General features: G+C 47.4%; 1 protein-coding gene across 1 annotated transcript; it reads right to left on the bottom strand.

Moving 5' to 3' along the window:
• Window positions 1–58,430: 58,430 nt before the first annotated feature.
• Window positions 58,431–117,309, bottom strand: LOC119406057 (DNA-directed primase/polymerase protein). Its single transcript, XM_037672902.2, has 4 exons — window positions 117,229–117,309; window positions 104,528–104,705; window positions 96,686–96,817; window positions 58,431–60,087 (listed from the first exon to the last, which is right to left on the bottom strand). The coding sequence occupies exon 4, from the start codon at window positions 59,843–59,845 to the stop codon at window positions 58,517–58,519; it is 1,329 nt and encodes a 442-aa protein (XP_037528830.1). The 5' UTR covers window positions 59,846–60,087; window positions 96,686–96,817; window positions 104,528–104,705; window positions 117,229–117,309; the 3' UTR covers window positions 58,431–58,516.
• Between the last annotated feature and the right edge of the window lie 26,870 nt (window positions 117,310–144,179).

The raw sequence follows: 144,179 nt of genomic DNA, 5'->3' as shown, positions 1-144,179 counted from the left end.
AGGCCGTCAACACCTGCGACCGGCGGGCGCTCAACAGGTTAGAAGACCGTCAACACCTGCGTGTTGCTCATGCCGGCGCATCCCAGTTCGGAGGAAGGTCAACACCTGCGGCCGGCGGGCGCTCAACAGGTTAGAAGACCGTCAACACCTGCGTGCGGCTTCTGGCAGCGCGTCGCAATTGATACTTCTGGCCGCGCGCCGCAATTTGGAGAACTTGGATAGGAGCCCAACACCTGCGACCGGCGGACAGTCAGCAGGACAATGGACGGCTAGACGATTTAAGGCCGTGCCGGTCCATGGAACGAAAGAGAAGAGGGAGATCGGAGAAGGAGAACGACTCGAACGGAGTCGAACCAGCCGACGTGGTCGGGCTGGCAGTCATGTTGCCTGGTAGCAAAAATATGTAAATAGTGTACATAAAATCTTTTCCTTCTTCACCTTGCCATTACTGACTACTCCGAGCACGGTAGCGATGGGCCACGCTACCCCATTCCTAACAGTGGTGGCAGCGGTGGGATGCAACGACCTCGGATCCTACGCCGCGCACCCGAAGGGCCCTACTCCAGTCGTAACAGTGCCCGGCTTGTCGTCCATCCACTGTCTCATGCCGCATTGTCAGGCAGTGGTCAATACAGGCCTAAAACAAGGCTAACAATGCTCAAAACCAGTGCAAAGTGAACTAACACGGTCTAAAGTAATATTAACTACAGAAATAACGAAGAATTAATCGCAATACTTTATCTAAATTCGCGAAGAACTTTTCTGAATCATCCGGCTGATACCCGCGCCGCGCAAGAGAGGGCGCCACCACCTCGGAAAGCGCGCAATTGCCAAGGAAATCACTGGGTTGCCCGTGCTACGCCCTTCTTCAGGCTTCACGGTAGTGCACTCTTTAAAAAAAGTTAGGAAAAAGCTTGTAACCGCGAGCAAATAGTTTGTAACAGCATCTGTTACTAGCTTTCTTGGACCATGGGGGGGATCGGAGATCTCTGTTCGTTCCGCGTTCGTTCTCGCGGTGTTACGTCACAAAAGTGGGCGGTCCGCAGCTCTCTTCCGCCGAGAGGAAGAGGACAGCCAATCGTCAAGTGGTGAGCGGCGAGCTTTCCGGAAGTAGACGCGCATCGTTTGTCCTCGGCAAGGGGACCGTATATTTCAAAACGAAGTGTTTCTCGCCTTCTAATAAATACAGTTGTTATACGAAAAGATATTGTTTTTCTTTTCAAGCTCAAACAGTTTCTGAAACAGCAATAGGTTTGAGCGCTGATATTTATTGGTGTTAGTTTTTCTAACGTGCTCGCTATGTGAAGTCGCGCACGCGAAAAAAAAAAGAGAAAAGTAGCGGTTGGCGCAGTTTTTCAATATGTCGTCCCACCGGAATGTCTGGCTTGGCTCCCGGGTGTCGAATCGTCAAAAGGAGTTTCCGCTGGCTTTTATAAAAGAGCACCCACAGATACCTACGCCGTCGTGCCCACTGGGGCCGTCGTTCACGATTGAGGACCGGGACGACACGTGGCAGTAGCTGGTAGCGCTTTTGAACTAAGAAGTCCCTGCGCGTAAGACCACAGCCCAGTGGCAGGCCCGTTCATTTTGTTCGCACTGTTCGTTTCGAGAACAGAAAGCGACGCCGCACTCGCTCATGTCTTCAAACGCATCTCGCACCTCCAACCGCAAGAGAAGCACACGTCGCACGCGCCATTTTCTCAAAATCAGCTGTTGTGGCAGCCGCAACCGCCGCATCATGCCGTTCGAAGCCGTTTGTTCGCTCGAGAGAACGCGTGCGAACGGTCTCGCGCTCCGTTCGTTTGTAGCAGACGACATTCTCGTTATGACGCGGTATGACGTCACCAAAAATAAAAGATCAAGCAAAAAGAAAAATGGCTACGCCCCTCAGAGACGTGGTTTTTTCCGGCTTCGGCCAATCGCGTACGCCGCCAGAATGGGTACCGAACGAAGGGCGCAGAACAGAGATCTCCGATCACCCCACTCGTTATGCCGCGATATGACGTCACCAAAAAAGAAAAGATCAAGCAAAAAAAAAGAAATGGCGACACCCCCCGGCCATGAGTGGCATCTCCCGCTTCAGCCAATCAGCGCGCTTGTTCTTCCCCAGGAGAACGAACAAGCGGAACGAACAGATCTCCGATCGCCCCCCATTACTAACTTTTTGCTACCTTTTTACTGCCTACGTTAGCAGACACTTAGAAGTTGCAACGGTTACTACTTCTTGCGTACCGTTACTAACTTTTTGCCATGTACCTATTAAACGAGCTTGTTAAACGAATCTTAGAAGTTATTATTACGAGCTTTTTATAACCTATTCACTAGCACGGGGATCCATTCAAGTTCACTGAGGCGATAGTAGTAAGCTTAGTACCCCATTTTGGGTCTTGTATATTAGGTCATGTTGAGACGATATTACGTAAAATAGACATAACATATTGCTTGTATTAATATGCTTGATTAAAAGTCCCGCGTTACGTTACCTCGCGCACCTAATAAAATTGTACGATATATAAATATAGGCGCATAACTTAAACTATTTATCCTAAAGCCTAGCTGCCCACCGGCACCAGCTGCGTACCCCAGAGGTAGGGCTATATATACTCCTGGAAACACTAATGAATTATACGTGTCGCGTAGCCTTGTCGTTGTGTATGTGTGCTGTTCTAATTGATGACAAACTGGGCATAATTACCTAATATATTGCAATGTTGATGCTCGCGAATTTGACCGTTATAAAAGCAAGAGACTCGTGCGGCGAAAGGATCACGGTTACTAATTTACTTAGTAGTAACCGTTACTACCTATTTTACTAGTTTACTAGTTAGCAACGAGAAGGGTAGTAACCGCTACTAAGTGCGTTTGTAACGGCGAGGGTAGTAACGGTTACAACCTCCCCGTTAGTAACCCCACTTACCAACAGGGTAGTAAGTAACATATGTGACAAGTAGTTAGTAAACCGAAGTTAGTAAGTACTACAAACTTTTTTTTAAGTGTGGAGCTGCATTATGCGCATGATTTAGAACTACGCCAAGAGCCACACAAGAACAACATTAGCGCAGGATTTAGCGCGGGATTTGTAACGCCACCAAAATCTACACAATAACCACATGAACGCTACATTAACCGCAGACTTCGCGCTGGATTAGCGCCAGCGAATCATACTAATTAGACGTTAAGCGCTGTGCGTATTAGGTGAGCATGAAACGAGAAAAAAAGAATGATTAAGTGTAACAACTTCAGTGCACGATGCAATTTTGGTCACATGTGGGACGATCATTACGGAAACTTTAGTCCGAACATGAAGTCGGCGCAGCCCTCAGTCACGCCCACACATTCGGGTAAGGAGAAACTAAAATATGACGGCTAGCGTTACCTCCTTTTCCCTTTTACATTCAGATTCGGCATGCCTTAAGTATAATAATATTTTAAAGCCTTCCTGGAATGTAAAAGCAAACGAGATGCAAGAATAGTTTTCTGAAGACGTGTAGAAAAGCCATGTAGTTTCGGAACAAAGCACGAGGCAAGGCACTATTTATTTCTATTACTACGCTCTCAAACAAGCGAATTATGTCACAAACCACCTCAAACGGGTTCGTGTGTTAGATTTTTGTCGCACCCGCGTTTCCTTCCGACTCGTCGTAGTGAAAAGGAAGCAAAGACAGCAGCAGTGAACTCGCAACATGGCGCTCCGCACGCGCTGCTGAACTTCCACCACTTCCACGCTCAGCACAAGTATCCTGTTGAATCCTTGCCGCACCGATATTGGCATACATACCTTTTGCAGCGTTGAAAATCCACCGAAAATCCTGTAAGCTTGACCATGACTTATGCACTGTCGAACGAATCCACGCAGCACACCATGGAGCACACAAACAGAACGAAAACAGGTTCCTCGCCACAAAACATGGTAGCTTACCACTTTTTCAAGTCACGCGTTTTTCGAGTAAACGTGGAACGAAATCATGCAGTTCAAACATTCTCCAAACAATGCTTTTTCAAAGAAAAAACATTGTTACGCTACAAATAATGTAAGTTTGAAAAGGCACCTACAGACATGTAAAGCATTCAGACAGCTTCTTTTTTTTTTGTCAGCGCCGTGCAATATGGTGGCAACAATGACAAAAAAAGAAGATACGAAGGGAAGATTTCGTTCTCGAATCTGTTGCTTCTAATTGCTCCGCGCGCATGCGTTGTCCTTTTTTTCACGCAAGAATTTCGCTCCCACAGGGTTATTCTGGAATCAGTGCGGGCTGTTTTGTTCCGATGATGTTTTAACAGAAGAGCTGTTTAAGGGCTAGCCATGTCCGTAGATGAGGTGAGTGCCGTTGTCACGCGCAGAGCTGGTATCCCTAAAGTCCCTAGATTTTTCGCTTTTACTTAAGTACCGACAACTGCCTCCTTTCACGGCCCTCTCTCACGCGCAGCTGGCGTCCGACGCCATTTTCTTCCTAACTTGGAAGATTTACAAAGCCATGTGCGTCTAAGTACATTAGCCACGCACCTTTCAGCGGACAATATGCTACCGCGACGCGCCTTTCTCCTCCCGTCAACCCCCTGTCATTTGTGAATGGGGGACGCGTTTCACCAGGTGCTGGAAAAGAGTTAGGAAGAACATGGCTGCCGAAAACGAGCGTTAGCCAATGAGATTCGTCGCCGGCGCTTCAATGGTTGTCGGTACTTAAGAAAGAACAGGGAAAAATCTAGGGACTTTAGGTATCCCCGCAAGCTCCCCGCTGGGTCAGCAGATGGCACCAGTACTTAAAAAGAATGTTTCAGCGGCATTAGCTCGGCTATGCCAGGATAACGTAGCGTTAGCAAAGGTTCAGCTAATTATTCTTAGCTTTCCTGATTGTCTAGGATTAGCTTGATTATCATGCTTACTGCTGCTCCAATGACACACACACGGTATTCGTATTATGTGGCGCATGTATATTTATGTTGCCAGGCAACTACTTCGGGATCCGATGAGTTAAGCTTCTCCGCTCCTCTGCGCCGTTGAGTAGCATCTGCGCTCTCCTTCTCCATGGCTATACCACACTGGCAAACGCCAGTCAGAGGCGCTATCAAGCGGCCCCAGCGCAGTGTCAGACGGCGACTGCACAGCGAAGGCGAATAGGTGCGCGCGTGCCGGCGCCAATACGTCTGCCAAGGCTACGACGTCACTCCTCTGGAAAGCGCAGACCGGCGGCGCGTCGCGCGCGGCAGTGGCGGAGTGCGCGGGAGGTGCCAGCTCCGGTGCGTGACATCACTGATCCTCGCGCATGCGCAGCACGGCTCTTGAGGATCCACGCGAAACTGGCTCGGCTAGGCCAGTGTAGCTAACGCTACAAAAGGAGTGCTCGCTAAGGGACCCGCTGAACTAAGCGAGCCAATGAGCGCGCGTCAGGTGGTCGTAGAGGAGAGGAAGACGAAAGGAGCTATATAAAATAGAGCACGCCCCTCGGACGGTGTTTCCCGCCATGGATTTCGCTCCGACTGGAGGTGTGCGTGCGCTCGCCGGTGCCGCTCAGTCTATGTCCGCCGCAGAAAGACTCGAACATCAGCGCGCGCTCGCTCGTGAACGCCGGCGCAGAGCTAACAATTATTCGGTGTACGCTGCGGAAGCACAAGTGGTGCGCCAGCGCAGAGCAGCGAACCCGCAAGTGCGGAAGAATCAATCGGAGCCTCGACGCCAGCGCAGGGCGGGCAAGCTCCGCTGTTTCTTCAGATTTCACAGACGTGGGATTGGCTGTACAGGCAGTCTGCAAAGGATTCACGCTCTGTGCAGAAAATACGATCGGCAGTCCGCCGGCTCGCATGGTTGGATTGCGCCTCTTTCACGCGCGGCACCTGGTCACCGTGCCCGGGTTCCACGTAAAAGCCCACTGGCGTCAGCATTGTGCAACTGGTGACCCTGTGCAGGGTGCAGATCTGCCAGCGACACTTGAACGCGTGTGCTTTATGCTGAGAGCACACTGCTAGGCGCGAGCATCATAAGCAAAGGAGAAAAGGTGTTTTAATGCGCACACGCAAGTTGCTAGTGTGAACACATAGAACACGAAAGCATGATGTCCTCATTTGGTCTATAGAGAGACAAATGTTTCTTCCGATGTCGCAAGCAGGAGCACTGCACAACCGTCATTGACTTGCAAGGAGTTCATCGTGCAGGTTCTGTAGCACAGTGTTTCCTTTCTGCCATGGTGCCTTAGCACGAGTTCGCTGAACACTTCAAATCCTTCATCTACTTCATCCTCTGCACGGTACCGTGGATACGCTCTCGCTCCACGCACACTGTTCAGACCCCGTGGCTACCAACAGGCTTTATAAACGTAGCTGGGTACTATAAGCGCCGGGACAACACTGCGGAGCTAATAACGCAGCACAAAGAATGCGTAGTGTCCGCCACGAAACCTACGGCAGCACGTACGGAAGCGCACATGCGGCAGCCGTTGGACAGCCAGGCGCGCCTCGTAACCATAGAAACGCCGCCATTGCGCCCAGTGGATATGGCCGCTATGACGTCATTTCCTCCCCACTTTTCTCCCAGAGCACGGGCTGGGCAGGGCCTTTCCCGAGTTCTTTCCTTCCTTCGTGCCCTGCTTCCATAGCGCCATAGCTGGTATGTCGATGCCGTCGTGTCGCCGGTGTTGCTTGGTGGCGGAATCCAAAAAACGGCAGGAAGTGGAAGATGGAAGCTGCGATGAAAAAATCCGTAAAACAGGGGGTGGATGCTCGAGCCAACGTTTCGACAAGTGGACTTGTCTTCTTCAAGGCTGGAACTGATTTCCTTAGCTATCGTGTGTATATGCTTCGTGCCCTCTCCGAAAGAGGGGAGAAGGGGTGGGGAGGGGTGGGGGGAGAGGCCACCACGACGACTGGGTGAGTCGTAAGGAACGAGAAAAAAAAAGGTGGGGGGGGGGGACGGGAGGGTGTACGTTTCACTGAATGATTGTCAATGGAAGCACGTGGCATTTTAACAATAGTAGGTTCGAAATGCCTAGAAGAAGGGATTAACTCTCATTCGTTTTCGTTGTGTATGTACCATATCGAATAGATTCGAGAGCCCCCTTAGAAACGTTAATGCCTGCTGGCTGGAGTGTATTGAACTTGTGAATAAGGTATGACTCTGTATATTTTCTGTCTCTTGGGGACCGGAAGTTTGACTGAAGTATGTAAAGTTTGAGGTCTTCGAAGTTGTGACCTGCTACATTAAAATGCTGTGCCACTGCTTTGGGTAACTTTTTCGCTGTGTCCGCGCGATGCCCGTTTAATCTAACATTAACAGGTTGTCCCGTTTCGCCAATGTACCGTTTTTGACAATATGAACATTCGATCATGTAGATAACGTTTGAACTAGTGCAGGTGAAACTAGATTTTATATGATGGACGTAATCACTTCCGGTGCTTTTAACTATAACGTCATCTTGAAGGTGCTTACAAGTCTTACATCTTGGACGAGAACACGGTGTTATGTGGGCAGTAGAATGAGGGTTTACTTTTGCGTGCACTAACATGTCCTTAAAATTTTTATTGCGGCGATACACGACCTTTGGTACTCCGGGAAACGCTTTTCTAAGGCGCTCGTTGCTTGCCAGTATTAGGTAATACTTACGGAGGATATTATTTATGTTTGGTAGCGCATTTGAGTATTTGGTTATAAATGCTGGCGGCTGGTTAGGCTGTGCTACGGGGGCCCTTTGAGCTAGTGATGATTTCCTATCTAGTTGACATGCTTCGTTGAAGACCTTGTTTAGAGCATCATGCGGGTAATTTCTTTTAACTAATGTTTCCTTTAGGTTGCTTAAGTGGTCAACGTAGTCGTTGTCATCGCTACAGATCCTTCTTATACGCCTCGCCTGTCCTACAAATATCCCTTGTTTGCAGTGTCGCGGGTGATGACTAGTGTAATCTAGGTATTGCTGGCTGTCTGTTGGTTTTCTGTAAAGCGTCGTCTTTAATTTTCCTGCTTCAATAGATACCGTCGTGTCTAGGAAGTTAATTTCACTGGGAGAATGGTGCATGGTGAATTTAATACTAGAGTGAAACTTGTTACAGTGGTCAATGAATGCGTTTAGTGTACTTACGCCATGTTCCCATATGATAAATATGTCGTGTATGTAACGGAGATAGGTGGAAGGCTTCACTGGACATGACTCCAACAGCTCCGATTCTAAGTGTCCCATAAAAATGTTGGCGTATGTTGGCGCAAAAGGGGTTCCCATGCTAGTGCCGAAAGTTTGCAGGTAGTAGGACGAATCAAATTCAAAATAATTTAGCGTCAGGACTAGTTTAAGTAACGATAGGTAAACTTCAGCATTATGTGCTTGCTTGCTTTCTATGAGTGATTTTGAGACCGCTTCAATCCCTTCATCGATAGGTATATTCGTATACAAGGAGCAGACATCTAATGTTACCAGAATGGCCTGATCCGAGAGTGTTTGTGTTTCGTTAATAGAATCTATTATTCGAAGGAAATGAGGTGTATCTTGAACAAAAGAATGTTCTTTCAGGAATTATCAACTTATCTTGTAAAAAAATGCTTTTGCATCTAGAGGAACAATATAAAACAATAACAAACAAGCATTAATTACATTTATGTAGCACACATCTTTCTTCGTTTTTACTTGCGCCACATGCGCCTCTCCTCTTGGCTGCTTATGCTCATTCGTGATCAGAGGCTCTGTGATTTTGACGCGAAAATCTCGGAGGCCATTGGGTGAGAAGGTGGTGGGGAGAGTTCTTAGCCGTTTATCGCTCTGTGTCCCATCTTGTCCAGTTGCATATCTCTATGGTTGAAACGCGATACTCCGAGCGTGTGGCTGCTGGCGGTGAAGGTGACGGTGAAGGCGAGAGCGTTCGGGACGCATGGCGACTGGATCCGGTCGTTCAGTGTGTGGCTCTCGGTGGACCCGGTAGAGAGCCGCAATCCTTCGTAATGCTCGCACGCCAGCTCCAGCCGCTTCGCATGGCACACGAGCGCAGTCTTTGGAAGCCATTGCAAGCAGCGCCACTCCGGCGCCACAAAGAACCGCAGAATGAACGGTTGTCTAGCGGATGCAGTCACCATGTCTCACGAGCGCTCTCGCCCCCACTGCCAGCATCCACGCGCTCCGAGTATCGCGTTTCAGTCACCGATCCCTATACAGAGAAGACACGGTCTCCTGCAGGTTCCCTCAAGTACGGCCTCCAGGTGCCTTAAACAGCAGATAAGAAAAGTTGCAAGATTGTATTTGACGCAATACAACTACTCTTTCCTAAGCTTGCGGCTTACTTGCAAAAAGGGACATTGTTTCGAATTGCCAGAGAAATGATGCGTGTATTTTTACAAGCTTGCTCATGGCATGAACGAAGTTTCTAATTGTGCAGGATGACTCTCCTTCGACGATTCGCTTGTGGCTGCCAGACATTCAGAGAGAAATGGACATCTGCCTCCAAAAAGCCAAGGTATGGTGACATGCACGTCATGTTTCTAGAGCACCCATATCTCGTTGCAGTGCACACTCGAGCTTTCCGAGAATCGCTTTTCAAACATAGGAAAGTTATTGTCGAGGCACTGCGGAATAAACGGCGCGAATGCTAGAGGGTACGGTTCTGAAAAAATGAAAATCACACCACCTCCCGCTAAAGCGGACCATGAGGCGATGCGAAGCAGAGTTTCGGCATGTCGAGCCCGCGTTTCAGAGGGGAAGTAGAGAGAGAAAATGGAGAGGGGAAGGGGAGAGGGGAAGTGGAGAGGGGAAGTGGGGATGGGAGGAGAGGAGGTTGTGGAGAGGAGGTGTGTGGAGAGGGTTTGCGCATGCGCAGAAGGGTGGTCACGCCGCACACCACCACCACCACCACCACCACCACCAGCACCAGTTTGAACTCCGCCATAAGATGCTTCGCATCTAAAAAAACATTTCGGTGGGATGGAGTCACCAGCAGCGTCTTGAAGAACAGCGGTTCTTACCGGGTACATTGAAGAGGGCACTTATGGGCGGGGGGCACTAGAGTTACTGTATATGCTACCTTTAGGTAGCAGAGTTGCGCATCTGTCTTCCAACGCCGCTAGCAACCATGCATTGCGGAGAAGCTGCTGCTTGGGCCATTTCTTTTTATTTCTCGACGCGGCCACTGCAGCGAACCGAATTATCACTAGCCATCGACAGCAAATGTTTATCGCCGGTCTTCGACACGCCAGACAGGTTAATCGGCGACACGGTAGGCATGTCGCCTGCAAAAACGAAGTGCGACTTCACCGCATAGCTGTGGTTGCTAGCCGGACCTATGCGCTACTCTGCTACCTAAAGGTAGCATATACAGTGACTCTAGGGGGCACCGTTATAATCAATGGTGTGGATGTAACAGGTCACCAGTGTAACATAGACCAACATTTATCAACCTGTTTCACTGAGTCATTAAGGCTCATTCAGTGTGACAATTCTAGGTTTCTACGCATAAAAGAATTGCTTTCTAGTACGTGTGCCCTCTTGTTTTCTTGTAGATGATATCGAGAGAGATATATAGGGCAGTGGCTTTTTCTTTAACCCTTTCTTGGTGAGCAATGATACGTAAGCGTGGCATCAATAGCACTCACCAAAAAAGAGTTAAACTATCTTAACAGAGCAGGGCTCGATAAAAGTTAACTGCTTGGATTCATATCTTGTTGATTTATGATGGGGTATTCTTTTTGTTGTTTCTATGGTGTTTTTTTCTTCGGTGCATGTCGCATATATATGCGCGTTTCTGAAGGAAATAAACCAGTTGTAAGTCAGCGACTTGTTCGTCCTTCTTCTTATTGTCTTCGTCTTGGTAGTTGCTTTGTGGTTCATCGCTAATCAAGGCTAAATTCCTCTCTAGTGCCATTATTCTCGTGCACAGCAAAAAAAGTCGTGGACAAAGTTTATTTGGACGCGGCAGCGCTGCGCCGTGTCCACTTCTCATCTTCGTCTGTGTTTTTCGCGCTGTTAGCCACGATTACCTTGGAAACCCCAGCACTCTACATCTCCTTGCTCATTTTCTGCGTTGAACACTGCGAGCTGTGAGCATACGCCTGCTTAACTACCGTGCGTATCAGGGGCGTAGCCAGAAGTTTTTTTCGGGGGGGGGGGGGGGTTCAACCATACTTTATGTATGTTCGTGCGTGCGTTTGTATGTGTGCGTGCCTATATACGCAAGCAAAATTGAAAAATTTCGGGGGGGGGGGGGGTTGAACCCCCCTTTGGCTACGCCCATAGTGCGTATGTACCAGCAAAAAGACGCTAGCTCATATGAAATGCGAAACATTTATTAGCGAACCTAAGGCACTTTCAGCATTTCTTTCTATCTATCTATCTATCTATCTATCTATCTATCTATCTATCTATCTATCTATCTATCTATCTATCTATCTATCTATCTATCTATCTATCTATCTATCTATCTATCTATCTATCTATCTATCTATCTATCTATCTATCTATCTATCTATCTATCTATCTATCTATCTATCTATCCGCCTACGTCTGGGTGCTCTCGTGATCGCCTCCTTAACTTGGTGTAGACCAAACGTGGTATAGGAGTGTAAGTGGGTTTCACGAATATGACTGTGTGGTCATGACAGGAATAACGTGAAAATCCCGTCGCGTACGTCGTCCAACCCTTTCATCAAGACACGTGTGGCACATGCCCGTATACGACGGGCTGCGGTATGCGAGTATGCGCCACAGGTGTTTGACAATTTATACGTCCCCAGGAACGGTGAGAACAGACATTGGTGATTTAAATGCGATAGCGTTAAGAAAAAGCGACACCGGCAGCATTGACACGACGAATGTAGAGAATAAAATTCAGGATCCGAGCAGGAATCGAACCCAAGCATTTTACTTGGCATTCAGTGACGCACCAAACATTGAAACTGCTTGGAAAAAAGACCCTATGCAGGCGTAATGTCAGCACAACATCAATTGTGGTTGCGGTGCTATCTAACTTTATCACAAAGTGTTAACCATTGCATATTAGCTCCCAAAATGCAGACGTCATGTCGAGTTAAGGTCAGTTGTGGTTCTAGTGTTAACTCCGCTTTTTAGTAGTCTAATATACATGACATTTGTATTCCTATGATTCAGCAAGCTATCTTCAAGCATCGCTCGACCCCGGAGGAATACGCTAACGAAAGTTACGTACGATATTCACATCATCGCACCGTAAAGTGGACTCTTTTTTTATAATACTGAGGTCTGTGCTCTAACGTGACTTCTGACGTTACGTGAGACAAAAAGTTCACGCAGTTTTTGTAGCATGCACAGTATTTCGAAACGCATCCTTGATGCACAGCTGTCCCCATGCTAGCAGACGGTTGATTCTCCTCCGGCAATTGAATCGCACAGCGCTCCACCTATAGTTCGTGGGCATTGCGAATACGAACGGCGCCGAACGCCAGCCACGTGATATATATGACGTATGCGAATGCGTCTTCAACACGGAAGCCAATCGAAACGCGCTGCAAGAGAGTTGATTGACTCTTGCACAAAAATGAACTCTCATTTCATTCGAAAACACGTCAACCGAAGAGAGTCAGAGTGCCGTGACGCTCTTTTGACTCTTTTTTTTTAATACGAAAGTGTTTTATGCCGGGGTCCACCAAGTACATCCGTCACGGATATGACGTTGTTAAAATAGACACCAACGGGTGAGAAAGAAAAAAAACCAAGAAAAAGATACCATACCCCGCTGGGAATCAAACCCACGACGTTGCGGCCGCGACGGCAAGCGCCCGACGCCCTACCCACTAAGTCATCTCGGGAGATGCTAGGCACGGCGCGAACGCGCCTTATATCTTTCACACATTCTCTTTCGCGGCGGGCGGAGCGGGGCGGTGCCACCGTCTGTGAGAGGTGAAAAGAAGTAATGCTTCACGGTCGACACTTACTAGCGCTTACTCCGAGATTGCACGCGATATCTGAGGTCATGGTTACAGCGTCTCGATACCAGAGAGGTAGAGTGGCCGCGCTGGCGTGGCCAAGGCACCCTTGACGCAGTTACGTTCTTTGCCTTTGGCTTCGTGTTAGCGTGCGTCGGCTCATCGGAGTAGTGCAGCTTCCACGTGCACCAACGGGATTTCTCCGCCGCCGACTGCTTCAATTGCGAGAGCACCGACTAACAAAACTGCTGCAATATGCGTTGCAGAAAGGACGCGATTTCGACGGGCGAATGTCGTGCCCTGGTGGAGCGAGAGCAGCGCCTGCGAGACAGAGGCCAGCGGGACGCACGCATTTGCGGCTCAGGCTACGAACCTCTACCTCCCGTGTTGCTGAAGCGCAGTGTGTGTTATGTATGCATGAGCACAGGCGTCGGCTACCCATTACTAGAAAGCACACACCGTGCCGTTTCTCTCCTTAATTGACGACGCTTTGAAGAAGTGCATACCGGGTACCAGTGTTGATTATGAGCTTGTTGATATCATCCTAGCGCGGGATTCACGATTCGCTGTGTCCAAATATATGTTCACACCGTCAGCTACCACAACGGTTTAATCATGATCGTGGGCGTGACGCGTTAGTCGTCGCTATAGAGACATGCTGTCAGCATGGCTGCATCCACGTCAAACGGTGCTAAGCTGCCAAACACGAATAGACATTGTACAAGCTCTCATATATCACTACACAATAAGCACTACTTCTGTGAAGACACGTTTCACTTTCGTGTTATACCGATTCCTATGACGGAGGGATCAGCCATATTTTTTTAGTGAACCACACACATCGAAGAGCCGGCACTGAGTTTTTATTGATATGGCGAATGTGTTTGTGAGGTATGTAGATGATTGCTTTTGCAGCATCATGAAGTCTGCATTGGACGGTCTCCTCGCGTATCTCATTTCCAACGGCCAGGCGATAGTCTACGCTGGAACGAGAGCAAGACGGCACGCTCTGTTTTCAATAAGCACGACGCGTGTCTATCCCGTGTGTTCCCGGAATTCAGCGTTTTTTTTTTTGGGGGGGGGGGGGGGGGCATCAGTGTGGCTCGAAAACCAGTGTACCCGCTCGCAAGCCTGTGGCCGCTGTCAAAAGGCCAACTGACTGAAGAAAAATGCCAGGGCATAATTTATGAAGTGTCATCCTAGGAGTTCCCATCCAAGTATAAAACCGAGAGTTTCTATGACTGAATCCGCTAAAGCAAGTACGACGTGATAAAAATGAAAGCCCAGCATATTTTAAAAGGCTGGCGGCTTGGGCTAGTTGGTAGCTCATGACAATTGTTATAGCGCGAACTCAGGACGAGGGCAAAAGTTACACGAAGACGAGCGTTAACTTCCAACTAGGATCTTTTTCACGTGATTTGTATCACCTATATATTTCGTGTTCTGCACAATAAACCAGAGGCGTAGCCAGGGGGGGGGGTGTGGAACCCCCCCCCCCCCCCGAAAATTTTCGATTTGGCATGTGCATATATACACGCGTACATACGAACGCACGCACGAACATACAAAAAGGATGGTTGAACCCCCCCCCCCCCCACTCGAAAAATATTTATGGCTACGCTCTTGCAATAAACCTACTTGGAAGTTAGCGATCGTCTTCGTGTACCTTTTGTCCTCGTCCTGAGTTCGCGCTATAACAATTGCCTCAGCATATCGTTCTTAACGCACTAGCATCTTCCTTCACGCGAACTACCAGGCTGCACGGCAGTCTCATCGGGGGGAAGTCACTCACGAGAACAAGCTTGACCGCCTTCGTCTTTCGCACACGACGTCGACCAGGAACGCACCTACTACGACTGTGCACAACCTCTCTTCCTACAGTCCAATCGCTTCTGAGTTGTCTCTTCTTAAGCTTGGTCTCAACTTCAACACAGGACCAACAACGGACGCCAAACGTTTGGTCTGCGCAGTGGAGAACGCCGTGGCGACGGTAGAGCCTTCACGCCGAGATGAAGCCCGCACACGAGCCGTGAGTGTGTTGTCGAAATTCTGTCCTAGACAATTCGCGTCACCCCTGACTTCAGGAGAGCGCAAGGCGATTCAAAACCTTCGAGGTAACAATGACCTAGTCATCCTCCCAGCTGACAAAGGCAACGCCACAGTTCTTCTCGACCGCAGTGACTACGTGAACAGGATGCGATGCTTGCTGCAAGACGAAAGCACCTACTGCCGCCTTGACAAGGACCCAACCAACAAGATACAAAAAGACTTGCAAAAGTTACTCACGGAGGTGTTTAAATTCGTCGCCCCAAGGCATAAGCACCTGTATTATCGTCTCCTCTGCCGAAAAGGCTCCGCTCCGGCTCTCTACGGACTGCCCAAGATACACAAGCCTGGTGCACCGATGCGGCCAATCGTGGATTACAGAAGGTCACCACTTCTTAGCCTTTCAAAGTACTTGCACCGCATCATATCGCCACTTGTGGGATGCGGTCCAACACACTTGCGCAACTCGTCCGACTTCATTAACAAAGTGCGCGATCTCAAGCTTGACGATGACGACACTATGGTGTCGTTCGACGTTAGGTCCTTGTTTACGTGTGTCCCAATTGACGTCGCCGTCGAAGTATGCTCTACTGCCCTCCAAAGCGACGCCTCGCTTCCCGAGAGGACACCGTTTGAGGTTCAGGACTTGCGCAAGCTCCTGTAGTTCTGCCTCGAAAATACGTACTTCGTTTTTCAGGACTGCTTCTATAAGCAACTTCAAGGAACGCCCATGGGTGCCTCCCTCTCGGTCACCGCTGCAAACCTAACGATGGAATCAATCGAACGCCGGGCTATCGCAGCATTCATGCCTCAACCAAGAATTTTTCTTCGGTATGTGGATGACTGTTTCTACGTGATAAAGAAGGATGCCCTGGATGCGTTTTCGTCACACCTAAGCTCAATTGAACCGGCCATAAATTTCACAGCATAACTGGAGAAGGATCGTCGCCTTCCATTCCTTGACGTTTTGGTGCAGCGTGAAGGGACAGGACTTCGTTTTAATGTGTATCGAAAGGCTACACACATAGGACGCTACCTAAACTTCACTTCAATTCATCCTGCTTGCCACAAACGCTCCGTCGCCTCCTCACTCATACAACGCGCGCAACAAACCTGTAGCTCTTCAGACGACTTGCAAAAAGACCTGGAATTGGTCCATTCTGAACTTTCAGGCAACGGCTACCCTGCTTCATTTATTAATTCTGTGCAGCGCCAAGTATCCCGTACGCCTATCAGTGCCTCCTCCGTGTCTGCTCCGTGTAAACGCGCCGCGATACCGTATGCTCCCGGAACCAGTGAGGCCTTAGCACGCGTGCTCCTTTCCTTTGACGTACACGTGTCGCATGTGCCGGTGAAAATGCTGAAAAGTGTGCTGACAAACGTGAAGGACAAGCTTCCTAAAGACAAGTTCCCAGGCGTCGTGTACAATATTCCCTGTGCAGAGTGTGACCATGTGTACACCGGCGAGACAGGCGATTTTCAAAGGCGCCTGAGGGAACACTGTTACGACGTTAAAGAAGAAAAAGTGGCTTCAAATGCGCTCGCCGAGCATTGTGTGTCAAAGGGACATGACATTGACTGGGCCAGTGCGCATGTGCTAGCCACTGAAAGAAATCTAACCTCGCGACTTCATCTCGAGTCATTATTATTCCAAACCACACATACTATGGGGATGTCCAGATATAAAAATTGGCCGCGTATCTGCGTGCTTCGCTGCAAATGTCGTCTAAAGACGATAGAAGAGGCGCTGCGTGAGATATGAACGCCATCTGGCAATACGTCGGGAAACGTGAATGCTGTGTTGCGGGCTGGTAGTCCCGGCGCAGCAGCAGGCGAAGACCGGCGGTGACCAACGCGACCGGTGGGGACGCCAGCCAGCCCGAACACGCGGTTTGGCGCGAAGCGCCGAAGCAGAAGAAACGTCCGCACTCAACGAGTACTCTCCACACACTCTTTTATATTCACGTCGCCTAGGTAAAGCAGGAATGCCAGAGCGGCGCCCCATGGCACTCGTACAGTGCAATACTGAACCGAAACCGAAACACAACAATGAGCTCGTGCAGAGGGCACGGAGGAAGCCAAGTTTCGGCGCAGTCGCATTTTCAGCGCAGCTTAAGAAACTAGGGTCTCTAGAATTACGTATCTATGTATTGTTATACAAAGATACGATGGACACGATGATGCCGCCTTCCATGTACCCACCTACTGAGTACGCTCAAGAAGCTATTGCCCGCGCCGACCATGCACGTCAAGTTGCGCGCGTTCGGTTAACCGAATCGCAAGCGGGCCAACAATCTCGCTACGATCGCCGTCACAGAAACGCCCACTTTCTTCCTGGATCTCTTGTCCTCCTTTGGTCTCTCTGAAAAGCTCCTCTTCCCATACACCGGACCATACCGTGTATGCCGCCAAGTGAGCGACGTGACGTATGAAATCGAGCCATTGTCTTCGTCCTCGTCGACTCAGCCCCGCACCGACATTGTTCACGTTGTCCGTCTGTAGCCCTATCACATACCGGAACCCACCGACGCGTGTGTGTAGTGACCATCCTCGCGACCGTCTTTGCCCGGGCGCACCGAGTCGGTGCTTTCACCGCCGCCGGGTAATGTTATGTGCCGCTTACCTAGAGGACGAAGAGGAAGAGGACGTGTTCGTTGCTGCTTTCGCCATCTTGGTTGTCACCCCTACCTCTGTGGTTGTGTAAATACTGTAAATACAGCCTTCTTCTGTCGTCTCCCCGTAACAGTATTTTCTATTAAAGGAACACACCACCTAATACTTACCTAGTGATGTTGCGCCTCAGATATGCGTAATGTTTGCTTTTTGATCAACAATGTACACAAGTATGAACCTAGTCAGCCGTTCACGATGGCTGGCCCTTGGGCAAGTGGTTCAACTTTGGCCGAGTGGCTGAATCGAGGGACGTGCCGACAAACAGAAAGACAGACAGAAAGACAGACCAAAATTTCTGCGTTTAAGTTCCCCAAGAAAGACTATCGTCTTGAATAAACAATAGCTGTGATGCAGCCTTAAACAGCGACAGCCTCCGCGCGCGATGGGAGTCTGCGTTGCCCAGCTCGGACCTGGAGCACCAACTCTGGGCCGTCCAGCGAGCCGAGGAAGCGGCCAAGGGCCAGCAACCCTTGGCCGAAGCCTAGGCGGGATCCACGCCCATCCCACCAATTCGCAGGGCAATCAATAAAGTTAATTGATCTGATCTGACTGATACCACTCTAAATCGCAATGACGGCACTCTTCCTTCTGTTTACGCACGCTGTTTGCGCCATCTATTTCCACGTACATAGTCAACCCGCGTTCTTTCATTGCTTCATTTGTGAACAAGGACCCCGTACCGGAGCCGAAACGTCTTTGTTATTTTTTTTAGCTTTTGGTCGGCGTCTTCCTACTTTTAACTATATCGTTCTTGCCAACTCAGAGAATCGTGATAGTGTAATGAATTTCGACGCGGCTTTTGTCATGCACCTTGAGACAAACCCACGAAGAAGGCTTCTCCTTCGATCGTGGTACATTTAGAACAGCCCGGAAGCATAAAAGCCATAGGCGTGCGCAGTGGGGGGGGGGAGGGGGGGCAGGGGGCCGCCGCCCCCCTAGTCACCTAAGAAGAGGGGGAGGCGCAAAGTCCAGTCAGCTACCCACCGTATGGGCTATCGATGGCTTGCTCACACACAACTCGGTAAGTGCATGGATAAGATCGGCTTCAACTATAAGGCGGGTGATCTCTTCTTTATGTTGACCAACAATGACGGTGCTCTGAAACAATGGTCGACAACCGCATGCACGAACGTGGAGTGCTAGAAATCCATCAGGCGCCAGTCTATTTGATTTGTAATGGTGCACTCTTAATCGCCCATTGACGCACCTGCTGGTTTGGCCGACGTATTGCTTTCCACAAGAGAGCGGAACACGATAATTTACAAAACACTTGTAGTCAACAAATTTGTTGCTGGATGTATGCTCCCTGTAGCGCGAAGCCCTTGATTTATTACCGTTCGGAAATCTCGAAGGTTGTGAAAGATGGTGTGGCGGTGTCCTGCCTGAGGGCGTCACTCAGGAAGTCGTGTCCACATCAGATGGAAGAAAGCTTCGCAAGACAGGCGGAGCACCTAAGGGATTCAAGGTTCCCGGAGTGCCACTTGGCCTTCCTTGGAGAAAGACTTTTCCAGAAAGTGAAGAAGGAAATGAGAGGGTCGGAAAAGCGTTCGCAAAACGACAGCAGTCCTTTTGTTTGTATTCCGTACCTTCACCGGGTGTCTAATCGGTTGAAAAAGGTAGGGGCCAGATATGGATGTAATGTGGTTTTTTCATGGGAAATAAAGCTTGGCCAGCTTTGTCCGGCGGTGCACAAGAAGTTACAGATGCAAGGTCAGGAGAACCACAGGTGCAACATCAAGCATCGAGAAAAGTTAGTTGACTGTGGTAAGAGGGTGGTCTACAACATATCTTTGTCATGTGGGAAAAGCTATATATGTCGGGCAGACAGAGCGCTGCTTAAATAATAGATTATTTGACCACAGAGCCTCTTTGAATGGACCACCACGTTCGAAGCTTTCGCTGCATTGCAGGGATTGCGGCTGCGCGCCTAGGTTGACTGAAGCAAGTGTGCTAGCAAGATTTAACGGAAAAACGGAGCGCAAAATTGAGGAAGCGTTCTATATCTACAGGTGTGGTGATGCATGTGTCGCGAGGCCATCGATAGTGTTGCACCCTATCGAAATAGATTACTTCAGTGCTAGTCACTAAAACACCTTTTTCTTTTTCGCATCGCCTGTCTAGTTCCTTAATTGTATATATACGTGTGAATGTTCTTCAATAAATTTCAGTTCATAGTCTGCGCTGTGCATGTTGCTCCTTTACTTTGTGTTTCTTGCGCTAAGTTTAATTATGGTATATTACCAACTCGCCCGGCAAGACGTCCTTCTGATGGAATATTCAGTTTTTAATTTATGTTTGTTTTCATATATTTGTTTATCATGTTTCATTTTTGTTTGTTTATTTTGTACATCGTTTCTTAATGGGGTCGCTCATGTCGAGGACGGACTACCCACACGTGCCTTTCGCTCACAATGATCCCTTTAATGGCTTAAGTATTAAAGGGCCCCTCACCTGGCCTGAGCATTTTGGGCTGACGAGCGCAATGCATACACTGGGCGTTAACGATCCCGTCTGTCAAAATTTGCAACGCTACGCGCCGCGGAAATAGGTCAATTTTCAAGCTGAACGCCGCTTGCCCTTCGTCTATCAGACATTGGTGCCCTGACGTCGCCCACAGCAGCACTTGACACAGCGAGAATTATTCTAGGCGACATGTGCAATTTGTGTATTCTGTTGCTTGAACCGATGAATGAAAGTTGAGAGAAACAAGAAAACACACAAGCGTAATGTGTGCGTGTTTTTAATTTTTTTTTTACTTCGAATTGCACCGAGATGTGAGACTAATCTGCCTTCGTTTCGCATGCGTTCGTGTTCTCGCCGTTCCCGCGTCAGTCATTGCTTTATTCTTCTGCTTTCTCTTTTCGTGAGTCTCACCAAGGTCATATATAGACCAGCATAAGTTTGTTTCGAAAGCATCAGAGGCATTTTAGTGGCACCGCCAGTGATTGTGTGCTCCCAATTTGCGATGCACACAAGCGAACAAAATAACACCAAAAATTGCTTCTGAAAAAAATTACAGCATATCCACGGGTGAATGATGAAGAGCTTGGGCGAAGCTCCTGAAGCAATTATGGTCTCGGGATTCGCTTCTCGTTGAGCCCGTTTCGCAGCGGCGTCCTTGGCGCGCACCGTCACGGGAGCCGCCTGGCTGCCGCCGATAGAGCGCCCGCCGTTGCGCATCGTCCATGCTCCGCCAACGATCCGACACGTACGGCGACGATCCAGGAGAATGAGAGAGGCGCTCGCTCCCCGCACAACCTCGCGCAGCCCGCGCAGCAGCCAATCGGAGAGCTCGGCACTTCCAGCGCCATCTAGTGTCGATTCACACAAGCGCCATATTGCACAGAATTCTATTGGACTAACGCCACCTAGGAATTCCTAGGTGGCGTTGGTCCAATAGAATTGTGGAGGCGAGAAATGGTGACGACGACACAGATTGTGTACAGCGCCATCTAGAATATCGTCCCTGAACTGCAGTTAGTATGTACTTCTATGAGACAGCGCCATCTATTGCATCATACGGGAGATCCGCTTACGCCGGACAACGGAGACGTGACAAGGTTAGATTAAGAGGAGCTACGCCCCTAAAACTGCGGCAACTACGGTAAATATAGGCTTGATTTTCTTATGAGCGGAGGTTTAGCGCAACAATAGGAGGTGATCGTTGATGTCGCTGTTATTTTCGGGGAGTTAACCTTTAATGCTATGAGAGGTACAGACAAACATGTTTTTACATATTCACTGTTTATGCATGCAATCGATCGCAACTAACTAGCTTTATTCACCATCCTTGTAAGTATAAGGAATCGGAGTCTAATAAGGTAAACTATTGGCTAGTTGGCTGAGCCCCTTAATACAGGGAACAGTCGGAAAAACGAAGACGAGGCAGACACACTTGTGGTGTATTGCTCTTGCCCAGGACTTATTTTTCTTTTTCCGCGTCGTTCTCTGTATCAAGTTGGAACCGTAGCATTATTGCATCACATAGGTGACTGGGAAGCTTTGAACCACTTTCTGAGCTGGCATTAATGAGAACAGGCAATCAAGCCAAGGAAAGTATAGGGGATGTTATTTGTAGTAACTGTGACAAAGATGAGAAGAAATTAAAGTGGACGAAAAGAAAACATGACGCCGACAGGGACCGAACCTGCAACCTTCAAATAACGCGTCCAATGCTCTACCAATTGAGCTACGGCAGCGGTCATCCTGCCGTCCACTTTAAGGGGTATATCTGTGTAATTAAACTTGGGAGCGTGAATCAGCGCCGGTCGTAGCAGTGACGGCGAGTTTGGAACACACTTTTTTTTTTGGCTGCTGCTAGTTACGTTAGTTCTCATTAGTAGTTCTGCTGTTAGTCTGTTAGTTCTCGTTAATGCTGTGCCTAACATGAAAAAACGAGCTTGGGAAATTCGCCTTCTTTCTGAGCTTGCATTATTTCTCATATTCCTTTGATGATGTGGTCTTGACTTGCAGGACCCGTCCCAGCCTGATGATCGGGCAGCCAAGTACGAGCGGAAGGCCCAGAAACTGCAGGACTACTACCGCTTGTGCTGTTGCAGGCTGCAGGAGAACGACGGGCCACAGGCCGAGCAAATACAATCGACCGCGTCTCCCGCAGAGTCCGTTACTGTCACCTACGAAGTGGATGTTGACACTGTGTTTCAGGACTCGAGCTCAGGTGAACTATTTACCGACATTAGCCATCAAACCATGATAGAGGCCGACAGAGGCTACAAAAAACGAAAATAATGGGGCAAGCACTGTATTAGTGCTATCGTCAGATTCATCAAATCCCAACGCCAACATGTCTCTTGTGAAAATTCGAAGAAAGACACTTGTTGTTGCTGTTTATGCTTTGTATTAAAAAAGTCGCAGTTTCGCCGCAATGGCGAAGCAATTAATCCGGTTGCGAGAAATTGGAATGTTATACGAAAAATGTTATAGGGAGAAATTGGAATGGTATGCGCAGCAGAGAGTGAAGTGACCTTCGCGGTGTCTATGGCTTCGACGCAAGCTTTACGATAGAGCATAACACGCACGAACGTATGAGTCTCGGAAGCGTTGACTGCTGGGCCAGTTCGTGCATCATCGCGATATCTTTGAGCGACACAAAACACAGAACAGGGAGAATCGCTGTGGACAGGATAGGAGCTCCTGTTTCTTCCTGCTATGTGTTTTGTGTCGCTCCATGATTCCCCATGGTATGAGCCCTCTGCTGATCTCCTGCGAACATAAGGCGTGCGCGACCACGCCCGGTTGGTTAAAGTACGCATTCTCTGCCACAGCCCCGCCACTGCCTCCCCCATCCTCTGGCTCCTATCTCCATGCGCCTTTCGCGCGACCGAAGGCGCCCGGTGCGTTTCCTCTCTGCATGAGCAGCGAGCGCCAACAGACCTCGCACGCTGTCAGTCGCACACAAAGCATACGACCTGCGGGGCGGTGTTTTCGATTTGGATTTCATACGAAACATTACGGCGATTCCTAAGGCAAAATGCCTCTTCAGTGCCCACATAATTGATATCGCAATAAAACTAACCTCTCGGTCAAGTTTGTGTTTACTGTAGGATATATGCGTAGTGCAAACGTACTTCACAACAAGAAGAACTAGCGAGTAAAAGGCTGTATCGGAGCTGTATCGGTCGAGATACAATATACTTACGCACTTTGTGGGACATGACTTCTACTTGTCCCGAAATCCTGTTCATGAACATTCACAGAGGAATACATGAAGGTGGTAAATGAAGGCTTGTAAAATTTTTGAAGATAAAATTCAAAGGGTTTTTAAGGACTTTCAAGGCCATAATTAGGCGACTTGCTACGACAACGTTTGAGATCGTAGAAAAAGACACCACCATCCTTTACAACGTAGAAGCACACCTTTGACTGCACACACGAAAACGCAGACACAGTTTCACAACCAATAACCGACTGAATGACATTTCCACTGCTGCTTTCTCAGCTAATTGTTTGTTTATTGCAGTGCCCTGTTTCCTGCAGGTTTCGGTAAACTTCTCCTGCCTTAAACTGATTCACTTCAAAATATAGACGTATTATTTTTGAACTGGTTCACATAAATTGATTCACTTTAGATTGCGGACGTCTTCTTCTGCCGGTATGCTTAAACCAATTCGCCTCACGGCGTAGACGTGTTCTTCCTATTAAGCTCATGAGTCCAGTCTCTGTTCCTTGTGGTACTCATCTTGACCATCGTTAAGCTACTGCCTTTCAAGATGCACAAACAAGCCGACATCGCTACACTTGTGGACTACATTTCTTCTTCCGGTTTGCTCAAACTGGTTCACCTCACAATGCAGACGTATCCTTTGTCCGGTTTGATCAAACTGAGTCACCTCACAATAGAGAAGCGTTTTTCCTGTTTTCTTAAACTGATTCACGTCACGATGTAGACGTATTCTTCTTCTGGCTTGCCTGAACTGTTTCACCTGGTAATGTAGACGCAGCCTCCTTGTTCGCCTAAACTGTTTCACCCCACGATGTAGACGCACTCTTCCCTTCTTCCGGTTTGCTCAAACTGATTCACTTCACAATGTAGACATATTCTTCTTGTTTTCTTAAACTGATTCACCTCACAATGACCATGCATTCTTCTTCTCGCTTGCCTAAACTGTTTGACCTCACGATGTAGACGTATTCTTGTACTCGTTTGCTTAAAATAATTCACCTCGCGATTTAGATGCATTCTTTTTTTGGTTTGCCTAAACTGTTTCACCTCACGGTGTAGATGCATTCTTTTTCTCGTTTGTCTAAACTGTTTGATCTCCCGATGTAGACGTATCCTTGTTCTCGTTTGCTTAAAACGATTCACTTCACAATGTAGATGCATTCGTCTTCTGGCTTGCTTAAACTGATTCACCTTCACGATGTAGACGCATTCTTCTTCTGGTTTGCGTACTTGTTTCACCTCACAATGTAAGGTCATGACTAAGGGGCACATGGCACGTGCCGTACGATAACAAGTTTCGATGGTACGCGATGGTATGCCACGATCGGAAAATTCCTCGATGGTGCGCACCTCTGCAAGTCCCCGCACACAAGTGGTCGGAGGAGGTCTCGCGGGCACGCAACCCGAGCCCAAGGAGAGAGAACGGGCATTGTCTGTGGGGCACAGCTGGAAGAAGGTTGAAGAAGCCAGCGTCTCACGGGTGGCGAGAGCAGCGGGTAACGGGTCCGGAGGCGCAGCACTAAGAGTCCGCTGTGTGGACGTCAGTCTAGGCAACGACCGAGTGAGGTTGCCACAGAGTCGCAGCATCCTCGTCACAACGGATCGCGGAGCTCCTGCGGCTCTCCACCTTCTAGAAGAGCCAGGGTACGGGACAGTTGGGTGTACATAGTAAAAAATTTCAGCGCGCTACTAATCTCGCGCTTGTGTTGTCCGATGTGGTTCTATCTGCGTCGTCTTTCGTATGATAGTAGCGCGCTAAAAATTTTCGCTACGCTCCTCCTTGTGGCGTAGTGGCGTAGTATGGGAGGAGACATCAACAAACGACGGAGCTTTGCGAACGCGTCGTCACACTCTGACGACCACGATTTGAGGGGCCCGTTACTTCCAAGGAGCTTCGTCAGCGGCGATATACGGTGGCGAAGTGTCGAATGAAGTCTCGAAAGTAGGAACACAGTCCTACGAAACTGCGAAGTTCTTTGACGGACGTAGGCTTGCGAAACTCGGCCACGGCCTGGTGCTTGGATGGACCAAGGAAGATTCCGTCCTTGGACACGACGTAGCCGAGGATTTTCAGCTGCCGTGCTGCAAATCGGCACTTTCGATTCACTTGTAGGCTAGCGTCGCTAAAAAGCGTCAAAACATGCCGCAGGCGTTGAATATGCGTGGAGAAGTCTGGAACGAAAACGACGACGCCACCGCCGAGGTAGCACTAGCCCTTGTGCCATTTAAAGTTGCGCAGAACGGTATCTATCATGCGATCAAAGGTCGCGGGCGCATTACCCAGTCCAAACGACAGGACGTTGAATTCGTACAAGCCGTCGGGCGTGGCAAAGCCTGTCTTAAGTCGAGCGTCCTCAGTCATGTGTACTTGCCAGTACCCTAGGCGCAAATCTAGAGATGAAAAAATTGTGCTCCTTGCAGGCTGTCAATTGCGTCGACTATTCGTGGTAGTGGAGAAACGTCCTTGTGAGTGACCTTGTTGAGTCGTTCGGTAGTCCACTAGAACTTCACAGAACCGTCTTCTTCGCGACAAAAACAACAGCACACGCCCAGGGGCTCTTTGAGAGTCAAATAACATCACGTAGCAGAATGTCATCGACTTGCTCGTTAATTACCCGAAGTTTTGCGGGAAATACGCGATATGGACATTGCCGCAGTGGCGGTTGGGCGTCAGTGTCGATGCGATGCTTAACAGCGGAAATGCGGCCAAGGGAAGTTTGCGCGACATCGAAAGAAGATCCGTGGTAAAAAATATAAAACAGCGCTTTCTTAGACACAAGACGAAAGAAGAGACACACACGGCGCCATGTGCGTCTCTTCTTCCTTCGTATTGGGTCTAAGAAAGCGTTGTTTTATATTTTTACCATGTAACCTCACCAACTCGCCCAATTTGCGTGTCTTCATCGAAAGAAGAACGAAATTCTTCCAACAGGAAAAGAAACTGGGAACGCTGGACCCGCGGCTGACGTGTCACGAATCAGATGTGGAAACAACAATGACCATACGGGAGCTGGCGCAGTGCGTGTCACCCGGTGCGTCCATAACTTGTGCGTCTTCGAGGGGTTCCACTCTGCCGAGACATTTCACTCGCACCAACGTAGCAATGTACGGGGACGGGTTGGAAACAGGTCAGCGGTGCTGCCCTGAGTGACTTCCACGATCGCGAAAGGCACCAGCAAGCCTTTCCTAATGGAACCGCAGTCAGATGGCAACAGGAGAGGAACGGTGTCGGAGAGAACGGCGCAGTAGACTGACACAGCCGTTGATGAGTTTGGAGGCAATTTGGTATCGTCTTTGACGAATATCTTGCTCGAACCCGGTGGAATGTCTGCCGGCGTAAAATCTGAGAACGTTGAAAGTTCTATTTAGACTGGTGCGTTATGAGTTACGGCGTCGTGGCGGGAGAGAAAATCCCATCCCAAGATGACGTCTTGAGAGCATGCAGAAAGTATGACGAATTCGACGTTGTACAGAGCGTCCTGAATGACGACGCGAGTTGTGCATACTCCCGTCGGATGAATAGTTTGAGCGCTAGCTGTACGGAGGCACATCCCAGCATGTGGCGTCGTCACGTTTCGAGAAAACGGCTGATCTCTGCGTCCATAACAGATACGGCGGCTCCAGTGTCGACAAGGGCAGATGCGCGAACACCATCCACAAACACCTCTATAATGTTCGATGGGCTTCGCTGAGGGCTTTGACAGTTCGACAGCGACGTAGCCCTTGCCTCGCGAACTGCGACGACGAGCTTTCCTGGTCTCGTGCGACCGGACGTGGCCGCATCGGCGACAGTGAGCGAGGTCGTGGAGACGGAGAGCGGCGAGTAGATGGAGCTGGGAGTGACGTCGATGACATAGGCGTATGCGGGTCGTGATATGGGCGGCTGGTCTGGCTGGTGAAGGGTAACGCGACTCAAGACGGCTGCACGCGATTGCAATGCGTGACACGTCACCGGTGTAACCGCTTGCAAAGCACATCGGTCGGTTGTCGGATGTGCGCCATCGGTTCGCTGGGGCAGGTCCCACCAATGCCGCAGGACACCATGGGATGGCTGTTGAAATGACTGCATGGTGAGCAGAACTCAGGGCCTAGGGTTGACGTCGGCGGCTGTAGCCGGCACACCCACTTCGAAAAATGGAGGACTAGCGGCGGCTTCGGCGTAACTGATTGGGGCTGCCGCAGAGATGCTGGGGGCGTCCTGGCTACAACTTGAGCGTGCCGGAGGGCGCTGGTGGTATTCAGGCATGATCTCCGCGATTTCATGTTCAATCGCTCGGCGGAGTGGAGGCAGAAGCGTGGTTGACTGCTGTTCAACGTGCTGCGGGTGAGAAAAGACCAGGAGAGAGAACTGGCGTGCCGCACAAAGGCCTTCACTCTGCGAGCAACGCGGACTGGTCAGATATGGCCGAGAAGCCAGCGAGCTCTGCGTCGCGGGATGGTGATCGACGGGTCATCGACCGCTAACGGCGCAGCTCCTCGTAGCTTTGGCTCAGCGTTATTGCCTCTACCACTGTGCGACGATTTTTGGCGAGCAGCTTGGTGAAGGCATCGTCTTCGATACCTTTCATAACATTCCCGTTCTTGTCAGACTCCGACATGCTTCCTTTGGCTTTCTTGCAGAAGTCGAGGACGTCGTCTACGTAACTTGTGTAAGATTCACCAGCCTGCTGAGCTCGTTCGCATAAAGCTGTCCTGCTTGCAGCTTACAAAATAAAAATCGGCCAAAAATGTTGATAATGGTGGTCTTGAAATCGGAACAACTCGGAAAATCTGATGCGTGGTTGTACCAAAAGATTACCGCACCCGCGAGGTAGAATACCAAGCTGCTCAACCTGTCTGTCTCGTCCCGTTTGTTGGGTACGCTCACGCGCTCATAAATTGCGAACCAGTCCTCCATGTCGGTGCCATCGGCGGCAGTGAAGATAGGTGGATCGTGGAGACGTGGGACACCGGGACATGCCGTCGGTTCGGGAGGAGGCGTTTGCTGGGCGGCGTCTTGAGACATGCATATGGCAGTGTTCGGGACCGAAGTTCCAGGGACATCGTAGGAGGATCGAAATCGTTTTGAGTGCACAGCACTCTCCACCAATTTGTAAAGGCGTTTATTGGACGGCACTTGGTGACATTGCGCAATGGCGACATTCAAGACGGAGCGCAGATTCCCAGCACAGCCGGTGTTCTCTCGGAAAGGAGCCAAAGAGGACGACCCACGAGAAGGCGCAGGAGAGGATGACCCATTACAGAGTTCCAAGGCTTCGCAATAATTTTATTTGCATGCATTTTATTTCTGTGGAATCTCGTGTGAGAGTTTTCGTGTTAGATAAAGTCGTTTGCTGTGCCACCGCCGTCTCCCGCGTCTCTCAATTCCATCCACTGCAAGCACTCCCGAGATCTGTGACATGTAAACGTAATCTTCGTCTGGTTTGCTTAAACTTTTTCACCTCACGATGTAGACGTAATCTTCTTCCGGCTTGCCTGAACTGTTTCACCTCACGATGTAGACGTATTCTTCTTCCGGTTTACTTAAACTGTTTCACCTCACGATGCAGACGTATTTTTCTTGCGGTTTGCCTAAACTGTTTAACCTCACGCTGTAGATGAATTCTTCTTCCTGCTTGCCTGAACTGTTTCACCTCAACATGTAGAACTATTTAGTAGCGTTAGCTACACTAGCCTAGCCGAGCCAGTTTCGCGTGGATCCTCAAGAACCGTGCTGCGCATGCGCGAGGATCAGTGATGTCGCGCACCAGAGCCGGCACCTCCCGCGCACTCCGCCGCCGCCGGTGTGCGCTTTCCAGAGGAGTGACGTCGTAACCTTGGCGGGCGTATTGGCGCCGGCGCGCGCGCAGCTATTCGCCTTCGCTGTGCAGTCGCCATAGCCGCTTGATAGCGCCTCTGACTGGCGTTTGCCAGTGTGGTATAGCCATGAAGAAGGAGAGCGCAAATGCTGCTCAACGGCGCAGAAGAGCGGAGAAGCTGAACTCATCGGATCCCGAAGTAGTTGCCTGGCAAAATAAATATACATGTGTCCCATAATACGCATACCGTGTATGTGTCATTGGAGTAGCAGTAAGCATGATAATCAAGCTAATCCTAGACAATCAGGAAAGCTAAGAATAATTAGCTGAACCTTTGCTAACGCTAGGTTATCCTGGCATAGCCGAGCTAAGCCACTGCAACACTTTTCTTCCGTCTTGCTTAAACTGTTTCACTTCACGATGTAGACGTATTCTTCTTCCGGTTTCCTTGAGCTGATGCAGCTTAACATGTAGTCGTATTCTTCTTCCAGTTTACTTAAAGTGTTTCACCTCACGATGTAGACCTATTCTTCTTCCAGTTTAACGGTTTCGCCTCTCGATGCAGACGTATATTTCTTCCGCTTTACTTAAACTGTTTCACCTCACGATGTAGACGTATTATTCTTCCGGTTTACTTAAGCTGATTCAGCTCAGCATGCAGGCTTATTTTTCTTCCGTCTTGCTTAAAGGGCCCCTAAACCGCCTCCGGTATTTTTTCAAACTTTTCAAGCAAACACGCGCATCGTGTGCAGAATGCCGTCACGATCAACGATGTCACACGTGGCAGCGCTACAAGCCGCGGGAGCGCCACAAATTCCAAGAAACAATTTCTTCTTCTCTCCATGCCCTTCCGGTCTGCCTAGTGACGTGTTGAATCTGTGATGCGGTATGCAGGCGATGCTGCGATTGGTCGAACAAGAACCTACGACTTCCGGTTAGTTTGCAGCAGCTGCCCGCGCTCCTTGCTGTTCTTCGTCGTGTTGCCCGCGTGTGCGCGCTTGCGAATCGGCAACTGCGGCCCGTAACGCAACTGCCAAATCGCTAGCGTACCAGCGCAGTAATGCCTAGCGGTCTGATAAGCTGCGCGAACTGAATCTGACAGTGTTTTGCGATGGCTTTCACGCATCAGTGCTTGGCTGCAAGAGCGCCGACTGGAAAAACGAAAAGACGCAACACGTGCCACCGTACGGATCCGTCATGCTGGCGATTCTTTGAAGGCGTGCCCGCAACACAGGGTCCATACCGGCACAATTCGTACGAACACGGGCCGGCACGGCAACAACAGCGGTTAGTCGAGAAGCACGGAGTCAACGTTGCACGGATTTCACGGAGTCGCGGCAACCGGAAGTGCCCGCTGTTTCGAAGAACGCGTCAGCGATGACGTTATGTCACGTGAGATTGGGAGGGGCATTCGGCGAGGAGGGCAAGCTGCTTTGGGAGAGGAGGCCAGCAGACGAGTGGACGGTAGCGAAGCAAAGAATGAAACTCGCGGTCGCAGCGTGTCGATCATCGAACGCGTGGAACTCCGCTCTTACGGCACCGTTTCGAAAAACTCTCGCGGCTACGTGTTCTTTGTAGACACGTGCACAATTGTCAAACCACAACTAAATTTCGACCTCTGTGTGGTTTAGGAGCCATTTAAACTGTTTCAACTCACGATGTAGAGGTATTCTTTTTGCGGCTTGCATAAACTGTTTCGCCTCCCGCTGTAGACGTATTGTTCTTCCGGCTTGTCTAAACTGTTTCACCTCACGTTGTAGACGTATTCTTCTTCCGGTTTAAACTGTTTCACCGCACGGTGTAGACGTATTCTTCTTCCGGTTTCCTTGAGCTGATTGAGCTTAACACGTAGTCGTATTCTTCCGGCTTGCCTAAACTGTTTAACCTCACGATGTAGACGTATTCTTCTTCCGGCTTGCCTGAACTGTTTCACCTCATGATGTAGACGTATTCTTACGCGTCAAAAAGAAAAAAAGACAAACAGCAGCAGCTGCAAAAAAACACAAATACTATCCACTAACATGTGTCTACTAACATCTACTAACAACTATCAACAAGAAGGAACGATAAACAACAGCAGCAACGAAAAGGCACGAGTACTACCAACTACTAAAAAAAACTTATCTACGTAACACAAAGCGGATGTTAATTTGCAAGCGCAGATGTGGAGTTCACTGATTCTAGGTAGTCTGGCCGTAGCTATATGCCGTGCACGAGAAAGTAGCAGATGAACGCATGTGTCTTACAAAAGACCGTTCCTTTTTCTTTTCTCAAGATTGTTGTTGAGGAGGTCTCCCGTCGGACAGAATGACAGATGAACCTTCCACGAGAAGATTGGGTGGGGCGCGCGTCTGGCGCCTGCACTGAGCAGAGTCGTACACTTAGGCGACGCTTTACCTTTGTTGGACAAATCCCGCTCCAAAAGCCGCTTTTATTAGAGGCGTGGAATGTATGTCGACGGCACTTAGCATCATAGGCGTGCGCACAGGGGGGGCCGCTCCCCCTAATCTCCTAAGAGGGGGGCGCAAAATCTGCCCCGTACATTGACCCTTCTAGTCACCTAAGAAGGGGGGGGGGCGCAAAATCTGCCCCGTACATTGACTTAGTAGGGTGAGGGGGCGCTGCGACGAACCTTTGCTCCCCCCTAATTGTCTTTCGCCCGTCGCTGCACGAGACACTCAGCAGAGGGATGGCGCCGTTCATTTCGTCACGGTGCTCCTCCCAAACTATACTAAGGTGTCGATCGTTATGAGAATATATTTGCTTTTTAAAACTGTTGTCTCAACTCAAGGAAGAATCTGCAAAAACAGATTGTGCATGCTGGGCCGTCCTATACCACGACAACACAGCAGTGTTTAATAACATTATGAAAATATTACCGTCAAATTTAAAAAGTACAGCCGCATTTAACCTGTTCTTCATCTCAGCATTCCATCTGTAAACTGTCACAGTCTCAGTTTGGCGTTGTAAATGCCATGAGTATAAGAAACCTGCTATGACTTACCTTAAATTCTCACTTATTAAACAAAACATGTGGCTGACAAAGCAAGGTACTTCGCAGAAGCATTGAGAATCAGCTGAATGCCAATTTCTTTACTGTTAGAGCCCTCTAATATAAAGTCTTTCTCAAAAAGGAAACCAAGTTCAGTCGATTTATATTTATCGAAGCCACACTGAGCTGATTGTGTATACCGGGTGTTTCAAGAAATGCGTAGAAATTCTGAAAAATCAGGCAAATGCGACATTTGTTCGATGCCTTCACAATTACTTCTTCTGTAGTCGCAGGCATCTTAAGATGGTTAATGATATCATTTGGGACAGTAATTTAAAAAATTGAAATAATCAACTTTTTAGTTAGTGGAGTTAGGCACGTATGCCAAATAGGAGAATTGAAGGTCTTCATGCGAAGCGGTCTCTAGGAATTACTGTGGCGTAATCAAATTTAACTAAATTCAACTGCGAAACCGAAACCAAAGCACCGATGCACCTCTCTCCATTATCATGTCGAGAGAGGTATACGCCAGAAGGGCTACTACCTTAATGAAAGGCTAAAAGAACATTATTACAATGTATGCAAACTCCACAAAAGCTTTTCAAAAATTACTATCTCGTCACACCTCCAGGGTTGCCAATGGTGGCTACTTTTCGCCAAATTGGCGAATTTGAGAGACCCGTGGGGACCTAAAATTATGAATGGCGACTTGGCGAATTTTTGGCGATTTTCGGCTTAGGTCTCCACTGAGTTATGCATCCTAAGATTAGTGTCTTCCCAATGAATGAGCGGCAACATTCTCTGTATTTTTCCTGGTTTTAAACCCACGAGTAAAATGTGCACATTACGCGTCATTCGGTTTGTCCGTCCTGTAACTCCTGTGCATCTCCTCAATTCGTCTAGATGCAGGAGTTACTGGAACGTCCCCCGGCGACATTTTAGCAAAATGTAAGTCAGCGAACTGCCTTGAAAACCGCGAGGCGGCAGTGTCTATAAGTTTATGGCTTTAGGTGTTTTAAGCTTCTCTAAAGTTTCGCTTCTGAAGGGGCTAGACGATGGGTTGGCCACGTGTTCCGACCAATTGTTCCGCCAAAGCTCCAAATGTTCTGAATCGCTTGGCGACTTATTCACTGTTGCAGTACCCCCAATTCAGCTCGCAAAGACTGCTTTGGAATAGCGAAGAGAGGTGGGTACACGGCTATTTGTGCAATAAAGAATATTTATTGAGGCATTTTCCACTGTTCTCGGTGAGCATGTGCAATGAAAACAATTGCTATATAACAGTTTACATTGTCAACCTGATCATTAATAACGCGTCGGATTGACGCGTGTAGATATAGGCGACTATAAGAAAGGGTCGGTGGCGTCCGGTATCATATTAGTTCACAATGAAAAGGTGTAAGACTGCTGTAAGAATTCTGTCGTGTTACCTTCAATAAACCTTTTAATCCTTTTATTTATATAAGGGTACGTAAAGCTGTCTACAAAGAACGCTTTCATGGTTTTCGCCCAGGGTTTACCACACTTTTACCTTTGAAACGAACAGACAGAGATGGAATGATATCATGAGCGTTTCATTCATTCACCCACGCGCCACCACGCACATCTTGCGGCTAGTCGGAAAAGCAGCACTATGCACTCACATGGTGAAGCGGGCGATACGACTGGCATCGAGAAACGTCAATATAATTTCAGGGTCTTGGATGGTACTGTATTCTACGGGGCTATACGTGAGTGGAAATTTTTATTACTAGGTTTGCCACACATATCTAGAATGGCGACTTTTTTGGCGAAATTTGTAAAAAAAATGGCGACTTTTGGCGACTTTTTGCTCGTCGTTTGGCGACATTTACTCGAAAGTCAGTGGCAACCCTGCACACCTCCTATATTTACCCGCCTACACACGGTGAGCGGCGAAGCCGTCATTGGTTGGACACACTTTCACTGAAATGGGGAGAGGGAAAAGCATAAAGAGCGAGAAAAGTGGTCTGGAAGTGGGTTTGGTTAGAAAAAAAGTAGGGCACCTTCGCAATGGCGGTGCCAAGCCTGACGGAACAGCGGAGCTCGACGGCTTTCCTCAGCATGCCATCCAAGCCCAGCCTATATATAGCCAGTTAAGCCTAGATATCGCCACATGAGCATCGAGAGGGGCAGTTAAGCCCAGGAAAGTCAAGATGAGCCTAGGAAAGTCAAGTTGAGGCTCTCTATATATTTTTTCTCTCTCTTTGTTTCTCTCCCTTTCATTTTATTTCTTGCTCTGTCTGTCTATTTCTCTTTCTCTCTCCCATAGCAACGCAGTCATATGGTTCCCATAAACGCTCGTTCTACTAGCGTGCCTGGATAGCCGAGCGGTTACGACGCTCACCTTCAGACCGTAGGTACCCGGGTTCGAATGCCGCCTCATCGAAAAATTTTATTTTGTTTTATTTATTTTTTTCTTCTCCTCTCATCCTTTCTTTCCTCCAACGTGTTCCTGAGCGACGCCTGGTGAAGTCATCGCTCGACGGAGTCTTGCGAACACCGTGGGACCAAGCTCAAGCTTAAAGAGTTCCGCTGTTCAAAAGCTTGCTTGAAAACGGGCTTACAGATTTTCGCAATTCATAAATTGCTGAGCTGTAACATGCTTAGAAGCAAAAGTGTTGTTTGGTCGTTGCTTAATAATCAACCTGCCAGTAAACTAAAGCTTTGAGAGAGTAGTGCTTATAAGAAATGTGTAGTTCTCCAAAATCTATTCGGTGACATTCTTACTTCGCACACGCAGAAAACTCTCGAATGGGACAGGTGCTGGCACCATCCGCCAACCTCATGCCGGACAATGAATTGGGCCTGACCTCGAGTTGCTCCTACGGCTCATCCTTTGAGAACATTCCGGGTGACCACATTGTTGTGGAGACTGACGTTGATATGGTCACTGCAAGTGGAAGCCGGCCCCGTCAGGATTCTTCACTAAGCGACGACTAAGAACTTGCTGTGCACTGCTTTTAGTTTCGTTAGCTCCGTCTTCCCTAGATTTGCATTGTAAATTCAGTGCCGATGAACTATTCGACCGATCGTCTTGCTGTTCACAGCGTTTTAAACTGAAGCGATTTTGACAAAACGTTATACTGTATGGTCACTTGAATTGTGCATAGAATTTAGATCAATATGCCAATTAAAAATCGCTATTATCCGGCCATAGCTTACAGCTAAGTCAAGTAGGTGGATAGCGAGTCACAGACATCGCTGAGCACAACTATATTGTGTTGACAAGTGATGTAGATCTGATACTGCAATTTAATCTGTCTTTTATCTGTTGGAAAATATAGCAATGCGAAAGGTACGAACTCAGCACACTACCGTAAAAGGCCGAGGAACAGCCCACCTAAAATCAAGAGAAAATGGAGTGGAAATATGAGGTGGACTTACTTTCGTTGTGCTGTAAAAAAAAAGTTGAAAAATGCATAGCAGCCAAAGAATGAATATGCGTTTGAGTTCATTAGCTCTCAAAACCGTTGTACAAACAGTCGCTCTCGCTGTCGAACAAGAGACCGACAACCTTCTCACGTGCAGTGTTCGGCGTGGTTTGCATGCAGGACAGCGGAAGGAAAGACCACCGAAGCAAGCCGCTCATAAAGCTCTCCGTCTTCTGATCCACCGAGTGTGGTTGATATCGCCATGCGCGTTTCTTTTGTTATTTTCATGTGATCGTGATAAAAAATTGGACCCTTGAATCATACAAGAATACGTCTATCTCGGCCCGTATTTTACCTGGGCAGACTACTCATGTAAAGTAATAGTAATAATATCTGGGGTTTAAGGTCCCAAAACCACGATATGATTACGAGAGACGCCGTAGTGGAGGGCTCCGGAAATTTCGACCACCTGGGGTTCTTTAACGTGCACCTAAATCTAAGTACACGGGCCTCAAACATTTTCGCCTCCATCGAAAATGCAGCCGCTGCGGCCGGGGTTCGATGCCGCGACCTTCGGGTCAGCAGTCGAGCGCCATAACCGCTACCAGGGGCGCAGCCAGAAATTTTTTTCGGGGGGGTTCAACCATGCTTTATGCATGTTCGTGCGTGCGTTTGTATGTGTGCGTGTATATATACGCTAGCAAAATTGAAAATTTTCGGGGGGGGGGTTGAACCCCCCAACCCCCCCCCCCCTTGGCTACGCCCCTGACCACTACACCACCGTGGCGGGGCTACTCATGTAAATGAAATCCACTGAAGAATAAATATGGCCTATAGTGCGCATACGGCAGGCATTCTCAACTCTTGACCGGTAACTTACCACTGTCACCAAAGCGGAAAGTGTATCAATATTCTATTTTTCCCGTTCTGACATATGTGGCAGAAGCCTGGAGAATAACAGATAACCTGTAAAAAAAAACTAAGGAGTACCTAACGCCCAATGCAACGAAAATGATAGGCTAACCCTAAGAGATAGGAAGACCGCAGGGCGTATCAGAGAGCAAACAGGGTATCTTAGTGGATACCTTTAAAAGGGGCAAAAATATACCTTGGCAAGTCATGTCATGAGAAAGACATAGAACATATGGCAGAACGCCGGAATGGATACAGTAAAGGTCCCTTTCCTCCCGTGAAGTTGAGGGACGCGGTCCCTGATGATGTAGCTCGGCGGGGGAGGGGGGTGGGAGTATCCAACAGGAGACGTTGAATGAAGATGAAGAAACTGTATTCACAATTTCATAAGGTAGTCAAAGGAGGCAAAAGTGTAATCTACACTTAACAGAGGGTGCGACAAGCAGGCCCTCGCTCTTCTACGCCTAGGTCGGTGTTAGGGTCCAGGGCACTGCGCGGACGTACGTGGTACGGTACCTCGCAGTTCTGCCATAGCGTGATTACGGCCCAGACTACCCGTGAGCCCTCCGTAGTGCGGTTTTTACAATAATAATAAAAAAGTCACTGTTTCGCCGCAAGGGCGAAGCAATGAACGCGATAGCAAGAAAAGCGGCCCGTTATGGACGCGCTGCGACTACCGTGCGTCCATCACTACCCGGCAGCTACTAGACAGTTTTAATTTCACGTACGTAGGGACTTCTCATACGCAAACGTGAAAAGTACACGTACGTTACGTGCACGACATCTGAAACGCTTTCAGCTACACGCACGCGACGCGCGGTGAGAGCTAGGGTGCCTTGATGCCCGCGCGCTCCGCTGAGGGTGAGGACAGGCGCGTCGTCTGCTACGACGGCCGCCATTGCGAATCCCGCCGCCGCTCGGCAGCATGCGAAACGCGCTACACAAAGCGCTTGCGGTGCGCGGATACGTCCCGAAATAAGTGCACGCTAGTGAGCTTTCTCTTTTTCTTTTCTTTTTTGAGGCTTCGGCAGCTTTTATTGCTGTTTTTGCCTAAATGTTTATTAAGGAAGCATGTAATTCATGTAAGCTGACGGCCTGTGCATGTGTTATGCGCTAGAGGTAGACGTAGACTCCGTTATGTTGAAAACCAATCCTCTTCCTTACGTCGGAAACGACAAAGTCTAAAGCCTCATTTAATTTTCTCGTAAGCTGTGCATTCCAAATACACAAACAATCGTTTAAAGTATTTGTATACATGTCAGCAGCAGCAGCAGTAGCAGTATATGTATCTGAACACACACAATTTAGTGTTGCGAAGCTACCTAAGCGCGATTAAGGTGGCTCATTTTGCTAAGTTTGCAAACAATTTACTCGTTTATTATAAATGGCAGCATACATATTATACACAGAATAAAGGGCCGAGGGGAAGTATGGTGCGATTATCCTGCTAAAATGAAACGAAAGCTTCTTTATCATTATTGTTTCTTGCTCACAATCTGTAGCCGCTACTGTATCGGCACTCGAGTTGCACCTTGAGTCCTTATCAAAACGATGAATACGTTGTTGAGTAGTATGCCGTAAAACTTTGCATGCGCGCAGTATCAGTGCGTTTTTCCTTCTTTTTGTATCTGCAGTTTCTTTTTCTGTATCTGCAGGTTTTCTCGCATGCCCAATTGCATGCACATAATATTGAGTGTTTCCAATACTGTTTTACACTTTGTGCGGCAGATGCACGGCGTCGGTTATTTGTCTCTTTTATTAATAATAATATCTGGGGTTTTACTTGCCAGAACCATGATATGATTATGAGGCACACCGTAGTGGAGAGCTCCATGAATTTTGACCATCTGGTGTTCTTTAACCTGCACTGACATCGCACAGTACACGGGCCTCTAGCATTTCGCCTCGACCTAAATTCGACCACTGCGGCCGGGATCGAACCCGTGACTTTCGGGTCAGCAGCCGAGCTCCGTCACCACCATACCACCGTGGCGGACGTATTTTTAAAGCGAAAGCCTTAAATGCCTCATCAAACGCGAAATTTGACCGTCGGCGTCCAGCGTCTACGGCGTCAGCATACCACGACGTTGAGGACGAGGGACGAAAAAATCGTCACGTGATGACGTCACCATAGACGTCATCATGGCTTCACAAATTTTGGCGTGACGTCATATGATGCCGTTATCACATGACATCGTAGCTTGGTCAAAAGTGGGCAGATCACGGAGGCAGTGCAAAACCAGGTGAGGTGCCTCCGATCTTGGAGGCAATGCAAAACCGCGCTTTGTGCGCAAAAAAACTGAGAAGAAGATGGCTTTCGCTTTCGAGCCGTCTTAAGCGTACGCATAAGGGAGCCTGTGAGTTTTTATTTCGTTAACTGGTTTTCCATGACGTACTCACTGTACAACTTGACTTTGTTTCTCGTATTTTTTACTGACATAGCGTGTCTACTGTACACAATGCTTCCCCGTCTTGTTGTTTTCATGCGTCTTCTTTGTATAGACGTTTCGCGAGAACTGTTTGTATGCGCATTCCTGTATGAGCCTTCAGGGCTTACATTATTAATAAATAAATTATGCTTGCTGAAAGAAATAAGATACTGTGTGTGTGTGTGTGTGTGTGTGTGTGTGTGTGTGTGCGTGCGTGCGTGCGTGTGTGTGTGTGTGTGTGCGTGTGTGTGTGTGTGTGTGTGTGTGTGTGTGTGTGTGTGTGTGTGTGTGTGTGTGTGTGTGTGTGTGTGTGTGTGCGCGCGCGCGCGCGCGCGCGCGTTAATATCCAGTGTACAGGCCATTTATTTGTGCGCATTAATGCTGCGCTGACAGAAGCAATTACAGAAATAAAACGCAAATCACACAATAAAACACAACTGCCACTAGTCGATTCACAGTGATCATAAATGATTAAAAAAACAGAAACTGCGTAATTATTTAAGACAGGACGAAAATGCAACCTTGAAACACAGAAACAGGGAAGGACAAGAATCATTTAACTGGACACATACATACATGGGAATCAGACCAGCACAGAAGGCGTACTTGAAACACGGAAAGGAATATAAAAAACAAGAACCGCCGTGGTTTTTACTATGGTGCTTGACTGGTGACCCGAAGGTTGCGGGATCGAATCCCGGCCGCAGCGGCCCCATTTCGATGGAGGTGAAGTGACAGAGGCCGGCGTACTTAGATTTAGGTGCACGTTAAAGAACAACAGACGGTCAAAATTTCGGGAGCCTTTTACTATATACGGCGCCTCTCATAATCATATCGGGGTTCTTGGGACGTAAATTCTCACAAATAATTATTATTAGGAAAAAAGAAGGATCTGATCTGCAGACAAACACGCACAATATATTCCATGATACATTTCAAATCACAAAAGTAGCGAAAGCAAAATCAAAGGCAGATACAGGACCAACCAAGTGCAGTAAAGAATGTTTGGGAAGAAAAATGCAGGATTCATGCACACGTGAACCAAAGCATTTTAAGCATGTAGCTGATATCAATGTGTCCATATATTACGCAAGGTTAACACCGGCAGGTTACCCTTGCATGTGCATTCGAAATACCGGCCGGAAACTTACGCTGCAAGTGCATAATGTGTTCTTCGGATGCCGCTTGTCACGTTTGATTTTTGCTGTCCAAAGAAACCTCGTATCTTCTAAAACGATACAGCTCCCAGCGTTTCTGGAATGATTGCTGCACTGCGGCACGCAACACTCGGCCATGGTGACGGTAGCGAGCGCATAAAACTGGAGGGAAACGAGCACCGACCTAAAAAGAGCACGCGCGCCACGCACAAGTGACCAGGCGGGGGATTCAAAATGGCGGCCACGCTGCCGCCAAGGCCGCGGAGGCGGCACCTGCCCTTTCAAAAGCTGACACCACTCTAAGCGGGGGCGCGCGCATCGAGGCACTCTAGTGAGAGCTACCACGTAGCTCCATCTGCTGAGAATTATGAACACTGCGGTAGTTTGTTCGAGCGCCCGCGAGAGCAGACAGCGGAAGGGCAAGGTTCTCGCTGCGCAAATATAAGAAGAAGCGAGAGAGCTGGCCGACGCCTTTAAGTGCGCCCGCGCGCTCCTAGCGCCATCTCGCTGGTAATGAAGAAACGCTTATAAGCGCCTCCGTCTCGGAGGACCGCGAACGGTAAAGGGTGTGTATATAACGCTCGCCGTTAGCTGCCAGAGGGATGTACGCTTTGTGGAGTAGTGCTTAGCGCACCGCGCTGCGAATTTCAGAGGTCGCTGGTTCGATTCCGCGCTTCGGAAGCATTTTTCTGAATTATTTTTCTTTGGGATATTGACGTATATATACGTACTTATACATATACGCAGCATGACGGCGGCGGACGGTAAAAATCAGCCGAGACTGTCCATATAATTGCTATCGCAATAAAAAAAACGAAGGAAGACAAAGAGGAGGAAGGCAGAGAACAATATTGCCCAGCACGGACGGCGCCGTGCCCTCCCTCGCTGCTGACGCCGGTTCACGTTCGCTAGTGCGGCCAAGCCTTTTCGCGGATGTCGTCCATCACCCTCACTTTCCTTTCCCACCCCCTTGATTGCTATATAAACAAGGCTATGCTATGCTCTGCTAGCGTGCCTGGATAGCCGAGTGCTTACGATGCTTGCCTTCGGATCGTGGGAAAGCGGGTTCGAATCCCGCCTCGCCAAGAAATTCGTTTCGACAAGAATTTTTGTGTTTCTTCTAAAGCGCGCTCTTAGTAGATGTAGATCCTGTACAGTTGGCTCACACCCAGTCAGGGGGATTGGCCAAGAATCGAGTAGCTTAGAAAAAATTATTTAAAAACTGGTAATGAGAATAATTTTCTATTTTGTTTAACAAAAAGATTTTTTACAAGTTAATTTTGTGAGAATAATAATTTTAAAAAAAGGAAAAAGGTGGGTGGAATTAATTTTCATCAAATAAGAAATACATAAAAATAGAAACGAATCTTGCTGTACTTTGCTTCTGGTTAACTATGGAACTTTTGAACTGTGGTTATTGTTTAAATCTCTTTGACTGTTCCATGAAATCTTGCATGCCTCGCATACTTTCCCGCTGCTGTGCCCAAGGGTAAGTGCGCCTAGAGATAGTAAATTTGAGGTTCTCAACTCTAATGCCATGATGCGTAACGGCGTTTCTAGAGATGTCTTTCGTAATGTAGAAAACTTCTGACATGAGATCAGAAAGTGTTCTATTGTTTCCTCTTCCCTACAATAAGAACAAAGGGGTGATGGTGCCAAACCGGCTCTATATAAATAAAAATTTAATGATGGAATTCAGCAACGCAACTTCGTAATTATAACTTCCAGATCTCTGTTATGACATGTTGAACTTTTCCAGGCTGTCATTAGATGATTAAAGTCCGGGGAATTTCTTAGAGCTGATATACTGAATTCTTGCATCATCATTTGCCTCCGAAATCTAGCCGCTACTATAAAAGCTGATGTAGGGGTAATAATAATAGCTGGTCCGTCTAACGCCGCTTTCGCTAATGTATCAGTTGTTTCATTTAGAAACAGACCTTTATGCCCAGGTACCCATACTAAACGAACGTACGGTAAGTGCTCAGGTGTTAGGGATTTGAACTCTTTCAATGTTTTCATATCACCGGATGCCGTGAGCGCACTGCACACTGATAAAGAGTCCGTTATTATTACCGCGGAATTTATTGATGTCGCCAGTTTACGAAGGGCCAAGACTATCGCTAAAAATTCTGCAATAAAGATGGGTGCGTAATCTGGAATGCGGAGCGAAAAGGACCAGTCGAGAACAGGGCAGTATATACCGATGCCACACTTTTCCTCTCTCTGCGACGCGTTCGTCGCAATGACTACGTTTGCTTGAATTCTGACCAGGTAGTCCTGTAGGGTAGCTCTTAACATGTTTCTCGGTAGGTGTTTTGCATTGTTAGGGAAAACGTCATCAAAGTAGATTTGAAGAGAATTCGTCGCATTACTAATCGGAATAACCTCCCTTATTTGGACGGACAGTGGATCGAGGAGAGATTGTACAAATTTTACTTGAGGTGTGTGAAATCTAGGCCAATAACAATAAAAAAATAGACCAGGTTGCGCAATGAAAACTATTTGGTTACGCCTTAAAGGGGATTCAAATGCCCTCAAATATGTTTGTACAGCCAATATTCTGAATCTAGTGACAAGTGAGGGAATTCTAGCTTCCATATACAAAACATTATTCGCTACAAATTTAGGTAGCCCTAAGCACATACGCAGTGCTTGCTTTTCCAGAAGAACAAGGGGACGAAGCTTATAGGCAGGTGCCCCGGAGTATAAAACACTCCCAAATTCTAGAACCGGTCGTACATACATGCGGTATATTGATAATAATGTGGCTCTACGCAATCCTGATCTCCTGTTGCTTATTCTCCTTAGGATACCAACTGCCCGAACACCCTTCGCTGCGATATATTCTATGTGGTTTCGCCATAAGAGAGAGCTGTCATATATCACTCCCAAATATTTGATATTTTGAACTTGTGGAATGATGTCAAGTTTGTATGATAGAGATAAATGCACTGGGTCTTTTATAGGAATACTAGTACCGCACACTTGTTCACGTTTAGAGAAAGATGAATAGCGTCAAGCCAATGTTCTATTTCAGATAAGTACATTTGCAGGTTTTGATAGAGCGCGTGAATGTCATTAGCTGATGAAAAGAACGCTATGTCATCCGCATAGACGTACGTGTGTACGTTGTCGTTACATGGAATCGAGCTTAATAAAATATTGAATAAGACCGGTGACAGAACAGCCCTTTGGGGTACTCCTTTTGCCTGTTTATAATTAGTTGATGAAACTCCGTTCTGAGAACAATAAAATTTCCTATTACCTAGAAATGCCGTGATCCACGCTTCTAAATAAATGTGGGAAGTTGATTTCTCTCAGACGACTAATTAATACGCTGTGTTCAACACTATCGTACGCTTTTGTAATGTCCAGAGTAACTAAAGCTGCATACTGTCCTTGTCGCCGCGCCAGGTGTATCCGACTTTTGAGGTCGATATGCGCTTGCCATATTGAACATCCCTGCCTGAATCCAATTTGACATGGACGAAGGATCATTGTGCCCGTTCCTGCGTTGAGCAGCGTCGCCGTCGGTGGCATAACCGATAGACATGAAAAAAATGATCGAATTAGATTTGAACCCAGGCCCTCTCCGTGGCAGTCGAGTGTTCTACCACAGAGCCAAGCTGGTACTTGAAACTCATTTGCAAAAACACCCTATCCAGGCGTCATGTCGGGCAAGGAATCGCGTTAACATGTGTAATATAGCCGTGGCAGAAGAGAAATAACAACCAGTCATCAAACAATCCTAATTATGCAACGATCGAGTGTGTGGTTTAATGCTTGCCACCCACTGCAAAATGCTCAGCCATAAGTCTTCATTGTCATCAGCTACATGCAGCATCAACAAAGTGCACATAATACCTTACAGATGTGTAGCGGGTACCTCGCTTATCCACAGAAAGACGAATAAGTGGGGCTCCTGGTAGGCTCATACTAAGATTCCCTTTCTGTATGCACAGCTCTTACAGCTTCACATAAATCACGAGCCCTAGAGACGTTACGCTCGTTAGTTCCGCCTCAGATTAAGTACCTAAAATGTTGTGGGTTCCTGGTCACTGTAGGTTAAAATTAAATGAAATGGCCGATTCCTTTGCGCGAGCATTGCTGGATACTCCAATAGAAAACTAGCGATTCGCACAGATTGGATGGAAACAATAACAACGCGGACAGAATATCAGCACCTAAAATTCCCATGGAAGTATCAAAGGAGTCAATCTCGACAATCAGAAGTTACAATCTCCAGATTTCGATGCCGTGTCCCCCCATTAAACCTATATTTACACGCAGGGTTGGTCTGACGCCCCTCTGTCAATTCTGCGAAGAAATAGAAAATATTGAACATTATTTTTTTCATGTCGCAGATATTCAATTATCAGGAAACAACTTCTCATTAATCCGCTTTCAAAGATAGGCTTACAATTAACTGCAGAAATTGTACTAAGCTTCAGTACCGCCGGTTTGGGGTATTGCCACAGAGATACTTTTAATGCGGTGTGTAATTTCATCCCAGCTACTAAACGTACACCATTTTAATCGAGACTTCAACAACTATTCGTAAAGTAAATAAAAATGCGTTAAAATCTAAGAAATTTATTCGAAAATTTTTTGATCAGGTTAACACGGCAGTCTGGTCTACGAACAAAATCGCATAGAAATTGGAGTATTTATTTGATATATTACCTAATATTCCCTTTTTATTAATTTTTTTATGATTAATTACGGAAAATTAGAAGAATCTATCGTCTCAGCAGAACTGAGAAATCGGATAGTCGCTACATACAGCTAGTTGAGTTAAAATGCAGCTTTAGAGAGCTCACTGGATCAGCCAAACGCACATACTTCGCTAACTTGAACCGGAAGTTGGTGGGCGATCCTAAGGAATTTTGGAAATACGGTAAAACAAACGGTAAGGATGACACTTCTGTTCCACCCTTGCACTGATCCAACATAATTATGAATAGAGGCCGGATTTTTAGGTATCAAGAAAGCTCGTTTTTGGCGCCAGAAATAGGCAGGCAAAACAACGTTTTAGGCCTCCAATAGCGCAAATATAGGCACAATAAATTTTCAGATAAATGCAAATAATTTCAAACGAAGACGTACGCGACCTCTCGACAGGAAAACAAAAATGTTATTGCTTAAGATGGCACAAAGGCGCCAACCAAGGAGTAGCCGAGGCAATATGGACCTCAACCTCTCCACAGCAAAACAGTTAGAACAGAACAGAACAGAACAGAACATAGCCGTGCTATTGTGCTTTGTCCCGTACGGTCCGCAGAACCGCGGCTGCTGGATGAAAAAGCGCAGGTGCGCTATTTCATCCAGCGGAACGCGGTCTCCCGCGTGTTCTGCATTGTGAGTCACGTGTCCACTGTCAGTTGATCAACACACTCCTGGGTGTCTTTTCGGCATGACTGAGAAGGGCAGATCAGGATGAGATAGACAGGTCGCTAAAAGACCTGAAGGGAGGGATTCCTCCAACTGAGAATCACTTAGAGCCAATTTCTTATCTGGCAGTGAACCACTGGCGCCCCCAGGCGGGGGGGGGGGGGGGGGGGGGTTAGTTCGGGGCAACGTTACTAGAACAAACTCAGTTTCAAAGCTCCGTATCTCCGCCAGCGGAGGAGGGTGGTCCGAACGGCGGTCGCGAGAACTAGCGGCGCTGCAGTTCCGTCTTGCGCCACTATCGGCGCGTCGTCTGCTGCCACGGCATAACGCTGCGGTCCGCCGCGCAGTTGCTCGCGGCAACTGCGCGGCAACTTTATTATTGTACTAGTTAGGTGGTTACTTAGGTGGATGTGCATAAGGTCGTCTGTATGCATTGGCCCGCGTGCGTTGTTCATTGATTGGCTAAGAATCGATGTTCGGTCTATATTGCCACGCCGACTTCTTGTTTTATTTTGCTGTATTCGGGTTTGACCAGCAAGGACGCTTATCAACGCTCGAGGCTGTCCGCGAAGCAGTGTTCGAGAAGCTTCGCGATTGTAGTAGATCGTTTTGGTAAGATTGCGCGCTGCACGCGAATGTTCCAGCTTTGTCGAGAGATAACGCCGCCACCAGCGATATCGCTGGAAAGTTCGATAGCGCCTGTATAAAAGCTGACGCGCTTGACCGCTTGTCAGTTGATCGACGGTCGACGCTCTGTTCGCCGCTATCAGTGTATTGCTGTAGTTTGACTTTCAGTTTCCCGGCCACAAGTTCGGCCAAATAAAGAGTTTCATCTCGGACCTGCTGACTGCTGCCTTCGTCGACGTCACGACCCTGTGACAATATTTGAGCTGTCTACATTGCGCGTAACTTCCAACTTCCAAGCATAGGAGTTTCTAAGTGAATGAGGGTTTTCAGCGTAATTTGTATAACTACCACCACAATTTTAGCCGCTGCCGTCTTATCTAGACCAAGAACAACCCAACACGTTCGTAAAAGCATGTACAAAGAAGCGTACTTACTCGAGATACAAAAACGTTCTAGAAAAACAGTACTCATGTTTCTACAATTTATTGAAAAAAACAACTTCCTCGAAAAACATCACCAATGCTTTGCAATGTTTACAAGACACGTTTTCGCGACGGTTAAAGGGATACTGACCCAAATCGGAAATTTTACGAGAACTCAGTAAAGAAATCTCAGTGTGCGATTACATCGAATAGATGTCGTCTCTGCGCAATATTTTCAGCGGACAGTGTATTTTCGGTGTCTCATCTTTCTACGTCGCATCCTGCTACGGTGCCTTTAAACAATTCGAACAGATCGGCCGTGATGTGAGCACCGAGCAGTTATTCGCGCCTACTCTGTCGCTAGAAGAGTCGTCAGTATTCACTTCAGTTTTTCAACTTCACCGAGCAGATGTTCCATGCCCGCAGCACTTCTTACACTGTACGACAGCCGTTTGCGTTTCGTGCTGTAGCCGTTCACTACGCAGTTAAACTGCTCGTCAACTACAATTATTTTTTGCACAAGTAAGTCTCCGTTCCCGAAGCAAAGTGTGGGATTGGGCTAGTTGGTATTCCATTATTAAACTGCTCATCGCAAAACATTTGACACGGTACACATAGAAAAGGCGAGGACCAGCGCTGGTCCTCGTCTTTTCTATGTGTACCGTGTCAAATTTTTGCGCTGAGCAGCCCGTTCCCGAGCCGGCGAGTGTAAAATGTTCCGCACATCTTGTTCAATACCTCGTCGTAAAATCTCTCGAAAATCCACTGCTTTGAAGGCATAGCGACAGCTGACAACTGATCGATGTCATTGTGATTGCAACTCTCAGTCTCGGTAGCGTATATAAGTAATCGCCTGCCTTTCGTTTGCTGTTCTATTTCTGGCGGCTCCTCCAATTGGGCACTGGGCTTTCGCGGGACGCCGTGCGTTTTGGGGGGGGGGGGGGGGGGGGATTTGCGCCTAAACCCCGAACATTTTGGCTTTGAAATGTGGGGTGGAAGAGCTGGAAACAAGCGCGGCACGGCACCTGGCACGAGTTCCCACTTCCACACTGGATAAAAACTTCTGTCCCGCAACGACACGGACGATAGTGCTTTACATGTCGTCACTCTCAAAATGAACGTCACAGATCTTGCATTTCGCAGTAAGCTTTCTATCTTGCGATGCAAAGCTTGAATGGCGTAGGGTCTTTTGGAGGTCCGAAGAAGTGTCGTGAAGCGGAGTCGTCGTTGCGGTGGCCGCTCTTGCAGCCCGGCGCAAAGCAAGTCGGCATACCGCACTGTGAATCTGTTCGCCCTCTATACGCTTCGTACATCAGGCATGTGTCTTCGTACAAGACGCTAAGCCTGGACAAGAACAGTCGCAAAAATGACGAGCTAACAAAGTGCAGACGACGCTGTAACCCACGTGCGCTCGTACATCGCGATCGGCGGCGCCGATCACAACAAGCGCCAGCCGCGGGGCGGGAGCTAGACGTGACTGCAGCGCCACTAGTTCTCACGACCGCCACGCGGACCGCCTCTCCGGCGGAGCTTTTAAACTGAGTTTGTTCTAGTAACGTTGGTTCGGGGGGGGGGGGGGGTTGAACCCCCTCCCCTCCTTCTCCCTGAAACTTTTTAGTTTTGCATGTGTATGTATACACGCACATATGCAAACGCATGCACGAACATACATAAAGTATGGTTGAACAGAATTGTCGATTGGGACAAATTCCGCAAAATCAGGGACCAGGAAAAAGAAGGCCCTATCAAGGATATCGGGTTGTGGTGCAGGGAAATCCTAGCAGACATGGAGAAAGCCACCAAAGAAATCGAATGGACGGACTGGCAGGAAGAGGAAGCTCCGGGTGGCGAGGAAACTGAAGCCCCCGACCCAACCAGAGCGGACAGCCGTCTGGCGCACCTCGTCCTAGCCAAAAAGTCAATGCAGCGAACAGTTAGCAGGCAGAAGTTCAATAAAAAGCTAGGGAAAAAGATCGCCAAAGTCAGCCGCGCAATCGAGACACACTGTTCCCGCTTATGCGAGCAGGGATGGGAACAGCTTTGCAATACCGTGGACGCAAACATGAGAGCGGGACGCACCTGGAAGATCCTCAAGCACCTGCTAGACCCCGCCAGTACCAGGGCGGCAGTTCGAACAGAGATGACCAGGCTGCGGCACAAATACAAGGATGATAGCAGGGACGCCGCAAGGCTCTGTGCTCTCCCCAATGCTGTTCAACCTCGTCATGATTGGCCTACCGGAGCGGCTCGACAAGATCGAGGGCATCAACCATACAATCTACGCGGACGACATTACGATATGGACCACAGAGAGCATGAGTTCTGGGAGCATGCAAGACAGGCTGCAGCGAGTGAAGTCGAGAAGCACCTCGAAGGCACGGGGCTCGTCTGTGCTCCAAAACAAGTCGGAGATCCTGCTCCACAGACTTCGAAAACCGCGACGCCCCCCGAGGGACGTGGCCGACGCCCGTCAGACGGGCGTGCGCGTCACGACAAAAGAAGGAGCCGCATACCCACGGTGTCCAAGATACGAGTCCTCGGCCTCTGGCTGGAAGAAAACGGTGCCATGCCGATTCCGAGCTGGTCACCCGACTGCAGAAGAAAGTGGCAGCCGCCACGAACCTGATACGAAGAGTCACGAACAGGAGGAAGGGAGTGAGAGAGCACAACGTAGTGAGACTAATACAGACGTACGCTCTAAGCCACATCACGTACGTTGCTGCTTACGTCAATTGAAGTAGCAGCGAAATCAACAAGCTGGACACGATCATCCGCAGGGCTTACAAAACTGCACTAGCCGTACCGTTGGACTCTAAATAAAGTTTATTACCCACCTACCTACCCCCCGAAAAAATTTGTGGCTACGCTACTACAGTGAACAGCTTAAAAAGTAAATTACATACAAAACAAAAGCTGCGTGTACATCAGATTTTTTTTTCTTTTTTTAGCTCTTCACTTTCCTTTCCCCTGACGGTTCTCCGCGCTTTTGCATTCGCCAACCGCTTGCGCCATGTCAGCGGGGCAGCAAATTTTCGCCGGCCTGTCCCACTGCTGCAAGCGGTTGTTTCCGAGAGTTGGTTCAGCTGGAGGACTAGGTTGAGCCCCATAGTTCCAAACAGTCAATATTTCGCGATAACATGAATAACAATCTCTAAGTGCACCCGGAAACGAAACTTGAAGATAAATAGGATTCATATAAGCGCCGATTTTGCAAATAGGCATTTCTGCGCATTTAGGCACGCACGCCAAAAATAGGCATTTATAGGCACTATAAAAACACTATAGAAGCCTTCCTTAACCTCTAATTCATGCTCATATATCAAAATGGCGCGATTGGAGTGCAAGGAACAAAACAGGCATTTGCCTATAACCCGGTGTCTAATTATGAATGATGATCCAAGTAAGGTCGAAGTTTTCGTTAATTATTTTTCATCAGTATTTCAGTCTAATCTTTCAAATACTTTAGTTAATAATGTAGATTTTTCTGTCCAAGGCTTGAAACCCACGAAAGCAAGTGGTCGAGATGATATCCCGGCATCATTTCTTAGAAACTGCTCGGGCATTCTATGTTTCTATTTAAGTCGTTTATTTCAAAATTCCTAATATCATTGCTTTGTTTCTGGTGAATAATAATAAAGTTGCTTCTCTCTCTTCCTGGTGAATAGAAACTAGCACGTGTGGTGCCAATTCATAAAAGTGGACAGAGGGACAAAGTTAAGAATTATAGGCCAGTAGCATCATGTCTCATGCACCTCGTTAACAATAACCTTCAAGGCTTCATGCTAGTCAAGCATGGGTTCCGGCATGGTTTTTTCTTGTATGACACAATTGGTAGAATTCCTCGTTAGCTAGCCTCAGCAGTCGTCAAGAAGAAAATTGTTGACTGCATATTTCTGCATTTCAGAAGTGCTTTTGACGTTGTTACACAGTCTCCTGATCGCTAAACTTCGACATTACAAATTGGATGACGAGGTTATCGCGTGTATAGGTGAGCATCTTCATCATAGAGTAGGTAGCGCGAAAAATACGGGGACACAAGCCAGGAACATAAATATGAGACGAGCGCTACTCGTGTTGAAGTCAGCGCTCGTCTCGTGTTTATGTTCCTGGCTTGTGTCCCCGTATTTCTTGCGCTACCTGCTCTATGATGAATTCTTACAAACTCAGATATTACATACCGGAATTCTTACAAACTCGGATAAACATTCGGATATTACATAACAATTTGCGGCGTTATGCCGACTTCCGTATTTGTTTCATTGATTGAGCTTCGTTTACAACGGATTCTGGTACAACGGACATTCGGATATAATTGACTAAAATGTCAGGCCAGCAAGGTGCTCAGGACTCCTTTAGGCGGACTTTTCTACCACGGACATACCAAATTCAATAACTTCTGACTTCAAACATCGCTTAGCATACTTTCGGGACGGGAACAGCGCGCCGTGGATATCGACGTACCGATTTAAAGGGACCCTGAAACGGTTTTGACGATTTTGTACGAACACAATGAGCCGGTAGAGCAATTCCTAAGGATCATTTACAGACCGATTTAAGCTCTGTGCGTAAACTGTGTAATTTAATACAAGGTTTTAAAGGGACACTAAAGAGAAACAATGAATTGGTTTAAATTGATAAAGTGGCTCGGAGAACTCTTGTGTAGTTTATTTCACCACCATAGGTTTATTATTAGAGGAGGAAAACCAAGTTGAAAGTTTCATTTTTAAATTTCGCGCCGAACTTTGTAATTCCTGACGTAAAAGACTTCGGAGCATTTAACGTATTTTGGCGCCACTGGCTCAAAGAAATTTCCACAAACTCGTTATGTCAAGTCTCTGGCCCCTTCAGAGGACAATGTACTTCGATTTAACCGATTAGGAACTACGTAGGCCCAAGCAGGCGCCGTCAAAAATATGTGACGTCACGGCAAATGGTGCGGCAACTCCAAGGTGGCGTCGCCACCTGTATTTTCTTTTTGCGCGTTTTCTCGCTTATTAAGCGTCTTCGCGCAGAAAGCGTGGCGTTTTTGGTATCGCGGAAGACTACTTTACTAATGCGAGAAAAATCGTTTTGCTCTTTAGTGTCCCTTTAAAGCTGCGCATCGCCACCGATCACAGCGGCTCAGCCAAACGCGTTTTCAAACCGCCCATTGCCAGTGCGCGTCGTCGTGGAAGCGCGACGCCACGCAGGCGGCTGGGGGGGGATCTGATTGGATATGTCCAGTCCACGTCACTGAACCTCCTGTGGGTAGCGAGCGTCATCTGCCTGTGTTACAACGTGCTCCGTGTTGACGTGAGCTGAGCGACAGTGTTTATCTCGAGGTTTCTTTTCTTGGACACAATGAATTGCCCTAGCCGTGTTGTGACCACATATCTAGCAATTTCTAGCAACTGGTGACTTTTAAGGCTGCGACATCGTGCAATGTTCGTGAGGCATCTAGCGAGCGGAATCCCTTCAGCTCATCGCTGCAATGAGCGTCGCGCTCTCGCTATCCGTTCAACGCCACAATCCACGTTTTGTGGCTGTAACTTCACCCCTGAAGACACAACCACATTGCCCAAGTTTACCCTTATCGGTGATCGTTCACGAATTATTTTTGTTTGTCCGCATGCTTTTGCAGATTGTCGCCGTACAGGAGAATAAAATAAGATCTGCTGGTAGTGTGGCGGCACCTGTCGGACCAGATATCAACCACTCCACGAGCTTCGTCTTTGTTGGGCCTCCGAGATTGCGCGCGACCCGTCGGCGCGCATTATCTGAGGCCATGACTGGGCGAAGCTCAAACCGTCGAGTGCGCTCACGACAGCGCTGGCGATCGCCGGCGATGTCAGGGTGTCTGTGAGTTGAGGGTGGAAGGCAGTGGTGAGGAGGAGGCTAGTGGCCGCGAGATCGAGCGGAGTCGCCGCCTGGCGGCTACTGGCTGAAGCGCGCCTAGTGTGGATTGCTCCATGCGTCGTCTGCTAGCCGCGTTGTGTTTGCATGTGCGCGTACGTCATGCAGGGCCTCAAAAGGCGGTTTGTTCCGCTGCGTTGGTGCAACTTTAACCGCTCGTACGTATGCCTAACACGATGTAAAGAAGCATTTGGCCTTGAACGGCTGTATATGTACTGTAATAAGATCAGTGAGTGCACTTGTCGAGAGTGCTGTGTGTGGTCGTCGTGCCGTCCGTTCACGAGAGTCATATCACTGTAGGTGCCGCTCTGTGGTTCAAGCGCATTGCAAAGTGCACTTGGCGTTGTCCTAAAGATGAGAAGTATTAAATCTCATCTGAATATAGTTTTTTAACGGCTCCGTGGTTAAAAAAAAGGCTCTCGTGCACTTGCGCGTTCTGGTTAGGTGTATAAGTTCGGGACTGTCGTTTATAGGTTACGCGACGAGCTTTAGTTGTGCACGGTCCTGGTCCCACTGCAGAGAAATATTTCTGTCAAGTCACGTCTGACACTTCGGTACTTAAATTGTCCCCTAAACAGAACAGAAAATGGAATGACACGGAAATCGCAAAAATCGCCTTGCGCAGTCATAACTTGTGGCGAGAAGATATTCAAGGACACCAGTGTACTTGCGAAGTAGCTTATGCCTGTCAAATTTGCGCTTTGGCAAGTTCAGTGTCGGAAGTGAGTCAGGCCTTAATCTCTTCCGCGAAAACCCTTAAGAAAAAGAGAGCGAGCGAGAAAAATATATTCATCAAGATCAGCAGTGGCGATAAATTCGCTCGCGCATTTTCATCGCTTACGTGGCGAGTGAGGGCTCACAAAACGATACTCTTTACTATGCACCAGATCATGCACACACACTTGCCGCTTTTCGGTGCACGTACTTGCCCTGCGGAACACAGAACTGTTCTCGCGGCCGTGTAAACACAATGGAACATGCGCGAACTACAAAAGGGATCGGGGACTCTCGTTTAAACAGACTCATAGCCGAGCGCGAACAAACTTTGCATTCACAGCGCAGACGGTATACATGAATGACAAAGAATAAATTGCATGAATTATATTCTTCTTTCTCGATTGATTCTCGCTTAATTTTTCTGCGGAAGTGTAGGAAAATCAAAGCAGAGGGAAGCTTCCCCGAGCGTTCGCTTACTGCGACCGTCTTCACGCTCGTAGTGCACAGCAGCAACAAGCATATAAATGCACACATTAGCGAAGTTGTCGCTGACTACCCACCATTCTTTCTCGTCTGCGGACGCTTGAATGCACCGTCGTCGAAGTGCTTGCTGCACACCATCGCGTACTTGGAAGGCGTCTTGCCGTTACGAAGCCTAACGAGCCACAGTCGGCGACGTTCCGCGTCGTTGGAATAGAAATGGAAGCTTATCCCTGGCTCTGTGCAGTATGTGCGGCATTGTGGCACCGAACAAAACCTCACCATCGATAACGAAGAGCTTTCTGCGGGTACGGAACACAAAATCACGATGTGAAAACAGAAGCCCCGTGTACTTCTACACACACCACACGAAACCAGTATCCACACTAGCGGGGTGACGGTGCTACCACCTATAGGCCTATAGGTCGATCTCGACGCGAATAGATATTGCCACGCCCACTTCTTGTCTTGTTTTGATGTATTCGGGTTTGACCGGCAGGGACGGTTATCAACGCTCGACGCTGTCCGCGAAGTAGTGTTCTAGAAGCGTCGCTATTGTAGTAGATCGGTTTGTTAAGATTGCGCCCCGCACGCGAATGTTCTAGCTTTGTCTAGAGATAACGCCGCCACCAGCGGTATTGCTGGAAAGTTCGATAGCGCCTGTATAAAAGCCGACGCGCTTGACCGCTTGTCAGTTGATCGACGGTCGATACGCTGTGTTCGCCGCTACCAGTGTATTGTTGTAGTTTGACTTTCAATTTCCCGGCCACAAGTTCGGCCAAATAAACAGTTTCATCTCGGACGTACTGACTGCTGTCTTCGTCGACGTCACGACCACGTGACAATATAAATTCCGCAGCGGCCTTGGTAAATGGTGCGTCGCTTAATTTCTGGTGCGAATGATTTGGGGATGTTCCTGCCTATAAACGCTGACAAAACTTCAAAAAACCGTTTCAGGGTCCCTTTAAGAACAAAGGCCGCCGATCTTCGGTCTGTCAATGATCCCCTATGCCTAGCTGTAGCGACAAAAAATCGGCGCGAAGCGTGCTTGGTGTTGCGTTTTGGGACGCTGACGCGCGAAATTGCTAGCCGCTGCCACCGCTTCTCCGAGCGGTCGCTGCGCGGCGAGCTTGGCCGGGGGGTCCGCTGCCGATGCGCAAAATGCCCATCCACGGTTCGGAGGAGCCAGCGGGCGATGCGATTCGTTGCTTGCGTCGAAAGACATTGCGGCTTCTTCGCTTTCGCATGTCTGCTAGCGCGATGTTGTCCGCAAAGTCCGGATTTGGCTCGTAGTACATCGGCACCGTGAGCGGAGTTAGGCCTAGCCACGACATCGAGTAGAAATCTCGGTTGCGATGCGCGTGGCCGCCGTGCCCGATGTTTCAAAGTACGTCATACTCGATTGCGAGTACACAGAATTGTCCCACGGTGGTCTTTGTCATAAGCTCTGAAGTGCTGATAAGAAGAACCTCTAACAGCGGGTCCAACGAATCGACGCTATAATAGTCGCCATAGAGTTAATATATTAACTCTATGACAGTCGCACGTCTGCGATGTTCTACGCAGTGTTGCCAGGTCAGACGAGGCGGCGTAGCCAAAAGCAAGACTAACTGCAGCCAAAATGTAAGCAAAAAAAAAAAAAAGACAAAAAAAACCAGCCAAATTATTTGTAGCCAAAAATAGCAAATTTTATTTGCAATGCTTTTTCTGTGTACAATGTACATACATCCGACTAGGACAATTCCTTTTTTTTTTTCTTCACAGTCCGTAGTAATAGTATCTTGACGTCATGACGGTCGACCCGTAACGTGTTTGCGGCATGCGCAAGGGCCTACTCACAAGTTGAGACTTTATGATTTACTCGTAGAGGGTCTACACTCTAGTGTATGAAACGGCTTATAAACGACGCACTGCTTCAGCAGCTCAGGTTAAACTAGGTGAAAGTCAATATTCAGGCAGCCCATGAGGCATTCACCGAACGTTAATTTGCAAAGAAAAGATAACTAAATCCAGCAACCGAAAACAGATAACTCCACTAAAAGGTTCTGTAACCACGTTTACTCAATGATATTTACCACGCCTGACTGCCATATAACCTAGAGTCTCCTTGCTTATTAATAATCATTAGGGCAAACGTGGGAACATTAGCAGCATTGTACAACTACCTGTGATGCCACCTTAAGTAATATTGCTTAATTCGGGTCATTGCTCTTTTGTTTCAGTAATCAAAGAGTACCGATAGATCCTCGCCGAACATGTGAGCTAGCGTTTCACTTTCCTGCCTTTGCACTGTGTTGACTGATTGTACATTACAGCAGCAGTAAATTTGGTCATGAAGTGGCCATCAGGCTCGAAGTTCTCACAGCACCCATACCACACATGCAATATCATTTCGAGTGTTTCCGTTGTCATTCTATTCCTGTGATCGGCCTTAGTCAGGAAAACCTAGCTAAAGACAGGCTCTACCGCAGCGTTCGCCACAGGCAGGCAAAGAAGGGCGAAAACCGCTTTGGACAGGTTAGCAAGGAGAGGCTCCACCAGCAGCGTTTTTTTGTTTTCTCAATGGTGCGCCAAAATTCCGCCCGATTCTCACTAACGATAAGAGACGGAAGCTTCGCCTGCAGAGCTCCGTACTCCATTCCAATTGTACATTTGTCACCTGTTAAGTTGGTAGCTGATAGAACTTTTAGAAATTTTGAAAAGGGCATGTCGCGGACATAGCTTGGGCTTACGTATTTGAAGTTTTCGAACAACTCCAAGTTCTCGGGAAGTCTCTTGATGAGGGATTTAACGCATGCCACAATATATGTTCGACAACGGTCTAACATGCTGTCCTTTTCGGAATCCCCACGTGAGCTGTTGTGAAAGGCGTCCAAAAACACAGTTCCAAGAGCACACACATGTGGGTGAAGCAAGTGCCCTTCCAAATCAGCAGTTGGTGACGCGTGCTCGCGAAGCACTATCTTCGACAGCATTGACCGTACAAGAAGATCACCCCATTCGATTGCATTGCTCTCCTTTTCTAGATATAATCATGTTAGTACAGTATATTGTGAAACACTGTCTACCCCCAGGCTCATGCCGATGCCCGGAGATTGGGTGTCTCATGACTGAAACCCATATAAGACGAAGATGACACGATGTTGCTGGCGCAAACGTTAGCATGGCAAAGCGTGATGTGACGTTAAGTGCATCAAAGATCAAAGCCACCGGCCCAAACAGCTCAAACAACGGCGCGGAGAGGGGGTGGGAAAAGAGGAGGGGGTGCGAATTTCGTGCACACACGCACAGCCGCGGTATGTCTAGCCCCCATAGCCGCGGTGACGGCTCAGCCAGCTAAAATGTAGCCTCCGTGATTCGTTTCTGCTTGATAAGAACAGCCCTTGGAGGCCCTTAAAGCAGGGGTTAAAGCGCCACCTATAGCGCAAATATAGCCAAGTTGCAGATTTTCAATAGCCCAAATATAGCCACATAACCAACTCGCCCAAGTCGATGCCAAAAATTTTTTTGTGTAGCCCAGTTTGGCTAAAAATTGCCAAACCTGGCAACACTGGTTCTACGTGTGTCTGCGATGTATGCGACGAGTGCGGCGCGCTATCGTAATCAGATGACTGAGCTTCCGCTTGCAGCTGCCAAACTAAAGCGTTCTAAATTATTGTCGACCCGTGAACACAGAACGAGTGCGAACGCGTCACTAAGTAGCGCAATTTTCGACAGCCACGACCTCGCGACGCACAAGCAGCAGACGACAATCCCAGAGCAAGCATCACGGCAGAAGCAGCCAATTGGAGGCCTTGAATTGAACTTCAGACATGTGCTTTTCGTACGCTTGTTACTGAATGGAGGAGCTAGCAGAAACGGAAAACTTGAACACGGAGTAATGCTCTTTACGACAAGCCCAAAATGGTGGCGCCCAGTAACGCCGTTGCCGAGCTATAATTTTGAAAAACGCTTAATTTTTTAATTTTTTGCTATTTCTTCAATTTTCGTCAAGTCAGCAGACGCAAAACAAAAAAATTTATAGCACTTCTACGTAGTTTTTAGTGAAGATATATATTTTGGAATCAGATAGAAAATGGGCTACAGAAACTGAAAATGCCTTTTTCCAAAAATCACATTTTTTTTTGGGTCCCCCGTTGAAAATAAGACCATGTTTGTGACTCTTAATTCTCTCCGGTTGTAACAGACCCATTCCGTGCTTACATAAAAGTCTGTTGTAACAGTACTTGGATTTTACATAGTCCCTTTACAACAGACCAAAATCCTCTTTACTAAGATGGTCTGTTGTAATGAGGTTATACTATTTACTGCATTGGAAGTGGGCATTCAACCATGTAGCCAGTTATAATTACCACAAAAGGAAAATCGATAGAACTACATTTGTTTTTATGGAGTGGTGCGAGAATTGTTGTCATAATCAGGATGCTGAACATGCACTGTGCTTTTGAGGCATGACAGCAAGACTGTCACGCGTAAGGCTTGGATTTCGGCATAAGCGCCAACACGGACTGTTTCTGTGGAGGATAGTGAGATAATAGGAGACTAAGAAAAATAAGACAATTTATGTAACAGGCTACATGTAGCTAAGGTCAAAATTTTGGTTTTTAGAAGGGCATGCGGTTTTCTTGTCATACAGTATCTTGGTGTCGAAAATAAAAGCTGAACTGAAATTAACAGTCTTTTGCTTTTACCGGCACGACACTGCCATCACTTCAAGTATTCGGTTCTGCCAATATTTGTAGAAAAGGCTATGCAAATACAAAAGCTGTTTGACACATTCCTATGCACTTTCTAAAGAAAGCACTCTTAGATATAGATACAGCGTAATGGTTAGTTTTCTATTACGTTACAATATACTATGTTCTTAAAAAATGGTGGGCACTTGAATTAATAAATAGGCATGAAAAGCTTCTAGGCAGTCTTTGAAAGGCAATGAATGTTAACACTGGCTAACTTCCTAGTCACATATTCCATCTAGAATGTCTTAAAAAAACTGTGGTAAAGATATAAAATAAAATTATAATAGTGAAGAACATTCATTTATAGCAGCATTTCATCGGGGATCTGCTTGAGCCAAAAGGATGGCAGGCACTCGGGTGGGATGGGACGAACGACAGAGCGAAACGACACCGCTCGACAGTCAGGATCGTAACACTTTTGGTAAAAGCTGCCTACATTCACGTCAACCACATACATGATACCATTGCTGCGGTGCTCGCGGCCAATATTCTCACAAAACCGGTAGCCTAGCACGTCGTACACCAATGTGTCAGTGTCCACAAAGTGCGACACCTGTCGGATAGTCCCACGTGGACCAATGAGGCCCCGAATAAACTCGTCTATATCTGGATATGGTGAGCTCATTGACTTGACACTCTCTTTCCTTTCAGCCACAAATGCTGGCAAGCCATTATTAAGCTTGGCTGCACCACAGTCTGCAGACAGTTGCAGCAGATGTCCACCAGTCTGCTGATGAGGCCACGTGATAAGACTGTCCAGGAAGATTTCCTTGTCTTCTGGGCATCTCCCCAAGGAGCGGACATAGCAGTCACTCTTAGAAAGCACCAAAGGTGTGTTCTTGTTGAGTTTTGTGCACTGAAAGAGACGGAAGTTGCGATTGCGTGTGTAGACCGCCTCGTCGCAGAAGAGCACTTCCTTGCCGCTTTTATTGAGCACCAAGGGGCTTGTCCGAGAAGCCCTGGAAGCAGCCAAGGCAGACTTTACTGCCGTTGTCACAGGACCTTTCATTTTCTGACACACGAGGTGAACAAAAGCACCTGCCTCACGATTGTTCCGAAACATGCGCATTCTCTGAAAAATCAGATGGCAGCTGAACTTCTTCGCAGTGCTGGAATCGAGCCAAAGGACGTCTTCTCGACTGCAGTGGTCCCCGAAGAGATCTTCCCACTCGCGGCACACGACATCGATAAAGTGCTCCACCATGGCAACACCGTCTCTGGCCGGATTAATGTTCCGCTCAAACTCGAGATCAAAGTAGAGCTTGCAGGGTGCATCCTCCGCAATCACTTCGTACATGCAGCGATTGGAAGGCTTGCGCATCTGCAGCACCTTCCAAAGGTCAAGTGGGTGGGTCACAATGTAAGCACGCTTCCCGGCATCGCTCTCTGGAATCTCATAGGAGAAGACCCGGACGTCGTTGTCTAGGGTGTGAGCGATTGTCAGAGCTTCAGCTTGTGTGTACAATAACTTCCAGACACGAGTCCGCCCTAGGAGGCTTCTGCGCAAGTTCACTCTGGCAGGATCCCTGGACAACCTTCTTGACTGCTGTTCCACTTTCTCCACAAGAGGGCTTCGCTTGTGATTCTCACCATAGAAGGAAGTCTTTGTAGAGCACTTGAGGGCACACATTGCTGTAAACTACACAGCCTTCAAGTATGTGCGCACCGCGCATTGACCTAGTATCACTCCCACTCCGTGACTAGCAGTCAGCAGTTGCGGGCACCACAGCAATCCCGATTCAGAACTTTAGTTTTTTGCTTGTTTTCTCACTCTGAGCCTAGATGAATCACCAGTAGTCACTGATACCATCAAACAACCAAGATCTTTCTCTTCATAGAATGCCCAACTTGCACCAGCATGTCCAGTAGATGCTGCACAAAAAAACAAAAAAAAAAAACACAGAATAACATGCATATGAAGCCAACGGAAGAAATGGTTATCATTTCTGCTTGTAAAACTAATCATGGACAAAGATTTTCTTCGTGAAGCATCATGCTGTCATATTTTTGTGACAGTAAAGGTGATAGTAATTATAGAGGAAATTATACAAAAGCTGACGATGAATTACAGCTTGTCAAAAACATAATTATCATGGATTTAACCAGCCAAATATAACATTTTTAAAGATAGATTGGCAATGTATCTGCTACAGGGGCCCTGCAACAGTTCTTGAACACTGCCAGAAAATGCTGCCGACTGGTAGTCGAGGCTCCTGCGAACATGTGAGCCAAACATTATAGCACAGCATGTGGCATGGAACTTGCAATTAAATTTCAAAGTAAGCTAGAAATCACTCGCTCTTCTCTCGACAAATGGTGCCATAAGTTCAACTTGGCTTATGACATCAATTTGACTTACGGCCATTGGCTGATTTGGGCATGAAGAGCTGCATAGTTTCCACAGCCATTTGGCGCTATGTAGTGCTAGAATCGCACCAACGCACTCGTGATAGCATTGAAATGGAGCCGAACGTTCACAGAAAAAAAATAAAAGAAAGTGCGCAAGGTCACAATGCACTGCACGCTTATGTACGGGTGTAGCTTCTTGCCCCATTATCCCCTTATGTAGCAGTCAGTGTGGTTGCTGGGACCAAAGAAGGGGAAAAGCACTTAAAGCAAGCAATGAATCCCTGTAATTTTGCTCGTACTTCACAGAATCTAAAAACTTTTGCGGCAGTCAATTCGTGAGGCAATAAACTCTGAGAGTGAGGTTATCCGGTGATTACTTGAAAAACTGTTGCAAGGCCCCTTTTGTGTTATGTTTTCTTTTCATATTCACCAGGGGTCTCGGACTCACTTCAGCTAGTGGGTAGCAGTCACGGAATTCAGTCCCACAAGGGCCGGGACAGTGAACAAGGTAGGAAAGGGGGAACAAGGGGGGGGGGATGTAGATTGTACGAAATATCAGGTAACGTTGCCGTTAGACTGAAGACATTCCCCATATCTCATATACGGGTCATTTCAGAAGGGGATTGAGCACCAGAGTTCCAACGAGATATCGATAGAGTTCCAACGACATATCGATACTGATCTCTAAATTGAACACAATCGGGACGCCAATTCTGAAACACAGAACTGTTGTTTCACGGTCATGTATCAACACATGGTACAGTCAAACCTCGATATATCGAACACGGACATATCGAATTATTGCCTATATCGAACGGTTCCTATATCACGTGGGAAATCGCATGCATTTTTAATTTTTTATTTCGAACGAAGTTTGACGTATAATGGATATATCGAACTCGGCCACCCCAAACCGCCCGCGCTCCGTTGACAGGCGGCGAGCTTTCCCGCAACTCTCGAAAATAGCGGTAGCGCGGTGGGCGTTTACGACTGCTGCACACATCGATGGCGCCGAGTGCGCCACTTGAACGTAGCGGCATACGCACGCCGCAGCCTTGCTGGCCTTGCAGCAACGACGCACTGCACTTGTTGCACCAGCTCCTCCTTGATAGTATCGCCAGGCATCCGTCGCATCGGTCGTTGTTGTGCTCGTGTGTTAGGCCTGCCGCGCGTTGTGGTGTGTGTAGCGATGGCTGCAGACGCGAAGAAACGGACGACCCTGACTTTTGCAGCAAAACTGGAAGCAATCCAGGCTGAAGGCGTGGGATTCGGACCTGGTGCGTCAGGGACGGAAGGTATGCCTTATCGTAGATAACTGCACGGCACACCACACCGATGCCCAACTGAGCAACATCGAAGTGGTATTTCTGCCGCCCAACACCACTTCGAAGCTCCAACCGTTGGACCAGGGCATTATCCGCACATTTAAGTCTATCTACAAGCGTCGGCTGACCGACATTTTGCTTGTAAGACTCCGGATGGGCCAAGATCTGAAGATCGATCTTTTGGGCGCCATCCAAATGCTCAAGGCGTCGTGGGAAAACGTCAAGCAGTCGACGATAGCCAACTGCTTTCGGCATGCGGGCTTCGGTGGACGCACTGACGAAGCATCAGTGGAAGAATCCGAGGAAGCTGAGTTGGCATGCGCAGATGAAGAAAGCGAGCTCGCCGAAACGTGGAGCAAGCTGGAGAGCTTTGTTGGTGCGGAGCCGCAAAGCATGTGCATCGAAGACTTCGTTGGAGGTGACGACAGCACTGGTACAACGGCGGAGCTAACGGATGTAGAAATCGTCGCCGAAGCTACCGCTGAGCAGCCGAATGAAGACGCTGCCGAGGTGGATCCCGCAAGCGCTGATGTTGCCCGCTCCCGACATCAGCTGAGGTCGTAGCCGCTTTGGCCCTTGCGCGCCGCCACTGCAGCGCGATTGAAGGCACCGACCTTTCACTTGTGGATCGCCTGGACTATGTTGAGGACGCAGTCGTCAAACACGCCATTGCCAACAAAAAGCAGGCTACTCTTTTTCAGTATTTTAAGCCAACACAATAAATACTTTGTTTGAATCTTCAAGTGAGTATTTACTGCACCACGATTGGTTCGTTGGTTGTTTTCCACAAGTTTTTTACGTGATTTTTTTATATCGAATTCTGGATATATCGAACTATTTCGCGATCGCCGTGCCGTTCGATATATCGAGGTTCGACTTAATTGCAGGGGACGCCTCACTAAAAAAAAATGCGTTAGGCCAGTCATACTAGCGTAGCTCATGAACACGCTTATTCAGAACATTAAAAAAATATGGGACGAAGACCGGCCTGTGTGGACCGGGCCGCCAGCAAGAGGGGCCCACGGGCTACGTGTTTGAGACTCCTGATATGAACCCTTCCTAAGAAAAAAAAGAAATTCATGACCAATTTATTTATGCAAATAATTTCTTTTACCACTGAAACCACATTGTCACGTGGTTGTGACGGTGAGATAAGCAGAAATCCAGCAGGTAAGGATGAAATACTTCATTGGGGGAACTTCTGGCCAAAGAGAAAAGTGACACACTCAGTGCAATGACAGCCATAAAAAAACTGATTGGCGGTGAAATCTGTCAGCTTTTATACATGCATCACAGTACATTCTACCGTTATCACTGATGCTTGCGTACAATCTAGAAGGTATACAAAGCAAAAGCGTCAGGAATGCAATGTTTCTAGAACAGTTGGCGTCATTCATGAAGCAGCACGCAAGATGAAGCGCGTCGAGCAATAAAGCGCATCACAAGAAAGCGAAAAAGGCTGTCCCCATGAAATAAAAGATAGCATGTACGTGTGTCAGTATCATTTGCAACGTACCTCATGGTGCTGCACTGGTTCCAATAGGGTACTTACATGAAAGGGACACTAAAGGCAAATGTTAAGTCGAAGTTTATTGCTGAAATAACGCTCCAGAAACCTGTTAGTGCTTGTTTTGTGCCAAAGAAATGCTCATTTTGAAAGAAAATCACATTCTAGTGGTCTGCACAGCGTTAGCACACTTCAAATCATCTGCCTGAAAAGGCCTCCTGACGTAGTGTTTGCCTGGGCCAACGTTGCCCGTCTTTACTGCCTGGCAGCCGACGCTGCGCTTCCTGCTCTGAAGGGCACATTACAAGCCTTGCCCAAATTGCGGTTGACCTCGTAATCCTCTGCACGAAAGTGCAGCGAGCACATACGCAAATTTCTTGGTTGTTTAGCACACTGTCACAGAGGCATGGCACTCAGCCACTTTGGTGTAGGGGTTTATTTGCGGCACCCATTGGAAAGTCATGTCAGTTTTTTTGCTGCAACTGCTCTTGCTCAAGCGGTGCACCCCATTCAGGCATACGCAGTAATGCTACCAAGGACTTCTGATTTGGAGCAATTTTTGGAGCAGCAAAATTTCCGTTTTGGAGCACTTTGGAGCAGCAAAATTTTCATCTTGGAGCACTTTGGAGCATATAATTTTGCATCTGGGAGCACTCTGGAGCAGCGAATTTGACATCCTGGAGTGCACTAAAGAAGCATATTGCAATAACATTCAAGCACCGGAATATTACTATGGGGCTCTTATGAAATATAGCAATATTTCGATTCATTGCAAATCTCATGGAAAAAATCATGTCAGGAGAACTCCATACTTCACTCGCTAATGAAAAAATAAGGGCTCATGCAGTTGAGTGTTCTGAATTAACCTCTTCGGCGATTATTTTCGACACTAGCAAATAAACAGAATACCAGATCAATAAAATTGCACTTTATGAAATAACACTCTAAATAAATCTATGTGGTTATCAGCAGACATTGTAGATAAACGCCGTGATGTACAGCAGTGCCTCAATGCCAAAGAGCCACACTATCTCTAATGCATTCCCCTAAGAAAACTCCAAGGCAAAAGCCAGGTTCTTTTTCTTCTCGATCGACGGGTTGATCCTCCCCCTCCTTCTCTGCAAGCTATCTGCACCTCACCTGGTTTTGCGCTAGCTCCATGATCGGCGCACCGATTACGGAAGCAGTGTAAAGCGACGATGTCGTGATGGCGTCATCACGTGACATCACGATATATGACGCCAAGATGATGTGACAAGTTTTGACGATCTATGACGTGATGATGAAGCCATCACATGATTATTTTTTGCATCAATCGATTGACGCCGCCGACGGTCAATTTTCGTGTTTGATAAAGCATCTGATGCTTTCGCATTAATATTGCGTATTGAACGTTAACAACCTGGCCTTACATACCAAACTGTCTCCACCATGTCACCTCCTCGCCATGCGCGAAACAGCTTCGCTTATCATCCACTTCACAGAGTGAAATGGCTCAACTTTTTTTAAATGTTTATTGTGATAACAATTATATTGACGCTCTCCGCGGATTTTTGCCGTCGCCATTGCCGTAATTTTCTGTATAAAGACCAAATTAATAACATCACCACGCGCATTCTAGCCGCGGGTAAAAGCTCGCGAGCGCTGGCGACGAACGCGGCTGAAGCGGAGATTAAGCTAGCCGGCCGTCTGTCTCCGTCGCACGGACAGCGCATGAGATAACAGCTTCCCGCGTGCGGGCCTGCCGTCCATTGCTCATCAAACAGAGAGGAAACGCCCCGCCCGTCTTTCGTAAGGAGCATGAAAGGACGCCAGGGGAGCGGGGGGGGGGGGGCGAGGGGACCGCATCGTTTGAAGGGCGCCGTCGCTTGCGCGCGCGCCATCTCGAGGCATCAGGAGACGGCTCGTAAACTTGCTGTGCTCTCAACGCTTCGTGTTTAGAGAACTCGGAGCAAGAAAACGCTTCGGTTCCTGGAGCGGCCATATTCCCTTAAACCAGTGTTTTGTTGAGTTACGCGAGATCGAATCCAAAAGAGTTAGCTACTAGCCTTACTTCGTTTAACAATGCAATTTGTTGGTATCGCATTCATTGCTTCGCCCTTAAGCGAAACTGAGTTTTTTTACCCGTCAGCTATTGACCCCCGAAAGCGAGGGGCGGACGTGTAACATGGGGTAGCCGCTTCACTGTGGGCCGTCAGCGACGGGCCCGCTACTGACAGCTGCGTATTTGGGGTTGCTCCGACTAGGATATATGCTTTTATTAATGTGATGACATTTTTAAAAAGCAAGCGAAAAATTCAAATGGGAACCCTAGCACGTGAGCTCGAAAGGGCAGGGCCTTTTAGGGGGTATTTACCGCAGAGTGATAAACTCGGATGTGCTGGTATAAGCAATTACGAAAAAGCTCTTCCGAATGAAGATCCATGGTTAAAGTATATCTGAGGAAAAGTGTGAACGCGTTTCCACCGTTCGCGTGCTCTTCCATAAACGCGAAGCAAGGAAAATTTGATATTGTTCCATATATATACTGCTAGCGATCCCAGATTTCATTCCGCGATGCCCGGAAACAGAAGTGACAGACATTTTGGCAGCACACATGTAGTTATTACTGAACATTGCTTTCCTTACGTGCCGTGCAACGCTTGAAACAAGCTATCAGCACCGTTTCTAGAACAGACGACGTCCGCCGATGAATCGCCGTCGCACTTTCTCGCTACCGAGAAGCCTAGACGTCACGAGCCTCTGCGGAGAGCGCGTTTTGCTGTCGAGCCGACTTGCAGAACAGACGCTGTGTCGGCACCGTGCATGGCATCGTGGCTTATTCGGGACGCACGCGCGAGCGCTATTTATTCAGCGGAATAATTCTTGGTCCATGGTTGCGACTTTGGCAGCCCCAAGATCAAGGTGCACATGTTCTGACGCGCCGGCCGTGCGATTGCCGGTGATAGACGCCCCCAAACCCGAGACTTTGGCGCACTTTGGCGCAATTTTCGTCGATATTATCAGGATGGCGCAGCAAATACAATTTGGCGCACTTTGGCGCAGTTGGCGCAGGAGTGGAATCACTGCATACGGCCACATAACAGGGACATGACATTTTGTCGAACTTTGCGTTTGAGCGACTTTCATGAGTGTGCAAAGCACACAACAGTACGCGATAACGAAACTACCACTGAGACGTGACCGTGCGAGCAGAGAGGAGCCCGGCGAAAACGTAACTTTCAAACCACCCGCACCTTTCTCCTTGGTAATGCCAAGCTCTGTTTTCCACGAATGAAACAGAAACACAGAAACGGCATTTTTATTACGTCTTGTAACGAACGGAATGTTACTTTTTTTATTACAAGTAGTTTCAGTACTACTGATTAATTCAGTGATGCTACTGGCTTAGGCCACTTTGGAGCAGCTTTTGGAGCAGGCAAAATTGCGTTTTGGAGCAGCAAAACTAGCTTTTGGAGCAGGTGCTCTGCCTTCAACAATTCATTTTGAGCCGAAGAATTCTTAAAAAAGTAATAAAGATCGACCACAGCAGCATCGACATCCGAGCCAACAGCACTCAAGCCGCGGGCAAATGAGTTGTGCACTTTGTGCAAGCAGCACTCTCCTACATCTATGATGTCAGGGTATGCTTCCTGCATCTTTTTTCTGAAGCTTTTCATTGCATTAGGGCCATCCGTAGAAAAGCAAATTACATTTTTCTGCAGCAGGTCCATCATTGCTCTCCGCACTTCACTAGCCAAAATTTCCGAAGTCGCAGAGCCCAGCCGGAAAGACTGTAGGTGTTCCACAACTCGCTGCATTTTGTTGGAGAAAGAACTACAACATCAAGTTGTTGGCACCTCTGTTCAGGAAGAGGGGTCTCGTCAATGCTAACAGATAAAACCACATCCGGCTTGTGCAGCTCGTCAAGCACAAGTTTCTTGAAATACGGCCCGAGGCCATCACTAACTATGTAGGATGCCTTGAACCTCTTACACTGCAAACCGTTTCACACCCTTATAGGTGTATTTGCGATAAAACACCTATCGTACACCCTTTTTTTCTGTCAATATTATCCGAAAGGGTGTAATGTCTTCTTTGCACACCCTTCGCACACCCTTTTTTCATTTTTGGGTGTACAATGGGTGTATGTTCTGTTAAACACCCATGGGTGTTCTTTGGATTTTACACCTATGGGTCAATTCACGCAGTGAATTGACCCGTAGGTGTAAACAGGTATCGTTGTACTGCTGAATTCAATTAACTGGGACATTGAACACCACGGGCAACGCCTCCTGAAACCACGGGTCACCACCCTGTTCGACAGAGCGTCTTGGCACAGGATACTGTTTCACGAGGCACCTGAGTGTGAAGCTACCTGCTCGTGAATCAGTAATGGTTCACCTTGGTCTGCTAAGCTTGCCACTCAATTTTCATTCTTTTAGTTGTGCATCACAAGTCTGCTGTAATTGCAAAGACGCATGTATTTCGCCTACTTTATTAGGCAAGTGGTAGTGAAAATAAAATATAGCATTGTCGTGCCGAGGTTCTGAATGCAGTGAGTCAACTGATGTTACTTATTTTGAGCTCACATATATTTAAGCCTTTACATCCAGATTTATTTTTGAGAAATCATTTCCAAAATAATTTCATTTATTGCTTGATTGGATTGACACGTTCAATGAATGCCCGAAATACATTCGGAATAATATATGTATTTGTTTATCATTCATAAGCATTTGTTCAGTTTAGAGACAGTTGGCTTCACTGCACTGTGATCATCGCAAACACCTCTCCTAACGCTTAATCTATAGCATATATATACAGTGAAATCTCGTTGATACGATTCTGCATAATACGTTTTTCAGCCTAATACGTTTTCGTTTTTGTTCCCTGCCAACATCCCTTGAAAATAATGCATTTTTCATGCGTTTAATACCATCACATTTTTGCCAAAACTGGATAATACGACCGCGAAAGTGTATCTTGACCGATATATCGAGAAATCCTGCGTTTATTCTTCGCTATGACAGCTCGCACCGCGTTCCAACAAGCCACGATCTGCGCGTAGCAGAGCCGCTGAGACCACAGCAGCACCAGTTTAGCGGCGAAAAGATCGCTGCTAGGCGATCTTTTCTTTGAGATTATACATTACATATATATTGCCGCTTTGTGAGGGCCTCCCCTCCAGTGAAGGGAGACTTGTAGTCAAGCAGCCCTTACTGTGTCGTCGCAATGCTTACTGCGATTCGAATACACTGTATAAAGCATAACAAAACATAACACTGCCGCAGAAAGAAAGCTGCGCCCACGCGACCCAACAACGGCCGGGGCGCCACCTCCTCTGCCGGCGCAGCCGCCGCGCGTGCGCAGCGCGCGGAACAGCTCCACGTGACCTAAGCAACGCGCTCAGACACGCCGCCGGACTCCATCGTTTTCTGCGTGTGTTGTGCATCGCCTCCCGATCGGTCGAGTTTTGCAATCGGTGTGTTTCGGTTGTTTGAAGTGTGCGTGCGCTGTGTGCTCGTCCTTTACCTTCTGCCAGTGCTGCTTATTACGAAGATGCACTATACTCAAAGGGAGACCTGCAGCTTCATATCGTGGAGCACTCGAACTGAAACGGTATGTACCACTATCACGTTGCTACGGCCAGCGCTTTGTTAACTCCGAGAGCGCGATCTAATGCCGTTAACTAAGCTTTTCTTAACTGGTTGACGATCGGTGAGCATTTGTTAACGTAGCGAGCATATGTGAGTGTATTGTTTCATCGGGATGAAGGCAAAGTTGTGTGACATTAGGCGCGGGCAAGCTTTGCTTTGTTTGGTGTTGAAAGCAGTGTGCGCATGCGCGGCTGTGATTCGGTGGGGAATTTGAACGCAGTTGTGGCGGTGCCCTCCTGTCGGCGGTGGTGTTGGAAGGGGGCCCCGCTCTCGATGAACCACTATTTTGATTTAAGAATAGTTGGGTTGTGACGGCGCCTGTTACCTCTAAGCGTCAAGCGTGTCTAAGGCGCGTATGCTTCGGCCTGTTGGTAATTCAAGTGCATTTTTTTCGCACAAGAAAAAAAAAAAAACAGGACAGAAAACAACGACGTGGTGTCCGCGTCGTTCTTTTCCGTCCGTGTTCGTTTTGTGCGCTAAAACTACCGTGATGCTCGGGTTGATGCGTGTGGGTCATTTTAAACGCAGCATGTTGCTTCGTTTTAGGTACGCCGCGCGAAGCTCGCCTAAGTGCAAATACATTCCGTTTCGTTAAATTCGTACCGACGTTTTAATTCATCCGTAACATAGGTTTCCTGATAATGCCGGCACCCGTGCACGGGGAGCCGTTCGTTAAACTTGACTTGTGTTCGAATGAATTTTTCATGTCTGTGTGTGGCCGAATCGCCTTAACTACCTGAACTGTGCAAGCGCTAGCTCGAGCATCAGTGTGCACTTAGACGTGCGCAGGGTTCCCCATCATGGGGGAGGGAAGTAGGAAGGTTAATTGCTGCCCCCCTCCCCCCCCGCCTTACTACAAAGTCAAAGTATGGGGGCAGACTTTGCGCCCCCCCCCCTCTGTCTGAATTGACTAGGGGGTGCGCCCTCCCCCTTCGTGCGTACGCCTGAGTGCCCGCGTTCGAGCACAATTTATTTTATTCTATTTGTTTCCATTATGTCTAGCTTTCATTATTTTGTTGTGGTTATTAAGAGTTATATGCGCCTCGCCTCGCTTTGGCGTTGTAACTTCGCTAAATACTTTTACGTGTACAAACATTAAAAAACGCAGTTTGCACGACCACCTCCAATGATATTATTTGGTAAAAGACAAGCCTAATGATTTATAAGAGATTTTAAATTCTCCAATCATCTTCAAGGCTGCAAGTTGCAGCCTTGAAGAGAAGTCCTTGTGCAGAGTTTGTTTTATATGCTTTTTATCGCTGTGCAGGAATCCTTCATGCCACTAAAGAATGCTCCTTTTTCTTTAAAAATGCGGATGATATTTGTCAAATAGTACTTTCTCTTTCCCAAACAAGCTAATTGCACGTAGAAAAGCTGTTAATTCTCTCCAGTTCCATATGGGCCATGTTATGAGCTTCATTTTTGGATGGTACTATCGTGAACAATATGAGCTCGAACACGCGAGCGCGTGGCGAACAGCCTTGAACCTTACGTCGGCTGATTCGCAGCGGCTAGAGTCGCTGTATATGCTACCTTTAGGTAGCAGAGTTGCGCATAGGTCCGGCTAGCAACCAACGCTATGCGGTGAAGTCGCACTCCGTTTGTGCACGCGACATGCCTACCGTGTCGGCGATTAACATGTCTCGAGTGTCGAAGATCGGCGATAAACATTGGCTGTCGATGAATAGTGTTAATTCATTTCGCTGCAGCGGCGGCGTCGAGAAATACAAAAATTGGCCCGAGCGCCAGCTTCTCCGCAATGCGTGGTTGCTAGCGGCGTTTGGAAGACAGATGCGCAACTCTGCTACCTACAGGTAGCATATACAGTAACTCTAGCAGCGGCGGCTGTCAGAAACAAAGCGGAAAGGGCGCCGCGCTTCCACTAGCTGTTGACCCTCCCGCTTCAATATTGTTGATGCGAAACGGCATCTTAGAGAGTGTCAGTGGCCGCTAGCGGCGATATGAATTCCCATCAACGCGAACAGCCACATCAGACTAGGTTGCTGCTGAGATATCGGCTGTGACGTAGCCTGCCACGATGCGCAGGCCATGCTTGCGCATCGGTATCTCGGTGGTGTCGGCTGAGGATTTTGCTGCGCCTCATTTATTTATTTTGTTATCATTGCTAGCGGTCATTGGCACGCAATCAGCCGACATCTCGCAGCAACGCTAGCGAGGCGGGAGTACCAACAGTCAGCGGAACAGCGCCCCCCCCCTCTCCCCTCCAGTTTCGGCAGCGCCATCCACGTATCACCCTATCTCAGTTTTAAGGCTATTTTCCACGTGCTCTCATGTTCGAGCTCATATTACTCACGATAGTACACGGTACAGAAACTGTTGGTTACTGAAACAAATAATTGAAGTTTGCGTAGCGCTTTCCAGACAATGATCTTTTTATTTTTTATCATGCAGGGAGCGAGCGTTCCAATAACACCTTGCATTGTGTACGATGGCCCCGATATTCCCTATGCAAGCAAGCTTTTCCTCCATGTGGACAAAGAACTGCTCTTCAGTGGGTCCAATGCCGAAGAATGAGTAGCTGCACTCATGGCAGCACATTGGCTGTTAAATATCAACTGCCATCACAAGGCGTTCAACGTTCTCGTCGCTGTTGAATGGCTCTTTCTTGGCCAGTGGGTAATGACTCCGAGGACACAAGTAGTAAAGCTCCTGAACATTTTCAAGAAAGCCAAGAAAATAGGCCTTAGCTTCTGCTTAAAGTATGTCGCCACCTGTGATTAACTCGAGCTTAAGCCATAAAGTTATATTTTCATATGGTAACGAGTAGTTATTTGTTTTACATTATACAGAAACGAATACTATGGCGGTACTAGTATTTCATTTCAATTTCTTGCTCATTTTCTTGTGACATTTTAATACAAGCCATATTGTCTCTGCCGATTTCAACATGTTCTCACAGGTCATTCCACTTTGTGGGTTATTGGCTTAGTTTTTATATTCAAGGGAGTTTGTGACTTTTTTGCAGTAGTTTTAATAATGAGATCTTTTGCTATTGAAACGTTTGCTTAACAAAACTGCCAGTACTTGTCAGTGAAATCATTGCATCGAATATTGTTTTAAAATTTATTTTTGAGCTATATGACAAGCTTTAAGTTTTGTCAATATTTTTAAAGGAAATAAATACTCGTTTTATTCAATTACCAATGATTCTGTTGTCTTTGCTTGGAAAGGGATAATCTTTAAATTTCTCTGAACATGCCTGTGTAAAATTTGATTGAACTGTTGTTATGTAGGTAATGCTTCTGCAGGGCTGTCGTGGTCATAACGTCTCTATTCCCATGCATTTCCTGCATATTACCGCATTCAGCATGCGCTGTAACGTGCACGTCATGGCCCGATTGCTCACTTTTTTGTGTTGGAGCCACAATCCATTGCTTTTGAGAAAGTGGGAAAGATTTCATAATTCCAGCAATTTGCACAGTTTTCTACTTCACTCAGGCACGTAGCCAGGATTTTTTTTCCGGGGGGGGGAGGGCCCAAGGCCTAATAGTTCGAAAGAAAGTATTTCCATGCCAAAAATAAAACAAAAGTTGCCCGGGAATATAGAAGGCCGGATGAATTTCGGGGGGGGGGGGGGGGGGGGCGGGCCCCCCCCTTGCCTACGTGCCTGACTTCACTCATGTACTTTCCCAGAAAAGAGATATGGAGGCCTGCTGTGGCAAACGACATTCTGAGTCCTTAAAATGTTGCGTGAGTTGTCACGGAGCATTGATACCCTGCTCGTGTATCAGCTATAGCTGTGTGATGACAGTGTTTACCCTACTAAGAAAGTCGACAACAGGCACAATGGTGTGGGCACTGCTGGAATTTTGAAACTTTATCAATCCACTTTCTCATCAAGGAATTGCACATTTCTGAACTATCTCTTTAACTGGAGAACGACCAGACCGTACCTTTTGTGTACCTGTTGATTTCAAACACATACACTGATGTTATGCAGCCCATTTAAGACGATGGCACCTTATTTTATCAACTGCATAAGTGCAGGTATAAGAAGTGGCACCAATATTTCCCTTCTTGGGAAGGGCAACTACAGCGGGAAAATTCATTCTGGGGTGCGCCCAAAGGGACCAGGTGTCTGTAGTGCCCCAAGGGGGCTGACAGGGAAGAAGGTTCATTTGTGCTTCTCCCTGTAACTGCTACCTTTTCGAGGGCGGTTTCATCTATTACACCCCACTCGCACGGGTGTAGCTTGTTCTAAGACCCATACTGCACTATACGCCTGTGTTACAATGAAGCATGTTAAATTGAATTCCTCATTATGAAGTGGAAATAATGCCCTTGCTTCATATTTTGACACAAACGCCTTGGTCATTTGTGCTCCTTGTTTGGCGGCATACGCGATGCCGCTCCGCACACTCGAGAAAGGTAATTGAATACCGTAGAATTTGTCTCGGATGTACGAGCTTTGTGTTTATAAAAGCTTGACTTTATTTTGTTCTATTGGATAATTGTGTGAACATCTTGCAATATGTGTCAACACATTTTAAGTAATGACTTTGTATTCAGTCACGATTGCACTGTATATGTAAGGGCCATATATGCCGTGCTTCATATCCACCATAAAATCAGTGCTGCTGCCAGGATTTTCCCTCTGTGGCAGGAGCCACTATAATAGGTCATGCGCCCTTGAAAGGACTGGCTAAAGGGTAAGCTTTCTAGCGTTTCAATGGGAGCCAACTGGGAGGGGGGAACCACTCGAATTATGGAAATTTTTGCCTGGATGTTTGGGTGTAATTGTGCATAAACACCCTAACGCCCTTTTTCTCGTTTGGGTGTAATGTGCTTTTACACCCTACACCCTTTTTTTCATTTGGGTGTAATATGCTTTTACACCCAACCACACCCATTGGGTGAAAGTTTGAAATTACACCCATTGTATAGGTGTAATCCTGCTTGGTACACCTATTTTTTGGGGTGTAGGGGTGTGAGTTATAGACACCAAGTTACACCCATACGGGTGTAAAGTGGTTTACAGTGTACAACTAAACTGCTTCGCTGTTTCGGAATCTCCAAATAACTTGGGAAACAAGGCAGTTGCTGTGTCGGCCCACGAGTATGGGATGCCCTTGAGAGTCATGCCAAGCACAAACAGTTTCTGCGTTTGTGACGCGGTCACGCTGCAAAATGTTCCATGGAATGCCGAATCCCAAAGTCGGCTGGATCGTTTTCGGCCGCTGCAGCCCAGCCGAAGCGTCTCAATGACGACTGGTAGCATCAATGTGCCGTTTCATGGCTGCATGTCGCTTGACTGCTGCTACGCCATGGTGCCTACAGGTGATGCTTTGATTACAAAAAAAAAACACAAAACGCAGTTCCTTCGTCCGCTTGACAACACCATATTGATACAGTATAACCTCATTACAACAGACCTTCATAGTGAAGAGGATTTTGGTCAGTTGTAAAGGGGGTATGTAAAATCCAAGTACTGTTACAAGACTTTCATGTAAACACTGAATGGGTCTGTTATAAGCGGAGAGAATTACGAGTCACAAACATGGTCTTATTTTTAACGGCGGACCAGAAAAAATGCGATTTTTGGAAAATCGCATTTTCAGTTTCTGTAGCCCATTTCTATCTGATTCCAAAATATCTTCAATGAAAACTACGTAGAAGTGCTATAAAAAATTTTGTTTTGCGTCTGCCGACTTGGCGAAAATTGCGGAAATATATATAAAAAAAGCGTTTTTCAAAATTTAGCTCGGCAACGGCGCAACTGGGCGCCACCATTTTGGGCTCGTCGTAAAAATCATTTCTCCGCGTTCAAGTTCTCCGTTTCAGCTGGCTCCTCCATTCAGTAACAAGCGTACGAAAAACACGTTTTCGCTGCTTCGGCGGTATTACCGCAGAAGCAGCCAAAACGTGTTAATGCTCACTTCGGGATCGTCGTCTGCTGCTTGTGCGTCGCGAGGTCGCGGCTGTCGAAAATTGCGCTACTTAGTGACGCGTTCGCACTCGTTCTGTGTTTACGGGTCGACGATAATTTGGAACGCTTTAGTTGGGCAGCTGCAAGCGGAAGCTCAATCATCAGATTACGATAGCGCGCCGCACTCGTCGCGAACATCGCAGACGTGCAACTAATAGCGTTGACTCGTTGGACCTGCTGTTCGAGGTTCTTCTTATCAGCACTTCGAAGCTTATGACGAAGACCACCGCGGGACAACTCCTTGTACTCGCAATCGAGCATCACGTACTTTGAAACATCGGGCACCGCGGCCACGCACATCGCAACCGAGCTTTCTACTAGATGTCGTGGTTAGGCCTAACTCCGTTCACGGTGCCGATGTACGAGCCAAATCCAAACTTTGCGGGCAAGAACATCGCGCTAGCGGACATGCGAAAGCGAAGAAGCCGTAATGTCCTTCGTCTCAAGCAACGAATCGCATTGCCCGCTGGCTCCTCAGAACCGCGGATGGGCATTTTGCACATCGGCAGCGGACCCCCCGGCCAAGCTCGCCGCGCAGCGACCGCGCGGAGAAGCGGTGGCAGCGGCTCGCAATTTCGCGTGTCAGCGTCCCAAACGCAACACCAAGCACGCTGCGTGCCGTTTTTTTTTTTTTTTTTTTTTGTCGCTACAGCTAGGCATAGCTGATCATTGACAGACCGGGGTTCGGCGGCCTTCGTTCTCAAATCGGTATGTCGATATCCGCGGTGCGCTGCTCCCGTCCCGAAAGTATGCTAAGCGATGTTTGAAGTCGGAAGTTAATGACCGTGGTAGATAAGTCCGCTCTAAAGGAGTCCTGACCACCTTGCTGGCCTGAAATTTTAGTCAATATATCCGAATGTCCGTTGTACCAGAATCCCTTGTAAACGAAGCTCAATCAATGCATCTAATACGGAGGTCGGCATAACGCCGCAAATTGGTATGTAATATCCGAATGTCTGTTGTAAACAGATCCGTTGTAACGAGGTTATACTGTATTAAATGCGAAGCATTTCTTAGCGAACTTCTGCGACTTTGAGCGTATCTATCTATCTATCTATCTATCTATCTATCTATCTATCTATCTATCTATCTATCTATCTATCCATCCATCCATCCATCCATCCATCCATCCATCCATCCATCCATCTATCTATCTATCTATCTATCTATCTATCTATCTATCTAGCCACCTACGACTTCGTGCTCTCCTGGTCGCTTGGTTCATCGAATGTGCACCAAAATTGGTATAGCGTAACATGACTGTACGGCGAACATAAATGACAAGTCATAACATGAAAATCATGACACGCATGTCATGTACAGCATGATTTACATGCTACGCTCATCGTGCGCTGGCGGCCGTTTCGCTAGTTTGATATACACCAAAATTGGTATCTTGCTACGTGACTGTGTGACGAACATAAATAACACGAGTTAACATGAAAATCATGACACGCATGTCATGTACAGCATGACTTACGTGCCACGCTCATGGTACGCTGGCGGCCGTTTCGCTTGCTTGATCTACCCCGAAATTGGTATTGCGCGACGTGACTGTGTGACGAACATAAAAACACGAGTTAACATGACAATCATGACACGCATGTCATGTACATACAGCATGACTTACGTGCCACGCTCATGGGGCGCTGGCGGCGGTTTCGCTAGCTTGATCTACCCCGAAATTGGTATCTTGTGACGCGACTGTGTAACGAACACAAATAACACGAGTTAACATGACAATCATGACACGCATGTCATGTGCAGCATGACTTACGTGCCACGCTCATGGGGCGCTGGCGGCAGTTTCGCTAGCTTGATCTACCCCGAAATTGGTATTGCGCGACGTGACTGTGTAACGAACATAAATAACACGAGTTAACATGGAGATCATGACACGCATGTCATGTACGGCATGACTTACGTGCCACACTCATGGGGCGCTGGCGGCGGTTTCGCTAGATTTATATACACCAAAATTGGTATCTTGTGACGTGACTGTGTAACGAACATAAATAACACGAGTTAACATGAAAATCATGACACGCATGTCATGTACAGCATGACTTACGTGCCACGCTCATGGGGCGCTGGCGGCCATTTCTCTAGCTTGAGCGACACTGAAGTTGGTATTGCGCGACGTTACTGCGTGACGAACGTAAATAATAGGAGTTAACATGAAAACCATGACACGCATTTTCCTCAATGACATACAAGACGATGTATGCAGCTCTTTGCTGGCTGCTTCGCATTACGTCGATTCCCACAATGCGTGGGATCTGCCGGCTTTTTTTTGTCTCCATTTTCATCACTCTCATGGAGAACGTCCGCGCACAGCGCGATGTCGCTCTCAATGGGGGAACCTCATGTAGTTAGTTTCATTTCTGAAAGTCAGAGTACACCCCTTTGGCGCAGGCTTGGCGCAGAATCGCCAAATTTTGAGGAAATGTAGCAGGTTGTAGCAGCCAGGGCACTTTGGCGCAGTCTGGCGCAATTGGCGCAGCGGTAGCATCACTGTTAATTGTACTTGGGACTCTTGATGTCATTGGGCTCATTCCGAAGTGTCCCACTGGTGGTGCATATCGTGTCCAACATTTACCTTAATTTCTCGATTGCTGTGGATAATGCTGACGTTTTAGGCGTTCTCGAAACATTCACATTTCACTCCGACATTAATTGTTATTTGCCTTCAGTGTCCCTTTAAATGAATGGCCTGGCACGTCACATTTGATCTGTCATCTGTTTCCAAATGGAGGCATCACTTATTCTCTTTTTATCGCATGCAAAATTCTGTACCTCGATTCAGTACCGCCTTAAAGTAGTAAACTGACACAAAATTTGAAGGCAAGATAACTTGTGAGATTTGTGTAGGCACACATAGATCTACAAAATATCAACGGCTAATATAGCTAACTAACAACATATTCAAAATCAATTTTAAAAAGTGTGCCGTGCAACTGCTAGCAAAACGGAGCACCTTGCAACATTGACATCAACTTGGTTTGAGTGTAAACCTATATATTGCGAGCTTGCACTGGTTGCCGTGCTCTTTGCGCCCATTCTCTCCCATAGTTGTCATGTGCACACAACGCAGCACGTGGCAAGCCATGATAAGTGGGTCATTAGATATATACTGAGAAAATTTTGTGTCAGTACTCTATTAAGGGCCCTAATAAGCCTTTATTAAGGGCTCTATTAAGGGCTATTAAGGGCTCTATTAACAAGCAGGTTTCTGAGAGAGGTAAACTATCATTATAGTATGTGATTTATAGAAACAAAACAAACACTACTCAACCGAAATAGGCAACAATTGTTCTGTTACAACAGCAGACAAGAATGGTACAATGCATAATTACACAACTCTAAGGTATGAAATTTACTCTTCATTCATGGCACCTGGAAAAAGAATGTATGCGTACACCAGTGATGAGAATGAACCAGAGTGCTTTGTAGCAGCAAAAATAATTATCTATAGCAGCTGCCCAGCTGCACTCAGTTTAGTAGTGTGCTCCTGAAATAAGGAAAATAAGATAATGGCTATTCCTTACTTTTACTACAGGTGCAGCACAAATTTAAATATTGACTAGAATAAATAAATGCTGGCTTGGCATTACATTGAGCTCTGCTGGAACGAAGAGAAGTGTGCTAGAAAGCTGCTTGACAAGTGGCAGACAACCACACTCCAGAACAACACAATACAAACATGAAACAAATTAATAGAATCTGCACAGGTGACTGGACATGGAAACGTGGATTTCAGTCAGCAGCAGAAAAGTTACAGTGCAAGGTACTTAGTTGTCAGAAAAAAATAACAGACACAGCATGATATATAGCTTCAATAAAATAAAATTCTCAATATAAAGAAGTTCTTAAAGAGACCCTGAAACAGTCTTTGAAATTTTAATAATAATAATAATATCTGGGGTTTAACGTCCCAAAACCACGATATAATTATGAGAGACGCCGTAGGGGAGGGCTCCGGAAATTTCGACCACCTGGGGTTCTTTAACGTGCACCTAAATCTAAGTACACGGGCCTCAAACATTCTCGCCTCCATCGAAAATGCAGCCGCGGCGGCTGGGATTCGATCCCGCGACCTTCGGGTCAGGTCTTTGAAATTTTGTCAGCGTTTAGGATCATCATTCGCACCATAAATTATGCGACACACCTTGTACCAAAGCAGCTACAGACAATTATAGATGACGCTCCTTCTGAGAACCGCCTTTCCTCCTTAAAGGGACACTAAAGGCAAATAACAATTTATGTCACAGTGAAAGATCAATGTTTGAGAACATCTAAAACGTCAATATTATCAACAGCAGTGCTCTACTAATCGACAAATTAAGGTAAATGTACGACACCACATGCGCCACAAGTAGGACATTTTGGAATGATCCCAATGACGTCAAGAGTCCCGAGTACAATTAATCACTAGTAATCAAACCAGCAGCAATAAAAAAAGAACCTTCCGTGCATCAAGAGACATAATAAAATGCTGCTTGTCCATTTTTGTTTGAGTAATGGAAAAAAGAACCGCTTGGTGTTAGCACGGGGAACGACGCGAGTGGTTTAAAAGTTCCGTTTTCGCCGCCGAACTGCGCTTCGCTCACACGGTCGCATCTTAGTGGTAGTTCGGTATCGTGTAGTGTTGCGACGGCTTTCCACGCTCACGAAAGTCGTTGTGATGGAAAGTTCGAAAAAATGCCGCGTGGATGTGATGTTGCAGGATGCACGAATGGCGTATGCCGCTTGAGCTGCAGCAAAGAAACCGATGTGACTTTCCGCTAGGTGTCGCAAAACGAACCCCTACGCTCGAAGTGGCTGAATGCTGTGCCTCTGCGCCAGTGTGCAAAAGAGCCAAAAAATATGCATGTGTGCTCGCTGCACTTTTGTGTGGAGGGTTACGAGATCAACTGCAACTTCAGCAAGGCTTGCAGTGTGCCCTTCTGAGCAGTGCTCAGCTGCTACTAGTGTCAGCGGCCGCGCAGTAGAGGCAGGAAACGTTGGGCAAGGCAATTGCTACGTCAGAAGGTCCATTCAGGCGGGTGATTTAAAGTGCGCTAACGCCGTGTGGGCCACTTAAACGTGATTTTATTTCAAACGAATCATTTCCTTGGCACGAAAGTGGCATCACGAGGTTTCTGGACCGCTATTTCAACAATCAACATCGACTTAATATGTGCCTTTAACTCGCAGAACACATAGCTGTCGCTAGCGACGGCAGTGCACATCACGCATCACGGAGACGAAGTGCCTCACGGAGTGGTTCAGATCTGCCCCGCTAGGTGCCACTACGCTACCAGCCATTGGCATTTCATTCCCCTCTATACCGGCAATCTGCAAACACCAAATATGCGGACAAACAAAATGTATTTGAGAACAATCACCGATAAGCGGGCAATGCGTTTGTGCCTTCAGGGTTGAAGTTACAGCCGCAGACGCATGGATCCTGGCGGTGACTGGATAGCAAGAGCCCAATGCTCACTGCACCGAAGAGCTGAAGCGACTCTGCTCGTCCGTTGCCTTCCACAATGTTGCAGCTTTACAAGTCGCTAATCACTGGATTTGTAGCGCACAACGCAGTTAGGCCAATTTATGGTGTCCGAGAAAAGAAACTTCGATATAAACACTGCCACACCGCTAACGTCACCGCGGAGCGCGTTGTAATACAGGCAGACGACGTTCGCTGTCCACTGGAGGCTGAGTGATGTCGACTGGACATATCCAATCAGAGTGGCTGCTTGTGCTATGTGCAATGAAACAATTCTACGTGAAATAGAAGTGAGAAGTTGAAAACTCGTACGGCTGAGCCGCTGTGATCTATAGTCATTCGCACGTTTAAGGTCTTGTAAACACTTGACGCAGAGAGCTTAAACTGGCCTGCAAATGATCCTTAGGACTTGCTTTACCGGCTCAATGCATTTGTACAAAATTGTCAAAACTATTTCAGGGTCCCTTTAATAACTTCTTATAACTTTATGCCACTAGAATAACATGTATTTTTAAGCTCAATGTAATGAAGCACATTTATGTGCGATTTCAATAAAATGATGCGCAGATGCCACAAACAAAGACTAAGGCAGTAAAGTGAAACGACTGTGGGGCCAAAGTGGCAAAACTGTTAAACTACCGCGCATGTCGTCTCTTTCGAATACATACATCTTTCAAATCAAGTGCTGCATGCCAGAGACTGGCAGCTGGTATTGAATGCAAGGCAGTCTTCCCGAATGCAAGGCAGTCTTCCACACCGTGAAAAACCACCAGACAGCAAAGCTGTAAGCGCGTGAGTGTACGTGATTGGCTAGTGAGATCACGTGGTCCCGTAAATCTGCCACTAGATTTGAAATACGAGCGCTTACATTTCATTGAGTAAAGCGAGATCATATGACCTGTGGGCTCAGGCAATGGCATTTCAGCAAATGCCTGGTGTCATGTTATTTCTAGCAAAATCATGCGACCTGCCAGATCAAGCAATTGCGTTTCAGCAAATGCCTCGCCTGGTGTGATCTGCCACTGGTGCAGCCTAATCCTGTTAAGTGTCCACTCCCTGTAGTCCACATGACCCTCTTATGCGCCCAGGTGCCTTGCTTTGATGTATCACAATTAATGTACCTAATTATTGCAATTAATGAAAGTGCAAATTGCTTTGCCTTGGTTTATTACAATTATTTATCTAATGTCATTAATTAAACTTCAAATTGCTTTCCCAGTATTTTGTCCCAATAGTATTTTATTTATTTGAAGAAAAGGATTAACATCATCATCACTTCATTATATTTGCTTTTTTATTGTCTCCCCTGAACTGCAGGTAAGTAAGCTGATTTTTAATTGGAACACCACGTAGTGTAAATTGGGTCTTAATGTGGATGAAAAAATGAAGATTTTCTCAAGTTTGTGGTTTTTTTCTGTAAAAATTTAGGAACTTCAGTGGTCTGAAAGTATCTTTAATGCAAAATATACCTTTCGTAGAGTCGGTACTTATTACTCAGATATTAATACATAGTGCAACAACGGAAAAAGTGCAAGCATAGAACATTTTAGAAGCATATGTGGCAAAAAAACTGCAGTAACGTTATTGAGTTTCAAACACCTTACACACACACCTTTGCTTATTATGCAAATCAAATCTGGTACTGAAAAGAGAAACAATACTCTCAGAAAAAGTTTCTGACAAACAAAACTCAGATGAAGAGGCTCCCACATGACCAAAAATTTTTTTCTCGCCAAAATATTCTGGTAGTTAACTGTTTTCAATGCAAGAAATCAGCACTATTCTTTTTTTCGAATGCATGTGAGATGGTCACCAAAATGGCTGGGACATCTCGTGTGGAATGACCCAACAGAGTATGCCAACAGATTCACAAGAGTTCAATGAAAACGCAACATAGGGCTGTGGCACGGCACATGCCTAGGGTAACAATGCGAGTGCTGAAGATTGAGGTGGTTGACTTCAGCCGCCCATGGTTGCAAGACTCCCGTAGTTCTGTCAATGACCGCCAAATAAGTTGGAGGCGACATTTTATCTCAATATCTTGGGGAAAATTGACAAACTTACTTGAAACTTTAACACGGCTTTGAAAGAGCCAAGGCTAGACGACGCAGACAGCAATCTCCCATATATGTGGGAGGCAAGCAACAGCATGTGGAAGTGCTGAAACAGCAAAAGCTTAACCGAACCCTCATTAAGAGAATAGAACCACCTGCTAAAATTGGCAGACTGCATGCACCATAGATAAGTCTAGCTAAAATGTGAGACCTTCAATGCAATTTTCTCAGTTGGCAAAATAGCAACACCACGGAGAAACAAAATTTAAACAAAACAGTTTCCACACACTCAGGCACGGAGCAAGACCTGTTACAATATCTACAGAGGCAATGCACAGGTACTAATCAGGGAACAACACCCTTGTACTGGCAAAAAAACCCAAGACTTAGGACAGCCCTGTAATTGATACGAAAGTCTAAGTGGAGCTTATAAGCTCTACATTAAAGCTGCCCTGGACTATGATGGAACCAGCTCCTGCGAAATCTCTCTGTCAGAGAGATTACATCTGAATTAACGCTGGGACAAAGGCAGCATCCTATGCCAGTAGAAAACCATCCAGGTGGTAATGATTCCCCCGGCAAAAAGGTGCAAATAGAAATTTGCTCGAGCAGTACTTTGGTTTGGGCTAGTCGGTGCATTACACTGTTTAGAGATGGCAGTGCAACGTCTACTCTGTTTTTTCGTCCTTGTGTCTTTGCGCTGCCCTCTTTAAACAGTGCAAATAGAAAGTCTCAGGCAAGGTTTTCGAGCACATGACCTTGCATGGCCAAATAACTACGTGGACAACAACCCTTTCCTGCACACTATAATCGGGTTCAGGCCATAAGCGCCCACACAACACACTGTGCCTCTTACGCACCAAATAATGACATCACGCTGTGCAAGCCCATAGCCAGGGGGGGAGGGGCCTGGGGGCCCAACCCCCTTCCCTGGCTACGAAATTTTGATGACACATGGTGTTTTATCCAAAATAAATAATGAAAACAGGAGTTTTTCTCAAATAGTCAAGGCTTTGGGGGAGGGCGATCGCCGCCGAGGAGATGGTGAGCGCTGCGGCTGAAGTCAGGGCGGTGAGTAGGGACATCGCGCTGTGATGGGCCAGGAACGTAATGGGGAAAGTAGAGCTGTGTGAATAGCAAAATTTTGGTTCGAAGTGAATTCAAATATTTCTCGAATATTTCTAGATTATTTTTCGAATACTTCGAAGCGAAATTGCAGTTAGAGAGGATTCCTAAGCATATTCTTATGAGATAGCAACATGAAAGTGTTTCTTTTCACTAGGTTGATGAAGCATTGGCCCTCTACAGGCAATGTAGAGGCCGAATTCTATTTATGTACATGATTTGGTGCAACCAAAGTGTTGCCGACAACACTTTACACGTGATGGGCAAGATGCCATTTCCTCCTCTTTCAACTTCTGTGGAAGCCCAACTGATGTGGCGGACAAGGGTGTGCTCCCTTCAAGTCCGGAGTTCCAAATCTGCCTCGTAGACGTCGATATATAAGAACATCTGAAATTTTGGATGCTAAAAAGCTTCGGCTTCCGATTTTTCGGACTTCCTGCCCAAATTTCAGGTCCAAAACAGCATTAATTGAGCCCCCACTTCTGCCACATCTTTCATCTCCATGTTGGAACCAGCGTTTTTTTTTTTTTTTTGAGTTGATACATTTGCGACCGTAGCAGAGCTTGAAAGGCAGCTTTGCCGCAACACCGGGCTGTGATGAGGTGAAGCATATTGAATATCTAGGGACCACTTCCAATCGGGCGTTGACTGTGTCTTCGCCAAATTTGACCGTAACGGAGCTTGAAAGGCACCTTTGCCGCAATACCGGGGTGTAATGAGGTGAAGCATATTTAAAATCTAGGGACCACTTCCAATCGGACGTTGACTGTGTCTTGGCAAAGTTCGACCGTAACGGAGCTTGAAAGGCAGCTTTGCCGCAATACGAGAGTGTAACGAGGTGAAGCATATTGAAAATCTGAAGGGGTCAGTTTCAATCTGATGTTGACTGTATTTGTTTTTGGGAAGTTTGAATAGTTCGAATAGTCAAATTCCAGTGCAAATCGAATAGCAAACCTTATACGAAATATATTCGAAATTTCGAATATTTGCACACCCCTAGAGGAAAGGGCTGGCTGCCGGATTGCGACGACCGGGCACAGTCGCCGAAAGTTCGGGAGCGACGGCTGCAATAGCAAACGATGTGGCCAGGAGTGTAGCAGGCGTAGCAAATCGGTCGATTATCAGGCATCCTCCATGGATTGGCGATCGTCGGTGCTGCCCAAGATGCAGTATGGACAGGCAGTTGCATGGGCTGTGAGTGCATGGTGTAAGGTGGTTGTGGAAGCCTACGCACAACGTCTGCATACGTGAGGGGCGTGGCCACAGGCTGCACGGTTTGCGGACAGGCGACAGCAGTGGCCACAAGCTGCAGTGCACGCGCGTAGTAAACAGGGCCGGATGGAGGCGGCTCGTAGTGCGCAAGGGGAACAGCGTGGGCAACCTCCTCCGAAATAACAGTGCGGAAGGGGCGGGCAGATGGGTGCTGGGGTCGTGAGCAAAGTTGGCGGGCAACTTCTTCACAGACGAAGTCTCGGACCTGCCGAAGCAATGTCGAATGGTCAGGCATGGTGTCGAGACTGCACAGCGACTCGCCACGCCGCGGAGGCTGCCGAGTCAGGGCGCGTTGCTTCTTCACCTCGTCGTAGCTCTGACACAAGCTGACGACTTCTGAAACTGTGCCCAGATTCCTAGCCAAGAGCATTTGGAATGCGCTATCGTCAATGCCCTTCAGGATTTGTTTGATCCTGTCAGCTTCGGTCATGTTGTCATAGACACATCTACAAAGGTCGACGACGTCCTCAATATAGCTTGTGAAGCTTTCTCCAGTCTGCTGTGAGCAGACGCGCAAGCGCTGCTCTGCGCGCTGTCTGCGGACAGACCAAACACTTCAGAAGAGGACGTCTTGAAGACGGTCCATGTGGGGATGTTGTGTCTGTGGTTGTTGTACCACAATTTGGTGACACCAGTCAGATAAAATATGACGTGGCCTAGCGTGTCGGGGTCATCCCACTTATTATGCGCGCTCACGAGTTCGTAGTGGTCAAGCCAGTCTTCCATGTCGGTCTCACCTGTACCACTGAAGACCTTTGGGTCCTGTAGCCGAGGAAGCCCAATGCGGGGGTCGGACAGGGTCGAAGGCGCCGGTGGGTTTGCGTTGTCAGTCACGATCGGTGGAAGCGTCCGGCTTCGCAGCTCCAGGGTGTAGCGACGGGGATGAGCAGCCCCCTACCCCAATTGTGAAGAGGTTTATTGGCTGTTCAAGGATGTAATGGTTGTCAGTGGCAAGGCAGCGAGAAGAACCGTCCAGAGGCACAGCAGCGATCCGAAACACGAGCCGAGCATTGGCGATGCTGCTGGATGGAGGCGCATCTTCTTCTTCACAGCAGTAATCTTTTGCTATATATGTGCTTGAAGACTGCAGTGGTCACGAAATGAGCCACTGTGCCCAAGCTCTCATCAACCTTCTCCTGCACAATACTCTGCTGGGCAGAAGAGGACCTCAGTTCCTCCAAGCGCATCAGTGCTTCTACGCAAAACATCCAGTTTTTCTCCCCGAGGCATGTGCTTCTCTTCTCCACTCATGACAACCAGCACGTGGTTGTATGCACCATGGATGCAGCTGTCGTGGTGCATATGACTCCGGTTGGCTTCAAAAATATGTAGGCAGACAGTAAAGTTCAAGGCCAATAGGGGCCCACTTTTCATCATGTGGTAATGAAGCACCGTAAAATATAAAATCATGGCCTCCACTATTAGATCTGGTGCAGCACCATTGGCGGAGCTGATTGTGAAAGCCACTGTAAAACTATGCAACAAAAAGTGCAGTTGTACTTGATCAACATGACCTGGGTAGCACTGGTGGTGTAATGGAATACGTTCGTAGAACTGAAATGCACTATGCACTGAACTTATTGAAGTGAGTTAGTCATGGCACTTCCGTGAGGGATTTCTCTAAAAATTACATACAATTGAATAGTTCGCTTAGCTGACGTTCGTTCAAGCGGCATTTTACTGTACTATTAGCATTTATCGCAGACGGCAACTCAATTTCCTTGTCGTTAATAGCATCACAGCCCCAGGACTTCGAGTATACAAGAAAACAGGTGAAAGGGGCATGATAGGGAAACCAATAAAATGTTAGACGCCCTGCAAATGATGAGGATCATGCCGAGGATAGCCAATCATGACACCAGCATGAGGAGGAGCAGCTATAGTATGCCTAGTCAAGGCCTTTGTGATTAGCTGCATAATGTACATAACCCACCACATATAGTTAAACTGCAAATCTCATGTAAGACCAATATCGAAGGTATCATTAGACAGACACCCAGTCTATCTACGGGACTTCCTATCCAGAACTATGAAGGACAAGCTGTTGGCCCTAGGTATCCACAACACACTTGGAGAACTCATACAGGCCAAAAAGAAATTGCTATATGAAAGACTCACAGAGAGTCCTCTGGGCAGGCACATACTTGGCAATTTCTACGTACACTATGCATCACATGTAGTATGCAAAGACAAACACTCCCCGTGACATAGCAAGCATTTAAAAATATGCATCTCTAACACACACTAACCCACGATCCGAGGGCACCCTCATCCGAGGTGTAGCTCTTGACCTTGAGGCGAGCGGACCTGCAGCTCAGGAACAAACTCACGAAGTTGTACATGCCTTCTCAAACAGTGGTGGCTTCCGCTCAATCAGAAGTGATTAACTGTATGACGGTGCAAACCTCTGACCCGGAGGGAGTGAAACAGGTGGCCATAACTCTGGCCATGCTCAAAGATCGGAGGGAGGCAGCATACAGTGATTCCATCAGGGCCTTCCAGAAAGACTGTAGTATCAACCCTCTAGCAACAACAATACTTCTTGCCGTTCGATGCCTTTCTTATCACTCACTCCACTGGTTCCCTGCGGACGTATTGGAGGTGGAGGGAGTTCCCGCGGACTCCGAGGAGGTCGTGAATGTGTCTGCATGAGGACTGACCTACCACGCTGCTTTTGACTCCCTCCCTCCCTGCAGACACAGGGACGTGCCTTACACATGCGAAAAGACTGGGCGTGCAAACATGGCACAAGAAAGAAGTCAAGACACCACAAATGCCAACTAACAACTGCAAAGGAGCAGTGTGGCGGAAAAGAAAGAAGGCCCGAAAACTTATCTGGCAGATAAGTTTCCATGTTGTTCAGTGGACCGGCAAAGTGGCTGGCAGGCTTGACTTGCCGACCCCTACGTGGGATTGAGTCGGATGCGCGACTGCGTCACGTCTCGCAGGACCCTAATAAAGTTGTGTTCATTTATTAACCCCAAACACTACAACGAAAGTCTGGAGCAATGTGCTAAAACAATAGACAAAAGGTTCCAGGACTTCAAGAAAGTGGCCTACGTTGATGCAGCGAAATACATAGCGCCCCGCAACATGTCCACGCTGGCAGTAGACACAGATTGAGACTCAAAGGTAAGCAGCTCAATTCGTACAAACAATGCCAAACTACCTTGGGAATTGGCCATTGCATTAGCGATAGCAATAGTTTCCACATGAGCCAATTATGTAATCAGCAACTTTCCAAAGAGGCACATCTCATCGGAAGCACAATGAACTGTGGTTACATTTCACAACCAGCGGACAGTCCGCACATTCCTCCCTTTCTGCAAGAAGCAGGAGCAAACCACGGCTCAAGGTCTCGCATGCCGAGCCGCTTTTGCTTGGTTCGAGATGGGACCGCATGGTTGGCTATGGGCAGATCACAAGTCATTACAGATCAGGCAGGGCCTGGCATCCCCACTGACACTGAACAGCTCCCCATCGTGCCGAACATCTCAAAAGGATGCCGACAAAGATAACAGACAAGAGCACTGCCTTTCAACAGAATGTGTATTGGAAAGCACATGAAAATAAATATACCACCTGTTACAAGATACTCCGCAATCTGTGAAGCTGTTAGCCTCTTATACCATCGTTAGATCTGCCCTCGAGTATGCAGGCATTATTTGGGACCCACACATTCAAGCTGTAGAAATGATTCAACGTAAATGCATCCAGTTTATGTTTTCTAAGTACCTCATGACAGACTCTTCAACAGCTATCATATGTAAGAAAATAATATACAAGAACTTCAGCTACGTCACACAGTTCTGAGATTAAAGTTTCTTTTTCAATTAAAAAACTGTAGTGAAGAGTACGAGACGACGACGAAGCAGCCAAGAAAGCAAGCTACGTCGTGAGTGGTAGCCATGCGACCCGAGCTTGCGCTTGCTTGGATTTTGGACCCTCGACGTTCCTCGACGTTCCTCATCGTTCCTTCACGTTTGTACGTGAATAAACCACGTGACATTTGGTGGAGGTACGTGGGTTTCCCCTACGACCCTGGATCTTCGCTCCCGTAAGCTTCCCCCCCTTCGTGATACCAACATGGCCACCGAGACTCCTTCCCAGCCTGGCCCTTCGGCTGTCCACGTCACTTGTGGCGCCGTGTATCCTCAGCGGGACCCCCCCATCTTCTCTGGCTCCGGTGAATCGGACGTGGACGAGTGGCTGTCGAGGTATGACAAAGTCGGCGCCAGCAACAGATGGGACGATCCAATGAAGCTTGGGTATGTGCAATTCTACCTTGCCGACATAGCCCAACTGTGGTATCACAACCAAGAGGCCGAGCTTCCATCTTGGTCAGCTTTCAAGACTGCTATCAAGGACGTCTTTGGACGGCCTGCGGCTCGCAAGCTTCTCGCCGAGCAGCGCTTGCGTCAGCGTGCACAACAACCGGGTGAGACCTACACGGGTTACATCGAGGATGTCCTCCATCTGTGCACCCGCGTCGACCCCGCTATGCCTGAGGAGGTCAAAATCAACCACATCTTGAAGGGCATCGAGGACGGCGCCTTCCAGCTGCTGCTCGCGCGGAATCCCACCACAGTCGCTGCGCTAGTTTCCCTCTGTCAGAGTTTCGACGAATTGCGCAGGCAGCGCGCGATCGCCCGTCAGGCCCTCCCGACCCCCGACACGCTCTCCAGCTTGCAGCTAGCTGTCCCTCCGGCCACTCAGCCGACTCTCCAGCCCACGATCAAAGACTTCATCCGTGAAGAAGTCGCACGCCAGCTGTCCTTACTGCCGCTCACTCACGAACCGGCGCATCCTCTGGCTCCGGGCATTCAACAAGCCATTCGGACGCAAGTTGCTGAGGCTCTCCCACCCATGTTCCAACAACCGCCCGTCACTGCGCCGCTTACCTACGCCGCCGTTGCTGCGCGGCCCCCTCAACAGCGCATGCCCTCTGCTCCACCTCGACCACTGATGCCGTCCCATGCCTTGGCGACCACCGCGTATCACCAATCTATGCCTTACGCTCCACCTCGGCCACTTACGCCGCCCCGTGTCTTGCCAACTACCGCGTATGCTTCGTCGCCGCCCATCCCAAACCCCTCGGCTCCGTCTTTCCGCCGCTCCGACGCGTGGCGAACCCCGGACAATCGGCCCATCTGTTTCTCCTGTGGCCTCGCCGGCCACGTCGCTCGCCATTGTCGCCTGGTTCCTCCAACTTTCGACGCCGTGGGCATGCCAGTTGCGTCGTCGTCCAGGTCGCCCCCAAACTACGCCCCTCCTCACTTCGACGCCGACGGCAGGCCGGTCGCGTCGTCGTCCCGGTCGCCACCGGAGTATGCCCGTGATCAACGACCCAACGACACCCACCGGTCACCGTCCCCTCGGCGACGCTCCCTGTCACCTATGTGTCGCCGACCTGCTGCGCAAGAGGGAAACTGATCGCTGCAGTTCCGGAGGCAAGAACTGCATGCGAAGCGAACTGCCCAAGGCCTCCGTCTTTTTCGCCGCAAAACGTTATCGACGTCAATGTTGAAGGGACCACGGCCCAAGCGCTAATTGATACCGGGGCCGCCGTCTCCGTAATCTGCGAGAGCCTCTGCCGCCAGTTAAAAAAAGTGACCACGTCGCTCTCAGGACTCATGCTCCGCACTGCGAACTCGCAGTTTATAGCACCTTCAGCCGTGTGCACCGCGCGCGTTAATATTCAAGGCGAACTTTACGTCATTGAGTTTTTCGTGCTGCCGTCCTGCTCTCACGACGTTATCCTCGGCTGGGACTTCCTTTCACGTCATCGCGCCATCATAGATTGCGCCCGAGCAGAAGTCGCCCTTACGCCGCTGCAATCTTCTGTTTCGGGGCCTACCATATCTGACGCATGTAAACTTGTCATTGCTGCCGACGCTGACGTAGCCCCAAACACGTCCACCCTTGTCGCCTTGACTTGTCCGGCCGCTCCTGACGGCGCTGTCCTGTTCGCCCCGTCAGAGCTGTTTCTCCGCCGCCACGCCCTACGACTGCCGTTTGCCGTACTCACCGTCGAATCCGGCGCTACCATCATGCCGATTGCCAACTTGCGCACCTCGCCCGTTCGTCTACTTCGCGGGGAATGCTTGGGAAGCATACATGCCGTTGACCTGCTTCGCTTTCTGGAGTTCGCTGAAGCCCCACTTCACCACCAGCTGAATGCCATGACAGCCCCTGTTGCGGCACCTCCGAAGTCAGACATTTTTCACCCTTCTGTGTCCCCGGATCTATCATTGGACCATCGACGCGAACTATTGGCCCTTCTAGAAGAGTTCCGCTCATCCTTCGACTGCGGTCAGCCATCTCTGGGTCGCACAACGAGCGTCACGCACCACATCGACACCGGTGGTCATGCCCCTTTACGCCAACGACCATATCGCGTTTCGGCAGAAGAGCGCCGTGTTATCAATGAACAAGTCGATGATATGCTCACGCGCGGAGTCATTCAGCCATCTGAGAGCCCCTGGTCGTCCCCTGTCGTGCTTGTACGCAAAAAGGATGGCTCTATCAGATTCTGCGTCGACTACCGCCGCCTGAATAAGATAGCTCGGAAGGATGTATACCCATTGCCACGCATCGACGATGCCCTCGATTGCTTGCAAGGAGCAGAATATTTCTCGTCCTTGGATTTACGATCGGGCTATTGGCAAGTTCCACTCGCTGACCCTGACCGCCCGAAGACTGCGTTCGTTACTCCCGATGGGCTTTATGAGTTCAAGGTGATGCCCTTCGGACTCTGCAACGCCCCAGCTACCTTCGAACGAATGATGGATAACATCCTTCGTGGCCACAAGTGGAATACCTGCCTGTGCTACCTTGACGACATTGTTGTATTTTCCCGCGATTTTCCGACTCATCTAGTTCGTCTTCGCGCTATTCTCACGTGCCTCGCCTCTGCTGGCCTTCAACTTAACATCAAGAAGTGCCATTTTGCTGCGCGCCAACTCACCATACTAGGTCACGTCGTCTGCAAGGAAGGCGTTCTTCCGGATCCCGCTAAACTTCGTGCCGTGGCCGAGTACCCCAAGCCCAATTCCATCAAGACGCTCCGAAGCTTTATTGGGCTGTGCTCATATTTTCGTCGATTTGTGCGCGACTTCGCTTCTATCATCGCACCTCTTACCAACCTACTGACAGCCTCTAACGGCCTGTCGGCTTGGTCACCAGAGTGCGATGAAGCTTTCATGACGCTACGGCGCTTATTAACGTCACCTCCGATACTCCGTCACTTTGACCCTAATGCGCCTACGGAGGTCCATACTGACGCCAGCGGTGTCGGTCTTGGTGCTGTACTGGCTCAACGGAAACCAGGATACGACGAGTACGTTGTTGCTTACGCGAGTCGAACCCTGAAGAAAGTGGAGTGCAACTACTCAGTCACTGAAAAAGAGTGCCTCGCCATAATCTGGGCTTTGACCAAGTTCCGCCCGTACCTTTATGGCCGCCCCTTCGAAGTAGTCACGGACCATCACGCGCTCTGTTGGCTCTCATCTCTGAAAGATCCTTCAGGCCGCCTCGGTCGTTGGGCGCTTCGGCTGCAGGAATACGACATTCGTGTTGTGTACAGATCCGGCCGGAAGCACTCGGACGCTGATGCGCTATCCCGCTCACCGTTACCGCCTGACACAGCTTCGCCGTCAGCCACGTCAGCTGTCTTGACGCCCCTTGACTTCGCAGACATGCCGTCGGAGCAACGCAAGGATGCGTGGATCTCCGAACTCGTCGACTTTCTGGCTGGTTCATTGGTTCATCCAGCGTCAAGAACTCTCCGTCGTCAAGCCACGCATTTCGCACTCCGCGACGGCCTCCTCTATCGGCGTAATTACGCACCTGACGGTCGGAGGTGGTTGCTAGTGATCCCGCGCCACATGCGCACAGAAGTCTGCACTGCTTTTCACAACGACCTGCAAAGCGCTCACGCTGGCGCTCTGAAGACTTACAACCGCTTGCGTCAGCGATACTACTGGCGCGGCATGTACACGTTCGTGCGCAAGTACGTACGTGCTTGTACTGCTTGTCAGCAGCGTAAAGCTCCACCTCAACGCCCAGCCGGTCCACTTCAGCCTCTACCTTGTCCGGGACGTCCATTCGACCGCGTCGGCATCGACTTATATGGCCCGCTTCCCCCTACTTCCTCTGGGAATCGGTGGATCATTGTTGGCGTGGACCACCTCAACCGTTACGCAGAGACTGCAGCACTTCCAACGGCGACCGCAAGAGAGGTTGCGTTTTTTATCTTACGCAACTTTGTCCTTCGCCACGGTGCTCCCCGTGAACTTTTGAGCGACAGAGGGCGTGTTTTCCTGTCTGACGCTATTCAGGCCTTGCTCGTCCAGTGCAACATCGTTCATCGAATGACCACCGCATATCATCCGCAGACGAATGGCCTCACGGAACGATTTAATCGCACACTCGGTGATATGTTGACAATGTACACGGCATCAGACCAGACCAACTGGGACACCGTCCTGCCGTTCGTCACGTACGCGTACAACACCGCAACGCACGCGACCACCGGTTTCTCACCTTTCTTTCTTTTATACGGACGCGACCCGTCCTGCACGCTGGACACTATGCTTCCCTATACGCCGGACTCGTCTGAATATACTGCGATTTCTGACGTTGCCAGATACGCCGAAGATTGCAGACAATTAGCCCGTTCGCTGACCACCGAGGACCAAGGCCACCAAAAGCTACGGCACGACACCGACCGACCTCTCTCTACTTTCACGACTGGTGACCTCGTTTGGCTCTGGATCCCATCGAGCACTCCTGGCCTTTCCTCGAAATTGCGTGCCCGATATCAGGGGCCCTACCGCATTCTTTCTCGCACGTCTCCTGTCAATTATGAGGTTGAGCCTCTGACAGCATCCCACGATTTACGTCGTCGTGGTCGAGAAATCGTCCATGTCAGCCGCCTGAAGCCCTATTACGACCCCGCTATACTGACAACGCCTTAGGTCGCCAGGATGGCTCGCTATTCACCAGGGGCCAATGTAGTGAAGAGTACGAGACGACGACGAAGCAGCCAAGAAAGCAAGCTACATCGTGAGTGGTAGCCACGCGACCCGAGCATTGCGCTTGCTTGGATTTTGGACCCTCGACGTTCCTCGACGTTCCTCATCGTTCCTTCACGTTTGTACGTGAATAAACCACGTGACAAAACAAACATCTTGCACTAGAAGCTGCTCCGTTCAACAAACCTCTCACATCTCAACTGACTAGAAGTCATGCTGAATCGATAACACTATTTCAAACACGTACCCAACACATTTAAGTTCTCCATTTTTCCTCCAACCACTCATTCGACTCAATTACATTTTAATGTAAAAGCCCTTCCTTTTTAGGTCTCTAATTATAGAAATATTTGTACAATTGTAATCGGAACCACTTACAGTAATCTGTTAGTGAAATTGCACCTTTATTGCTGTGTCATGTACTAAATTGCCACGTGTGCTTTTCGGATTTCAATGTAACCGGTTTGTTACGCGTAGGACAACCACTGCCTTTCGTGAACTGCACACGAATATCTGGGAACCTTCCAGATTATTTTAGAATCTTCTGATAGGCTTGAGCATGTAAATGCGAACAGTGGAGATTCTTCTGGAACTAGCGTGGCTACCAGCGATAAGACTTCAACGTTCAATGCCACATGTATAAATGCTGACATGCCTAAACCACAGATCAGATTATCGACGACCGACGCTCTGTTCGCCGCTATCAGAGTAAAGCGTAAAGCGTGCATCGCTTGTAGTTTGACTTTTCTTTTACCAGGCACAGGTTCGCCCACATAAAAAAGTTTCATCTTGAACCCACCGACTGCTGCCTTCTCCAACGTCATGACCATGTGACAATATGCATGCATGTTTGTATGTGTATATAATAGTTATGTATAGGTACATATGTGCATATACTTATTCTGACTATGAATTGCTATTGAATTATGCATTTATTACGCTATTGATTATGAATTGCTATTTTTCTGTTTGTATAGGTGATACAACTCCTGCATCGCCTCTACCCTGAGCCTGCAGTGTCTTGTAAATAAATAAAATCAAGAATGATGGCAAATTCCATGAAGAGGCAGGAGTGGTGAACTTGGATAGTTATCAAAAAGAACAAACTCCTGATCACTGCAAGTGACTGAAGCCTGGAAAACACGCACATTGTCTGTTCTCTTTGTCCTTCTGTACTGTTAACCCTAACGTAATCTAACTCTTCCAATTTTCTATCCTTATTCATTATGACACTTCCTAAGCAACAATCGTTGGCTCAGCGACTCTTTCAAACCAATTCAGACCCAAGCCTGGTGGCTTATAGACATGTACCTGGGCTATAAGCCACCTTGCCGTGTACCTAGTCCAGTATTCTGGCAAATGTGAATTATGTAAGGAACGAGTGGCAGACCTGCTGCACATTCTGTAACCTCGACCTCAGATGACTCGGCAGGGTTGCACAGAAAGTAATGACAAGCAGTGCGAGAAAGGGCTGCTCAGCTAGTCTTGGGAGAACAACTCCAGGCCATGCAGCCGGCCGAACACACTGCCAGAGCACGAAGGCTACAGGCCTAATTAGCAGGTGGAGACTGACTCGTTGAACATAAAATAAAGAACTCTCTCTTGACGGCCAACAAACTGAAGAGTTGCAACACTGAACCTCCCGTATGTGAAATGTTCAAGAGATGCAGTGTGTTAGACAGTACTTCTAGTGTTTCTCTCGAGTTACGCTGCACCGTGTGGACAGTTGTGCTCAGAAAGATGTGCTTAGTGTACAAAACAAGTGTACAGAAATGCACATGTGAGCCACAATTTGAGTTATTGCTAGGCAAGAGCCAGAATGTTGTCACACATGCATATCACCAACAAACAAGCATGTCAGTGATGCTTCTGTACCCGTGTAAGAATTCCTAAATCTTAAACAGTACTATCTTGTTGCACTGCAGCTGTGAAGTTCCTGTGAAATATGCAAGTGGTATAGTTTGCTTTGCAGTGTGCAGCATAGCAGATACTAGATCAAGGGAGAGATAAAAATTGAAACAACACCTGCGCTATGGCAACTGAGATAAATGAGAAGAAACGGCTGCCAGAAATTGCTCTTCATGCTTGTACTCCGTGCTACACTGAAGATGTGCCGACTAAGCCAAGTTCAATTCCTTGCACACGTCAATACGCAAGGCACTGATGTGCCTTGCACTATTATTGTATTTCATTTATTCAAGGGTCTCGTTCTCGCAGACTTTCATGCCTTCAGGTAGTATGCGAGAGATTATTGGTCAGCTGCCAGCTCATAAAAAGATCACGTGCCAGCAGGCAGAAAAAGACTGCTCCAAACTCACCGCCACGGCTACGACCGGCGCTGATTAACACTCCCAGGTTTAAATCCACATATGTAATACCAAATAAAGTGTACGGGAGGATGACTGCCACCATAGCTCAATTGGCTGAGCATCGGTCACGATATTTGAAGGTTGCAGGTTCGGTCCCTGCCAGTGGCAAGCTGTCTTTTTGTCCACTTTAATTTCTTCACACTTTGTATTGTAATTACTACATATAACGACCCCTAACTTCCGTTGGCTTGATTTTCTGTTCTTTCTCATTAATGCACAACTGAGAAGCCACTTCATAAACTAGTTCTAGGAAAGGTGAGATACTGAAATGTGATATATACTACTATTATAGATAACTTTGAGGAATTGAGTAGTTTGTATATTGCTGAGTTAACGAGTCAGGAGTAGAACGCATACCTCGTTAGTCATTGCATGACTCGGTCTCAAAGCTGCTACAAATAGAAGCAAGCTGGCTGCAGATACTTTCACAGGAGACATCACTCAGCGGCGAAGAACGGCTCGTCTCGTCACCTGGCTCCTTGGGTTCCTCTGTTCGGGACAGCAGCAACACACACACGCTCAATTTTATTCTGCACTCCATCTAGACACTTGCACTCCATCTAGACACTCTTTGAGCACTAAAAATGGCCACTTGCAATTTTGAACCACGGCTTATGCACCACACTGGAACATTCACACAGCACAAGATGACTTAAATCCCGAATGGCCATCAACAAAGGTCTAATTCGTTCAGGAAACAGTCAACCTTACTGGCGCTTGAAATGGTCAGCTCTGTTGGTTCATTGAAGCCATAGCGCTGATAAGACAGGTCCCGTCCTCTTTCTGTGGTTCCCGTCTTATCAGCGCTAGGGCTTCAATGAACGTAACATACCAACTAGCCTAAAAGTCTGTCCTCTTAGCTCTGTTGGTGTTATACGCTTAATAATAAACAACTGAAGAATATGAGGCATTGCAAATGGATAGCACTCATTAACTATGGACTCTGGCAGCTCATTCCACAGGTCTAAACTAATGAGCAAGAGGGATTTATTAAGTACACTGCTAGTAAACACAGTGTGCATGAAGTAGAACAGAGTTATGTAGCTATGGGGAATAGAGTATGAGGGCATCATAGAAGACAAGGTCAGCACCTCCTCTATTTTTTCTATGCCAGTCAGACGTGCCTAATCCAGCCGTTCACCACCCTCTCCTCTCGTCCTTTCCTACTCTCACCCATCGGATAGCCTTCATGCCTGCTTTGAGCTCATCGGGGAGAGCACCCTTTATGTGGTGCCTCGTGACGGATGTCAGATGAGGTAATTTTTTGTTCAGTTGCGTTCAGGTCTGTGGGGCGACGTCTTGCAACACTCATGGTCAATGTGTTGGCTGTCACGCTGGCTCTCTAAGAGACACGGCATGTTGAGATGGCACGTCTTCGTTCGAGGCGCTGTGCGGGCTATCAACGGGGTCGCGTCACTGCGACGCTGCTGCATGCGCTGGCTTAAAGAAGTGCCACACGAATGCTGTGAGGCGGCAGCGGCATTGCTTCGAATCCCAAAAGAAGGAGTACAAAGGAACAAATCTGACAGACGCATGTTATAGGAGAGGGGTGGCGCATCTACCGCATCTCCACGGTAACGTGCTCAGATGCGCATGTGATGCAAGCAGTCGTACCCTTTAGGTGGCGTCACACCCCGACCACTCCCTGAACTAAGGCGGACCAACACTTCCCACTGAGAATCGAGTGTTTGCATTGGCATTGAAAGAAATAGAGGAGGCGTTGGTGAGATGTGCAAACACAGACACTAGTGAAGAGAGCAAGACAACACAAACGCTGACGATCAACTCAAAGCGTGCATTGCGGCAAAAAGAAAGTAGACACGAATACTTATGTGGGGACATGGCATTTGCAGTGATGCTACCGAGGACTTCCGATTTGGAGCAATTTTTGGAGCAGCAAAATTTCCATTTTGGAGCACTTTGGAGCAGCAATAATTTCCACTTTCGAGCACTTTGGAGCAGATAATTTTGCATTTGGGAGCACTCTGGAGCAGATAATTTTACGTGTTGGAGTGCACTAGAGAAGTAAATTGCATTAACGTTCAAGCATCGAAATAATTATTATGGGGCTCTTATGAAGAGCTAAAAATATTTCGATTCAATGCAAATCTCATGAAAAAAGTAATCTCAGGAGTACTCCATATTTCACTCGATAATGCAAAAATGAGGGCTCATGCAGTTGAGTGTTCTGCATGAACCTCTTCGGTGATTACTTTCGACACTAGCAAATAAACAAAATACCGGATCAATAAAATTGTACTTTTTGAAATAACACTCTAAATACATCTATGTGGTTATCAGCAGACGTGGTAGACAAACACAGTGACGTACAACAGTGCCTCAATGCTAAAGAGTCGCACTGTCCCTAATGCATTCCCCTAAGACGACTCCAAGGCGAAAGCCAGGTTCTTTTTTCTCCTCGATCGATGTGTTGATCCTCCCCTCCCTCTCTGCAAGCTTTAATTCTGCACCTCACCTGGTTTTGCACTGCCTCCATGATCGGCGCACTGATCACGGAAGCAGTGCAAAGCGGCGATGTCATGTGATGACGTCATCACATGACATTACGACACATGACGCCATGATGACGTCACTAGTTCTGAAGATCTACGACGTCGTGATGACGCTATCACGTGATGATTATATTTTGCATAAATCGATTGACGCCGCCGACGGTCAATTTTCATGTTTGATGAAGCATAGATTTAAGGTTATCGCATTAATATTGCGTATTGAACGTTAACAGCCTGGCCATTAACAACCTGGCTTTATATACCAAACTGTCCTCCATCATGTCACCACTGTGCTGTGCGCGAAATAGCTTCGCTTATCATCCACTTCACGTGAAATGGCTCCTCAATTTTTTTCCAATTTTTATTGCGATAGCAATTATATGGACACTCTCGGCGGGTTTTCACTGTCGCCGTTGCCGTACTTTTCCGTATAAAGTCCAAACTGATAACATCACCTCGTGCCACCCCGCGCATTCTACCCGCGGGTAAAAGCTCACGAGCGCTGGCAATGAACGCGGCTGAAGCGGAGATTAAATGAGCCGGCCGTCTCCGTCGCACGGACAGCCCGTGCGATAACATCTTCCCGCGCGAGCGGGCTTGCCGTCGATTGCTCATCAGAGAGGAGACGTCTCTCTTTGATGGGCCCACCCGTCTTTCGTAAGGAGCATGAAGGGACGCCAGGGGAGGGGTGGGGAAACTGCATTGCTCGAAGGGAGCAGGCACTGGCGCGCGCACTATCTCGAGGCATCAGGAGACGGCTCGTAAATCTGCTGTGCTTTCACCGCCTACTTCGCGTTTAGAGAACTCACAGCCCGAAAACCGCTTCGATTCCTGGAGCGACCACATTCTCTTAAACCAGCGTTTTGTGGAGTTACGTGAGATCAGATCCAAAAGAGTTAGCTCATAGCCTTACTTCGTATAACAATACAATTTGTTGGTATCGCATTCGTTGCTTCACCCTTAAGCGAAACTGCGTTTTCTTAACCGTCAGCTATTGACCCTGGAAAGCAAGAAGCAAACGTGTAACATGGCCTAGCCACTTCACAGTGGGCCGTCAGCGACGGGCCCGCTACTGACAGCAGCGCATATTAAAACGCAGTTGCGGCTGCTCCGACCAGGAGGCATGTTTTTATTAATGAGATGACATTTTATTGCGATAGCAATTATATGGATACTCTCGACGGGTTTTTGCTGTCATGTCCCATATAAAGTTCAAATTGATAGCATCCCCCCGCGCGTCGTATGTACTACCGCGAGTAAAAGCGCCCGAGCGGTGCCGACGAACGTGGCCGAAAAATAAATCAAACGAGCTGGCCCATTTCCGTCGCTCGGAGGGCGCATGCGCAACATCCCCCCGCTCGGGCAGCCTGCCATCGAAAGAGAGGAAACGCCCCGCCCGTCTTGCACGAGCATGAAAAGACACGAAGGGAGGGGGGCAGGTTCGCTTTGAGTAGCAACTTTGAACTTTTTTTGATTCTAAGGGCGCGGTGGCGATCGATGGGCCAGCGCGCTATCTCGCAGCCATCAGCGGGCGGCTCGTATGCTCTTCTACGTGCTGCGCTCTCAACGCAAAGACACTGTGCGAAAAGAGCATCTCTCCCTGGAACGGCCGTATTCGCTTACTCTAGCGTTTCGTAGATACGCGAGATGGGATTCATGCTATCGCATTCCTGCTTCATCCTTGCGGTGGAGCTGTGGACTTTTCCTTAAAAAAGCAAGCAATAAGTTCATTTCGGAACCCTATAGCACTGACGAGCTCGAAAGGGCAGGGCCTTTAGGGGCATTTACCGCAGAGTGATTACAAAACCCCGATGTGCTGGTGGAAGGAATTACGAAAAAGTCTTCTTTTTCTTTATGAAGACCCATGGATAAAGTATATCTGAGGAAAAGTGTCAATGCGTTCGCACCATTCACGTGCTCTTCCATAGACGTGAAGCACAAAGAATTCGATATTGTTCCATATACCTATTGCTAGTGATCCCAGACTTGATTCTGCGACGTCCAGAAACAAGTGACAGACCTTTTGGCGGCACGCGTGTAGTTATTACTGAGCATTGCTTTCATTACGGGCCGTGCGACGTTTGAAACAAGCTATCAGCAGCGTTTCTGGAAGTGGCGACGTCCGCCGATCAATCGCAACCACACTTCCACGCTGCCGATTGGCCTAGACGTCACGAGCATCTGCAGAGAGCGTGTTTTGCTGTCGAGCCGACTTGCACAACAAAAGCTGGGTCGGCACCGTGCATGGCGTCATGGCTTATTCGGCACGCATGCGCGAGCGCTGTTTATTTAACGGAATAATTATTGGTCCGTGATTGTAACTTTGACGGCCCCAAGATCAAGCTGCACATACTTTGACGCGCCGCCGGTGCGATCGCCGGTGATAGACGCCCCCAAACCCGAGACTCTGGCACAGTTTGGCGCAATTTTCGTCGATATTATCAGGATGGCGCAGTAAATACAATTTGGAGCACTTTGCCGCAGTTGGGGCAGGGGTGGATTCACTGAATCATTTAATGCAAACTTTCTCATTTCATCGTGAATTTTGATGAAAATTGGCAAGCTCATTGGAAATGTTCCTGTGATGCTACTGTACAAATTTCATGAGTTGATCTCTACAACTTTTTCATTTACAATATATTTCTTATTCTGGTTTCGTTCCAAGTCTGAGTCGCCTAAAAAATGCGATAGGAAGATCGTTCAAAGCACTGTACATTCTAGGATGTATGATTAAGGGCGTGACATTCATAGATTTTTTTATTTGCAATACAACTTCTTTTAGTTTGCTTTTTTTATCAGGTGACTGTGGAATGGGCATAAAGGCTGTGAGCAACTCGTCATTTAGCTAATTACGAAAAGGCCATACTGGAAAAGCAAGAGCCCTGGACTGTACTTCAAGGAATATAGAACAAAAAACAGAAATGAAGTAGACTAAGCGGTTGCGAAGAAATCCGCAGAACAAGTGAAGCAGGAAGCAAAAAAGATTGTTTTCAGAAAATGGCTTCTAAAGTTGAACCTTAGATAACACTTTACGAAAAGGCACCACGGTTAATAATAATAATTGTTGGGGTTTAACCTCCCAAAACCACGATATGATTATCAGGGAAGTCGTAGTAGAGGGCTCTGCAAATTTCAACCACCTGGGTTAGTTTAATGTGCATCTAAATATAAATACACAAGTCTCAAGCATTTTCGCTTCCATCGATAACGCAGCCGCCTTGGCCAGGATTTGATCACGTGACCTTCGGGCCAGCACTCGAGCACCATAACCACTAGACCACCGTGGCAGATAAGGCATTAGGGTAAGGCACCATTGAAAGCATTTGTCATCCACCCAGAATTTATCAAGTAGCCATTGTGCATTCTGTAGCTTGTTAGCTCAGAACTCATGCTATTATTTGCTTTAGATTCATGTCCTGAAGCTTCGATAGCAAACTATGCGTGCTGATTCGGCATGATTGTCAAAAGTCATACTCCAATAATTAAAGCTGCAGGCTTAGCGAGTGGTGATGGGCATTTTCACAATCTCAGAGGACATAAATTACGCATTTGCTTGCTTTTGTATATTTTTTCCTCCATAGCTGGCACCACATGACATCAGTGGTTAATGACTTGTTTCAACAGACAACGCAAGGCGAATAAAGCAAGCAAGAAATTAAGTTAGCCAGAAAAACATGCCTTGGCACCATAGGTCAGCAAACTCACTCTTGAGTCGACTCACTCAGACTCAGACTGGGCCGTGAGCCCGAGTCCGTGCGAGTCCGGGTGAGTAATATTTTGGCGAGTTTGAGTTCGAGTGAGTCCTGCTGAGGAAAATTTTAGCGAGTCTGAGTTCGAGTGAGTCTGGCTGAGGAAAATTTTGTGAGTCTGAGTCCGAGTGAGCCTTAAGCACAAGATATATTTCTTGAGTTAGTCTGAATGAGCTCCGCCTGCTATTGACGACCTATTGTCCTATCCGCTCATCTTCAGCATTACTATCAGTCTTATATCGGCTTACGTTCACACATATTCACACATGTGTCAACGCATGAGTGTTCATGTGCCCCCTTAATATTTATTGATTAGAGGCGTGAATGGGGGAAGGAGGTCGCCATGACCTCTACCCTGCAAACTCTTTCACGGGAAGTTCTTGATCAAAATATCTCGTATGAGTCGTGTATTTCATAAAAATGTCCTTACTGGATTGAAACCACTGATGAGAACACGTATTTGAAGGTACAAGATCACAAGTCATATCGTAGAGCACTAATTATATGAGATATTGGTGTTAAGGAGCATTGGCATCATGATCGAAAAAGCTAATTTTACACTAACGAACTCATGAGTCGAGTCACTCATACTCAGGTCAAGCCGTGAGTCTGAGTATGAGTGAGTACAGCTGAGTAATATGTTGGTCAGTCTGAGTCCGAGTGAGTCCGGTTGAGAAAAAGTTTAGTGGGTCTGAGTCTGAGTAAGTCCGGTTGAGGAAAATTTTGGTGAGTCTGAGTCCTAGTGACCCTCAGAGCAAAATATATTTCTTGAGTGAGTCTGAGTGAGCTCCAATTTTTTTGTCGACCTATGCTTGGCACTATCTACAATAATCCAGTTTGCAGCAGTGATGGCGACATTATTATTTTCTACATCGATTGTGCATGTGCGGATGCGATGACTAACAGCTACGTGGGTGTTGCTGGCGTATTTTAGGCGTGCGTACGCTAAAGCTCATTTGTGAGTGTCACTATGCTATCCGGTATTCCGCTACACCTTTGCGTATAGCGGAACACTGGACAGACTAAAAATCTCTACTGCCTTAATTACATGCAGTTCGGCACTTGAAACAAGCTACCAGCACCATTTCTAGAACAAACGTCGTCATCAGCCAATGAATTGCCGCCACACCTGATCACCACCAATTGGCGCAGAAGTCTGGAGCCTCTGCGGAGAGAGCGTTTTTCCGTCGAGGCGACTTGCCAACAGAGGCTGTGTAGGCACAGGGCCTGGTGTCGTGGTTTAATCGGGACGCACACGCGAGCGCAGTTTCATATTCCTTGGTCCATGGCTGTGATGTGAATGGGCCCAAGATCAAGCTGCCCGTTTTGACTCGCCAAAGGGGCGATGCCGGTGATAGACGCCACCAAAACCGAGACTGGCACAGTTTGGTGCAAGTCGATTTTGTGAGGTAGGCGCAGCAAATACACTTTGGCACAGGAGTGGAATCGCTGAAATTGAGGCAGCTATGCACTAGTGGTGTGGATATTGAGGAAAAAGTGTAGCTGGTGGCCTTACCCTTCTCCTCACTCTCACCTCCCTTTCTCATCTTCTTGCTAAACTATACTATACAAGGCTATGCTATGCTTTACCCTCTCCCTCTATCCGTTCCCTCCTCACCCTCACTTCTCTTTCCCACTCCTTGCTATACATGGCTATGCTATGCTTCACCTTTCCCTCCTCCTCACCTTCTCATCCCCTTGCTAAGCTATAAGAGGCTATGCCATGCATTACCCTCTCCCCTCCTCCTTTCCTTCCTCTTCCTCCTCACCAACCTTTCCCACCCTCTTGCTCTACTATACTACGCATGGCTATGCTATGCTAGGAGCTGCTTGGCACATATCCGCTTTCAGTGGTGTATACCCGCCGAGCTTTTGCGAACACCATGGGACCAAGCTGAATCTTAAACAGCTGTGCTGTTAAATGTGTGAAGACGTACCTGCGACAGCAGTGACGGACACATGGTGTGTGACTGTGACAGGGAGAGAGTCGGACAGTGATGATGCCTCGGTCCCGTCGAGCTCCCTCAGCCTGCTCTCGTACGCCTGGTAGTAGTCCTGCAGTTCACTTGCTCGCCGCTGAAAGTCGGCCACTTGGTAGGTCGGCTGGGCAGAGTCCTGACCACAGGCACAAAGAGTGGAAGTTCAGCCTAAGCACAAGAACTGTAGGGCTAACCAAACATAAGAAAAGCCCCAAGGGTTTCCGATGATCGTGGGAAGATTTTAGGCCAACCATGCGATCTTTTATTATTGGGACTGGTTGCTCGAAAGCTCATCTTTTCTAAATTGAGAGGGTGAACACTGCATTCTATTTGTAGCACTCTATTTGGAGAGAAATTGGGCTTTTTAATAACTACACAGGTTTTGCAAGAAGGAAACACAAAGAGCGCAAATTCATTTCACAAAGATGAAAGGAACACTAAAAGCAAACATGCGTTGTTCAAATACTTGCAGGGACACTAAGGCTTAAACAACAAAACCAATAAATTATTTTTTGAGAACGCTACTGTCAATTTCACTGTCATAAATTTATTAACCCCTCAACCGTTTTGTAGGAGCACAGCTCGTCCTTGCCAAACTGTGCCCAAACCGTTTCGGGCGTTTGTGGCTCATCCGCTTGAGATACTACCTCCCTATGAGAGTTTTGCACAAGACACTCGTTTCAAGCTGGTTCCTGTGTCGCTTCACGGCAATTTCTTTTATTTTAACCGCCACATCCCGTTTTTCGCTACTTGCGTTTAGAAAATGACACCCAGTGAAGGAGACGCATGGTGCACTATTGCAGAAAAGAAGTTCTTCGTCATCGTCCAGCTCTTCAGGCGGTATTTGTTCAGATATTGAAGTTTCAATAAAACTTGCTGCTGGGTGAGTTGGTTCATACTTGCAAGGAAAGAATATTGATGCACACACACATAAAAACACGGACTCAGGAGACTCGGACGAGCGCGAACTTTCAACTAACTTTATTTTTCATCGTCAACAATATATGCCATCAGTCACGTGGTCACAACGCTAATCGCTTTTCACTGTCAGATCACAACAAGCCACGCAAGAATCTCTTTTCACCATGCAATAAGGAAACAGTAGGCTGACTAACACACGCGTTTCCTCTAGTTGAGATAAAATAGGCTTCCAAATGCTCCCGTGCGGTGCTATCTTGGCTTCGGCCCAAAAGTCTGATCCCTCGGAAATTCGGTGTGCACATGCAAAGTCGGACATGCGCTGGTAAATGCGCATTCTCTTTATTAATTATGGTCAATTCACGTTCCCTTGCACAAACGTTGATGCACCTTCCGGTCTGCCCGACATAAGACTTTCCACATGAAAGCGGAATCTCATAGACGACACCAACCGCGCAGGCTACATAAGGCATTTCGTGCTTCATGCCACACACTCCAGGACTCTTCTTAGCCGAAGAAATTTTCGGGCAGAGCTTTGACAGCTTGCGCGGGGCTGAAAAAACCATAAGCACATCGTGCCTGCCCGCAACCTTCTTCAGATTGTGAGAAGTGCGGTGAATGTAGGGCAACACTAGAGTCCTGGAGTGTGTGGCATGAAGCACGAAATGCCTTATGTAGCCTGCGCGGTTGGTGTCGTCTATGAGATTCCGCTTTCATGTGGAAAGTCTTATGTCGGGCAGACCGGAAGGTGCATCAACGTTCGTGCAAGGGAACATGAATTGACCATAATTAATAAAGAGAATGCGCATTTACCAGCACGTGTCCGACTTTGCATGTGCGCACCGAATTTCCGAGGGATCAGAGTTTTGGGCCGAAGCCAAGATAGCACCGCACGGGAACTTTTGGAAGCCTATTTTATCTCAACTAGAGTAAATGAGTGTGTTAGCCAGCCTACTGTTTCCTTATTGCATGGTGAAAAGAGATTCTTGCGTGGCTTGTTGTGATCTGACAGTGAAAAGCAATTAGCGTTGTGACCACGTGACTAATGGCATATATTGTTGACGAGGAAAAAAAAAAAGTTAGCTGAAAGTTTGCGCTCGTCCAAGTCTCCCGAGTCCGTGTTTTTATGTGTGTGTGCATCAGTATTCTTTCCTTGCAACTATCGAAGTTTACATTGATTCTGGAAGCAAGAGCGATAGTGATGATGACATCGGGATTAGCAGTTCATCAGACAAGAAAAACTGCTCAGAGGACACCATCAAGAGGGAGGTTGACATGAACGACATCCCCATCAAACCTCCTCGTTTCTCGGTGTCCTCTAAGGCATTCCATGTAACATCGCCTGGTGACCTGACGTGTTACATTTGCCAGTTTCTCGACGAAGACACTATTTCTTTAATTGTGAAAGACTTACAGGACACAGAACAACAAAATTCATTATGCTAATTTGACTTCATATATGCTTCAATTTTTTTCGTCAATCAAAGCATGCTTTTTAGAAGTAAAACATTCAATATCAAATTAAAGAAAAAAATTTTTTAGACAGAAAAGCTTTCAAAAAACAAAATGGTTAAGGGGTTAATAGAAAAGAAAATGAAGGTCCAAGGATTCATTTCTAGATCTCACGCCAAAATTTCCGCACATGAAATGTGGAGTCGCAGATTTGAAGGAGTTTCTCTGTATATTGGCCATTGTGATGATATATGCCTAAGTGTGAAAATACAAGTGCATCACCACGAGAAGACAACAATGAACAACACATAATTCGTAGCACGAGGTGTGTACCCGGATTCAGCACTGTTTGGCATTCGAGGCCAGCAGGTTTATTTATTTCCAATTTATTTATTCAGGACACCTCACAGGGCCGAATAGGGCATTTAGTAAAGGAGACAAGCACAGAGCAAATGTAAAGGGAAAATACATCAGCATGTGGAAATAAATGGAAAATTATTACAGAGGGCACTCAATGAGAAATTATTATACGGGGTAAAAAATTTTCAGACAAGAAACAGCATGAATTCTTCAAAGGCAAAAGAATAGTTACCATTCACACACAAAAAAGAAACAATGCATGAAGACTGTCAAATAAAAAATTAGGACAACGTGATGCTACTTCAGAAAATGTTTCCCCACTTCATTAAGAAACGATTGATGGTTGCAAATGGGTGCGGTATTGCTGGGAAGATCATTCCATAGAACTATGACTCATGAAAGTACTGATGAATTAAAAGTGTTAGTTTGTCCATTTATGCCCTTAATACTCTATTGATTAAAGGGGTACTGACACAATATTTCGCGGCTGAGATAGCCTGCGGGATCGATTCTGGTGAACATGCATATATCATCTGCAAAACATCAACAGCGAATATAGCTTGGAAGTTATTTTAAATTAATTTTGAAGTTTGCGTGAGCGATCGACATCCTCGCGCTACTGACACCCTCAAAGGGCACCCTTGGGGACCCCCCTACTTTCCTCATGTGACCACGCTGCAACAAGTTATGATGACGTTGTAGCCACCATGTTTTTTGCCGCGTTTGCTCCAGCAGCCTACTTCTCGGCGGCTGCTCGCGAACCGTGCGGAAGTGCGTCGCAGTTCTGTGTGCTGATGTGATCGAGTGCTGCACCTGCTAGATGGTTAATTGCACCCGGAGGCTTGTGGTTTTTGAAACCAAAACTGACACTGGTCAGTAATGAGGAGCCTGTAATTAATTATCTGTCACGTGCTGCAGCAAACGACGTGCCGTGTTATAACTAACAGGCCCCCAGCAACACATTGCAGCAAAAAAACGCGAGGCCAAAATTTTTGTCAGTACTTCTTTAAGTAAGCGACGTGCAATGTGTGAAGGAGCTTCCCATGGTAAAGGAGATGACCTGATGCTGCATCTTCATCTTTTTCGTCCGTTTTTTGCACTGCTTTAAACTATGACCGCTGTAAACAGTGCGGCTACCGTCCTAGGTTCAGCATACGTGACGTGTTAGTGACTAACAGGAACCAAATGATGCGTTATCGCATCATTCGGTTCCTTATCGCTAACACCGAGACCCACAAGATTGCATTGTTAAAAGATGTGTAAGCACTCCGCCTGTTTTATAATCTGACAAAAGAAATTGCGCACCTTTCGGCCGAATAATCATGTTAACCAATGTCGTCATGCACTCACAGCTTCTTGCATTGGTGTCCATATGATATCTTTCCTTGTTTTTACTTTTTCCTTTTCCTGTTGTTACTGAGGAGGGCTGATACGTAGATATGCACTTATTTACGTTCTTTCCCACAATAAACTTCATATGCCAGTCAGCACTACATGTGGTTGTATGTGTGCCTTTCTTGTCCATGTCTTTCACGCTGCTCCTTTACGAAGCAAGTAGGATTACATCGATAAGCTACTTTGAGTAGTATTTCCTGTATAGTGCACTTGAGAGACGATTGCGCTTCTTGGTGAGCGGTACTGGGCCCCACCTCCATGCATTTTCCATCACAGCCACATTGGCTCAACAAAACTTCTCGAAACTCGGTGCATTAACTCTTTGGGCCCCTCAAAGGACAATGAGATTCATTTTAACCTATTAAGAACTATACAGGTCATCGTCCACGCCATCAACATCTACGATGTCACAAGAAATAAGTGTGGGAACTTTAAGGTGGCACCACCACTTGCATTTTCTCCGTGCGTTTTCTCGCTTATCAAGCGACTTTTCGCAGCAAGAGTGGTGCTATTGGCATAGTGAAAGAGTAGTTTACAAATTAAAAAAAAAAGTCATTTTTTCCCTTGGTGTCCTTTCAGGTCAAAATCGCATTCGAAGGATCCCCATACCCCTGACAGAATCCGAATCCCCAGCCCCTGAGTGGGAAGAATGATGTCACATACATTATCGTACTTTTAATGCCCAACAGACGGTGCTACGAATTCTTGGACAAAACAACAGCGCAGCCGAGAAGTGAGGCATCAGCATAACGAGGACGCAGCATGTTCCCTTATTTGCACTTAGAGCGAGTTTTATGATCCAGCAAAGCAAGCGAAACACTACACGTGAACAAAATTCGTGAAATAAGAGTGCGGCGGGTACAAAAGTCAGCTGTATAGCACCCATCGTTGTCAAGATAGTGTCTTAAACCTGGCATCCATGAGAGGTTTCCAGCTCCTGCTATTGAATATGGCTATCTCTGTACTGAAAAGCATAGCTAAATACTTAATCCAATTTCTCGATCGGAACAATATCATCAGCAATAAACACAATTTTTCTCCTTGCACCCAGCTTGTGGCCATAACTGACAAGATCACTCATAAAGTTGATGTAGGAGGACTGTTTGATGCTGTCTTTTTTAGGCTATCTTAAAGCCTCCAAGAAGCCATCATATAGGTACTACTAAATAGATCGCATCATATGTAAACAAATGAAAGCAACATGCTGATAAAGGCACTTGTTCTTGTCTATTAGACATTAATTCTGGAGCACCCCAGGGATCAGCGTTGGACACAGTGCCACTTAATATGTATATTAATGATATTGCTGATGCTCTTAAACCTCGTATGTCTATAAAATTACTTGCAAATGACTGTGTAACCTTCCGTAACATTAATGCCTTTAAGTGATGTAACCGTGGCAAAGAGGAATCTTCGGCAGCCAGCGAACTGGTGCGACGCCTCAGACATGGTCACAGACTTAGTACTTAATGTGACTATCACAGTAATGAGGTTGAGCTGTAGTTATTTAGTACAGTTCTAAAATAAAGGTTCAGTTAAAAGTGGTTGCTTGTGAATGTTTCATGTGTGCTTCCTTCCTTCATTCATTCCCCTCACATAAAGTGAGTACACTTCTCAGGGAAACTTCCAGCTTGGTCGAGATGGCCACAGAGAGAGAGTGGATTGGGAGAAGTTAGATAACCGTTGACTTAAGTTAGGATTGAAGTTCCTTCATGCTGTTTATGACAGCCATGTCCAAATGAAAAAGGCAAAATATTTACTTGCACCTCAGTATGTCTCAGACAGTGTATATCACACAGGTTCAAGGAATGGGCCTGGAACAATTCAAGAATGAAACCAGTTGCATTCAAATAGTGCCTCTTGTGGACGATTGAATAAAGACAAAACTCAAATTTCCTTAGAAGTGAAAAACTTGTATTCTTAGATATAGAACAAAGAAAGAGCACGAAACATCTCAGCGTTTGCACACACGTCCGCTCTCTACTAGATCTTATGAGCGTTTCTCAAGACACGCAGGCACACAGTCCGTCCCTTCCTGCCGACGTAACCGTACACCACCTTCACAAGCACAACACACGCAGAGCGACACACTGCTCTTCTTCCGTCAACACCGCGGTCAGAGGTTGCCCCGCCGAGGCAATGTTGGCGGAGGTGGGGCGTGGTCTCACGGTTTCAGACCCTCAATGCCGGCAGACGAGGAGTTGTGGTGCTTTCGTGGAAAAGCGTCTGGACTGCGCACGTGACGTTCAACAAGTACAAATGGAAACAAAACAGAAATACAACACACTGCCCCCCAAAAATGAGCAAGCTCATTTTTTCTTTAGTTGCCGAGTTCTACTGGGTACAACAGTTGCACAGGCCGGTGAAGAAGCTTACCGTCTGGCAGATGCACAGTGCAAGCTCGCACTTGCCTGTCCCGACTGGGGAACACCTCATGAATAACGGCTTTTTTCCAAAGAAGCCGAGGAAGCTTCTCGTCGTGAATCAAGACCAGATCTCCTTTCTTGAGTGCGTTGTTTTCTTTGCTTGCAGAATGATGCGCCGATCTTAGTTGAAGTAAATATTCGTTCCTCCACCGACACCAGAAATGGTCAATTGTTCTTTGGCAATGCTTCCATCTTCTTATCATTTCCTTGGCTGAAGCAGTGGATGGAGCATTCGGCTGACCGTCAGGAAGCGCGAGCAATCTTTTGCCAATGAGGAAGTGCGACAGTGTAAAGGGCGTGCCTTCGTCTGGCGATACGTGCAGGAATGTCAGGGGGCGCGAATTAATGACAGCTTCAACTTCATTGAGCATGGTCATCAACTCTTCAAAGCTCAGATGTGCGTTTCCCAACACGCGTTGAAGATATACTTTGACGCTCTTAACTAAACACTCCCAAAAGACTCCCCACCAAGCTGTTCGCTCAACAATGTACTTCCATTGTATCTGGTGATCTGCGCAGTAGCTGGTGAAGTCTCCTTTCTTCATTGAATTGAACAAGTAAAAAAGGTCTTTCGATGTCTTCTTAAATGTTAGGGCGCTATCCGTGTAGATGACTGACGGCAAACCACGACGCGACGTAAAACGTCGAAAGGCCAGCAGGAATTTTTCTGCGGAGATCCGATACAAGCTCCAAATGAACAGCACGAGTAAATGCGCAGGTGAACAACGCTATGTATGCCTTTTCTTCACTGCGTTTCCCCTTTGTGAATATTGGGCCGGCAATATCAATGCCAACAACCTCAAAACAACTGCCTGGCGAGGTTCTGTCCGCCGGAAGCGGTGCAGTCAGTGCTTTAGCGGCTCGCAGTCTCTCTTGTGCAGCCATTGCAAGTTCAAATGACTTGCTTTACAACCTGACGTGATCGCGGTATCCAGAAACTCTCTCGGGTCTGTTAGTGCCCTGGACAACACCATGCATCACATTCAGGTGGCATTCTCTCACAACGAGTTTAGTGAACTCATGTGCAGGAGGTAGTGATATGGGATGCCAGACAGTTTCTTCCTCTTTAGAATGCTGTAATCGTCCACCAACACGGAGAAGTCCAGCGTTATCCAAGAAAGGGCTCAACATGGATATATCCGACCGTTGACCTACGGCTCTGTTTTCCATAAGGCTTTGCCTTTCTGTGCAGCAAGTTTCTTCTTGGGCAGTCTTATTCCAGTAAGTCCTTGCTTGGTCGAGCTCTTCGGCCGTCAGATCACCTTCAAAAGTTTCTCTTCTCGTCTTTCTAAGGAATCGGAAGGCCCAAGCAGTGACACGGAGAAGCCTCTTCAACCGGCTATACTTCCTTACGTGTCTTTCCTTGGCATTGCTGTCTGTTAGTTCTCATTAATATTGAGTATAACAAAGGAAAACGAGCTCTTCTTACGTGTATGAGTGATTCTCTCTTAGTAGCTGAAGACAACTGCAGCACCGTTTTATCTTTCCTCTTCTTCTAATTCAGTCTCTTGCGCAACCTTCTTGTGTGTTGCACAGGGCCACTTATCACAATCTTCGCGAAGCCAAGGTGGGCCTTGCCACCAAAGTATGGATTCTGATAGTGCCTGGGCTGACGTGCCTCATGTGAGGCAATCTGCAGGATTTGCGCTACCAGGGCAATGTCTCCACTGCTGAGGGGCACTCAAACTCTGAATTTCGGATAAATGATTTTGCACAAACGCTTTCCACTTTGTAACGTGACTCTGAATCCAGTGAAGTGCAATTGTGGAATCCGTCCAGAAATGAATTGTCATGCTCAAGGCTATTTGCTTGCAAATGTAGCTTGCAAGATGAGCTCCTACGAAGGCTGCCATCAGCTCCAGCCTAGGCAACGAAAGGGGCTTTAAGGGTGCTACCCTTGATTTAGCACAAATTAGCTCAATGCTAAATCGGTCATCGCTGCCCTTCGCTCGCAGGTACGCACAAGCTCCATACGCTTCCGGACTCACGTCGCAGAAAACGTGCAGCTCAAAGCTAGCAATGTCGTTATGCCCCAAGATGCACCTCTTGAAGGTAAGCTGCTGAAACTCCAGCAGTTGATCACACCACTTCTTCCATTCTTTCTCCAAGTCATCTGGAAGTGGGGAATCCCAGTCTAATGCTCTTTCCCACAAACGCTGAAAGAGTATTTTTGCTCTGACGACTAACGGGCTGACAAGTCCAAGGGGATCAAAAATCCCAGCAGCCGCTTGGAGTACTGCTCTTTTGCTGCTCGGACTACGTCTGACGGCTCTCAGGACATTTTCTGTACGAATAGACAGAACATCACTTTCTGGTTTCCAGCACAAACCGAGAACGTTATGAATCGCATCAGGATCGTCTGCAATGTCGTCCCTATCTAATGAGTCTCGCAGTTCTGCAGAATCTGTTGCCCATTTGTGCTACTTCATACCTGCATCTGCCATGATTGCCTTTGCAACTCTGTACATTTCTACAGCTTGACACACTGACTCAGCTCCAGTTATCAAATCGTCAACGTAGAAAGACTTCTTGAGGTCCTCAGAAATGTGCTTATGCTCATCTTTTTGTTTCTCGAGGTGATAAAGTATCGTCGCATTGAATAGGTAAGGGCTTGCAGATGTTCTGAAGGGCACTCTTGTCATTCGCCACTCTTCTACCTTGGGAAGTGAATGAGGATCATTCGGTGGTTCTTCGTACCAGAGAAACCTGAGTGCGTCCCTGTCTCTTGGCTGCACAAGAATTTGCAAAAATGCCTTCTCTGTGTCAGCGGTTAGTGCCACAGAATGAAGATGAAAGCAAAGCAAAATACGAGCCAAACCTGCAATAAGTTGTGGACCCTTCTCTAGCTGGTCGTTGAGCGAAAGCTGTCCTCGCAAATGGGACGAGCAGTCAAAAACAACTCGTAGTTTCTAGGTAGTGGATTCCTCGCGTATTACAGCTTGATGGGGCATGTAGTAAACATGTCCAGTGTCTTCTGACTGGAGAGGTTGCACGCGCTCGGCATGACCTTCTCTCAGGTACTCTCGCATAATGGAGTCGTATTTCTCTAGCAGTTCTCCGTCGCGTCTGAGCCGTGTAGTCAAGCTCTGAAGCCGCTTCTCAGCTAAATCTATACTACTGTGAGCGCCACCAGCAGATTCTTTCCATGGCAGTGCTACCTGATAGCGGCCGTCACACAATGCAATGGCACTCTCAAATTGGTCTTGTACAGCTTGGTCATGCAGACTCGAGTTGCGCTCCTCTTTTATGCTTAAAGCATCAAGTTCCCAGAAGTTTTGCGGAACAAAGTCTAAGTGGTCTCGCATGCGTGTCTTTATCCTTAAAACGCATGTGTTCACTGCAACAAATAATGAACTGGTTGGGCTTACCGGGCCTTGGAAGGTCCACCCAAATGCAGTGTTGATTGCCACTAGACCTGTAGAATCTTTGCAGTGCTCAACCTCATTCTTCATAAATTTCCACATGTGGTCTGACTCAATCAGAAGGCTTACTCCTGGAATCGCTGGAATGCCGAGAAGCAGCAGCTGGTCAGCAATGGGTCCTCTTCCTGCCTCGATTGCTTTCATGAAATCATGCTTTGTTGGTGTATGCAGGATATCTTTGCAGATGAAGGGGACCTCGACTGCTTCGATGACGAATTCTATCCCACTGTACTGCGCTTTCAATCGAACTTCCACAACGCGACAGCTTTTTTCGGTGCTCTGATGCTCGCTGAACGTTGAGATATTTAGAGTGGTGAATCCCGACTCCCGGAGCTGGAGCGTTTTGGAGACATCTTCCCTGATGAAAGTTCTCTGGCTGCCTCCGTCTATCACTCCTCTTATATAATCGCCTTTGTTTCCGCCAATGGCCCATGCTCGAAAGGTCTTAAAGAGCACATCGGAATCTTTGGAATCTGTGGCAGAGGCGTAAACGGTGGTCGTAGCAATAGATGGAGGTTGTTGCTTTGAGCTCCGGCCGATCTGGCGTTGCACATAGAAAACACATGTCGTCCTCCGCAGATAGTGCAGCTCACTCTTTTTCGACAGTCTTGAACGCGATGACCTCGTACAGTGCAGCGGAAGCATCTCATATCAGCCATTAATCTGTTCCTTTTTTCCTTAATATCAAGAGAATCAGGACAGAGTTCCGTGCTGAGCTCTGACGAGCCAGAAACAACACTTGGTCGTCATCTTTGTTGCGGTCTTAGTGTGGAGAACCGCAGCGGTTGGCCTCTTCGGACTTCTTTCTTGATTTTCTTGCACTGATATTGCCCTTTTCGGCCGCACGGTCGGCATTAACACTCCTCTCCCTGCTCTCTACCTTGGTTAGAAGGAACTCAAGCGCATTTGTCAGCTGGTCATCAGCCCTTGTGCTGTCTGTCCGTGTGGGCATCTCAACTTCGCCATCTACTTCATTGCTGGCTCACTTTGAAGGTCCTTTAGAACGGCAAACTTGTCTGTTATAGTCGACAACAAGATCGTGCAGCAGCGATGTAAATATGATGTCGCCCATCAGTCGAGTACGTAGCCGCATTCACTCCCAGACTGCAAAGCCCGCGTATATGCCCCTGAAAGTGGTCATATAGCTTCCGAAGTCCACGCAGGTCACTCGATGATGAAACGGCCAGTAAGGCTCGAAGCTTAGCGAGATGATTTTGTTCAATTTGCCTTCTGTCGACAAAATGTCGTAATATTTCAAGGGCGTCTTCGTAGCAAGCTTCTGTGGCGTTAAGGCCCTTTATCGCCACTAAGGCTGACCCATGCAACAACGAGCGAAGGTATTGAAGTTTCTCAGTAGTTGAAAGGCGCGGGTTATTATGAACGGACTGCTGAAATTGTTCCCAAAAGGGCATTCAGTTGGCCAACTCACTGCCAAAAGTCTCCAAGCGCAGCTTGGGTAACTTCATGCCGTCGACTCTGAGAACAGCTTCCCATTGAGCATCACTCGATGGTGGTGCAGCTTCGGGTGCTCCGTTGGTGATGTTCAGGGCGCTGAGCCTTGCTTGAAGACGACCGATCATGGCTGTGGCTGCGTCATCGCAACTCACTGCCTCGTTGTACTCCACCTCGAACTCTTCCTCGAGGATCAGCGGCTCCAGCTTGTCGTTGATCTTGCGCAGCTCCTCGTTACCGGTTTCCAGATGTAGTATCAATGTGGACACCTGGCTGGATATCCCGTCTCGCAGTGCAGGCTCGGCCTTGTCGATGATGCGAGAGTTGTGGCTGCGCCGTGCACGCCTTTTTGCCAGCAGCTTTTCCAAGCGTTGATCCATTGATGCACCGGTGGGTGACCAACTCACTGAGTCAAAGCGGTCGGAAAGTTCAAGTCCGCTATCGGCTTTGATGTTTCTGTCCCTTTATCCCGGGTTTCAGCACCATGTGGACAATTGAATAAAGACAAAACTGAAATTTGGTTAGAAATGAAAAACTTGTATTCCTAGATATAGAACAAAGAAAGAGCACGAAACATTTCAGCGTTTGGACACACGTCCGCTCTCTACTAGATCTTATGAGCGTCTCTCAAAACACGCAGGCACGCAGTCCGTCCCCTCCTGCCAATGTAACCGCACACCACCTTCACAAGCACAACACACGCGGAGCAACGCACTGCTCTTCTTCCGTCAACACCGTGGTCAAAGGTTGCCCCGCTGAGGCAATGTTGGTGGAGGTGGGGCGCAGTTTCACGGTTTCAGACCCTCGATGCCGGCAGACGAGGAGTTGTGGTGCTTTCCTGGAAAGGCGCCTGGACTGCGCACGCGACGTTCAACAAGTACAAATGAAAACAAAATAGAAATACAACACCTCTGTTACGCCTAATTATGTTTTCTTTTCTATGTTAGAATGACCCCGTTCAAGCTTTTCCGGTGATATGTTCGTTTGTGTGACTGATTGTGATTAATTATTGGTTGTGCTTGATAAGTTGTGTGGTTGACAGTGTACCACCTTTCTTGTCTTTTTATCTACTATACTCTACCCCACTGTAATGCCCATTGGCACTGTGGGGAATGAACTAATTAAATGAATAAATAAGTACTAATCACAAATGCCACGTGTGTAGCAAACAGGTTTCTCGCTGAGCATAGGATATTTCACACAGCTGATGATCATGTGAACCAAATGCTGTCACCCGAGATCGCTGAAGGCAGACTTCAATTTCCTTCTGGATCTGCGGCAGCCACAGGCGGATCTCCGTGGACGATTGAAACTGCTCCTGCACCAAAAACAAGACTTGAAAGAGCCATCTCGACAATGTATTTCAACGAGCACAGAGCCATATCAAAAGCAATGCAAACGAGTACATCTGTTCTCAGTAAAACACATTCAGGACAGAAGCAACATAGACAGGTCACACGAACACACACCGAGACAACATCCTGAATTGGGTGCCCATGGTGTGCACACGAATAATAGCTTTTCTCATTAATGTAACAACACCCTCAGCCAACCCGCACACAACTGCATAGCACATTGATGTTAGAATGTGCATCGATTACATGTGCCAAACTGGCAACGATGAAGCACGAGGAACCATTCTCAAGCAATCACTTAAGCATCGACAAGACTGGCAAATGCTCGGCTGGCTGCAGCTCCTGTGGCATGCCTTTTTCCACAACCCGGTTTTTACTTTTTCTTCTTTTATTCTAGATAATTCATCCTAGAAAAATGTACTTGGGACTTCAAAGAGCAACAGACAACAAACACAGTGCCGACCAACAAACAGGATTCACTCATCCCAATGGCACCAACATATTTAGCCAGCCAGATACTTTTAAACTGACGTGAAATCTAGACACTGCAGCACCGCGTTTGTCCCTTCTCAAGTGGTCGCACTGTTAGTCTGAATATGCGCAATTTGTATATTTATTTGGTCAATGACGAAAGAATGGAAACTTGATCACATATAAAAAAAGACATGCTACTGCACAAAGCATGCACACCAACCAGGCAAACTCCACAGAATCAGCTTAGCAGAGCAACTCAAGCCACACATCATGTCTCATATGCTGTTGTGTTTCCACGTCTGATATACAAAATGGTCAAAATCTGAAGCACATTTGTTCCAAAAGTTCAGCGATGCCTTCAGCTCAGCTAAGCAGAACGGTTGGCTGTATCCCTCATATGCACATCCCGACGACCTTATAATGATTTAAGTTTCAGTCAAATCTATGGGAACACCAACGCAGTCAACTTCTCCACTTTGCCACGAGCTATTCCATTGTGGAATTCACTTCCGAACTGCACTGTCGCGCAAACAGATAAACATAAATTTAGGCAACCCCTGATCCGGCAGGTTTCCTCATAACAAATGTTCATGTGTACAGTACTCACGGATTCAAACAAGACATCAAATTTTTTAGTATAACGACTGGTATGTGCAATTGCTAGAGATAACCTTGTCATGTCGCGACGAATCTGGTCTCTAAAGATAATGTTGGCTCTGAGCTATGCGTTAGAGTCAAAATTATGCCGATATGACCCAAAAAGACAGTGGAAATGAAAGTATGTGCGCTACTTAGCCCTAAACAGTCTATTTCAATCCGTGAGTACTGTACATATGTCATGTCATATGTTATACTCTACCACGTCATGCATGCTAGTGTAAAAAAAAAACCTAGCATGTCATGCAGACTAGGTTTTTCCTCTTCGTACCAGGAATAACCGTTCTGAAAGCAACCACGACTTGTCCCTCTCTCTCTCTCCGCCTTTTTTTTTTACTGGGCATTAGTAGTATGTTTTTTTTTGCACTTCTTTGAAAGCAGTCTTGCAGCTTTTGCATTGTTGTTTGTTTGTGTGCTCAAGTTATGTGCATATTTTGCTGCTCTTTTTTCTTATGCATGAGCAATGCGTCACCTTTATTTTATTGCCATGAACTTTATATTTGGCTACTTTTAAACTATTCTTAGAATTGCTTTCCCATTTAGTGTTATTTGTACCACCATTTTACGAGCACATTACAGCAAACATTTTTTGGCCATCGTGTGTCAGTCTTTCTTTTTGTGATTTGTTCTATGGTGCCCCTTGTACTCAATGCTCTGCACGGGGCCTGTAAGGTATTTTCAAATAAATGAATAAAAATACAATATGTTCTAGTCTTCCGTTGTATCATTCAAATGTTTCAGGGTAGTGCGATAAGCTGGACACGTGTTCAGAATGTGTGCCCATGAAGTTTGCTTGGTCTTCCAGCCAGTCTCCCTGTGTGTTTACCAGAGGAAGTGAATATGCTTGCCTACCTCTTACTCTATTATAAATTCTGTTCCAGACCTTAGGCCCATCAGTTCTCCTGCCTTTGGATTTTACCTACTTCAGGGGACCCTGCAACACTTTTCGAACATGGCCAGAAAATGCTGCCAATCGGTAGTCGAGGCTCCTGCGAACATTTCGGCCAAACATTATAGCACAACACACGGCAGGAAATTTACAATTAAATTTCAAAGTAAGCTAGAAATCACTCGCTCTTCTCTCGACGAATGACGCCATATACCCAAAATCAACTGTGTCGCGTACCCATAAGACACGGCCATTGGCTGTGTAGTCACCACGGCCGTCCCAATGTGCCCGTGCCGCAGCTTGGTCAAGCGAGCTGCGTGCAACGTTTATACGTTGACTGCGCGTGCACTAAAGAAAACAACAGAAGAATGTGCTCGAAGTCATTTCGTGTGCTGACGTACTAATGTAGCTTCTTGCCCCCATGTCATACACCCCCCCCCCTCCTCCCCGAGTAGCTAATTTTTGCAGCATTCTATTCTTGAGGCAATAAACTCTAATAGTGAGGTCATTTGCTGATTACTTCGCAAAGTGTTGCAGGGCTCATTTAAAATTGCTATGGTCCTCAACAGATGGAGAATCACACAGCAACCTCAATGATTGATTCTGCTTCTTAAGAGCGTTCCAGCAGTCGTTGTTCCATCACAGGACGCACCGTTTCCAAGCCACATTACTTACCTCAGGTACACAATTAGAAGCGGCATGAACATGCTCAACATCAGCACCAATTCTTAAAGAAGACATGTAAACCCATAAGATTCTAGTAAATATCGGGAACTTATTTCAATCAGCAGCATCAGCCTTCCAATGAACACTCATTTGACGTTTGCGTGCTCTAGCTGTATTATCAGGATGTGGTCGCTCCCATATGGATTTTTAATAGCTTCCCACTTAAGACCGCTTGCAAGAGATGGCGGGATGACACTGTCCTAGATGCCCACGTTCCGGTTTATAGACTGACTGAGCTGTAACATAATGATTGAAGAATAAAGAATGCATGGCAAATAAGGAATGCAAACTAGAGGGACAGGAAAGAAACAGACAGACAAGATGCTTCTGTTTGTGTCTTCGCTTGCGTCTAATTAGTTCGCGCTTTTTTTTTCCGTGCTTCCCGTACCAACTTGCCCATTTTTCTCTTCCGACAAACAAATAGAGCTTGAAGACTGGTTGCTGTCATGTCAAGCGTCCCTGTCATTCTTATGAAATGTGGCCTGCCCAAAGAAGACTCAAAGTGCTCACAAGAAGGCGGTGAGCATGGCAACTGACAAGTGGGCTATCAGTCTTTGAACGTTCTCTGGGAACGCATTTGTTCCGAGAGAATGTCGACACAGGAAAGCGCGATGAAGTGATACAAGACCGCGGAGTCACATTAAAGAAGTGGATATTCGCCCGGCATCCGGCTGAATTTCGGGAACGGAACTTGGCCGGCAGTGTCTCCTCAGTGGCCGGCTGTAGTCACGTGTTAATGCCGGCATCGGCAAAAAGCGCTTTGCCCTGACGCTCCAGTGATTCGGGCACACCACGGATGCTGGCAAAACAGTGAGAGCCGATGGGAAAACATGCTGGACGTAACTTCAGCAACTGCTGCCGGCACAATATCTGAGAACAGTAAATTGCCAGCATTCTCGCCCGATTGGCTGTAGCGACTGCCCACGCAATATGCTCGACCGGCCGCGAAAGCAAACTGCCGGTCAAACCACAACCGGACAACTGTTGCTGCTACGGCGTGCGTTTTCAGACGTGGCGACGGCGTGGGTAAGTCCAACTACCGGCATATAATATAATTGTTCCCGCACTAAATGTTGGCGCTCTTCGCTTAACGGTCGCTCGCGAAAAGAAACTCGGCAAATACCCGTGCCGGCAAAGCGCTTTTTGCCACAGGATGCCGGCATTAACCACGTGACTACAGCCGGCCAATGAGGAGACACTGCCGGCCAAGTTCCGCTCCCGAAATTCAGCCGGATGCCGGGCGAATATCCACTCACTAACGGGAACGGTATTAGACAGAACTCCGATCCGTTGCTTGGTAGACACGCCGACCTCGGTCATCGCGCTTCCATCCTCTAGGTCAATTATTTAATATTGCGGACATGGAGTGCTTTGTAGAGTAGCCTGCGCCTTTAGCGGCGTTGCTTTCTTGAGTAGCCTGCGCCTTTAGCGGTTTAGTATACAAGAGGCATCCACTTACAGGCGGCGGTGGCCACCGTTGCCCTGACGAGAGGAAAGATGCGGGATTATTAGGAACGATACATGTGCCAATACTGGTGTCTTACCGTTGTCTTGACCTAGCTCGGGCCTAACTGCTGTAAAAGCTGCGGCCAGCCATAACGTGACATGCTCGACGACGGTAACATCAAAAGAACCAACGCTTAGCCGCGCTCCGGCGAACAAACTGACCGGTTCAAATTAATCGCCGATGATGGTGATAGCGATTTGGCTGTCACCATTAATCTGCCCTAAACCAGCGGTTCAGGGCAGAACCGCAGAACACAGAACTCTCTGCTTATGCAAGGTACGGTGTGTTCAGTAGAACCGCTGAATAAACGCAATGACCAGCTGACATGCCCTTGCACTGCTATGTGAACGAAAAAAAAAAAAAAAGCGGCTTGGGGTGCAATCGCGGAACGATGCTATTTCCGATTCCATGCCATATTCTATGCTATTCTTATCATCCACCACTCGCGGCTGGCTGATCGCGTTGATAACGCGGCCGGACCGTCGTTCTGACCAATGGCCAAGCGCGAAAAGCACGAAAAGCATTGGAATAAAAAATAGAATCGTTCCGCGATAGCACCCTTGGTGAGGGTTTTGAGGGCGAGCGGGGGCACGGGTACGGGGTGCGAACCACTCGAGTTGCTCGCGGCCGCCGCTAGGCTTGCGACGGGTTCGTGAGCCGAAACGTCGCAACCACGGAGAAAAAAAAAGCCAGGAAGGAGTGTGAAGTGAAAATTTTGAAGCCCATTCCTAAAAAATGAAAACAGGAGCTTATGGAGAACGAGGGGCGAGCGGCGTCCGAGGAGTTTGCCGAGGAGTTTGGCTTATGGATGCTAGCTAGGTGCACGCGCTCGTCAATTTTGTAAGCAATATGTCAACAAAGAGCGTTAAAGGAGTACTGACACGATTTTGAAGTGCAGCAAAACGGACGTTTTTGGTTTCCTTGGCATGTAGTGTTAACGCTCTCCCCACACCGCATCCGGGAAACACGTATAAATATTTAAGTTTGATTTTAAAGTTTTCATCTCCCAGCATCTGCAAGGCAGCTTCACCGCATGGAGAGCACTATGACGTTTCAAGTCAGCTCACTTGGTTTGCTAAGTCTGGGTTCTGCATGCAGCCCAAATCACAGAAATCGCTGTCGGAGGCACTGGACGACAGTTCACTCATCATGAACCACGTTCGACTGACAGCAAAGGACAGCAGGTGCATATTTCGTGGGTTGCAGTCTGCCCGTGACGTCACGGGCAGACTTGACACGTCACTATGAAGCCGCCCTCTCGAAAACGAAACTGAAACTGCTGGTTGAAAGAAGCGGTATTAAAAATATATGCAATGCATCCCCAGGCACCACGACACTCTTTTTAGGGTTCTCGACACCAGTGCTTTCATTTAGAGCAACAACCCGAAAATTTTTTAAATTCATGTCAGTACTCCTTTAAGCGAAAAGTCAGAGATGCGGAGAGGAATTACTGGACGGCAGGTATGGAGAAAAAACCGGCTCTGAGTAACTACCGAAAGGGCAAAAATGAAATAAGGAGGGAGGCATTTTACGATAATTCAAGTGGAAGCGCTTTACTGTTTGAAGCGAGATCGGGTTGCCTTAGAACGCGTATTCATAAAGCGAGATTCAGTAAAGAAGAAGAACAATGCACATGCTGTGGGCAAGATAAGGAAACGGCGGAGCATGTTCAGATTTAATGTGGAGATATCCACTCAGGTGTACGTTTGGGCACGAGCCTACTTGAAGCCTTGGGTTTTAGGGACAACAATGGAAAGCTGAACACACCCGCGATTGGCATAAGTAAGAGACGATTAGAGTACTGGTGGCAGAAAATTAGAGAGAAAGGACAAAAATAAATATTGGAAAAAAATAAGTACATCCTGCTGTAAAGAGCAGAGAACTGGGCTGCGAATTTACGTTTCTTTTTTCCTGTAGTAAGATTGACATTAGGCCAACATTTAAAAAAGAAGGAAAAGAGGAACAAGATTTTTATTTATTTTTTTTTTGTCGAGCCCCGTTATAGACGCTCATAGCATCCATCCATCCATTGTTTTTGTTCATGAGCCCACCAAAAAAAAAAAAGGAAATGAAACAAGAGCATCATGGGAAATGAGCCACGAACGAGAGGAGCAAGCGGTTTCAGAGGAGGTTGGCTAACGCTTGGCGTGCTCCCTCCTATTTTTTAACAAGAAAGTGTTTTATGCATGCCGGGGTCCACCAAGACTTTCACCGCGTATTTCCATCACGAAAATACGTCACCAAATGAACGCCATCAGATGGAAAAGAAAAAACACTGGAAGAAGAAGTTCTTTTGAGAGGTGTCGAACGACCTCTCGGTCTACGACGAGGGCGGGGGGAGGGGGGTTCAACCCACTGCGCTACCGCCAAAAACATGAAGGAGCCTTCACGAGCGCGCCTTTAATTCTCACAATTTCCTCGCTTAGTTCGCAGGGCGGTGTCACCGTCTGAAGGCCGACATCTCCATCTTGACGCTGTAGAGGGAACCAATGCGTGGCCTCTACGATTAGCTCCGGCGACGCGCCGCTCTTACGGCCACCCCAGTCGGCACGTTTCCAATAGAAGAGTAATTTCGTCAACGCTTTAACACACCACGAGGTGGCGGCTTTAGCCCAAGCCTCGCATATAGTATCCATCCATGTAGACGATGGGTGGATGGATGCTATGCGCGTTTCGTTTATAACGGGGCGGTTGCAAGTGTGCCACGAGGCTCGACAAAAAAAAAAAATACCTTTACTACTTTTTTTCTTAGTGTTGGCCTAGTTTCTCTACTTCAATTAAATCTATCTTACTACACAAAAAGAAAACTTAAGTTCTCAGCCTAGCTCTCTGCCCTTTACGGCAGAATGTTCTTATTTCTTTTTTTCCAATATTTATGTTTGTCCTTTCTCTCTAACTTTCTGCCACCAATACTCTAACCGTCTCTTACTTATTTCAACCGCGGGTGTGTTCAGCTTTCCATTGTCGTCCCTAAAACCAAGGCTTCATGCTCGTGCCCAAACGTACACATGGGTGGATATCTCCACATTCAATCAGAACATGCTCCGCCGTTTCCTTATCTTCCCCGCAGCACGTTCATTGTTCTTCTTCTTTACCGAATCTCGCTTTATAACTACCCGTTCTAAGGCAACCCGATCTCGCTTCAAACAGTAAAGCGCTTCCCCTTGAATTATTGTAAAGACTCCCTCCTTATTTCATTTTTGCCCTTTCGGTAGTTACTCAAAGCTGGTTTTTTCTCCATAGCTGCCGTACAGTAAATCCTCTCCGCCTCTCCGACTTTTCGCTTAACGCTCTTTGTTGACATATTGCTTACACTACCAGCCGTATATTTACTAGTGAGCCTCCTAGTTCTTTTTCTCCACTGTGTGTCCACGCTCTTCCTATACAAGTAACGGAACACCTTCTCTGCCCATCTACTCTCCTTCATATTCCTTAGCCTTTCTTCGAACCTTATTTTGCTCTGAGCCTCCCTCGCCTCAAAACCTGCCCATCCCATATCGCCCTTTACAGCCTCATTTGTCGTCTTCCCGTGAGCACTCAACGCGAGGCTTCCTACACTCCTTTGATTTATATCCATTCCCGATTGCACCTCTGCCCTCATGCACACCACTGCGTTCCCAAAAGTAAGCCCCGGAACCATTACAGCTTTCCACAGACCTCGAAGCACCTCGTACCTATTGTATCCCCACAACGCTCTGTGCTTCATTATTGCAGCATTCCTCTTTCCTTTTGCTGCTGAGGCTTTTTCGTGTACCTCCATGTACCTGTCACTCTCATTTATCCATACTCCGAGGTACTTGTATTCGCTCACCCTCGGTATTTCTTGGCCCTGTACTGACACCGCCTGATCACAAGGATCATTGAATACCATCAATCCACATTTTGTTACACTAAATCCTAGTCCTAGAGCTTCACCTTCCCTTCCGCATATATCCGCCAGCTGCTGTATACCATCTCGACTGTCAGCAAATAAGACAATATCGTCAGCATCAAAAAACGTCACGGTTTCACAGCAACGGCGAAGCAATGAATGTGATAGCAACAAATTGGAATGCAACGTGAAGAACGGAAAGCCGCTCGAAATTGCCAGCGCGTCGCTCGAGCCCAAAGGACGCACGAAAAGAACGCACACAGGACGAGCGCGAACTATCATGCGTCACAGCTCGATACTTGAAGCGCACTGCTGAAACATAAAGCAGGACGCACGAAACGAACGAACAGGTACACACAGGACGAGCGCGAACTAAATGTCACAGTTGTTTGAATAACTTATTTCTGTTTGAACAGCGCGCTCCTTTCGCAAACGCGGCCGCTGCAGAGAGCGAAGTGACTTTCGTACGCGCTGTGACTTCAGCGCGGACATCGCGGGGAAAGCACAAGACATAGGCCTCCCAAGCTCGGCCAGGGGGCGCTGCGTCGCATGCGTTTCGCCGCCTTTCTTGCGAAAACCGGTCGCTCCTGTCCCCACACCAGCCTTTTGACTGCGCTGTCTCCGCACGTTCAGGCACCCTGCACGCGCTGTTCTCTGCTCGCCGTGCACGTGCAGCTTCACGTGTCGCTTGCTCTGAAGGTTTAGAAAGATCCCAGAGATGAAAAAAAAAAAACGTTTTAACGGTGGGAATCTTACCAGAGGAGGACGGTTGATCGACCACCTTTTCGGGACCGAGCAGGTCGTCAAGGGCGATGCTGTTTGTGCGAGCGCTACGTGCGTGCAGATGCTGAACGGGCACATTTCTTTGACAAGAGTAGGGAGGTGACTGCGCGAGTTCTGTAATTATGTTACCGGTAAAACGCACATTCGTTGCGGCAGTCGTGTATACTCGGAGCTGTCAGCAACCATCCAGCACGCTTTCGCGGGCGTTTTCTATTGATAACTTTTCAATTGCTTGGATGCCAAGTTTGTCGTGCGGCTTTAAATTTATTATGAGCTCAGTGTGAAGAGCATAAATTTACATCTGCCCTGTTGAGTCACTGGCTGCATCGCAATGCGCAGTGTTCAGTTTCGTGGGAGTTTCACTTTTGCCGAGGTTTGCATCGAATGATAACAACGTCAAATCGCAAGTTTAATGTCGCCTTGGATTTTTTTAGAGCTCCCTTTGACAGCATAATGATATAAGCAAACAAAAAATAAATAAATATTTCATGCCCACTTCGACGATGCATGTTTCTTGCAGAGGCGTGTTTCATTTCGAATAATATCGACGCCTGATCACGCACCGTGTTCGCTTATTCGAATGTCGCTTTGGTTGTTTCGACAGCTCGCTTGGTCAGCATCATACTATACAGGGGCGTAGCAAGGGGGGGGGGGTTCAAACCCTCCCCGAAAATTTTCAATTTGCTTGCGTATATGTATGTACACGCACACATACAAACGCACGCACAAACATACATAAAGTATGGTTGGCGCCCACCCCCCCCCCCCCCCCCCCGAAAACATTTCTGGCTACGCCCCTGATACTATACAATACCCACTGGGATCGCGCATGTTTATGATTATGCCGAGATTTGTGCCCAATAATAAGCGCATCTGAATTCGCGAAGCCATCGAAAATTTAATTGCCACCTTGGTTCTTTTTCCAGCTCGTTTCCAAAGCGGCATGCAAGGCTTTTTATTACGTGCCGAACGCATGACATTAATACGAGGCACGCCGTGGTGTATTAATTCGGATCAATTTCGGCCACCTGGGTTTCTTTAACGTGTACGTAAATCTAAGTACGCCGGTGTTAGTGCATTTCGCTCCCATCGAAATGCAGCTGCTGTATGCGTAATCGAACCCATGACCACGATTTTAGCAGCGCAACACTTCAGCCTTCTACGCAATCACGGCGTGTCGCATGCAAGGCCAATATAAACGCTCAGTGCAAACATACAGCTTAATTCTGTTTACAGGGAGCCGCGACGGGAAATGTACCGCAAGCAGCTGAATTAAACACTTAGTACTCACGGTACGTTATTTAAACTGTGGTGTAATAAGCCCAAATGCTCCGCTGCTGTAACATTACAAATGGGTGACTTGGAAAGCCAGCGCGCAATCTCGAAACATACAGCGGCTGTCTATTTGTTGTAACTTCGGTTCACAAACGCACTTCCCTTTCAAATGAGCACGATCATCGCGTTTCTCCCCGTTAATAGTTCGTAATACTGTGTACGACAAAAACTGCTTCAAGGTGACAAGACCGCGAAAGCATCGCGGCGAACTGCCATAATCCACTCTTGACGCCTCTGCTCCTCGGACTGCTTGCATTGGAAACGGTAGAACATGACAGGAAGTTTTCGGCTCTTCGACATTTTTAAACTTTTGTGACAGTTCACAATGCAGCAGGACTGCGTGTCTGCTTTCGAGTACGACGAAGGAACGGCACCCATAGCGTGAAAAATGCGAGATAAAAGCCCCGGGGAGCACGTTCTCCGCGCGCGCGATGGGAAAACCAAGCAAGAGCGACCCGTCCCAGCTACCGGAGTTTTCCCCTCTCTCCGCTGGGGCGGCGGACGGCGCTGCGCAAACTTGAGCGTTGGAGGCCTATACAGCCCTCCGCTCCTACCCCCTCCTCCCCCCCCCCCCCCCGCCTGCCTCCTTTTTTCCTTGAGATAAGCGCTCGACGGCGACCACGCCCTGTAGGGCGAAGAGCCTCGGCGTTCGTATAGGAGCGGGGCGACGACCTTTAAAGCGCGCCCAGCGCCCAGCACGCATATCGCGCCATCTCGCTGGTGAGTAAGAAAGGAGCTGAAGTAAATGGTGTATATATAGCTCACCGTTAGCATGCTGAAAGACGCTGCTCTCTGTGGCTTAGCCGTCTAACGCCGCGCGTTTCGGAGCGAGAGGTCAGCCGCTCGATTTCGCGCATCGGAAGTAATTCTGAATTATTTTTCTTTGAGGCTTTTCTATATTATATATACACATATACATATATGGTGCATGACGGCGACGACGGCAAAAATCAGCCGAGACTGTCCATATAATTGCTATCGCAATTATGATCCTGGAAGCTTCTGCTCAATCATCACGCCGCCCTGTTTGTGCGACAGATTAAAACCAATGTTGCTACCTTCTAACGCTTTTTGCATATTCACCATCTACAGCATGAATAATAGCGGGGACAAAGTACCATCGCGCTCAGTATGAGCTACATCACGCGAGCGCATGGCCGAGCTCTCTGCAAGGTTGTACAGTGGCGCCGATTATGGCATATTTTCGAGTTGTCGGGAGAGTGTTTGGCTGTCCCTGCAAGTGCGCATTGCCTCCATTTGCTTTCACCCTCGCCCTCGTTTTGCCCTGTGGTGATATCAGCTTCGAAAATGATAACTTCGAGGGGGAGAGCAAGCAAGCGGGTGCGATGCCCGCTCCCACGAGCAGCCAAACACTCTAAAATATGCCATAATCGGCGCCACTGTACAACCTTGCAGAGCGCTCGGCCACGCGCTCGCGTGATGTAGCTCATACTGAGCGCGATAGTACATCACTGTCTCAGCCCCTTGCTAATATCAACGTTCTCTTCGCTACAAACTCCTTCCCATTCTATGCAAACTGTATTTGCTCGGTATATCTCCCTCAAAAGCTGTATACAGTCATCGCCTATGCCCATTTCTTTCAATATATCCCACAAAATTTCCTGATTAACGTTGTCGTACACCCCAGTGATGTCTAGAAAAGCCACGTACAAGGGCCTATTTTCTATTTTAGATATTTATGTACACTGAGTGAGAACAAACAGGTTATCGTCTAACCGCCTGTGGACTCGAAATCCATTCTGGAGTTCTCCCAAAATATCGTTATGTTCTGCCCACGTTTCTATTTTCATTTTTATTGCTTGCATCGCCAACCTGTATAGTACCGACGTAATGGTTAGTGGTCCATACGAGCGAATGTTATCCTTTTCTCTCTTGCCTTTATAGATTAAGTTCATTCTACTTTTTTCGCCAACTATCCGGTATCCGGTACGGCTTTCAGCAGTACTTCTTTAGTGCTATGTCCTAGTTCGTTAATGAGGCTAACGGGAATCCCATCCAAACCCACGGCAGTGCGCTTTGGAATTTTTCCTTCGGCTTTTTTCCAGTTGAAATTCTCCAGAACTAGCTCTTCCTCGGTTGTTCTCTCGGCCACACTTTTACTCACCGGGGAAATCCCCTGGACGCTCTTTTTAAACGAATCGGCTGTTACCTTTCGGATGTAACCTACCGCTTCGTACCCTTTCAAATGATTTCCTCCTTCATCCACAATATGTTGTTGCGTTGTGATAAACTTCCTACCTAGCGCCTTTCAGTGGCTCCAAAATATCCTAGGTGCGGCCTCCTTTTTTTTCGTGAATCTCTGTCACCCAGCGTTCATTTTCACCTTTAAGTTTTGCCTCGACCAATTTCTGTAGCATGGATTTTTTCTCTAGATATATTTCCCATATTTTGTGACGTCGTCCTGCGGCCGCTTCTCCTTTTTGCCCTTCTGTGATCCCGTGATGCTTCACGCTGCTTCTCGATCGCTTCCCGGATTTCCTTGTTCCACCAACTTTTTGGCTTCCTCTTTCCTTTCCAGCAAATAGTTTTCTTCTCTCTCCCTATCTCTTTCGTCATTAGATCTAACAGCTCACTGTACTCCCAGTCCTTGCCTGGTATTCTGCCCACTTCTTCCTCGACTCTTGCGGCTATATTTATTATCTGTTTGTCATTTAAATACGAGGTGCCAGACTTTGATTCCATGCTCTTATTTCCAGTTATATATCCCATTTGTAATGTTATTCGTTTATGATCAATGCCCAATCTTTTAATTTCGTCCTCGTCTATTCTCATTTCTCTCAGTTTGTGATAAATTTCTTCAGACACGAGACAATAACATTTTGTGCTACGTGCAGAACTTTGCTCAACGTGTTCAATGGGCTGATTCGATTTCGTGTTGGTTTCGCCATCGCACTGGCGCTTTTAGACCCAAATAGATCGATGATCCACAGCAATTCTAGGGCAGCCGTCCGAGCATTTGCCAAAGGAGTTATTTTCTGACAGGCTCTGGCAATTCTCAAGGGAAAAGTAATCAAACCACACACGATCATCTGGTTTCCTGCTCACATGGGAGAAATCAACGGTGCTCCTGCGAACCTCAACGAATCTGCCCACAATGCTGCACGAGGACTTGCCAACCGTGCAGCCACAAGGCAAGGAGATGCTGAGGTTTCAGAATGCAGTGATCATCACCTCTATTAAAACGAGCTAACCAAGCACTTCTACCTAGAGCGCAGGGTCTTCCCCCCTCCGCACAGTAAACTAAATAGAGCACAGGCCATTACGCTATGGTTCAAAAAAGAACCTATCCGAACCCGCTGTTAATTAACAAGGTTTATCCGGAGTTCTCTACTCCTACAACGTAACATGCCAAACATGCCACGAAACCATAGATCTCACTCATATGCTGTGGCGTTGCTCCGCGTTACGCAGCGACAAGGAAAACACTGAAGAGTGGTGGGACGCAGCTCTGCGCAGTCCGACATTAGAGGGACAATTATGGGCAGTCCAACGGGCCCGCGAAGTGCCGAAAGGCTAGGTCTTTCGGTCCCAACGTGGGAGTAGCCCGCTTCGGGCTAGGAAACTAGCACGACCTATTGGACCTCAATAAAGTTCTTTCATCCATCCATCCATGAGACAATAATTAATACTTGATTGTTTGTTTCTGACTTCCCACGTGATCTGGCTGTCACATTTAGGCGACCTGTTTACTTTCTCCAGGCTATGTTGCTCGCAGAGATCTAGTAATAACGTCCCACTGGTGTCTGAATATCCGTCAAGGTCATGTATGTGGGCATTCATGTCCTCTAGAAGGATGATTTCGGCCCCATTACCAAATTCCTTAATATCCGCACTCATGCAATCCACTATCTCCTGATTCTTTTCTCTGCAATTATTCCCGTCCACAAGTAGGCAACCCTAGCCACGTTTTCTTTCCACCTAGTGCCCAAAACCCAGAGGTGCTCTGAACACGTCTGTTTCACTCTAACCCATTTGGCGCCGCGCTGAATTAGCATTCCTACACCCCCACCTTTCCTTTCTGATATGATCCTGTTGCACCCTTCCCAAGCATAACTGTCAATATGTGGTGGCTCTTCCAAGTCTCTAAGGTGTGTTTCTGTAACCGCATAAACGCCTATCTGTTTGTTTAACTGCTCCTCTATCTCTAACCATTTTGCCTTTTTTCTGCCACCCTGCATGTTTATGTAAGTAATTGCAACACGCGCCTTCTCCCTTTTTCTTTTTACATTTTTAATGGTTTTTCGCAATACTACCTGTCAAAGAGTCCTGGTTTTCCCTGTTACTAGCTACCCGGACTACGAAGGGCCCGCGTGCCCCCCACAAAAGCTACTGCGCGTCCTGCCAGTCGCCAGCCCACCTCATGACCAAGCCCCTTATCGAAGTGAATTCTCTCTCTTTGGAAACCCCCCCCGCCTGTGCACCTCCCTGTTTATATCCACTACCTCGAAACCCTTCTCCCGACTAATTCGCCATATCTCTTTGTTTGCATCGACAACCGCTCTTTGCAAGTTGCCGTTGCGCACTGGTACTTCCGGTACTGTGCATACTACAACTTGCACCTGGGGGGGGGGGGGGGGGACACGGTGCGCATGTCATTGACCACTCTCCCCAAGGTTGTCGCTAGTCCTGATGATTCTTTATTTAACACGTCATTTAGCCCTCCCGCAATTACCACGAGGTTACGTCTGCAAGCTTAGATGCGAGTTTTTCACTCGCTTGCCTCATGACTGTCCCCAGCGTATGTCCTGGGAACGCCCCTATCGAAACTCTCTTATCGCCTTTCACCCTTTGCTTGATTGCCTCTGCGCATCGGACTAAATTTGAGTCACCGGCAATAATGACCTGCTCAGACATTAATTCTGTAACCTGCACTTGGCTGCTGTCTGGGTGACTAGCGTGAGTCACGGCTGCCGCTTTGTCCCCTCCCTCCCTCAAAACTACTTATCGGAAGCTGGGCCCTGTGACCACTGCACCTGCCTTTGTCATGCCTGATGTTCCCTTCGCCTCTCCCCCACGGGGGGTCGTCGCCCTAATGCTTCCACCATCACCTGCGTCTTCTTTGTTCCCTTTGACGACGTTCGATAGGCCCTCCTCTGCTGACCTGAGCCTTTCTCCAATGGCCTTCGTCTTCTCTCGCTCTGTCACCAAGGCATTCTCCAGCTCTGAGATTTTCGTCGTGAGCCCACTCTGGACAGCCATCATGTTTTCCATTTTCTCCTCGAATTCGCATTGTCTACACTTGGCGTCAGCTTCTTCTGCCTTCTCGTCCGCACAAACTTCCATCTTCCAACCTACCCCGCACCCTGAACACTTTACGGTCTTTTTTGACCATGGCTAGATCTGTTCACCGATGCCCACGTATTAGAAAACTGTCACAACAAATAATCACAGCGTACTAAATACACTGCCCTAAGACAAAAGGAACCACAAAATCAATGAATACGCTACACTTCAAAGCACCTGTGCATGCACGTGGTCGGTCTACGCGCGGACCTCAGACACGTGGTGGCAAAAAAAAAAAAAAAACCACAGTAGAAAGTAATACACACAAAAAAAACAGTACAAAGTAATAAACCCAATCAAGCTTTACGCTAATATACTCAGAAAACTACAGGCAGAGGCAAGCTCAAATCATGCAAATACACTTATCTGTCGCTGTCGTTCTGGAGCCCTCGGAGCCAAGTTGCTGCCATCTGTCGGAGGTTTGAAGAAGCTACCGATTCAACGCCATGTTGGAGGCTTGTGTCCGAATTGCTGCTATAACTTCTTGCTCGTATCTGATTTAATAGTAATCAATCGGGGGACAAGAATGTCAGACGAGTGTGTAAGGGCCTGTACACATCCGGGATTTCCTAGTCACTGCGTTGACAGTTATTACGTGTAAAGAGCTGCCGCGCAACGAGAATGTACAAGTTTGTGACCGAGTCACATGTTGGGCTGCCGTCATAGACGTATCTACCGGGAGAGGGGGGGGGGGGGGACGGTCAAGAGGGGTGCTAGCCCCCCCACACTTTCGACAATGGTCATTGTCGGCTGCAGAATGCGAAAGTAACAATGAGGCAAAGTTTTACTTGAACGCAGCAATCACGTAATTATGTAATAAAATTTGTCCTACGAATGTGCTATGACGACTGTCCTCCGTGTTTCATGACCACGCACTGCAGGCTCTCTGCGGTGCGGGCTGCCTATGCGACGCGTTCGCGCCTTGCGGTCGAGCATTGCAGCGAAGGCTACCGCTCAGCAGGGGCTCTATAACATTAGGGAAATCTGTCATGATTTTATTTTGTTCTGCCTGGCCTGAAAGTTACGTAATCGGCTACGCGAATACGGGTGGGAACCAGTAAACGTTTTATAGCCTGATCAAATTCTCTTCCTGTTTCAGGAAATTTTGTTTCCTTCTTTGAAAAGGAATAGCATCGCCGCTGCTCCATATCCCAGCTGCTGTGAATTGATGACTGTGCAGAAGTGTCGAGTATTGTAGTTGTGCCCAGCCAGGAGAGCTAAAAAAGGTTACCGCTTTAGTCTCCGATTAACATGCTTCACCTTGCTTGTCATAAGGTAGCCTGCAGCCATCGCGGCGGCTTGTAACAAGGCGGTAAATAAAAGACAGTGAACTCGAGCACATTGAGAAGCCCAGCTTTCAAGTTCGCCTTATAACTTGATATACCTGACCAGGCAGATGATTGGCGTCCACGGTTTCCTGGACTAAGAAGACTGCCCACCTGCAAAGGATGTGACGTCTGTTCCTAGTAATGTTTCTTTCTCTTTCTACCTCTCTCTCAGCAAGGATGAGTTTACAGAGAGTTGTATAACAGATAAACATCGTTATACTACGTCTGAAGGTACCTATTATATATAAGCATATAAATCCGTCTCACTAGCTCTTGCCAATCTGATTGGCGGGCAGCCTTCTTGAATTACGTTCGTAATGAGACACTGTCTGGCTATTCAAAAAAAAAATGTTATTGTTCAGCATAGTAATGCGCCGTTCATTGTGCACACATAATTTTAACGCCGCGAGTTTTCGCAGGCTTGTGACTTCACGTAAAAGTACTTAGAACTTTTTAAGTAGTAACTGCAGCTTAAAAAAACAAGTAGGCCATCCTAGAACCACAGGCCACGAGAAATGGTTAGTACCGCGATGGCGCACAACTTACAGGAAGCAATCCCCATGGCTTTCAATGTACCGTATCTTTTAAACAAATATTACAAGCAGGGTATTGATTTTAACAATGTTTGTAAAAAAAGAGTTGCGCGAATATTTATGTCCGAACTGTTCTAAACAGTGCTATATGTTCTTACCGCTATACACTTATTTCATTGTACAACGTAATAATTTGTGTAAATATTTGTGCTGCAACAAATATCGATACAAACATGTTTTAAGCCAGCATGTTAAAATGTACGTATCATGATCCGACGTCATTACTCTTTAGTATACTTCTCTTTCCGTTTATGTATGCGTGTATACAGTGTACATATGTATGTCATATGTTTACCAATACTCTATGTCCTTACCTTGTTTTTTACTACTTAAGCGCTCTTATGCTGCCTGTAAATGCATGTATGTCACCCCAGGCACCTTCAAGCTGCATTCGCCGCTTTTGGCCTGGGCTGACCCCCAACTATTATGTCGGAAATAAACTTCCTTGATTCTTGAAGGAGGCGATCTTATGACACACCGAAATTGTTGACGAATCGCGTAGAACAAATGACCAACAATATGCCACATTGAAAATAGTTTATTGTTTTTCTTGTTTTTTTTGACGTAGTCGTGCGTAAGTGGTCATTACCCGGTGGATCCCTTACGCGTCATTTGTTGCGTCGTGTTACGAGCAAATGCTGTGAGCATGACCCGGAAAGTTTCGACCAATCATTAACAGCTAACGACGTATATGGACGGAAGGAAACAATGCGGTGTAGTTTTACGTTATAATCGCCCACATTTTTTCAGAGAAAATTTGAGCTTACACAGTTTACGTTGGCGTATTTTCTTGGAGGCGCCGGAGGTTGCGAAACACCCCGCCCAAGCTGGGAAAAGGAGGGCAAGGAACGACACGTACTACATAAATTCGTAGCCATTCATAATCTTAAATATACAACCAGCTCAATGTGGTTTCCATAAAAATTAATCGACTGAACTTGGTCTTCTTCTTCAGAAAGGCTTGATATTATAGGGCTCTAATATATACTGTAAAAAATTTCGCACTCGGTTGATTCTTAAGACTTCTGCGAAGTACCTTGCTTTTAAAGCCGCATGTTTTGTTTAATGATAATATACGGGGTTTTGCGTGCCAAAAGAACGATATGATTATCACATCGTAGTGGCGGGCTCCTGAAATTTTGACCGTCTGGTGTTATTTAGCGTGCACTGACATCGCAGAGTACACGGGCCTCTAGCATTCGCCACCCTCGAAATGCGACTGCCGAGGCCGGGATCGAACCCGCGACCTTAGGGTCAGCAGCCGAGAACCGTAACCGCTACGCCACCGTGGCTGACATTTTGTTTAATAAGTGAGAATTTAAGGTACCAGAGTCCATAGCAGGTTCTTCATACTCATCGTACTTACAACGCCGAACCGCGTCTGTGAAGTTTGCAGATTTTATGCAGAGATGAAGAACAGGTTAACTGTGGCTGTACTTTTCAAACGGTAATTTTCCATAATGTTATCAAACACTGCTGTGTTGTCGCGGTATATAGGGCGGCCCAGCTTACACAATCTGTTTGTGCAGTTCTGCCTTGATTTCAGACAACAGTTCTGAAAAGAAAAATCTTCAAAAAACGCGCATATATATAATATATATATATATATATATATATATATATATATAATATATATATATATATATATATATATATATATATATATATATATAATATATATATATATATATTATAGTATATATATGGGTATATATATATTGTATATATATATGGGTCATTCCATGCCAAGTGTCCCAGACGTGGCGCTCACACATCGCAGATTTTGCTGATAAAATTTGTGCCTTTTTCCTGTGCCACATAGCGTATTGTAGCGAAACATTTTTGCTTGAAAAAAATTTGGACGATTATGGCGCTCCCTCGAAGTTCACTTGTATTTGTTAAACTGTGCCTAATAGAAAAATGTGTATAAAATATATCTTTGTGTGTTGAGCTTCGGAACCACGCTTGCGCTATCGCAGAGGTTCTGTTTAGTTGTCCTATTCATTAATTCCGAAATTTTTGTTTTTCACTACCAGCTACGTATCCGCAAAAACTACAAAAAATCTTCAAAGTTCGTGATTTTTTCCTGAGCTATCTGAAACCTCCCTAACCAATCCTAATAATAGTATGATTTTCAGGAAAGTGTATTTTAGTACAAAAATATTTAGGGGGAAAATAGACTTCAAATCTTCCCGAAAAAAAAAATGTGAAAATTAGAGAAAATACGCGATTTGTCGCATGTTTGACCGTATTTTCATACTGATGCGTTCGAAGTAAAAATCCTCGTCATGCGGCGTTTGATAGAAAATTTATCATTAAGAAATGAAGAAAGTCTAATCAAATCATTTTTTTGTTTTAAGGAAGAAAATAATTTTGGATTTGGCACTCCGAACGCGCCCTGCATTTCTTGTTGTTGCCACGTTCGCCGCAAAGCATGTGGTCGACCTTGCAGCCAACGTTACTAGAACAAACTCAGTTTCAAAGCTCCGTATCTCCGCCAGCGGAGGAGGGTGGTCCGAACGGCGGTCGCGAGAACTAGCGGCCGCTGCAGTTCCGTCTTGCTCCACTATCGGCGCGTCGTCTGCTGCCACGGCATAACGCTGCGGTCCGCCGCGCAGTTGGCGCGAGCAACTGCGCGGCAACTTTCTTATTGTACTAGTTAGGTGGATACTTAGGTGGATATGTATAGGTCGTCTGTATGCACTGGCCCGTGGTGCGTTGTTCATTGATTGGCTAAGAATCGATATTCGGTCTATATAGCCACGCCCACTTCTTGTTTTATTTTGACGTATTCGGGTTTGACCAGCAAGGACGGTTATCAACGCCCGACGCTGTCCGCGAAGCAGTGTTCGAGAAGCTTCGTGATTGTAGATCGTTTTGGAAGATTGCGCGCTGCACGCGAATGTTCCAGCTTTGTCGAGAGATAACGCCGCCACCAGCGATATCGCTGGAAAGTTCGATAGCGCCGACGCGCTTGACCGCTTGTCAGTTGATCGACGGTCGACGCTGTGTTCGCCGCTGTCAGTGTATTGCTGTAGTTTGACTTTCAGTTTCCCGGCCACAAGTTCGGCCAAATAAAGAGTTTCATCTCGGACCTGCTGACTGCTGCCTTCGTCGACGTTACGAACCTGTGACAATATTTGAGCTGTCTACATTGCGCTTAACTTCCAAGCATAGGAGTTTCTAAGCGAATGAGGGTTTTCAGAGTAATTTTATAACTACCACCCCAATTTTAGCCGCTGCCGTCTTATCTAGACCAAGAACAACCCCAACACGTTTGTAAAAGCCTTTATAGTGCACAAAGAGCGTACTTACTCGAGATACAAAACGTTCTAGAAAAACAGTACTCATGTTTCTACAATATATTAAAAAAAACTTTCTCGAAAAACATCACCAATGCTTTGCAATGTTTACAGACACGTTTTCGCGACGGTTAAAGGGATACTGACCCAAAATCGGAAAATTTTATGAGAATTCGGTAAATGAAATCTCAGTGTGCGATTACATCGAATAGATATTGTCTCTGAGCAATTTTTTTCAGTGGACAGTTGTATTTTCGGTGTCTCATCTTTCTACGTCGCATCCTTCTACGGTGCCTTAAACAATTCGAACAGATCGGCCGTGATGTGAGCAACCGAGCAGTTATTCGCGCGTACTCTGTCACTAGAAGAGTCGCCAATATTCAACTTCAGTTTTTTCAATTTCACCGAGCAGATGTTCCATGCCCGCAGCACTTTACACTGTACGACAGCCGTTTGCGTTTCGTGCTGTAGCCGTTCACTACGCAGTTAAACTGCTCGTCAACTACAATTATCTTTTGCACAAGTAAGTGTCCGTTCCCGAAGCAAAGTGTGGGATTGGGCTAGTTGGTATTCCATATTAAACTGCTCAGCGCAAAATTTGACACGGTACACACAGAAAAGACGAGGACCAGCGCTGGTCCTCGTCTTTTCTATGTGTACCGTGTCAAATTTTTTTCGCTGAGCAGCCCGTTCCCGAGCCGGCGAGTGTAAAATATTCCGCACATCTTGTTCAATACCTCGTCGTAAAATCTCTCGAAAATCCACTGCTTTGAAGGCATAGCGACAGCTGACAAAAACTGATCGAATGTTAGTGTGATGCAACTCTCAGTCCTCGGTAGCGTATATAGGTAATCGCCTGCCTTTCGTTTTGCTGTTCTCTTTCTGGCGGCTCCTCCAATTGGGCACTGGGCTTTCGCGGGACGCCGTGCGTTTTGTGGGGGATTTGCGCCTAAACCCCGAACATTTTGGCTTTGAAATGTGGGGTTGAAGTGCTGGGAACAAGCGCGCGCACGGCACCTGGCGCGAGTTCCCACTTTCCACGTGGGATCAAACGTCTTGTCCCGCAACGACACGACGATAGTGCTTTACAATGTCGTCACTCTCAAAATGAACGTCACAGACCTTGCAATTCGCAGTAAGCTTTCCATCTTTGCGATGCAAAGCCTGAATGGCGTGGGGTCTTTTGCAGGTCCGAAGTGTCGTGAAGCGGAGTCGTCGTTGCGGTAGCCGCTCTTGCAGCCCGGCGCAAAGCAAGTCGGCATACCGCACTGTGAATCTGTTCGCCCTCGTTACGCTTCGTATACATCACTTCGTACAAGACGCTAAGCCTGGTCAAGAACAGTCGCAAAAATGACGAGCTAACAAAGCGCAGACGACGCTGTAACCCACGTGCGCTCGTACATCGGTGGCGCCGATCACAACACGCGCCAGCCGCAGCCAGCCGCGGGAGCTAGACGTGACTGCAGCGCCACTAGTTCTCACGACCGCCACGCGGACCGCCTCTCCGGCGGAGCTTTTAAACTGAGTTTGTTCTAGTAACGTTGCTTGCAGCTATTGCAGCTGACACTCGTCACGGGCAGCGGCAAGATGCGAGATGTATGTCAGGGGCTCGTGAGTGGTCGAAAGTCTTTTCGCGTTGGTGTCTGGGCGACGAGTAATGAATTCGCGTTACAATGTGAGCTTGCTTGGCGGGCCCAGTGGGAAGTATGGACGCCCGAGAGCAGCCTATGACGTCATTGGCACAATGTGCTATAGAGGGCCGTCTGCACAACACGTATACCCAGAGAAAAAAGTGTATACACTGTGCATTATTTCTTTCAGTATGTGTATGCTAGTTGGCCAACGACGCAGTGATAGCACATGAAATGCTTGAAAAATACGCATGTGAAGAAGTATACGCGCAAAGTGTCCAACCGAACTCTACAATGTTAAACCGCACAATCGAAAAGAAATTATAAACAACACGTTCCAGCACAATCGGTCCACTCGCTGTGAACAATTACGCGCACGAGCTACCCGTCTAACATGCAATTGTTATCGTAATGTCTACGTAGCAGCTAAGCTTGGGGCTAGTGTGCGCATCGCCTGCTTCTCGCTCCGGCTCCGTGGTAACTTGCGCTTGGCGACGCACCAGTCTCCTTAGCTTGGCGGCGCTCACTTCGAGCACCAAACTATGCGGGCTAGCGCCGTTAAAGACACCTAAGTGGACATTAAGGTCAACTAAAAATTTATTTATCATACGTACGTGGCAGGCATGTCCTTTTCTTAGTGTAATGACCTGTCATTCCTGTTCGCGATAAGGTCATGTAATCCTACGCCAACTTTGGTGTATACCAAGTTGGTGTACTAAGTAGGTTCTGACAACCCTTGAGTGGGAACAGCTGTGGTTAGTAGTTAGTCGAGAATACTTTATTAACCTGCGATTAGCTGATGGCATTGCCTTGCTGAGTAACTCAGGGGACGAAATGCCAAGCATGATCACTGAATTGGACAGGTAAGTCTGAATGGTGGCTGAAAGTTATTGCGTAGAAAACTAATGTTCAACAGTGTCGGAAGAGAACAGCAGTTTGCAATAGGTAGCGAGGCACTGGAAGTGGTAAGGGAATTCCATGAGCCAACCTACAATATCGTAAACCATGAGAATGAAGAAACGAGATGAACACGAATGATGTGGAGCAGATCTGGCAGGTATTCTTAGATCATGAAGGGCAACTTACATCAAGAAAAGGCGCCAGCGGCATCTTACCGTTACCTACATATTTACGGGGCTCAAACCTGGAGGCTTACAAAAGGGGTCGATCTTGGGCTCAAACTGAGCTCAGTGCAAATTGAGCACAACAGAGGAGCCATGGAAAGGAAAATGACAGGTGTAACACCAAGGGACAAGAGAGCAGGGTGGGTCAGGGAGCAACCGCGCTTTAAAGACACCTTAGTCGAAGTCGAGTGGAAGAAATGGGCATGGGCAGGGAATGTAGCGCGAAGGCAAGGTAACCGCTGGTCATTAAGAGTGACAGACTGGTTTCCAAGAGAAGGCAATCGCATAAGGAAGGCAGAAAGTTAAGTGAGCAGAGGAGGTCAAGAAGTTTGCATCGATAACGTGGCCACAGCTATAGCACAGGGCGACTTAACGGAGGAACGTGGGAAAGCTCTTTGCAACAGGATAGAAAGTTGGGATAGTTCGTAAAAATGCATCGTTGAAGCAGCGCAAATAGACGTAGACCGGGCGCTGACTCTCAACTCGAAAATTTATTCAAAAGGACATACAGGAAAAACGAAGCGAAACAAAGCGAATTAGTGCAAAAGCAGAGGATGTAGTCTATATAGGCTTTCAAAGCAACGTCGAGCGGCGCCACTGCTCTTATCGCAACTGGGGGAATCCACGGCCACAACACTGCCGCCCCCGCGTCCGCGCACGTGCAGAGCTCTCGGATTGCATCTCTGGTGCGTCACAATGTAACTATTGCTGACTAGCAGTGCCCTGGGCCGAATGAGGAGCGCATGCGCGCACGTCTCCTTGCCACCACAGCTGGCAAATCCGGCGACAAACTGCCTTCGCGGGCAGCGTCTGCCCCCAGTAACGCACAGCTCAGCCGCGCGAGCGTCGCGCCCAAACTTGAGCTTGAGAGAAGAGGCGCTGGCTTGGGTTCCCTATGGGTCAGCAATCTGAGAACAATTCCACAAAACACGTGCTAAGCAGAAAAGCGAACTCCTTGTCCGTCTGTGACAACGATGCTTGAGTGACGTGTGCGTCTTCATTCTTTTTATGTGAAAAGCTTCAATCACCTCTCGAGTTACCTTGCATCTGTGTCTTGACAGGATCTTTGTATTTACAAACACGGGAGACAACCCAACGTGCTGCAGTGCGACGCGAGATGCGAAGCATCTGACTTCTATTATGCTCCCTTAAACACACGTTAAGACATCTGCTGATTTGCCCCACGTAGGAACTCTCACACGTAAGAGGGATCTGAAAGAATACACCGCACTTACAAGGCACATACGTAGACTTTACATGGTTAGTGCCATTTTGCTCTGATTTTCTTGTAACGAGAGGGCAAATTCTAGAAAATTTATCTGGAGCAGAGAACACTGATTTAACCCCGTACCTATTTAAGACGGGAACAAACAGCGCTGGGTTGCTATGAAGAATGACCCGAGCTTTTCGGGAACACGAGTTTGCTCCGAGCTCGCACTACAGCGGTCATGACAGGAGCACAGTGCGGAGCGCGCGATAGCAGCTTTGATAAAAACGGCTACAAGAACGAGCATGGCGTCACAAATGCATGCGCGGCATTTGCGGCGGCTTTCAAAGGAACTCCGCGTGCGTAAAGCGCGTGCGAACGCGTCAGCGCCGCCGCTCAGTATCAACAGTGCAGCGATGTCAGCGTGATCATCGCGCCATCTTTTTGCCCACTGAACATCGCGCCTCCCACAGCCATGTTCGTAGGCGTTTGTCCTCTTTCGGGCAAGTTCTTTCGTTCCACCGAACATGGACATTTCCACTCTAGAAGGCAACAAGGGCGCACACGTGGCACTATCGTGCAGGTCGTTTCGCTTCTCTCTAATGTTACAGATAAATGAATGCACAGGTTACTGCTACTTACATTACGCGTCTCAAGATTTTTCTGCAGTAACGAATCGGTAGAAACAATGTATCCACCAGCAAGTGAATAGTAACATTTCTCGCCGCAAATGCCACCGGGGCGCTTGCTTCATGGCTGTGATGACTGGGCTGTGAGTGGTACGTCGTGAGCGCGGTGAAATTGCGAGACATCGTAGCCACGTGATGATATAACCTTTAGTTCTTCGTGCGTGTGTGCATAGTCTGTGCGATTAAGCTCATAGATGAATCGTGCCGCTCGCTGGCGTTGCGGCGTGAGCACTGCTCCTCAGCAAGAGCAAACGCGGTGGGCGGACCCATTCTTCGCCGAGGGCGTCTGGCAATCAAACTTATTGACGCGCGAACTCGGGCACAAACTCGTTGATTCTAAAAAGGCCCCAGTTCAACTCGTGACTGTTATAGGGCCGGTGTGTCTGTCAGCGTTTCATGCGGTGGACGCTACTCAGCAGCTTCTTCGCATATAAGATAACTTGGTCAGGTTGCACTACTTGCGCAAGGCTGAGGCCATCGGAGGAGCTTGTGATCACACAGCTTCTTCCAGCTTTTTACGAGGCTCGTCTACTCAGCCTGCTTAGAGTGAAGACCGCGTCAGTGCGGTCTTAGTTTTGATGGTATTAGCTAGGCCTTAATTGACATGATGTTGAATAGTCCTCTCTTAATTTGTAATGTTTTAATTAACACGACATAAATTACCAAGGTTTAATTAGTAATATCTTAATGATGATGTTGCTAATTAGCATAGCCCTAATACAAGTCGCTCTGAGTGAGTAAGGTTCTAATTAGCTGTGCTTTATTTAGCGCGCTCCTCATTAGCATAGTTATTAGCATGACCCTAATTAGCTCGGTCTTGGCCTTACATGGCTTCATTAGCATGTTCTTAGTACGATGTAGCTTAATTAGCTCGGTCTTAGCATGTCTATCTTAATTAGCTTGGTCATAGCATGTCCTGGCCTAATTAGGTAGGTTAACGCCCAGCCAATTAGCTAATCAGCCGGACGCACGGGCTCGGGGAGCGAGCAGACGAAGATGAAGAGGAGGGCGCGCGCCGGCCGCGCAACGCGCTAGAATGTACAAGCCGACCATGCTGATTACACGCGTGGCCTCGGCGATTAGCTCCGGCCGCGGTGTTGTAAGGCGCTCGGCCAGAGCTAATCTCAGAGGCCACCGTGCTGATTATTCTAAATGATACTTAATGTAGACATTAAACGCTTGAAAATGAATTTAAACAGGTCGTACCTCTAAAAAATATCGTTAGCAAAAGTTTTTTACACTTTTCGTGCAAACTTTTGCACTCGGTGGAACGACAAATGAAAGAAGATGCTTCTGGTTTGAAGACACCACCCAACTTTGTCGACTGCGCTTGACGTGATGCCGCGTTCCATCGTAATCAACGGAACGCAGCGCGCGCTGAGGGATGGATTTGACCTTTTATTACTGTTA

The sequence above is a fragment of the Rhipicephalus sanguineus genome, chromosome 9 (genome assembly GCF_013339695.2).
Source record: "Rhipicephalus sanguineus isolate Rsan-2018 chromosome 9, BIME_Rsan_1.4, whole genome shotgun sequence".
Lineage (NCBI taxonomy): Eukaryota > Metazoa > Arthropoda > Arachnida > Ixodida > Ixodidae > Rhipicephalus > Rhipicephalus sanguineus.
The sequence above is the reverse complement of the archived record's forward strand: the minus strand, read 5'-3'. Positions and strand labels throughout refer to the sequence as shown.

Bases quoted from the DNA above. Each gene is read 5' to 3' on its own strand.
- LOC119406057 (XM_037672902.2), bottom strand. From the start codon at position 59,845: ATGTGTGCCCTCAAGTGCTCTACAAAGACTTCCTTCTATGGTGAGAAT.